Genomic DNA, 144,179 nt, shown 5'->3' on the forward strand with positions numbered 1-144,179 from the left:
CTTCGGCACAGGGAAAAATTTCCGGCTAGCGCAAATTTAATCTTTTCTTTTCATCTTACATTTTCACTGGTTTTGCAGGGGTCGGTGTCAAAATTTCACAGGGGTCGATCAGAATTTTAACACGTATAAAAAAAAATTTTCACACGGGTCGGCCGACCCCTCCGGCACCAACATAGGTCCGCCCCTGGGGTGTTCACGGTCCGGTTTTGACGGTTTTTGGGTCAAACCGTAAGCCAAACCGTTAGTACGGTTTTTGCTAATCAAAAACCGAAGTCAAACCGTTGAAAATAAAAGCCAAACCGAACCGAACCGAACCATTACTAACGGTTTGGCTCCGGCCGGTTTCACGGTTTGGGCTTTAATATGTTGTTGTCAAAAACTTAAACTCTAATTTACAAGTTCATATCTAATCAAATTGTAATACAAATAAAAATAATAACAGAAAAACACCAAATGAAAATAACATTAACATAATAACTTGTATAAACACCATATATAATACTCAAATTAGGAGTGTAAGCACAAACAACAAAAACGTTAACAAAAAGTCTAAACCAAATCGCAAAAAATATTACCATGTGTGATAGCGTATCGAAGGAGACGTCGGGAGTTTGAGCGGCAATGTCGTGATCGGTGATGTTGTGAGGTTGAGTAAACAGCCGATTTAGGGTTAGGTAGAAGAGTAGAAGACGTGCAATGTGAAAAGACGGAGATAATGTCAAATGATGGGGACAATGATTGTAATTTACGTAAAAGGGGAGTAAATGGCGGGAATTGGCGAATACTTGAGTTTTAGTAAAGTTAGGCTAAATTACACACTGGCATCTTATAGTGGGCTAAGACAAGAAGCCCAATTTTTAAAACATATGATATATTATAATTAATTATATAAATCTAATATAAAAAAATAAAATTATTCTACGGTCCAGTCCGGTTTTTAACGGCCGGTTTTCAATAAAAACCGCAAGCCAAACCATTCATTACGGTTTGAAAAGTTTGAAGCCGACCAACCGAATGTATAAAAGAAACCAGCCACAAAGCCAAACCAGTGACCGCTTGGACGGTTTCGCGGTTTTAAACTGATCGGTAAACACCCCTAAACATGAGGGTTGCATACCCTCTACTATTTATATTTTAATAAATTTCAAAAATGAGGAATAATTTAGGATTATCATGGCGAATTGATATGAGATAAGAAGGGGCCCACTTAGATAGCAGCACATCCGTATCTTGTTGAGAATAGGGTCCATGTGGCAATGGTCCATGCTTAACTATAGTAGTGTGGGTCCCCTGGTAGGAGCTACAAATCAATCGGAATAGATATGCGAGTACATCGTGACCACAGAATTTGCCACGTGTGTACGTTTCCATCGATCAAATTTTAACATGATGGCTTTCTTATGTGCTAGGTCTTTGTATGTTTATTCATACACTTTAAATATTCTTTTTTTTCTTATTTTATTTTTTTAACCAATGACTTTCTTATGTGCTAGGTCATCGAACTTCTAAATTTGAAGAGTCGTCATATCCTAGTCAGATTATATTGTCTTAATTGAGTCCACGCTAGCTTCAGAGTTTGACTTGGGCGTCCATACCGCTGACTGTCAATTGACAGTTATTGTGCCACTACAAGAGCAGAACTCTATGGCGTAACACACGGTGGGACGAAAATTCTGATGGACTTGGGATTCAAACTGACAACCTCACAAAGCCTGGCTCAAATCCTTTATTGCCATAATCCATCAAAAGTGACACAAGAGGATCGAACTTAAGTCTTCACTAGATAAACTAAACATTCCTGCCACTAGACTACAATTAAAAGAATAAATGGATTGCAAGCCTTTTCTGGTTTTCAATTTTTTAACAGCATTTTTTAGTACCTCCAATAGTCAAGTGAGTTTTTTTGAAACAAAATATCAACTATAAATGCTTATTCTAATACTCAAATTTAATGTTAAGACCTAATTAACCCAGAAACACCATAAAAACGTCTTTTCTAGTTTTTCATTTAACTAGTTTGAATTATGTAAAATTTTTATTTATTAAATTCGCTTAATATAAAATAGTAATAGCAAAATCTAGCCTTCTGTTATCCAATTTATAATTCAATGTTCTAAAATTATTGATAGTGATTATTTTATGAATGTTAATGTTAAATATAAGGGTGAATTATACTTATGGGCGGGGTGGCCTATCAAACCACCCTCTATCTTTTAAGCTTTGCCACTGATTAAATATGTGTATTGAATAGTTTTTGTGAATGTTTTCTATTGTTTTTATTTTGTGATCGATAATGATTGAACCATCTGCCTATACTAATAAAAGAAAATAATTCTGGGCAGATGGCATTTTAAGGTTAATTCTCACTATCAAATTCCCGCTCAAATCACTTCTCTTCTATTGATGGAAAAGGAAAAAAAATATTGGTTCGAAGTATAGTATTGATTATAAATTCAACATACCGTATTAATTGGTCAATCTTCATTGATTGAATTATTAATACTATAAATTATATTTTAAACATACTTAATATAAAAAAATATTAATATATATAATAATTACGTGTCATAAAGATATTTTCTTTAAAATTAAAATGTATATAAAAGAGTTTATGTTTAAAGAGTACAATAATATTTAATTTTTGAGACATCTTCATATTGAAGAAAACTATAATAATTTTGTTTACTTTTTATAAATAAATGAATAATCAATGTTTAATAAGTATTAAAAACAATAGACAAATTTTTCATTTTTTATATTTAGTATAAGACTATTGTTATAGTTGAACAACAGTGTGTTTATAAGGATATCATGAAAATTATTTAAAAAGGAAAATCTGGTGTCCTTTTGTTTTATGGGTTAGGGTTTAGGATATGGAGGGAAAAACATTTTTGTGAATAACTTTACATCTTTCAGATCTAAATGCCTCATTGTTTTAAATGTTGCTTCCAGTGGCATTGCTTCATTACTGTATACCGATTGTAGAACAACGCATTCTCGATTTAAAATTCAAATACATTTGATAATATAAAGCGATTATATTTGTAATACATTTTTTACATAATATAAAGAGACTTAATTATCTTTATTTTATTTGTATTAAATTATTCATTATAATTTATACATTAACTTATACCGTGTAATGCATGGGAAGCTAGTGTATATATATTTCAAGATGCATGTACTAAATTATGAACTCTTCTTTCCCTATGCAACACATTGCTTTTCATATAAGCTAAAGGTGTTGTATGGCACAAACTTTATTATTTCAAGTGATTCTTTGAATCGTGTATACGATATTTAAATATCTTGGTTAGTATTAACATACATGCTTATCTGTTATATACTTCTATGAATATATATCTATATGTTGTTTACTAATTTGCATTGTTCGAACATAATTGCACTTCTAAAACATAGAGATTTCAATGTAAGCTAATAAAAGTGGGAAAATTAACGCGTATGCTTTCTCCACAAGTATAACAGTAATTTAGTGACTTTATCTGTGTGACACTATATTAGAACTGTAAAACCTATGAAAGAAGCCTGAAGTTGCTTGGGATATAGTGTGTACGAGTTTTCTTTCAGTAGAAGATAACGCATGTCTGCATGACGTAATTGTAGTGATAATGACATATTTCATTTTTCATAAGTTTTTAGTACATGAAGAGCTTTGGTCATCAATGCTAAATTTCTAACCATCTCAGATTCTATGTCATCAAGATTCTGCCACTAATGAGCACCTGATCAACACTTCTTACATAATAACACTATGACTATGATTTAGATCACTTGAGAATCTCTAATTTTCACCCGACAAGCTTCTCTCATAGCATATATTGTGTATGACCAAGGCCAGTGCACTCCATGCTCGTGATCAAGGTTACAAAAGTCGCTAGCCCTAAACGGCTGATTGGGGAGTTGGGAGTACTCGGGGAGCACTCGGATATGGTAAATATAAAGAAAACTAATTTTTTGAATATTATATATTTGTCAAAATAAGTATAATTTACGTTAAAAAGGTACTCAGGCTGACTTGACGACTTTTGAATGACTTTTAATTGAATTTTAGAGAATCCTAGCCCGACTTTTGACCGCCTAGCCCGACTTTTAGAAATTCCTAGCCCGACTTTTGACCGACTTCGACTAATCCAGGATGACTTGAAGAAAGTCTTCAAGGTAGGGATCCGAAGACCGACTAGTTGGCCTTGTAATCTGACTTTTACAACACTACTCGTGACAAAGGATGCGAAGCGGCACCTAAACACAAGAGAGTGGATATCACACGTGTTTTGAGTCAAACTTGAAACATGTTAAAAACTTAAAAATAAACATATAAAAAAAATCAAATAATCAGATTTATTTAAAATAATTAAATAAATAAACTTGAATAGTAAAAATCTTAGAATCTTAAAACACTCAAATTTAAGGCAAGAACCAAATAAACCCCCAATTGTTATTTGTTCATTTGCGGATAAACAACAAGAAATAAATAAAATTTTATTTTTCGAAATTGTACAAATTTGGAAGTGAGTTAACAGTTGTATTACAAGTTTGCAACTTAAAGCCATTCTTCTTCTTCTCTTGGTCTTGATTACCTCCATTTTCCGCAAGCCTTTCGCCGTCTTCTACTACTCAATCTCCCTTATTTCTATAAGATTTTACCCTTTTCAAGATATTTACACCCAATTCGAGCTAAATAACAACCGGGTCTTCAAGATTCTTACTCATTAACATCACCACCTTCTCTAATTTTTCATCAAATTCAAATGGTTTGCTGAAATCTACTCAATTTGGGGGGTTTTTGACTCAGATTAGAGGTGGGTTTCTTTAATCTTGTTTATTTATTATGTATATAATTAAAGATGATTAATTTATTATTAATTAGTGTTTGACTGATAGTTAGCCTAATTTTGTATATTAATTAGATTGAGTTTGAGGGTGCAATTAAAGAATATGTTTTGACTGATGATAAGAATAATAATTGTTATTATTATTTATATATTTATTGTGGCTAGAGGTTATATTTTGTCAGATTAAGACATTAGAGTAGAGGAAAACATATAAAATAATGTTTGGAAATAAATGCAATTATATATGTCAGAAAAATAGATATAAAATATAAGAATCTCACTATCTGGTCTCATGGTGTTTGCAGGTGTTTCCTCAAGTGGGTTTAAAGCCTGTGAATAAATTGTGAATTTTTGTGATAGTTTTTGTGAAATCTTGATTCAAAGATGCCGCTTTCGGAGCTGTATAGATCATCCATCAATAAAAAGAATGAATCCTCTCAACAAAAATTAACTGATGTTTCATATATGTAAGGTTTTTTTAAGTTTCTTGATTTGTGTTTACGATACGCGTTATTGTTGGTTCATTGATGTTTACGCGTTGTGTTACAGACCGAACGATGAGTTTGTAGAGTTAATATGGGAAAAGGGTCAGATCATGATGCAGGGTCAATCTAGTAAAGCTAAAAAAACACCGGTTTCAAGTAATTTTCAGTTTCAAACACCGAAAGTTCAAGGAAAAGATTGTATTTTGGATGTATCTATACCTGATATAGGATTGAATCAAGATGATGATATGGTCCCGTGGCTGAATTACCCGCTTGAGGATTATAGTTCTGATCTTTTACCCGAGTTATCAGGTGTGACGATTCATGACCCCCCTATGCATGATGGTAATAAAGATCCAAACTTTATCGACGTAGCCCGATCAAACACATCTAAAGTTTCAAGATTTACGGATCCGATGCTTAGATCGGAAGTTTTTGACATAAGTGACAATAATTATACAAGTAAAGCTCGTAACACGAACCATAAAGATCCAATGCAAAATCTTGAAAAAACAGTGCAAAATCAAGATTCTGTACCGCCATGTTCAACTTCCTCCGTGTTGAATTTTTCTCATTTTTCAAGACCGACTGCAATGGCTATGGCTAAAGCTAGTGGTCAACATCATGGACCACAGAAAGAAACGGGTCAACCCAGTTTGGATTCGGTTAAAGTAGGTTTAAATCATGAACCAAGTAAGCAACTTGATGAGGCACATTGTGTTGACAAGTCAACCAATGATGTAAATGGAGGTAAAGGTGGTTCAGAAACTGTAAAATGCAATGAGCCCATTGGTGCTTCTTCTGCTTGTTCGGGGAATAGCGCTGACCTGGCATCTAATGATTTGACCAAAAATTGTAAGAGAAAGTTTGGTGAGACGGAAGATTTTGAGTGCCAAAGTCAAGTATGTTGGAATTTTGATAGCTTATTGTTTACTTTTTTGTTATGCTGTAGTTTCATGTGTTGATTGTGGTTACCGTTTTGATTTAGAATGTTGAAGACGAGTCCTTGGCTACTAAAACGGTAGCTGCTTCTCGAGGGGGTACGGGTTCTAAAAGAAGTCGGGCTGCTGAAGTTCATAATTTGTCTGAAAGGGTGAGCAATACATAACTAATATGCTTGTTATGAATCTTTATCTTTGAATGAAAAAAATTTAGGAGGTTTTATGCATTAAAAATAGACTTTGTGTGACTTTCCCTTTTAGGTGTTTCTTTTTAATGTTTTGATGCTTTTGAGGTAAAAAAAGATGAATCAAAGTCAATGGGCCAAAATGGCACTTCTAGTTGCGGTAACTAGTATGAAGCCCATAGAGTTGATGTTTTGTATTCATGTCATCTTAAGATGCATATCAATTCTTGATTTTTGATTTTGAAACAGAGGCGAAGGGATAGAATAAACGAAAAGATGCGTGCTTTACAAGAACTCATACCAAATTGCAACAAGGTACATGATTTTTATGACTTTCTTTTTGTGTATTTTTGTTTTGAATTTGAACTTATGTGGATTCTTTATTGTTAAAGGACCATCCTTTTTTATTCAACAAGTCAACTTGGTTAAATATATTCATTATATGGCATATGTTGTACATTCAACGAGAGTCTTCGAGTATTAATAAAGAATTATTAACAACATGCCCCTTAGTTATATGCTTTAAAATGGTGATGTTCCAAATTGAGATCTTAGTTTTTAAATTACAAGGTGGATAAAGCATCAATGCTTGATGAGGCAATTGAGTATTTAAAGACACTTCAAGTACAGGTACAATGTCTTAACATTTTTTTACTTTATACTAAATTACTAATCTTCTATCCCTTTTAATTTTCTTTATGTTATCATGCTTATCATGATCTATATTTCCTCCCTCAATAGGAGTGTAAACGAGCCAAACCCGATTTCTCCTAAACTCGAGCTTCGCTAGTTTAACATAAGAGAGCTCGAGCCAAGCTCACATGCTTGTGACCAATTTTTCAAGCTCGAGCTCGGGTCGTTTGATTATGCATTAGTTATATATTTTTTCACCTGTATACGTGTATAATTATTTTTATAATTATAATTATATATGTAACATAATTTATTTTACTTAGTTATTTTTGTCATCGTTAAAAATATGGTAATATTTATTATTTTTATGATAATTACTACAAATATAGTAATATATATTATATTAATTAAAAAGCTATTATATTTGTATGAATAATAGGCTCTTAAGGTTCGTGAGGCTATTCAAGCTCAGTATATAAAGCTCATGCTCGAGCTCAAACTCGTTTAAGCTCAGCTCGATTCGAGCTTTTAGCAAGTTGTGACAATCGTCAATTTCAGGTTAACTCTGTTAACTCAACTCCGTCAATTCAAACTTAAGATCACTGAATCTATAACGCACACTTCATTACATTTAAACTAGGGTTTAAATGACGCTTAACACTTACTACATGTGTAGTCTTTCGGGAATTGCACCGAAACGCAAACGATTGATGAATAAACGAAAAACGTCAAAACAATAATTATGTGATAATTATGTGTAGACTTATGTGTTATGTGATAACATAGTATAAAACGCTAACTCAAGATGTAAACAAGTTAGTTAAGCTAGATAAGTAATACTTAGAAGTGGAGGGGCCAAAGTGTAACATAGTATTCTATAAATAATAATAATAACTAAACCCTAACTTATTTTCTTTTCCCCACAAGTCCCGATCGGAAACTCTCCTCCCCCTCCCTTGGCTGCCGTCACCTATACACACACATACAACCAAGAATTCAAGTGTTTGATTGAAGAATTAGGTGCTAGGAAGGTATAATCGATTATCCTATGCATCCTTTATACTTAATCCTGACTTTTATTTGGTTAATTATAAACCCTAGCTGCCGATTTTTATATGGTTTTGTGTTCATATGATTTTGTTTGATTGGATGATGTATTGATGATGATTTGATAACTAGATTGAATATTGTTACATGTTAATTGCTTGTGTCTTTGATTTGAGTTCAAACAAAAACCCTAATCATGTATGTAAGGTGTAATTGATGTGCATGGATAGTGATTATGGAGTCTAGAGTGTTATATGAATGCATGATGGTCCATAGATAGTTGATATGTTGAGTTTGGATGCAAACAGTTTCTGGACAGATTGTGTTATTGATGTTTAATTGACTGTAACGAGGTGTAAATGTGAAAATTGGTTGAGATTATTGATACTACAGTAAACTAGGTTGAGTCTAGTTTCTAAAGAATATAAACTTGTAATTTTTGGACAAGTAAAGGTTAACTTTTATGATTTTACAAAAACGTTGTGCAAAGCTGAGCTGTTAGACATGCTGTTAGGTTGTTTTGTAAATGTTATATCTCATGAACTACGAGACCAATTGGGTTGGTTCCACTTCTGGAAGTTGACTCATTGAGTTAGGAACCTAACCCAAGTGGTCTTGCATTTATTGGATTTTTCGTTTAACGGGAATTGCAAATAACATTCTGTTGCGCATGAATTTGATTGTTATGAGTTTGCTGTAATGATTTGATGATTCTGAGAAAACTATGTGGAATAAAAATATAATAAAATATGTTCTGGAAACCTAAGACATATATGCTTCTGTGATGATTTTTGGTAAATTAATTGAGATGCTATGATTGGTGGAATAGTACAATCTTTCAAGTAGAATTTATGTCTCGGTGAAACTAGCTGCTGAGTTTTGTGAAAATGCATGAAACATAATTCTTGCTAATTTATTATCGTGTTTTGACCAAATTGCCCTTGAGGGGAATGATTGCAAGTTAATTGGCGTGTTTTGACCAAATTGCCCTTGCGGGGAATAATAGCAAATTGATTGTAATGATTTGACCAAATTGCCCTCGTGGGGAATAGTTGCTAGTTAATTGTTATGTGTTGACCAAATTGCCCTTACAGGGAGTAATTGCTAGTGATGTACTTTATGAATACGTGACACGTAAATAATTGCTTACACATGTAACATATCACAAATACACTTGTTAAAGTCACACACGATTCACAAACGAAACACGAAACATGTTACGTGCATAGGTATTATGTGCCGGGTCTAGAGACTCGATAATATTCCGACACTTCGAAAAATCTCTTTGTTGTTTTAGAACGCTAGAAAGAGTTTTTCTGTGACGCGCATCTTGGTGATTTAATTTGGGAATTTCTTCGCAAACAGTGAGTTTCACTTTCCCCTTTTAAACTGTTTTTAAACGCTTTTCACTTGGGGGAGATAACATACTCCGAAACGCATTTAAGATTTTGTTAATATAGATTATATATCACTTGTAAAGACTAAGTGGCAAACGCAATAACTAAAGTCCTTCATAACATCGAACCGGTTAATATTTGGATAATAGCGAGTCACTGTTGAGTAGTACTACTGGGTTTGACAAACCCCACCCAACGCTAAACTCGACTGGAGGTCGAGTGGGTGTAATCTTGGCTAAACACATACCATGGTCTGGATGACCTGGTGGCAAGGCAAATGATAAACAGTCAGCTTCGGTGTCGAACACTTAGTGATACTTGTTTTATAGGCTAGCTACCTATAGATATATAATTGACATAACACCATCTGGTAACGCAAAACGCTGTAACGCAAAACGCTGTAACGCAAAACGCTGAACGCAAACGCTAGACATTTATTTTTATATAACTTGTGAACTCACCAACCTTGTGTTGACACTTTTAGTATGCTATTCTCAGGTAGCCGAGGCGGGCGCGCGGTTTAGGAACATGCATTGCTTGAAAACGCTTCTGTTATGCAAACTTATTTTTAACGGTTATCATTGGTTTTAAGTCGTCCTGCGTGACACAACTTTTGGTTAAAGGTTTTATTTACGCTTCCGCATTAAATTACTCGTAAACGTTTTTCATGGTTTTGAAACTTTGTTTTATGGTTTGATTATAACTAATGATTCCGATCCTGTTAGTTCACACCATCTGACGGTAAAACTCCGTTAGTGGATTTTGAGGGTGTGACAGATTGGTATCAAAGCCATTGGTTATAGCGAACTAGAAGCTGCATGCATACTAGACTATAACCGCGACGACCCATTAGTTATAATGATACGCACTGCATAGGTTTGTGTAGTCTTGTAACCTTATCTCTTTACCTCTTTCACTCATACGCGCGCGCATACACGGCTTACCTGTAGGAATGTCGACGCCGCTACCCTCATCATCATCTGATCCGATGACTCATGCTCACGGGAAGGAACCGCAGTTACCTATCGCATCGCCACCCCGAGTAGTACCGGAACTCGAAGCTCCCGCACCGAAGAGGTACCGCTTATCCGGAGGCATATACGAAAACGACGTTAGCTGGGATTGGTATCCTAACATAATCAGACGTATGGTCTATCGCGAGCAAGTTCCCCCGTTACCTCACCCGAACCACCCTGCTTACCCCAACACCCTACCACCCATAACCGAACCTGTAGAGCGAGTTCTCGCAGCTGTTGTCTCATGCTTGGAGCATGACGTGGGTTACATGCGCTATACGAGAGCGAACGTTTCCGGACTGTTAAAAAACGGAACCGAGACTAAGGAGAAGATTGCCCGCATGGCAGCGGCAATGAAGGAAATGCAAGAGGCTAGTGATCAACAGATGAAGATTATGAGGAAGATGCAAGCCGAGATGATAGACTTGCAAGAGCAACTCCAGGTATCAAGGACCCGAACCGAGATAGCTCTAGAGCGTTGCGATGTCTTACAAATGCAACTTGCTCAGAACGCAGCCGAACCTGAGGCAGAGCCTGAGGCAGAGCCTGAAGAGGAACCTGAAGAAGATCCCGAAGAGGAGCCCGAGGAGGAACCTGAAGAAGAACCGGAGGAAGAACCGGCTGAGGAGGAGGCACACTCAGAGGTGCCCTCAGATGATGACATCTAGTGATGATGACACTTAGATGGAGGGGTTGTCTCCTTCCGAACTATTATTTTCTATGATTTTACGGATTGATTGGAAATACTTTGTAACGAATACAATGGTTTTAATCATGAATTTTTATTTAGATTAATATATGGTTGTGATGTGATGTTGTTTCTTATTTCTTTCTTACCTATCTTTTTATTACATGTATGATGTGTTGTATATGAAAGAAAAATTCATGTTTAACATTTTATACTGTGATTCTAGGAAATGGCTGGATGAAACGCTGGACACGGACGTGGTAACATCAACTTGACTGCAGCTGAACTCCAAACACTGCTGAACGACCATGCGGCGGCCGCTTTAGCCGCACACGTTCAGAATCAAGTTGGAGGCCCAAGTGGAACGTGTACCTTCAAGAATTACATTGACTGCAAGCCCAGTTCGTTTAAGGGCACTGAGGGAGCTATAGGCTTCCTGCGTTGGGCTGAGAAGGCCGAGTCGGCATTTGAGATGTGCAATTGTCCCCCTGCCAGTAGGGTCAAATTCGCTGCTGGAACACTTGAGGATTCTGCCCTCACTTGGTGGAATTCGAACGTGCAGATCCTTGGATTGGAACTGGCTAACGCGATGAACTGGGAAGAGTTCAAAAACATGATGCGAGAGGAGTACTGTCCGAGAGAGGAGATTTCGAAGTTAGAGTCAGAATTTTGGTCACTAAAGATGGTGGGCTCAGAAATTGAAGCCTACACTACCCGTTCTCACGAGTTAGCGATGATGTGTCCGCGGATGGTGGATCCGCCGAGTAAGAGGATTGAGATGTATATCGATGGGTTAGCACCGCAGATTCAGGGCATAGTGACGTCTTCCAGACCAGCCACGATACAACAAGCGATCCGTTTAGCTCACAAACTGACGGATCAGGCTGTGACCCAAGGTGCGTTACCACATAGGGGTTCAACCACTAAAGCCCGTGACAACCCGAGTAATGACAACCACAGCAACAGCAACCCGAGCAGCGGAAAGAGGAAGTTTGACAACACCAGATCCTCGTCCTCGAACCTCCCACCGCAACAACACTACCGTAAGCCCGAATTCACTCGGAGCTTCAACAATCAGAATCACAACAACAATAACAACGGTAGCGGGCAGGGTTCGAGCGGATATGCTGGGAAATATCCGAAGTGCAATAGGTGCAACTATCATCATGTTGGCCTATGTGACCGTGTCAAGTGTCAGAGATGCGGAAAGATGGGTCATCAGGCGAAGGAGTGTAGAGGAGATCTTGCGGCAAAGTGTGCTCCTAAGCCACCTATGACGACGAAGGGATGTTTCGAGTGTGGGCAGGAAGGTCATTTCAGGAAAGATTGTCCCAAGCTGAAACAGAACGACAACAATGGAGGTAATGGAAGTGGCAGTAACGGTGGAAGCAATGGTAAAGGAAGAGCTTTTGTGATTGGGTCGGGTCAAGCCCGCAATGATCCGCACGTGGTGACTGGTAAGTTCCCTGTGAACGATTATTTTGCTTCTGTATTGTTTGACACTGGGGCTGATAGGAGTTTTGTGTCGAAAGCCTTTAGCCAACTCTTAAACTTAACTCCAACTCCGTTAGATGCTAAGTTTCCTGTTGAATTAGCTGACGGTAAGACTATAGTAACGACTCATGTACTTGCGGGATGCAAGTTAAAACTGTCAGGTTATGTCTTTGATATCGACCTTATTCCTTTTACGCTTAGTAGTTTCGATGTCGTGGTCGGCATGGACTGGTTATCCGAGAACCGAGCGGAGATTATATGTCACGACAAGATAGTTCACATTACTACCCCTTCCGGCGAGATCATTTCGGTCCGAGGTGAGAGAAGCGGCATGACCACCAGCGTCATTACCCTCATGAAGGCGCAGAAGTACCTGCGAAAGGGTCATCCGGCAGTTTTGGCGCAAATTGTTGAGAAACCCGCGGAGGAGAAGCGAATTGAAGATATACCGATTGTGCGAGATTTTCCGGAAGTTTTCCCGGAGGATTTGCCTAGACTCCCTCCTATACGACAAGTCGAATTCCAAATCGAGTTGACACCCGGTGCAGCACCCATAGCACGAGCCCCGTATCGGCTCGCACCGGCGGAGCTTCAGGAACTGTCCACTCAGTTGCAAGATTTGTTGGATAATGGTTTTATCCGACCTAGCTCTTCGCCATGGGGAGCCCCTGTCTTGTTTGTCCGAAAGAAGGACGGGACTTTCCGCATGTGCATCGACTACCGGGAGTTGAACAAGGTGACGGTCAAGAACCTTTATCCTTTACCCCGAATTGATGATCTGTTTGACCAGCTTCAAGGATCGAGTTACTACTCGAAGATCGATCTGCGATCTGGTTATCACCAACTGAGAGTGCGCGAATAAGATATCTCAAAGACGGCTTTCAGAACACGGTATGGTCACTACGAGTTTTCGGTTATGCCTTTTGGCCTAACCAACGCACCAGCCGTATTTATGGATCTCATGAATCGAGTATGCAAGGCGTACATCGACAAGTTTGTGATTGTTTTCATTGATGATATTCTCGTCTACTCCAAGAACGAGGCTGACCACGAAGAGCACTTGAGGTTAATTCTGGAATTGTTGAAGAAGGAACAACTGTATGCTAAACTCTCGAAATGTGAGTTTTGGCTTCGCGAGGTTCACTTTTTAGGACATGTGATCAACGAGAACGGTATCCATGTCGATCCCGGTAAGGTAGAGGCCATCAAAAACTGGGAAGCACCTAAGCCTCCGACTGAGGTGCGGCAATTCCTAGGACTGGCCGGCTACTACCGACATTTCATCGAGGGATTTTCAAAGATTGCTCAACCCCTCACCGCTTTGACTCACAAAGGCACTAAGTACAATTGGGGTGACGCGCAAGAATCCGCTTTTCAACTGTTGAAAACCAAACTCTGCAGCGCCCCTATTCTAGCCCTCCCCGAGGGAACGGAAAACTTCGAGGTACATTGTGACGCATCGAAACAAGGACTCGGTTGTGTGCTGATGCAACTCGAGAAGGTTATAGCTTACGCCTCTCGACAACTACGGGTTCATGAGAAGAACTACACGATCCATGATTTGGAAGTCGGAGCTGTGGTGTTTGCCCTTAATATATGGAGGCATTACTTGTACGGTACCAAGTTTACCATTTACACCGACCACAAGAGTCTCCAACATATCTACGATCAGAAGGAGCTGAACATGCGACAGCGCCGTTGGGTCGAGCTGCTCAAGGATTATGATTGTGCCATCAAGTACCACCCTGGCAAAGCCAATGTAGTGGCCGACGCCCTCAGCAGAAAAGAAACAGATAAACCCAGACGAGTGCGAGCATTGCAACTCACGATTCATGCAAACTTACCTGACCAGATTCGCGAGGCGCAACACGAAGCTTTGAAAGATGATAATCTTCCATCGGAACTCATGCGGGGCATGAACAAGCAACTTGAAACCAGATCGGACGGGGTCCGATATTTTGAGAACCGGATTTGGGTTCCACGGTACGGAGAGTTGAGAACTCTGGTGATGGACGGAGCTCACAAGTCCCAATATTCTATCCACCCTGGCTCAGATAAAATGTATCATGATTTAAAGGCACTTTACTGGTGGCCGAACATGAAAGCCGACATTGCCACCTACGTGAGCAAATGCTTGACTTGTGCCAGAGTCAAGATAGAATACCAGAAACCATCTGGCCTACTGCAACAACCGGAACTCCCAATGTGGAAATGGGAACACATCTCAATGGATTTTATCACGGGTTTACCTAAGACACCGACGGGATGCGATACCATCTGGGTGATCGTTGACCGGTTGACTAAGTCTGCACACTTCTTAGCGATTAAGGAATCGGACAAAATGGAAAGACTGACTCGCGTCTACATGAAGGAAGTAGTGTCTAGACACGGAGTGCCTGTCTCAATCATTTCTGATCGAGATTCTCGTTTCACTTCGCACTTTTGGAAGTCGCTGCAAAGCGCACTAGGCACCCGTCTTGATATGAGCACAGCATACCATCCTCAGACGGATGGGCAAAGTGAACGAACTATTCAGACCCTGGAGGATATGTTGCGTGCATGCGTGTTGGATTTCAGAAAAAGTTGGGAACCTCACTTACTTTTGGTAGAGTTTTCGTATAATAACAGCTACCACGCAAGTATTAAAGCAGCGCCGTTTGAAGCGCTGTACGGACGGAAGTGTCGATCACCACTCTGCTGGGCAGAGGTGGGTGACAGCCAAATCACTGGTCCGGAACTGGTACTCGAAACTTCGGAAAAGATTGTTCAAATCCGAAATAGCATGGCAGCAGCACGAGATCGCCAAAAGAGTTACGCCGACAAGCGCCGAAAGCCTCTCGAATTTCAAGTAAATGACCAAGTGTTACTCAAAGTCTCACCTTGGAAAGGTGTGGTTCGCTTTGGTAAGCGAAACAAACTCAACCCACGATATGTTGGTCCTTACCGGATAACTGAGCGCATTGGTCCGGTGGCGTACCGACTGGACCTACCAACAGAACTCAGTGGCGTACACAATGTATTCCACGTATCCAATTTGAAGAAATGCTTATCCGATGAATCCCAAGTAGTCCCTTTGGTGAACTACAAGTTGATGAACAGTTACGTTTCATTGAGGAACCAGTCGAGGTTTTGGATTGGGAAACCAAGACGCTCAAGCACAGCAAAATTCCAATCGTTAAAGTTCGTTGGAACTCGAGACGTGGACCGGAGTTCACGTGGGAACGCGAGGATCAAATGATGAAGAATTATCCTCACCTTTATGAAGGGCTGACCAAACACAGAAAACCGCGAAACCCAGCAAACCGTCAGAAATCACCGGAGGTATGAATTAAATTTCGGGACGAAATTTCTTTCTACTAGGGGATGATATGACAAACTGAATTTTTTTTTCTTACTCTTTCAGACACTCATCACGACTTGACTCAAATTTTCGGGACGAAAATTCTTTAACATGGGAATGATGTGACAATCGTCACCTTCAGGTTAACTCCGTTAACTCAACTCCGTCAATTCAAACTTAAGATCACTGAATCTATAACGCACACTTCATTACATTTAAACTAGGGTTTAAATGACGCTTAACACTTAATACATGTGTAGTCTTTCGGGAATTGTACCGAAACGCAAACGATTGATGAATAAACGAAAAACGTCAAAACAATAATTATGTGATAATTATGTGTAGACTTATGTGTTATGTGATAACATAGTATAAAACGCTAACTCAAGATGTAAACAAGTTAGTTAAGCTAGATAAGTAATACTTAGAAGTGGAGGGGCCAAAGTGTAACATAGTATTCTATATATAATAATAATAACTAAACCCTAACTTATTTTCTTTTCCCCACAAGTCCCGATCGGAAACTCTCCTCCCCCTCCCTTGGCTGCCGTCACCTATACACACACATACAACCAAGAATTCAAGTGTTTGATTGAAGAATTAGGTGCTAGGAAGGTATAATCGATTATCCTATGCATCCTTTATACTTAATCCTGACTTTTATTGGGTTAATTATAAACCCTAGCTGCCTATTTTTATATGGTTTTGTGTTCATATGATTTTGTTTGATTGGATGATGTATTGATAATGATTTGATAACTAGATTGAATATTGTTACATGTTAATTGCTTGTGTCTTTGATTTGAGTTCAAACAAAAACCCTAATCATGTATGTAAGGTGTAATTGATGTGCATGGATAGTGATTATGGAGTCTAGAGTGTTATATGAATGCATGATGGTCCATAGATAGTTGATATGTTGAGTTTGGATGCAAACAGTTTCTGGACAGATTGTGTTATTGATGTTTAATTGACTGTAACGAGGTGTAAATGTGAAAATTGGTTGAGATTATTGATACTACAGTAAACTAGGTTGAGTCTAGTTTCTAAAGAATATAAACTTGTAATTTTTGGACAAGTAAAGGTTAACTTTTATGATTTTACAAAAACGTTGTGCAAAGCTGAGCTGTTAGACATGCTGTTAGGTTGTTTTGTAAATGTTATATCTCATGAACTACGAGACCAATTGGGTTGGTTCCACTTCTGGAAGTTGACTCATTGAGTTAGGAACCTAACCCAAGTGGTCTTGCATTTATTGGATTTTTCGTTTAACGGGAATTGCAAATAACATTCTGTTGCGCATGAATTTGATTGTTATGAGTTTGCTGTAATGATTTGATGATTGTGAGAAAACTATGTGGAATAAAAATATAATAAAATATGTTCTGGAAACCTAAGACATATATGCTTCTGTGATGATTTTTGGTAAATTAATTGAGATGCTATGATTGGTGGAATAGTACAATCTTTCAAGTAGAATTTATGTCTCGGTGAAACTAGCTGCTGAGTTTTGTGAAAATGCATGAAACATAATACTTGCTAATTTATTATCGTGTTTTGACCAAATTGCCCTTGAGGGGAATGATTGCAAGTTAATTGGCGTGTTTTGACCAAATTGCCCTTGCGGGGAATAATAGCAAATTGATTGTAATGATTTGACCAAATTGCCCTCGTGGGGAATAGTTGCTAGTTAATTGTTATGTGTTGACCAAATTGCCCTTACAGGGAGTAATTGCTAGTGATGTACTTTATGAATACGTGACACATAAATAATTGCTTACACATGTAACGTATCACAAATACACTTGTTAAAGTCACACACGATTCACAAACGAAACACGAAACATGTTACGTGCATAGGTATTATGTGCCGGGTCTAGAGACTCGATAATATTCCGACACTTCGAAAAATCTCTTTGTTGTTTTAGAACGCTAGAGAGAGTTTTTCTGTGACGCGCATCTTGGTGATTTAATTTGGGAATTTCTTCGCAAACAGTGAGTTTCACTTTCCCCTTTTAAACTGTTTTTAAACGCTTTTCACTTAGGGGAGATAACATACTCCGAAACGCATTTAAGATTTTGTTAATATAGATTATATATCACTTGTAAAGACTAAGTGGCAAACGCAATAACTAAAGTCCTTCATAACATCGAACCGGTTAATATTTGGATAATAGCGAGTCACTGTTGAGTAGTACTACTGGGTTTGACAAACCCCACCCAACGCTAAACTCGACTGGAGGTCGGGTGTAATCTTGGCTAAACACATACCATGGTCTGGATGACCTGGTGGCAAGGCAAATGATAAACAGTCAGCTTCGGTGTCGAACACTTAGTGATACTTGTTTTATAGGCTAGCTACCTATAGATATATAATTGAAATAACACTATCTGGTAACGCAAAACGCTGTAACGCTGTAACGCAAAACGCTGTAACGCAAACGCTAGACATTTATTTTTATATAACTTGTGAACTCACCAACCTTGTGTTGACACTTTTAGTATGTTATTCTCAGGTAGCCGAGGCGGGCGCGCGGTTTAGGAACATGCATTGCTTGAAAACGCTTCTGTTATTTAAACTTATTTTAACGGTTATCATTGGTTTTAAGTCGTCCTGCGTGACGCAACTTTTGGTTAATGGTTTTTTTTACGCTTCCGCATTAAATTACTTGTAAACGTTTTTCATGGTTTTGAAACTTTGTTTTATGGTTTGATTATAACTAATGATTCTGATCCTGTTAGTTCACACCCTCTGATGGTAAAACTCCGTTAGTGGATTTTGAGGGTGTGACACAAGCTGATCTCAAGTAGCTCACAAGCAGCTCAGCTCGTTTATACCCCTATCCCTGAATTTAGTTATATTTATTATAATTGTTAAAATAATATTAGTTGCCATGTAATTGTATATTTATTATATTGAATATAAGTTGCATATATATTTTTACCAGTGGTTTGTTTACACCCTTATCCCTAAATTTGTATTCTATAACAATTGCAGATTATGTCAATGGGAGCGGGATTATGCATGCCACCAATGATGTTTCCGAACGGAATGCAACATATGCATCCTCATTTCTCCCCCATGAGCATGGGTATGGGCTATAATATGGGAATGGAGATGAATGGCGGGCCCTATATGCTCCCATTTTCTCTGACTACACACGGCCCCCGCCCCCCTTTCCCTTCTCCATCTATTTATCCTCATCTTAGCCAAGGAATGCCATTGTTCTTACCTCAACCACCTATGCCCGGGATTCCTGCTGTTCGGCAAATTGTGACACCTGTCGAAATCCCGGATGTGGGCCCCAGTTCCAAGGACTCGATCCTTAATAAGAACTCACATTTGATGACACATATATCTAGTCAGGTACCATCTAGTTGTTTTCACACAATTTTATTTATTCAAAAAATAACCATAGTTTATCAAAAGATAAGAATGGCTTAAGTACATCCAAGTGCTATTTCATATGGCATTTTTTATAACTTACTACTGATTTTTTTATTTGAATTATCAATTTCAAATAATCATTTTCAAAACCCTCATCCGAACACCCCCAACATTAGGCATTTAAACGAACCGAACAAACACAAACAAAGCATGTCCGTGCTTGTTTATTTAACTTTAAACCGAACGAACGATTGAACACGAACAATTAATGAACGTGGTTTTCTTGTCCGTGTTCATTCGTTAAGAAAATGAACATGTTTGTGTTCGTTCTTTAAAGTAAACAAACGAACATAACTGCGCGAACACCAGTCAAAACTAACTTGAACATCAATCTATTGGGCCTAAAAATTAATAAAAGTTCACTAAATTGTAATGAGTGATGTCTAAGTTCTTTAAACTAGACTAAATTATAATGTGCTTAAATATATAAGTGAATATATAAATGAACAAACGTAAATGAACATGAACGAATGAGACATGTGTTCATGTTGTTTGTTTATTTAATAAACGAACATAAAGGAACTTCATGCCAGAACGTTCGGTTTGTTTACAGGCCATCCCAAGATACAATTTTACTTATTCCAGTTATTAACTTCATGTATTTTTTAAATTAATCATATTTCAAATTTGATGTCAGTCTCAAGTTGCAAACAAGGGCCTTAACCAGTCTATTTCGGTTGACAAAAGCGATAAACTTTTGGAAGTTGGATGCAGTACACGCGGTAAGTTGGCCTCTGCTAGATTTGTGTTATAAGCTTTGGTTTAATTCTTGAAGTCGAATTAATCGTGATTGTTTTGATGTAGGTGTTGATTAAACAAACAACGGAAAAGTGATCAAGGTTGTATTGACTTTTGTTGACTATCTACAATGACTGTTTTGGAAGCATCAACATCCATTAAGATCTGCATGGTGATTTTAGTGTTGTGACAAGATAGTGTTTAGGTTATTTGGTGTCAATACAGTAGAAAATGTTTCTTTATAAGCTATTACGCGATAACAAACATCAAAATCGGTTAAACAATAATTGTGTTTTACATGTTTGACAGCAGTATGCTTTGCACAATCTGCAAGTGCACTTAACATTAGGTTGGTTTATATCATCAACATATGGTGTCAATGTGTGTATTAGTCACACACACACATAGTTTTTATAAATATATGATGATGTATCGACATTGAGGGGATAGGTTCAAATAATAAGTTTGATTTTTCTAAAAAGGCTAGGAAGAGGGTATTTTAGTCTACTATTTTAATATTAACGTCCACTTACTTTAATTTCAAAACTCACTTACATTAATCTCTAAAACCCATTTACATAAAAGTATAAAACCCATTTATATCTTCAGTTATCTCATACAACCACCACCACTCCACGGCCTACCGCCACCACAGCCGTCACCCACCGCCACCACCTCGCCGGAAAATCCTCTAGAAATTTTGCTGGAAAATTTCACCAGAAAACAATCCTCAATAAATTTCACACTTGATTTCCCCCTTAATTTTTATCCTTCCTAAAAAAACAATACTTTCTATTTTATAACCATATAATATCAATGACAATAAATAAAAAAGAGAAAAAAAAGTTAAATAAAATGAAAAAAAAATTAGCAGAGAATAATATGTTAAATAAAATTGTTGAAGAGAATAAAAGAGAATTCTCAAAATAAGCATTAATGAAAATAAATTTCTAGTTTTAGGTATTATTTTCTAGAAATTCCAGAAATAGCTATTATAAATAGTCGTGACAAGTAGCTTGTAGGACCAATTAGAACTTGTCACGTGTCCTTAAACTAACTGTAACCAGAACGTTCACTAATAATTTACTTGTGACAACTAAATAAGTTTCATGCCTCATAATCAACGCCCACGAGTAATTCATAAGTCTTTTAGTCGCGACGAGTAGATTATAAGGTTAAACTAGTCGCGACGAGTTAACTACTAATAAACTACTCGTGTAGGGAATGTAAACTGGATAAACTAGTCGTCGCGACTAAAGGACTTATGAATTACTCGTGGGCGTTGATTACGAGACATGAAACTTATTTAGTCGTGATGAGTAAATGATTAGTGAACGCACTCGTTTCGGTTAGTTTAAGGACACGCGGCAAGCATACTAATTGAGTATGGAGATTAAAAACAAAGTTATAGTTTTAGGTGCTATTTATTTGCAAAAAAAATTCACAAGCTCTAATTGGTTCTACAAACTACTCATTACGACTAGTTTATAATACTTATTTGTGAAATTTTTTGCAAATAAATAGCACCTAAAACTATAAATTTGTTTTTATAAATGCTTATTTTAGGAAATTTCCCGGAATAAAAATATAAGATGTGGTGTATGACAAGTAGTGGGTATAGAGTGCTCCATTTGACTTTGTGTGTTACCTTGTTTGTATGTTTACTGTTAGAGAAAGAACAACTGCTTGCCAACCAATGACGACTCCTGGAACACCAATATCATTGACTTGAGTTGACACCATAAAAGTCGAACAAGTATAGATTGATTTTTGCTCGTATGACCAATGGACCGGCCAACGATCATGGTGACAAACGACGACGGAATACATGCTCCGGGACTGCAAGCTCTTGTTCGAACCCTCGTCTCTACCAATCGCTACCGTGTTTGGGTCTCTGCACCTGATTCGTATGTTCTCTCTTTCCTTACTTATTTTACTCATCTCATTATTAATACATACATGTTTTAGATATTATTCATAATCTCCATATTGTTAATCACAAAAAAAAGAAGCATAGGATATAATCGAACCCATGACCATTGCAATAAAGGCTTTTGTTTTAAAACAAACTTATATATAAAATAGTAGCTTTAGAACCCGTACGATACACAGGAAGCTAAAAAAAATATAATTAAACTATGAACATTAAAAGATTAAATTAAAAAAAAAAAACTATATTTTATCAAATTAAGTAGTTTAATAAGTTCAAATTATATTTTCTAATGAAATATTCATACGAATACGTGGTGCATTCTCACGCAATTTTCTTCATAATCACAAAAAAATTTAGTGATTTTATAAGTTGTAATTATATTTTTAATGGAATAACGAATTCTAACAAAAGATGATAAGATGTTTCATTATAAATGACATAAAAAGAGAACATCATATATAAAATTAGCATTACTAAAACACGCTTTTGTATTACAGATTTGAAAGAGATAGATGAGAACTCCATGGATCCATGGAGGTTGAATGAATACGTGAGAATAAAACTGCTATTCATTCATAATTTCTTCTTGTTTTTATCTTCTTTGGGCCTATAAATATTGTTCACTAATTTTTACCACATTCATCTTCTACACTGAAAAGTGTTTATAAATCGATTTAATAAAAAAAGATAGATATGATTTCATTAAAGATATAAATATTTTTGTTATACTTACAAAATACCCGCCTATTTTTAATCTCTATAATTTAGGTAATTAGTTATTTGATTAAATAATGGATTGATATGTTTTGATTATACTGATATAAATAAGTTTTCACTAAAAGTAGGAAAATAATTTGAGCGGAAAATTTTGGTTGAGAATGAATCTCCATGTGACATGTGTCCCCAGTTATTTTACTTTATTAGAATAGGTAGATATATAATTTCTTTTTAACAATTATGGGCATCTCGGGAGAGTGGACATGGGTCGGTCGGCCTCCTCAACTTCCCTTTGGGCCGGCCCTGGGACACAAACACACAAAATAAGTATTTGTATGCTAAAAACCGGATTATTTATATAATATTTATTTAATATATTAGATATATATTTATCAAAAAATAATTACTATACATATAAATATGATAAAAGGTATCCTTTTTTAAACAGCTAGTTATAGATGCATAAAACTTCATTAATAAATGTGTCAGTTCGAGCTCCTCTCGTTAGTTGTAGTTTTATCTTATGTATTTTCAGAGAGAAGTCAGCTGCAAGTCATTCTGCATCCGTGCGAGGTACAATCTCTGCAAGGCCAACTGAAATAAGTGGAGCAACAGCCTTTGCTATTTCTGGTTGGTATCATATTTATGTATGCGTATGCTATTACTGTCATAACTGCCACAAGGTCAGTTATATATTCATTTTAATGATTATTTGTGTAACTATATTAATAACACAGGAACTCCAGCCGACTGCACATCGTTGGGAGTCTCCAAGACATTATTTCCTTCAGTCCCTGATTTGGTAGATTATTGAGCTTCCATAGTTGCTTAAACAACAAGTTATGAAATTACATATTGAAGTTACTGACTTGTTTTCGTTACAGGTATTAAGTGGCATAAATATGGGCACCAACTGTGGTCTTCTCATGTCAGTACCACTTTGCCAATATTATTCTTACTTTATGATTTAATCACATTTAATATCATCAGTTTTCTAACTGAAGGTTGTAAAATGCAGTGTCTTCTCGGGGACGGTGGCTGGTGCTCGACAGGCCTTTATCCATGGCGTACCATCGGTCTCAATATCTTATGATTGGTGTGTAGTATTATGCTTAGAAATTTTGTATTTCATATGTGAAACAAAATGTGATCTTCACTGTTGAGTTTTATTGACAGGGTTGAGGGTAGAAGTAATATTAATGACTTCACACTGGCTGCCGAGGCTTGCTTACCGATAATTAATGCCATTTTTGTTGGGATTGAGAATAAAACATATCCTAAGAAATGTTTTCTGAATGTGGATTTACCCACAGATGTTCTGAATCATAAGGTGAGTTGCGTGTTGCATATATTATACGCAAAGCTGAAGTTTTGAACCCTTTGACAGGCAATCAATTTATTTACAGAATAAGTTTAACAAATTTTTACACTATTTAGTTCCAATTCCAAACCATAGTTGGCTAGCCTAAATTAATATTTAGATAAAATTGAAATTTTTGATGGTCTTGGGTCAGATCAAGTGCTGTAGCAACAAGAAACCGAAAGAAACGACGATAAACGCAGATTTGATCAAGAAATCGACACTTTTAATTATAAACCGGAAACTAAACTTAAAATAAAACCTTAACATTGACCCTTTAAAAAAGGCTCAAACCTAAAAGACAAGAAACCTTTAAACCATTCAAATATGATACCAAATAAAGATCAATATCCAAATCTTGAACTAAACAAACTAAAATCACCAAACTAAGTAAAAGACATATTTGCCCTTAGTACTATTCTGACTGACTCAAAAACAAACAACAAAGACACCACCATAATCGGCCCACATTAACAGTTAATCAGCCCGTTTCACATGTGAACAACCTGATTAAGTCCCAACAATTTTTCATCATAAAAACTTTGGAGTATTTATCATTTTTGTTTATTGTGTTCTGTTATTAGGGGTTTAAAGTGACTAAACAAGGAAATGGTATGTTGAAAGCTAGTTGGAAGCAAGTTTCTTCTAATGATAAAGCTGTTTCACAAGAACCCCTTTTGTTCAGGATGGAGGTGTGTGGTTTTTTAGTATTTCAAACATTTTGCTTGATTTTCTGCATAAAACTGGGTTATAAGAGTAATGTACTTCCTTTCAGTTCGATGGAGTCGATGTGTACAATGATGGAACCGACTTCAGTTTCCTTCAGGAAGGATATGTGCGCGCACACTCTTTTCCTACTCTAAATATTATTTTACAAGATCATTTGTTATTTATTGATGTTGTGTGTTTATGTTTATTTCAGATAACTGTCACCCCCCTTGGAGCCTTAACTAATGCTGATATTGACTGCCATACATTTTTCAATCAATGGTTACCAGAGTGTACTTCGTCAGCCGTGTGATTAATCGTACCAATTTTGACCATAGCTTCTATGGTAGACTTGTTTTCCCTTACGGGTATGAATAAACAACTCGGCGTATATGTATATGTATGTTGATGATCATATGTCATTCATGTTATTTAATTAGCGTGAGTACTAATATTTGAAGTTGGAGTGCATACAAGTAAATTAACCGAACCGACCGATGAAGGGAAACAAAACATTACAATGCAAAATTAATGGAATTGAATCTGCACCACCTCTCCCAATTCTCTTACTTCCATGCTTCACCCAATGGAATGATTTTACTTTAATGTCGTTGATTGCCTTAACAACTGATAAGGACTTATTGTTAATAATGTCATTCCGTGACGTCCATAGCACCCATCATGTCACAGCCGATCAACATGTCAAAGAATTAAACATGTATAGAATGCTTTAAACTTTTTTAGCTATTGGGGTGAACAGAGTGGGTGCGGGGTGATGGAAAGATGCCATTGGAACCATCGAGAACACCAACCCGTGCCGTCGGTGCTGATAAAAAAGACACTAATTACACTAGTTATAAATAAATGTTCATTTGAGCTAAAGTTATTGGTTTTTAAATTATTACTAAGTCACTAGGTGTTTCTCGTATTTGCAAATAAACATCTGCAAGGTCAACCCGAAACATGACATACAAGACATGGTTTAAAGTGTGTTAGGCTTATAGTTGGCGTCTTTGACACAAATATACATGTGGGTTGGGTTGCGGCTCACCTATTCAACCTGCCAACTCAAAATGTCAAGGCCAATTCTTAACTCTACACAAGTGACACACTTACTCAAACCTAATTACCACTGCAATTTTTTATTTTTCTACTTTATCACATATCTGTAACACTTTACACACCCTTTTTTTTAACAAACATTCACTTACGTAGAAGAAGTAATTGAACAAGATTTACCATATACTGTTTAGCTACCAAATAGTAATTTACATTTAAAACCGGAGGTGCAAGTTGTCAAAAATACATGGCTAAAAGAAACTCAATAAAAATATAATGTTCTGATAAAAATGTTTAAATTCGCACGCCAATAAAAACGATTAAGTTTTTCTTATTTTTATTTGAATGACGACTTTCCTGTGTATTAGGCTATCGTACACTCTAAATTTGGAGAGCCCTGTTGCCTCACTATGGGTAGACTATGTTGTCTTAACCGAGCCCACTTTAGCTTCATAGTTTGGCTTGGCCGTTCCCCCTGGGAAATATATCGTCGGCTGCCACTTGACAGTTCTTGTGTCACCACAAGAGCATAGGGGTGTTTGTCGGATCGGATAACGGGTTATTCGGTTAGAATTTTTCGGATTTGAAAATTTTAGGACCCAATCCGAATTAGGGATGTTCCTATCCGATCTGAATCTATCTGAATTCAATTCGGATCGGATTCGGATAAAATCCGAATAATTCGAAATAAACCAAATAACAAATTTTTTTTTTGTTTCTAACATTTTACTAGTTCAGAATTAAAAAAAAAACAGACCAAACCGAAAAAATACAAATTAGTCTTGAATACAAATTCAAAGTTCAAATTTCTAATAATTGTCTAAACAAACATGCAAAACCGATAAAATACCACTAAAAACATGTTTTTTATTCGGATTAAACAGATATCTGAATATGATCATGGATAAGTTTATTTGGGTTTCGAATTCGGTTCGGAATTGGAATTGACAACCTTGCAATGCCTAGTTCAAATAATTCATTGTCATCATCCAACAAAATGACACAAGTATAGATCGAACTTAGATCCCATCTAAAAACCCACACCTCCTACCACTATGTCACAAACCATGACTTGTGCTTTCTACTTTTCCACCCTAGAATCTAGATTATACATGAAAAAGACTTCTTCTTTTTAAATTTCTTGCACATAAAAATGATTGAGTCGTTCTCATCGACTATTCATGTTTCTAATATAAGAGTGTTACAAATATTTTTTTATTGCGATTATATGTATGCATATTTGGAAACCGTGTTAAGAAATTTTTTGAATTTTAACTAGTTTAGATTAACATACCACAACATGCTTTCATTTTAAATAATAATGATATTTTTAAAGGATAAAATTGTCTTTTATAGTCGCTACTAGAGGTGCACACACCGGTTTAAAACTTAAAACTGGTTCGGGTTAAAACCGGTTCGGTTTGGTCAACAAAAGTCAAAACCGGTTTATGATCGGTTTCGGTTCGGGTTGAAACCGGTTTCTTACCATGTTATGATCGGTTTCGGTTCGGGTTTTGATCGGTTTCGGTTCGGGTTTTGACCGGCTTTTGCTCGGTTTTGGCCGGTTTCGGTTCGGTTAACCGGTTTGCACCCGGTTTTGGTGGAGAAAATTACAAACCGGTTCCAAACCTACGGTTTCATTCGGTTCCAACCCGGTTTCTACATAATCGGTTTCAAACCAGTTCGGTTTCGGTTAAGTTTTCAGGTCGGTTCGGTTAACCGGTTTATTTGCCCACCTCTAGTCGCTACTAATCAGTATACGTTATTTAATAATAATGCATATATTGTCCTTTTCAATTTAGTGTAATGGTAGGAATTATAAGTTTTTCAATAGAGACCAAAGTTCAAGCCCAACTTACAACAACACTTTGCGGGGACATGGGTTGGGTGGCTCAATGAAAGAAGATTGGGATCTTTGTGATCTCCAGTTCGATCCTGAGGGTATCTGGGTTTTACCACCAGTGGCCTTTGGGCAGGTGTGTTTTCCCTGAAACTGGGGATAACTTGGAGGCGCTTGAGGACTTCGTACGGCTGGGTTGGGCCAACTGACGGTGACCTTTGTCATTGGGTCATCCCATACAAAATAACTAAGCATTCTATTTTTGTTGGTCGTTCAAAAAAATAATAATACATATATAATTCACTACATTAAGTAATGCTTATTTAATTCACTAGATTACTAATACTAATTATTATTTAAATAATAATAACAATACCAAATATAATAAGTGGTTAAAGCAAGTTGGGCTAGTCCTAACAAGGGGTGTTCATCGAATCGAATGACGAATTTTCAAGTAAACTCGAATTGAATAATCCGAATAATTGTTTTTTTCGCCAGTATTCGTATTCAATTAAAAGTTGAACTATTCGATTAGTATTCGTATTCGTACTATATGCCTAATTCGAAATTCGATTCGAATTCATATTTGAAACTCGATTTCGAATAAGTTCGATTTTAATTCGAATAAATACGATCTAATTCAAGTTAACCTATGCCAAAAATTCAAAAACCATAATCATAATTGCAAAACAAACATATAAATTTAAAGTAGCTACAATACTACATGATAATAAATTCAAAACTAAAGTACAAATAGTCTAAATTTTAAAATATTCAAAACGAGAAATAAATAGCACTCATATTAGTATGGGCTAAAAAACAATAATGTTTCCTATTGGGTTTAATTAATTTGTAATGAATATTTATTATTTATGCATTTGACACAAATAAAAATAAATAATTATATACACTCACATACGTATATATAATATATGTATATATAATTCGAATTCGAATTTCGAATCGAATCAAATAATAAATCATGAATTCGTATTTGGTTCGTATCCGATTAATATACTCGAATACGAATCGAATTCGAATTTTTTAAAACCGAATTCGAATCTTAATAATCGAATTCAAATCGAATTGTTTCGAATGTGAATCAAATTCTGAACACCCCTAGTCGTAAGATTAGATTTAATTCTTACGAAACCGTAACGTAGCACGAACCACCCACTAGTCAATTTGTGTATATTTAGTTTTGTCTTGTTATTTAAATAATTGTTAATTAATAGATGGATCAGATTTGTAATTTCTTACTCTAAATAGAAAAACAAAATATATCTAATAATGTAGTTGTTTTGCTTTGACTAGAGTTAGTTTCATATTTTTTGTATTATTAACCCAACCCATACACGATCCGCCATTCCTCCCATATTTTTGTTATTCCATTCCAACAATATTCACTTCCAGTTCGAATCTCCATCCCTGATTTCGATTAAAGCCCTTCTTTCATCTCAAACTCAATTTCGCAATCCAATTAGGGATTTGATTCATGGAAGGTGATAACGATGTTGATTGGGTTGGGGGGGGGGGCAGATTTGTCGCCGGTTGGGTTAAAAAAAACATATTACTTTATTTAATTGACCATTGACAACGGTCAAAAATATAAAAAAGAATACTATTGATTAACAAAATTAATATAAATACCCAACCTTTTCAATGTGGTGTGGTGGTAGGGGGTTTGAGTTTTTCAATAGAGACCCAAGTTCAATTCTCACTTACAACACTTTGGGGGGACATGGGTGGCTCAACGAAGGAAGACGGGAATCTTTGTGATTTCCAGTTCGATCCTGAGGGCATCCGAGTTTTACCACCAGTGGGCCTTTGGGTGGGTGCGTTTTACCCGGAACTAGAGATAACTTGGAGACGCTTAAGGGCTCCGTGCGGCTGGGTTGGGCCAGCTAGGCGTGGCCTTTAGCCATTGGGTCACCCCATACAGAGTACCTAGGCATTCTATGCTTGTTGGCCGTTCACAAAAAAATTCAACCATTTTCACCATTTCATATACCAACTCAACCTCCAAAACCAAAATGGATTCAACAAATACATTTGATATTGTGGAACAATTTATTAAGAATAAGAAGATAGATAGATTAGATCATCCAAGAGACAGCGAAGCAGGAGGGTGAGATTATGAATGCGTTTCGGGCCATAGCAAATAAGTTAGCTTATGGTTCTACTAGTTCTCGACTGCGCTGGAGGCAATCGTATATCGTTTAAGACCATGAGGATGCTAGCGATCGTTTGATGAAAGACTACTTCAACGACACGCCTAGATACAATGACGTTAAGTTTGAACTTCGTTTTCGGATGTCTGGACGTTTATTTTGCGCATTGCAGAAGATCTGGATAAGGCGTAATTATATTTTCAACAAAAATGCGATGCAAGAGGATACTTAAGATTCACCGCCATCCAAAAGTGTACTTCGACGCTAAGCATCCTTGCATATGAAATCATGACTGTCATCAATGATTTACACTATGGATTTGCTTGATTTGTGGAGAAATTAGAAGGATGGAGATGGAGGTTATGAAGGTTTAGGGTTTGAGAGGTAGAAGATGACGAATTCCGTCAAATTCGGCAGTTCTTTAACAAATTCCGTAGGATCCATTAATATGTTGACACGTGACGCGATTTTAAAGGTCCTTGAATTATGTCGGATCCAACGGAAAAATGGCTATATTAGATATTTTACAAAACCATGACTAAAATTGAGAAGTGCTGGTAAAAAATAGCTATTTAGAGAATTATCCCTTTGCAGTTTGTTACTCAAAATAGAAAAATAAAAAAATATATATATATAATAACATAGTTGTTTTGGTTTGACTAGTTAGTTTAATATCTTTCGCATGCATCCAGTGTGGTGTAGTGGTAAGGAGTTTGGGTTTCTCTATGGATACTCAAGTTTAATTCCTTACTTGGAGGCGCTTAAGGGCTCTGTTCGTCCGGATTATTGCTATTGGGTCACTCCCTACAAACTACCTGGGTTTTGTATGTTGTTGTCCGTAAAAAAAAAAAACAACCACAGTTTCATAACTTTCGCATTATTAGCCCAACCCATACACGATCCTACCATATCATATTTTTTGATTCCATTCCAATAATAATATTAAAGCCCTTGTTCTTCTTCATTTGCAAACTCAATTAATTAATGGAGGGTGGTAAGAATGGCGAGCTGCCGACGATCATGGTGACCAACGACGACGGAATTGAAGCTCCGGGACTGCAAGCCCTAGTCCGTACACTCGTTTCCACCAATCGATTCCAAGTCTGGGTCTGTGCCCCTGATTCGTACGTGCTTCTGGAATCCCTTCTTTTTACTTATACATGATAATCAATGCCTTACCTTTAATTATGTGAACAAACATAAGTTGAGAGTTGAAACCCTTTCATTTTTCACTTTTTCTTTTGCCCTCATTGGCTTTCATTATGTTATTATTAGGCTACGGTTTCGGATAGCAAAAACAAGTCTTTTAAGAACTACACTAGAGGTGCACAAATCGGTTTAAAACTTAAAACCGGTTCGGTTTGGTCAATAAAAGTCAAAACCGGTTTATGATCGGTTTCGGTTCGGGTTTTGACCGGTTTTTGCTTGGTTTTGGCCGGTTTCGGTTCTGTTAACCGGTTTGGACCTGGTTTTGGTGGAGAAAATTACAAACCGGTTCCAAACCTACGGTTTCATTCGGTTCCAAACCGGTTTCTACATAATCGGTTTCAAACCGGTTCGGTTTCGGGTCGGTTCGGTTAACCGGTTTATTTGCCCACCGCTAAACTACACTACATCTTGGGTTATAATATTATTATGCATGGTGCGTTTAGGGCTGTAAACGAGCCGAGCGAGCGAGCCTGACCTCAGCTTGGCTTGAACTCTTTTTCTAAAGCTCAATCTTGGTCCGTGAGATGTTTTTTATTAGTTAATATATATATATATAGGGGAAATATAGAATGAAAACCCACTTGAGTTGTGAAAACCCGCGAAAACCCTATGTAACATCGTTTTTTTTTTTTTTTTGTTACATGTAATATACGTTGTAACATTTAATACAAAACATCGAAACATTAAAAAAAATTTGTTTTGCTATTTTTTAACATTTTTTACTAATTTTTAGGAGAGAGAAAAAGTTATATTTATGTTAACATTTTTTATTAACTTTAATTGTGAACCACAAGATTTAATCTTTAATTAAAAACATGTGGTTGAGAATGAGTTTCTAGAGTTTTCACAACTCAAGTGGGTTTTATTTTAACCTAACCCTATATATATATATATATATATATATATATATATATATATATATATATATGTGTTTTAATTTTTATTATATATCCTGAGAAACGTGCTGCTCAGCTTGTTTTTAACTTACTAGAGCTAGAGCTCGGCTCGTTTCAAGCTCTTTTTCTAAAGCTCGTGAATTGTTTTTTCAGCTATTTATTATTTATTAATTAATTTATATGCATTTCTTTTAATTATTTTTATAATATTTTGAGAAAAATCTTAAACGAGCCAATCTCGGCTCGAGCTTGGTTGTGCAGTGTGAAATTATTACATTAAAGTCCAAAGTGGTAAAATTTAAAATGCACAAGGCTTGTTAAGGGTTAATGAGACTATACGAATTTCCCATACAAGGCTCAAGCTCAATAACTAAATGAGCTTTATTTGAGGCTCGGCCTTAGCTCGTTTCGAGCTTTTCATCGATCCGAGCTCGAGCAGCTCGGCTCATTTGAACCTCTAGGCACGTTGGGCACGACTAAGTAGCTCCACAGCATTAGGTACAAGGAGATCTTTTTATCGATCTGAGCTCACGGAGCTCGGCTCGTTTGAACCTCTAGGCACGTTGGGCACGACTAAGTAGCTCCACAGTGTAGGTACAAGGAAATCTTTTTATCGATCTGAGCTCGTGGAGCTCGGCTTGTTTGCACCTCTACGCGCGTTGGACACGACTAAGTAGCTTTCAGTTATCATCTGATGGTATTGGTATCAGTTGGTACTGATGCCTGTGTGAATAGAAGCCCTAATTCATCATTGTTTGATAATCTCAGGGAGAAATCAGCTGTCAGTCATTCAATTACTTGGCGTCATCCTCTCTCTGCGAAACAAACTGAAATTACTGGAGCAACAGCGTTCGCTGTTAATGGTTAGGATTTATACTTTATACACACAAGGACTAATTGTGTTCTTCAGGGCCCGTTCGTTTCACGGACCTTTTTTAAAGGATTTGGAATTGGAATGGAATGGAATGTTTGAGAATCCCTTTCATGTGTTTGGTTGGTTAATATGTATTGGAATTAGAATCTTCTTCATTCTCGGGTTTTTATTTTTTATTTTTTATTTTTTATTTTGAAGAACGAGGACAACGAAGGAAACGTTTTAGTTTTTTTACATTTTTCGTTTTTGATTTATATTTTGAGTTATGATTTTTTATTAATTTTTTTGAATTTTTTTTTTGAGGGGTTTTTATTTTCCATAACAATCCTTTAAAATAGGTGGGATTTTGAAATCCCATGAAATGTGGGATTTGATGGGATTTAATTTCCATTCCCATTCTTTCATTTAATGAAACGAACATATCAATTCATGGGATTTAAAATCCCATTCCTTAGAATTCCTTCCAAATCCTTAAAACGAACAGGACCTCAGGGTATTCATTTGATAATGCATTGCAGGAACACCAGCTGATTGTACCTCACTGGGAATCTCAAAAGCATTATTTCCTTCTGTTCCTGATCTGGTATATGTATATATTATTTGGCTTCATCTTATAATATGAAATGACTCATCTATGTAACATGTTTCAGTAGTTGATGTATATTATATTAATAATTGTGAATTTATAACTTTTAACTCACTCTTAACAGGTATTAAGTGGCATAAATATGGGCAGCAACTGTGGTTTACACATGTTAGTTCCTGTTTTTCCTTGCTATATGATCTCTTTTTCCTATATGTTAATATAAATATTAGATTATTAGTTATTATTATGTTAATTTTTTGTTAAATGCTGCTATATTAACCTCCTGTGTTTACAATTTACAATAAATGGACTAGTTGACTTCATTGAGTTTTAGGCTTTGAACCTAGTAAAAGTAGGCCTTTAAACGAACTAAATGAACACAAACAAGGATTGCTCATTTAGTCCGTTTGTGAAGAAAATGAATGCGTTCGTGTTCATTTATGTTCATTCGTTAATATTTCAAATGAACGGGTCATGAACACAAAATGAGAACACAAATGAACGAGCATAAACGAATACGTACTAAAACTATATGTATCTCCAAATTAAAGTCTTAAAATACCATGATCATTAAATCCAACATTTGAAATGTAAACAAAGAATCAAAGATATATAATAAAGGTCTTTAAGTATGCAATTTAATTTGATATTAAATTAATATCAATAATAAATAAAGTTGCATGTACATTTAAGCAAACGTAATTGAACGGACATAGGTAAATAGTCAAACAGATAAAAACGAATGTAAATGAACGAACGTAAAGAGACGAACATAAACAAATGTAAATGATTGAACAAGGAATGTAAAAGACAATCTCTATTTGTATTCAACTAGTTTATTTGTAAAAGCATATTGCCGGTTTGACGTGTAAAGTTGTTTGTGGTCTGTTTTGTTCTTTGTTCCTTTGTTGGGTTGGTTCTTTGGTGTTGGTGTATGTACTTTTCATAGCGTCTCGCTAGTTTTTTATTCGATTCTTTGTTGATCGTTCAAAAAAAAAAAAAAAAAGAAACAAAAATACCAACTCTGTTTGAATTAAAACTATATTAACAGAAAATATGGGAGTTGTACGCTTATAGCTTAACTTTTAATCAAACATGCGTAGCTTCTGCCCATTTATGATGCCATATCTTTTTCCTTCTTATCTTATTTATATAGGTTTATTGGATTTTAATAATCCCTATTAACTGGTATTGGCCGATAATAATCCCTATTCATTTTATCACCACTGACGGTGCCAAATTAAAAAAAGTTGCCCCCCAATGGTTCTCGTTAAAGATGACTTAACGCCGTTATACTTTTTTCCGAATTTCAAACTAATATTTTAGGGTTTTTGATCGAAAGGAGGATGCGAGTCAATTGATGTAAAACTTCGTTCGAAACAATGCTTCAATTCGGGTGTTAGAACTTTCAATTAATAAAAATTAAGTCGTCTGGATCACCGTTTCGAGCTATGTTTTACATCAATCGACTCGTATCCTTCTTCCGATCAAAAGCCCTAAAACATTAGTTTGAAATTCGGAAAAAAGTATAACGGTGTTAAGTCATTTTTAACGGCGGACCATTGAGGGCCAACTTTTTTAAATTTGGGACTGCCAATGGTGATAAAATGAATAGGGATTATTATCGGCCAATACCAGTCGACAGGGATTATTAAAATCCAATAAACTATTTATATATTATCTATAATAACTTGTTAAATTACAGTGTCTACTCGGGAACAGTGGGGGGTGCTCGTGAAGCCTTTTTCTATGGCGTACCCTCAATCTCATTATCATATAATTGGTATGTAAGCCTCAATACACTCAAATCTTATAAAGTTGACCACTTTGACTTTTTAAACATAATCCTTGAATTGGTGGAAATACTATAAAATTAGATTATTTGCAGGGTTGGTGGTACAAGCAATATCGATGACTTCACATTGGCTGCTGAGGCTTGTTTACCTATAATAACCGCCATTATTACCGAGATCAAGAACAAAACGTATCCTAACAAGTGTTTTCTGAATGTGGATGTGCCCACAAATGTTCCGCAACATAAGGTGAGTTGCATATAGTCTTTGTAAGAATTCAAATAGTTTTTTAATATTTTCACGTGTTCTTATTTATTTAATAGGGTTATAAGCTGACTAAACAAGGGAGTAGTATCATTAAAATGGGTTGGAAGCAAGTTTCATCTGAAGCACAAGGAAAAAACAGTATTAGTAATATGTTATCAACCATGACAAATGGCCCGAATTCTGTAGTGACAAACACCAATGCTAATATTTCACAAGAAAATCGTTTGTTCGTTAGAGAGGTTTTTTTAATATTTGACTTTACATTATCGTTTTTTATAATTTAGATTATTATATTTTTATATTCTTTTAGGTGATAGGAGGGCAATTGGAAAGTGGTGAGACGGATTATAGCGCCCTTAAAGAAGGATATGTAAATGCATTTCTTACTTTTTGGAAGCGAATTTTTTTATGTTAAATGTTAAATTATTATTTATTAATATCGTGCTTGTGGTTTATTTCAGATAACTGTCACGCCCCTTGGGGCGTTAAGTCATGCGGATATCGTCTGCCAGACGTTTTTTAAAGAATGGTTACCAGGAGTAGGTGAACATGCTTCTTCTGCTTTGTGATTACTTCTCTGTAAGTATTAATTGGAAAATAACTCAATTTTGAAACCTGGTTTGATCTTTGGTGTTATGTTGTTGCAGGATGTGTGTGATACCAGTCTTGGCTCGGCTGATAGGTCATAAACAAAATATATGTATCGGTTTAACTTGGTAATCAGAATTAAACTTAGCTCAATCATATTGTCGTGGTCGTGGTCGTGTTTGCCCTTTCTGATTATGTGGCAAAATAAGTAACTAAAGACCCTTTTCTATCTCACTTGCTTTTTTAGAGATTCACATACATATTACAATAATATTATTATTGGAAGTGGGAGAGGCTATGATATGTCATTCCATAGATATGTGACAACCTGAGATAGAATACATATCACATGGTTTCTCCTATGAAGTAGGAGGGGTTTACTAAATATGTCAAGCACTTAATTATTATTGTTTACACGCTCTTAGCGGAATAAGTTAATGATCATCTATTACAATGATCGTTAGTGTTACGCTTTGATTAACAATTGGTCTAACAACATAATTTTAAAACTTGAAGGCTAAAGTTGCAATGTCTAAACAAGGCCATTTGTGTAACTAATTCTATAAATAAATAAATCCGAACATTTTTTCCCTTTTAAAATTCGTCTTAGTATGACCATTTGCATCCACGGAACAACATACGACTGATGTGAAAGAGAGAAAGACGTTGGAGACGTAACAAGAGGAGAGTCCTTGTGCGGTAGCGAGCTGCCACTATGTAGGAAAAGAGAACGTTGGTGGTTCGTGAGATGGAAGCTTGACATGATGATGTGAATGGTCTCTCGACCTCTAAGACCAAGTGTTGTGGATGTGGCACCCCAAGCCACGCCACACTTTTAACGCTCCTAACCTTCAGCCAACTCATTACTCATGGGCGCCAAAGGAAAAAAAAGCTCCAATGGGCTAAGGCAATAGCGTGCTCCATGGCTCTTAGCGAGGGATCCGTCAACTTTCCAACCAATCAGAATCATTTGTTCATATATTTATAACCAAAAAAGAATTAAGTAAATAATTGTGTTGGTTAAACCATCATGTATTTTTTGTTGAAAAGTTAGTGAGAATCCCTATGCATACGTTACAGTGACATTTTCACTTTTTAGTTAAACCACTACAGATAGTTTTTCCCATGTAATATTCTTTTCTTAAAGGTCTACCTCTGTATTCTTAATATAAAAAAAAAATTAATTCAATCAAGTGAATAAATTTAGTTTAATATATGCAATCTTCCAAAGTTGATAGTGTAGTTCACCGTGTACACTTATTTCCTAAAAGGGGTTGGTCCCAGCCAACGAATTTATGGGTTGGCACCACCAGCCTGCAGCTTGATAAATACATGACGTGACATACACGAAACACACACGCCCCACTCCATATTATTACAAATTTTCCTAAGAATCACTTGTTTTCATAACTCACAATTATGAATACTTTTCATTTCTTTTTGTTTAATTTCAATTTATATTTAATAGTGTAAACGAGCCTAGTAAGTCTTAGCTCCTCTAAACTCGTGCTTGACTCGTTTCGAGTTTTAGAAAAACTCGAACTCTTATGCAGTTTTTCAAGTTTGATTTATGCTCACTTATCATTTGTAAATTATATAACTATACTTTTCCTATACATTTGTAATTAAAAATTTCATACATTACAGAATATATACTATTTTATTAATTTTATAATAATAACAACAATAATACTAGTTGTCTAAACATATTTAAAAAAAAAGAAATTACATAAATAACAGACTCGTTAACTCAGTCTAGCTTAGTAACCGAAGCTTCTTGAGCTCGTTAATCAGATTAGCTTAATAAAAGCTCAAGCTCAAACATAAGCTTGTTTAGACTCACCTCAATTCAAGGTTTTAACAAACCAATCACGAGTATTATTATTTTATTATTCTCTAATTCCTTTCTTCCAATTCCCTCAAAATCAAAATCATTTAAATCTAGTCTTAGATTCCCTGCCCCTTATACCTAGTTTCTTCTTCTTCTCACATTAATATTAAATGAATCTTTCATCAATAACTCCATAACAATGAAGGATATTATTTTGCCATCTTGTTTCAACCAAAATGGAGTTCAAGTTGCAGACTCATCATGTTACACTTCTGTAAGTAAAACCAAACCATCTCAAAACTCAGTCACATGTGTTTACCAATGCAAACTACTTAGCAAATCTAGCTTAATTATTATCAACTGGACCAAGAATATTATGGGTCATTCTTTTAGTATACAACTTAAACATCCATCACATAAACATGTTGTTCATATCAAGCCTTCCATGTTCTCCAAACGAAAAGGCTCGAAGTCGGTCCACGTCGATTTCGATACTTTCAACGTCAACTGGGACCTCACGGATGCCGAATTCGGGTCCAGCCCCGAACCGATCCATAATTTCTTCGTGGGTCTGGTTGTTAATGGGGATATGGTGTTGTTGATTGGGGATATGAGGAAAGAAATGTTGAAGGAGAATAAAAGTTTGTCGAATTCGATTTGTTTGTCGAAACGGGAACATGTTTTGGGAGGGAAAGTTTATGGGACGAAAGCGAAATTTAAGGATGATGGTCGAGTTCATGACCTTGAGATTGAATGTGACACGTTCGGGCTTGATGATCCGTGGCTCGCGGTGCGGGTAGATGGGGAGATAGTGATGCAAGTGAAGCATTTGGTTGGAAGTTTAGAGGGAATGACAAGATTTTGGTTGATGGGATTCATGTGGAAGTGTACTGGGATGTGCATGATTGGTCGTTTGGATCGATAGCCGGAAGTGCGGTTTTCATGTTTCGAACTTGTTTGGTTGGTGGTGCGAGTGTTGATCTGTCGCGGAGTTTGAGGTTTTGTTTGACGATTTATGCTTGGAAGAATGAATGATTTTAAGCATGATTTGAGGAAATATGATACTTGTTCTTTTATGCGCGCTATATTAAGTTTAAGTTTATATCCCCAAATTATATACGAACTTCGCAATCGCGATAGCTCTAAGGTCAAGTTTGAAGAAATGGACGATATTCCTATGGTGTCACTCTTTAACAAAATTTACTTGCATAAAGACATTAATAGGAACAATTTTCGTCTTCGCTCCCGACTAAAAAAAGTTGCCTTGAGTGATTCGTGGTTTTGTTCTTCCTTGCGTATGTTGAGTTCTGACAATCTGAGTTATTAATGTAAAGCAAGTTATTTTAGTGACTAGATTAACAAACATCAAACCAAATAAACAACTCGTCACGCAGGCCTTCATAATGATCAGAGTTTTTAATCAAAATGTGTTGTAACGAATGTCATTTATTATTCAAGTTGTAGCTGAATAAATATTTGTCGGTCTAATAATACATAAAAAATCAGTAACAAAATATTCGAGGCAGGGTGTATACGACTGCCTGGAACGCTAATTTAATTCAAAAATTCAAAGTAAAAACGCTGCTAGTCTCAGCTCCCACTCCATAGCTGTGGTTGTTCAACAAGGTTTCGATGTGGTTCGTTTCTTTTGGTAATGATCCTGTAAGAACCTATTTACCAGAAAAAAAAATACATATTAAAATAATCATTCGTCAAATGTCCAAAATGCCCTTCAATCACGAATTAAACATGTCAAAATAGAACCATCAAAATATTCACATTAAAATATAAGTTTATGAGGATTAAAACTTTGCCTATAACCAAAGCCAAAGGTGTAAGTCCTAGCACAATGAAAATAAACAGATCATGTTCGGGTCTACTTGTTTAATCAGTTTAATTAACGGATTGCATCCAGATTGACCTGTTTAACCTGCTTAATCAAACCTATCAACCCGTCAACTTGCTTAACCCATTTATTACAACCCGGTTAACACATTTAAAATTTAAAACTTGATTACAACCCATCAACCATTTGGCTTGTTTAGATGAATGGGTTAAACACTTAAACTAGCGGTGTGAATTTCTAACACAACATGAACCTAACACAAAATTCGTGGGTTTGGATAAAACGGGTCCGGGTCAGTTCTGAGTCGAACCCACCAACACGTGTAGCTAAATAGGCGGTGCTAATGTAAATCCGGCGGGTTTGCATGTTGACGCGTCTAACCTGTTTATTTTTTATTTTATTTTTTAAATGTGTTTTATGTTATAAATTAAATTGATTGGGTAATTTATGTCAAAATTTAAAACTTAAAACAGAAATTGATTTGACAAATAACTTTATAATTGAAATGTAGTTGTTATACACATTTTTATTTTCATTTTTTGTTGTAAAGATACAACTTTAAAGTATTGAAATGCGCGGAAAAAAAACTGAAAAATAAAAACTTGGGCTAAGCGAGTCGTGTTTGGGCTCATATGTCTGACACTCTGACATGACTTTCGGTTCGTGTCGGGTCAAACCCGCAAACATGACCAGTTTAGCACCCTTAGGTTAAGCAGGTCGTGTTCAGGATGCACAATTTTAAGTGTATCGGTTAGGTTATATTACTTTGATATGAATATGGGTTGCGATTGGGTTCATCCTCATACCTCGTAACCTGATTCTGTAATCAGGACTTCATCCTCAATCCTGATCCCAATGCCTTGATATCTGCATCAAAAGAATTCAACTGTTCTATAAAACAAGCATCCGCATTTAGTTTCGAATTCTACTTTAAATTTACAAATCAGTAATTACCTCGGTGCACAGTCGAAATTAGGCGGGATATATACTCCTGGTTCAATTGTTATCACCTGCTCATAAGAGTCAAACAAGCTTGGTCAAACAGATGTCAATCAAAATCAAAGAACATTAAGCTTGGTCAAACAGATATCAATCAAAATCAAACAGATGCATAAATAATAAAATGATTTTATATTTAGTATGTCAAAAAGATCATTAAACTAAAATAGCACTTACAACACCTGGCTTTAAAGTGCGATCATAACCGATCTTTGAGCAATCGTGCACGTCCATTCCCAAATAATGGCCTGTCTCACACAAATATATTCTGAAATCATAAAACAATTTCTAGTAAACTGTTTATTATTATATTATATATATACACATATATTAAAATTATCCCTAACAACTTAAAGAAAATGACCTATGCTAGTTGGATTCAGTTGGTGGTAGCTCTGAATCCGGTTGTTTTTCAATATTCCAATCTCCTTCAGTCCTCTACAGAGTTTGTCAACCTACACAAACAAACAGGTTAGACGGTAATAATAACAACAGTAACAGTAATAATAATAAAGAATGAAAAAACAACTAGATAATTCATACCGAATAACCGTGTACGCGTTGTATGCTCGTACCAGGTTTGCAAAGCTCGATACATTCTTTGTTGGTTTCTAAAATTAAATCATAGAGTTCTTTCTGTAATTAAATCATTATGAAATTAGTATAAAAATGAAAATGAATTAACTAAAAATGAAATAAAAACTACTCTACCTCCTAATAGTGTTAAATGTAAAGGTGGCGACGTACATGAACATCAGAAAATCTGCCACATGGCGGCCAGGTTCGTGTAAGGTCACTAACGTAGCCGTGCAATTCGCACCCGATATCCATCAAAACTAGATCTCCATCTTTGACCTGTCAATGATAAATAAAATAAATATTTCAATCCCAAGTAATTATATTAAATATATTAAATAAACAAAACCAAGCTCACTTTCTGGTCGTTTCGTGAATAATGAATAACACTACCATTAGGACCACCACCAACTACAGGGTTGAACCTGTGAAACAATAATTAGTATATTACTATATTGTTAACAATAAGCAACGTAAGCACGCACACACACATATACACACTTACGCCATTCTTTGGGCACCTCTCATTCTGCACTCGTATTCAACTTTGGCTGATAACATATTCTCATAAGGAGATATCTTGGAATGCAGCATCGTTTGTAAAAGAGCCTATCAAAGAGATTGTTATTTTTATTTGGTAACAAGATATAGGTTCAACCGACTAAAAATCCAAACACTAAAATATAATTGTGCAATTTTGGCATACCTGGCAACCTATAGAAGCAGATTCTCTCATTAAATTAAGTTCAGATGGTGATTTTACCCATCGTGCTTCATGGGTGTAGACAGAAAGATCACCTACTTTACCATTATAGGCAGCTTTTCGAAATGCATCCAAGTTTGTATAAGTTGGGATAGCGGTCTTCACATTATGATATAGTTTTGAACAATTTCTAATCATGTTTGGTAGGACCTTCAATCAAATAAAAGAAAAGTGAGTAAACGATTGCATAAACACGTATATAAGCAAAAAGGTTTTTAAAGTTAATAATACTAATGATAGTAATATGCTATTTCATGATAAACTTATTTTGACTACAAACTTCAATTTTGAACTTTGATCATGTTATTATCTCGTACTCGTGTTCAACAAAATAGGTATAAACGTATAAACGAAGAGTAAATAACGACTGATAAAAGCATCCAGTCTGACCAATGTTTGTATCTCTTTCCCTTAATCTAATCTACTTTTTAGCTTACTAATCAGCATTCAACTAACACAATGATTTAGTACAATCTTCAAAAGGAGAATGTAGAATAAAACTGAAAGAAACATAAAAGAGCTTGCTTTGCTAAGGCTTTATGATAGCATGCTCTTTAACTATAAACTAATAATAAGTATAACCGAATATAGAAAGAAAAGAAGTTGAATACTGACATTATGTAATTGGCTAATAGGAAATGACTGATTAGCCTTAAAAACCTCTGTAGCAACATCAACTCCTGCAATTTGTCCTTGCCAAGTAACATCCTACAATTCATTCCAGATTTATTGACTTTTGATATAAACTTATTAGCATTATATCACAAGTATTTAGGCGTACATGAGGAGAAGGTTCAGGCATGAACATGCACAAACCAAAATCATGACCTAATACAGCAATCCCACCAGGCTGTTGGCATCCAGTTATATAAAGATAATCCGCATCTTGGCGAAAAGTGTAAGGAACAACGTCAGTCATCATCTTCACAGGAGCGGATGCAACAATAGCTACACTATGTTCTGGAAGATATTCCAATAATCTTTTCCTCCTAGAAATATATTCATCACAACTGATTCCTGGTGTAATTTCTCCTTCTTTTAGCAACTGCCAATATCATCACACAAAACAAAAATCATGAATACAATACATAACGCTAGTAAATGTGACACCGAATAGAAAAAAATAAAAATAAATAAAAAATAAACTTAAGCTTCTTATTATACTAAATAAGTAACTTGGCCTGTCATATGTCAACTTCTGGTAAAATAAAGATTTTTAGTTCCCACCTCTCTCTCCTATTAAACAATAATGATTTTAAATAATTAAACTAAATAACTAGATATCTAATATTCATTCTAACACATTATTAAAACTTACTAAATCATAAGATTTCAATTATATTTTATCTTAAATATATAATTTTATAATTCTAAAATCTTCATTATTTCTTATTTCACTGATGGCTGATGACATCCAGCATACAAATCTTCATAGAAATTGCTGGTTTACAACCAGTGTTGTAAAAATCAGGATAGTAGGCACTTAATCGATAGTCAGCCCGTGACTGACTAATTTATAGCTAATCGGTCAAATCGTCCTTAGTCGGGTCTAGTCGGACCAAATTTCCGGACGACTTCTGGCCAAACTCTGTAAATTCCGGCCAACCTTTGTAAATTATATATAAAAATATGTGTGTTGTACATATAGAACTAAAAATTACATATAACAATGTGTGTGTGTGTGTGTGAAAATTAAAAATAAAAATTCCAATCTGATTAATTCCGATAAATCACTGGTCCCCACCCCATGGCCGACATTGTTTACAACAGATTGAAGTTAGAAAGATAAGAAATTAATTATGGAGTGAAAGATACCTGCGGATGAGTAGTTGGAGTTGGCTGTCCAGCATTGCCTGAAGAATAAAAATGTTTACATAGAACCTGCAATGCAAATTACAACTATCAAACATGTGCAATCTTCAAAGGTATTTATTTGATTCACAGCTGCTAATGTGGCATGTGTATGAGCAGATTTTAACAGTAATTAATCATCATCTATCTATCTAGTTGAATAATAATAATAATAATTGATTAAAATAACGTACACAATCATAAGACAAATAATAATAATTAAAATTGAAGAAGAGATTAGAAAAAGGTACTCACTTGATTGATTAATTTGAAATTATTATTATTGCTGCGGCTGATTAGTTTTCTCTGAAGAAGACGATGATATTGCATTCTGCAGCTTCCTCTATTGAAATAATAAACCAAGGGGATTTGTGAATAATAATAATAATAATAATATGTGAAAGTTTTGAGTTTTATAAATTAGGGTTTGGGGCTAAACGTGAAGAAAGAAAGGGGGAAGAAAAGCCTTAAACCTCTCTGTCCAGCTTTCATTTGCCTACGTGTCACTTTTAACACATTTCATACATACCAAAAAATAAAAATTCAATTAATTGGATTCCATTGCTCCATAGCAAAAATAATATAATAATAAGGGAAAAAATTGCAATATGAGAAAAAAAATTCGAAAAAATTAACTCAAAAGATAAATAAAAAATGAAAAATTGAAGAAAACTAAAACGTTTCTTCCGTCATTACCGTTCAAAATAAAAGGACAAAAATACATAATTTCGAGAAAAAAGACACAATGACAAAAATAAATAATAAAAAACACGATGATAAATAAAAAAAGACATTAGATCGCAAAATATAGCACAATGCCGAACAAAATATAACATAATACCAAGAAAAAAAAAGGCACGATCAATGACGAAAATAAACACAAAATGCAATCATAAATAAAAAGACACAATGTATTTTTTCCTCAACATTGTATCTTCATTTCTTCTTTTTTCTTTTTTTTATAATAAGAAAGACGGTAGAAACATTTTTTTGTTTCTTTTTTCATTTTTTTTATTAAATTTGGAGTTATGATTTCTTTTTATTATTTTTTTGAGGGGTTTTTTTTTCGTATATATAAATCCGTCTTATTTTTTGTCTTCCTTTGTATAGTAGCCTGACCCCAAAAATAGATAGATAAAAATTGAGTGAATCATTCCATTTCTTTATTCACTACCTCATGCTACCTAAGAAAATACAATATTATTCACAAGCAGTTTCATACGTTTGCGATACCAGAGTGTGTGAAAAGGTCCGTTTAATAATAAAGAGGTTTTGTCTCATGGTGAGCAAACGTGTATATTTAAAAAGCAAATTTGAAGTTGTGTATGTTTGTGTTTGTTAGTTGGTTAAAGAAATTGTGCCACTTGTTTAACTCTTTGTCTTTCTTGTTGCACTCACAAATTTACTCTGTCATCTAAAGCAATATTTTCTTTCCTCTCTTATGTCTCTTTCCTTACATAAGTCGGATTTAGATGTTCTTGCATATAAACTCCACAAATCACAAACCTCTTCACTTTACCAACTCACCCTTCTTTGTCGCTAAAAAGTAAACATATTAGAATGACCATTTGTGCATGACCTTGTGTTTATCCATTAAAACACAAGACGTGTAATATATTCTCTCTCTCTCTCAATGTACAATCAACAATCACAACACTGTCCTTCTAACTCATTTAGTCATTCGATAAGCGTCACAAAGAGCAATGTCATGTCCTTATCTCAACACTCGTTCCCTCCTAATTGACAACAACGCACAAAACTTGCCTTTTCAATTCAAAAGCAAGTCTCTCTTTATGTACGTAAAGATTATCTTGTTTGTTGTTCATGTATGATCATACTTTTAAGGCTAAATTACAAAAATAAATAAGTTAGACCTAAATATTTTTAGCCCGCATCCATCCAATCATTGAGTTTTTGTCTAATAAGCAAGTGACACGTCAGCGAAGCCGACTAAGCCGATACTTTATGGGCACGCAATTTTGTGAAAAGTAAACGAGACTCACTTTTAACCTATAAAAATTTGACATGTGTCAAAGACGGCTAAACTTAGCCTACATCTCTGGTTATTTAGCCGGCTTCGGGATATATGTTGTCTATTCACTTAGCCGGCTTCATATATTCCTTCTTAGCCGGCTCCAACTCGGCTTGTAGGCTAAAGTTTCACTTAGTCATCTTCTTTTTTTTCTTTTAGCCGTCTAATTTTAGCCGCCAAGATTAAATACTTTACTCACTTTCTTAAATACTTAGCTGATTTCTATCTTTTTATCTCTCAGCCATCATCTTAGCCGGTGCAAATTTGGTCACCAAAATTAAAGACGTTTACCTACTCAATTAAATTTACCTACTTGCCTGTTTCTTTCTTCTCTTAGCCGTCAATTTTTTTTCTCCTAGCCGGCATGTTTTAGCCGTCAAAACTAACTACTTTTACCTACCCAATTATAATTTTTTTACCAACTATTCTTATTAAACTATACAACCATCTTCACCCTATCAAAGTTTTTTACTTTTCTAATCTCATGAGATCTATTTTTAACTCATTAAAAAGTTTGTTAACGTAGTCATTTTTAATGGTAGGAATTGGTATGTCGTTGACCGGGCTAAAAAGATGGGTAAGAGATAAAAAGATATAAGTTGGTTAAGTGTCTAATAGGGTAGGTAAAGTTGGTAAACTATATAATTTTAGCAGCTAAATTTACCTGGCTAAAAGGAAACAAATGAAGACAACTAAGTGATGATTTAGCCTGTGAGCCGGGTTGGAGTCGCAAAGATGGAAAACAAAGAACCGGCTAAGTGAATAAACACATATTCCAAAGCCGGTTAAGAAGGAATAAACTAGTTTAAAGTGGAATTCAACCCTGTTTTGAACCCGTAACAAGTCCAAGTCACCAAGTTGTGACAAGGTGTTTTTATTAGGGATGTAAAAATATTTAATTTTGGTAGCTAAAACATGCCGGCTAAGGGGAAAAACGAAGAAGGGTGATAGTAAAAAATGAAAGTGGGCTAAGTGTTTTATTAGGTAAGTAAAAATATTTAACTTTGGCGGCTCAAACATGACGGCTAAGAGAGAAAATGAAGATGACTAAGAGTGAAAGAAAATGTGAGCCGGCTAAATATGTAATTTGATAGTTAAAGTATTTAATATGGCGGCTAAATGAAGACGGCTAAGAGAGAAAAACGATAAAGCCGGCTAAGTATTTAATTGGGTAGGTAAATATTTTAAAATTTGGTGGCTAAAATTAGACGGCTAAAAGAGAAAAAAGAAGACGGATAAGTGAAGCTTTATCCTACAAGCCGAGTTGGAGCCGGCTAAGAAGGAATATATGGAGCCGGCTAAGTGAATAGAGACATATCCCGAAGCCGGCTAAAAGTCAAGGATGCCGGCTATATAACTAGAGATGTAGGCTAAGTTTAGCCGTATTTGACACGTGTTGAATTTTTATAGGCTAAAAGTGGGTCCCGTTTACTTTTTACAAAATTTCATGCCCATGAAGTAGAAGTTAAGGCCACTTGTTTATTGGATAAAAACTTAATAATTGGATAGATGCAGGTTAAATTATACATGTTTGTTTTAGAAATTTTTAGGTCAAACTTACTTATTTTGGTAATTAGCCGTATTTTTAATTAGATGAATGGATGTAGAATTATTTCATTTTAAAGTTGATTAAATTTATTTTTATAATTTTTTTTATGAATACAGGAAATCCAGTGATCGGTAATTTTATCAAGTTTCATAGTGTAGTGTGAATCTCAAGAGAGATATTTTGCATCTTTATAAATTTAGTCCACATACCATAATGGTATTTCCCTTGCATATATTATTATTATTATTATTATTATTATTATTATTATTAGCTTTTATATAGCTGTTAAACTGTGATCTTATTATTAATATTATATAATAATATTAATATTATTATAATTAGTAGTAGTTTTTATATAACTGTTAAAATTTGATTTCCTTTATTTTGCTTTATTTTCCTTTATTTTGCTTCATACGCATGTTCTTAGAGCCGAGGGTCTCTCTGGAAGCCACCTCTTTATTCCTTTGGATAGAGGTACGGTGTGCCTACATCCCACCCTCCCCAGACCCTACTTATAGCTTTGCTGTCGGTGGGATTTTACTGGGCATGATTGATTGATTGATTGATAAATTTAGTTTGTAAAAGGGGTAACAGTACAAAATAACAACTAGCTCTGATCTTGACACCAACTTTTAAATGAAAACGGGTTAGAATTGGAGAAATTGGGATTCGAAAGCTGCTACAAAATTTGGAAATGAGTAATGAATAAATAAATAAATCATGGGACTGAAGAGGTAGGTCCCAGCAGAGACCGGTTGGTCCCGCAAGACTCACCTTGAACAGGGTTGTCTGCGCAAAGACCATCTGCTCCCGCAGGACCCACCATGCTCATAGAATCTTACGCGCAGTACGCAAGCTGTACACGCAGGGAAAGCCTCCCAATGGTGAAGTACCCCGCCTGTTCCCGCAGTTGCGGATACAAGCCATCAGGGAAGGCTACCCGCAGACAGCAAGGCTACACGTACAAGATTAGCTACTTCAGCAGTCACGTGAAGGCATGAGCAAGGCGGGAACAATCCCGCCCAAATGAGCCAGTCTGATTCTGAAAGATCTTTTGTACCATACCTACCAAGGTATGGATAGGACAGACGATCTGACCAGAACAGCCCATGGGCCAATCACAGGGTGACAGCTCACCGACAACAGTGCGAGGAGGAGCACCCTCTAGTACTGTTTGTCACTATTAGCCGCTGCCTACTCACCAACTCTCACTGTGGAGCAGGCGCAGCCTACAGTTGGTGGAATAGTATTACTGTTGGCCGTAACCTATTCACCAACCAGCATGGCCTGCGTACAATCCACAGTCAGTAGGACGTGCATGGTCTACAGTTGGTGGAATAGTGCAGCCGACTTTATTACTGTTGGCTGTAACCTACCCACCAACCAGTATGGCCTGTGCGTAATCCACTGTTGGTTGAACAGGAATACTATTCAGCCGGCTGTACCTTCTAGAAAACCTACCTTCGGCTATAAATACTCCAATATCTTGGAATGGTAAGATCATCTACTATCTCGTATAACTTACTTAATAACTGCTCTTATAGTATTCATATACTTTTATCTTCAAAGAGCAATATAGACTGATTCTCACGCCGGAGGGTGGTCACAAGGAGGAACCCCCCCTTCTCAGTGACGAGCTTACGGTGTCTGTTTTGCAGGTTCCCGGAAGTACAACCTACTCTGCCGGACCTAACCTTCGTGGGAAACATTATCTAGCCCCCAGATTACCCATAATCTGCCCGGGGTCACTTAGTGTTTCTTCATTGGCGCCATCCGTGCATAAAGCTAGAACTACATCTTTCTCCAGTTTTTCAAAACTTCCAAGATGACTAGAGAAATTCCGGTAACCACAACCCCAGCCACTGGGGTAAACACCGGCAACACAATGTTTACAAACACTACCCCAGCCACCCAAGCTGGGGCAAGTGAAATACATTTTACGAACACTACCCCAGTCACTCATGTAGGGGCAAGTGGAGTAAATATTCCACTGGGATTCACTGATGCCCAGCTGGAAAAACGACCTCGAGCCCCTCGCCAAACACTTGATCAAGTGAAGGCATGGGCCGAGGCACGTCAAAGAGAATTTCAGGCTGAGTTGGACGAACGCTTGCGTTCAGTCCAACAAGCTGAGGAATTCGGTAGTACTCGCCAGCACCTCAACATGAGTAGTGAGTACGAGTACTCAGACGGCGAGGGGGAAGACTCCGACACCGACGCGAACCCTCGCCATAGGGCGAAAGGGAAGCGTAAGGAAACGGATCCCCAGCCAAAAAGGAACTTTGGGGAAGCATTCCAACCAGTCACGGAAAAAAGCTCTCGCGACTTCTCCAAGGCCTTTAGACCTACTGCTACAAACGCAGGAAGGTCAAAATTTGCAAGGGACATTGCAGAAGCAATCGCCCCGAGGAGTGCCAAACAAATGTCCAACGTTGGCACATACGATGGTCTATCCGACCCAGATGACCATCTGAACAGGTTCATTGCGGGGGCAACCGTCAGTAACTGGACGGAACCCACGTGGTGCTACATGTTCCAGATGACTCTGGTAGGAGCAGCCAGAGCATGGTTCGACCGTTTACCGGTCCACCACATTTATGACTGGGCAGACTTCCAGAACAAGTTCAGTCAACAGTTTAGTCAACAGAGGAAGCACACTGAGGAGCAGTGGACGATCCTCAACTGTGTCAGAGAAGAGGATGAATCCTTACTGGACTTCATCACCCGCTTCAACTCCAAGAAGGTGAGTCTGGGCAACATCAGTGAAGACCTCGTTCGCGCCGCTTTCATTCAGGGCGCTGAATACCCAGAACTCATCCGCACTCTGACGGGTAAAGACGGTATGCCATCCACGTGGGATGCCATAATGACGGCAGCCAAGCGCTTCGCCGAAACAGAGAAACAGCTGGGAAGAGATCTCCCCCACAATACAAACCTCTACACGCAGAGGACAAGGGAGAATAATGTAAGAACCGCCCGGCTAAACAAAAAGAGGCGGCAAGGCATTTGGCAGTCAAGGATAAACTTTGACGCCCCCTCAAGCTCTCGCCCTCTGGTTGGCGGAAGGGACAAAACGCACCCTTTGAACCGAAAAAACCGCTGGACGCCACTCACCAAGAGCGTCACGGAGATATTTGCCACGGAAAAACTGCCATGGCCAAAAGCTCCAGTGATCCGACAGAAACCCAATGCGGATCAAAGCAAGTCTTGTGACTTCCATGGGACAAAGGGCCATAGCACTGAGGAGTGCACATCCTTGAGGGACATCGTCGAGACATTCGTCAAGGATGGGAGGCTCGCACACCTCGTGGCATCTATCAAGAAGGGAGGAAGGAACGACAACAGGTACAGGGGTAACGGACGGAAGCCCGTCGACATTAGCATCAACATGGTCCATGGTAAGGTCAGAGGAAGAAAGAGACCAATGACCGAACCATGCGCATGGAAGGAAGCAGAAGTGCGCTTCCCGCGAGTGCCGGGAGGCCCAAACAAAGAAGGCCCCATTGTCATTAAAAGCCAGCTGGGGCACTACATCACCTCCCGCACCCTCGTTGACAATGGCGCATCGTCGACAGTGATGTACAGGCAGTTCTTCGACAAGCTCGATGATGAAGACAAGGAACGCCTGGAGACGGTCTATGCTTCAATGGAAGGGTTTGACGGCAGCATGAACACTCCCTTGGGCATCCTATCTTTCCCCGTCACTCTCACCGATGGGAATTATTCACGCACGGAGGATGTGGATTTTGTTGTGATGAAAAAACCACATCATACGTATGACATCCTATTCGGGAGAGACGGGATGGCAAGATTCAACGCTGTGGTATCCTCAGTCCACGGCATGATGGGATGGCCAACAACTGAAGGCGTAGCGATGATCACGGGCATTCCCCAGGTATGCATCGCATCTGTCTCCTCTAAACCCAAACCGAAGATGGCCAAACAAACCATCACTGAGCCTGAACAGTGGGCATTCAACGGGAAATATCCCGATCAGGCCGTTACCATTGGCCCGACAATTGTTGATCCAACACGCACCTTACTCAAGCGCTTACTGCAGCGAAACGCAGACATCTTCGCGTGGACACCAGCCGACATGACTGGTGTACCCCGGGGAAAGGCAGAGCATAAGCTCAAATGCGATCCGGCCGTAACGCCGATCGTACAAAAGCGCAGAGTAATGGGGCCCGAGCAAACCAACGCGTGCAGAACCCAAGTCAAGGAACTCCTTGATGCGGGCATCGTGCGCGTTAGCAAATATCAAACATGGGTTGCAAATCCCGTAATGGTACCGAAGAATAACAAACAATGGCGCATGTGCATAGATTTCAAAGATTTGAATAAAGCATGCCCCAAAGATTGTTATCCGTTGCCAGAAATTGATCTCAAGGTGGATTCGGTGGCACCATTTCGCCTTAAATGCTTCTTGGATGCGTATAAGGGGTACCATCAAATCCACATGGCTGTGGATGACCAGGACAAAACCGCCTTTCGGACGCCCGATGGCACATTTTGTTATAAAATGATGCCTTTCGGACTTAAGAACGCGGGGTCCACGTACCAACGACTAATGGACAAAGAGTTTCACGCCCAAATTGGGAGAAACTTGGAAGTCTATATGGATGATTTGGTCATCAAAAGCCCCGAGCCAGAGACGATGTTGAAAGACATTGAGGAAACTTTCAACACACTCAGAAAGATAAACATGAAGCTCAACCCGAGCAAGTGTTCATTTGGGGTGGAAGAAGGGAAGTTCTTAGGGGTCATTATTACTAAAGATGGCTTCAGAGCGAACCCTGAAAAGGTCGAAGCCATTGTCAAAATGGAATCACCTACCACCATAAAACAGGCTCAAACACTTAATGGACGACTAGTCGCGCTTAACCGCTTTTTGGCAAACCATGCGGATAGGTCGTTCCCTTTTGTGTCAACACTAAGAAATTGTTTAAAGAAAACGCACTTCCGCTGGACACCAGAAGCGGAAGCAGCTTTCCAGGAGATTCGATCACGCCTGATCGAACTCCCAACACTCACAGCACCACAAGCGGGAGAGGAGTTAATCCTATACCTCTCCGCAACAGATAGAGCAACCGGGGCAGTCCTGCTTGTAGAACGAAAAGGCATCCAGATGCCAATCTATTATGTTAGCCGCGTGCTGGCGGACGCGGAAACCCGGTACTCTACCCTGGAAAAACTGGTCTTGGCACTTATACACGCTTCACGCAGGTTGAGACGATATTTCCAGGGTCACCCAATCACTATTCTCACCAACTTCAAACTCTCAAATGTTCTAGGCAAACCCGAGTTATCGGGACGCCTAGCCAAATGGGCAATTGAATTGGGAGAATATGCGATTCAATACAAGCCAAGACCAGCCATTAAAGGCCAGGTCCTGGCTGATTTTATTGCCGAAGTCCCCGCTGCGCGGGAGAAAGAGTGCCAGGAGGAGGTTCAACCCTCCCCAGCACACGAAATCGATGAGGTCTGGCGACTCTATACTGATGGAGCAGCTAGTAACGAGGGTTCAGGCGCAGGGTTAAAATTAACAAACCCAGCAGGCCAGGAATATACTTATGCTATTCGGCTGGATTTCCCAAGTACGAATAACGAAGCTGAATATGAAGCATTCCTGGCCGGATTGAGGATTGCGCGTAAAATGGGTGTAAAAAATTTGGAAGCCCACGTTGATTCCATGCTAGTGGCAAACCAAATAAACGGGACGTACACGGCTGTGAACCACACAATGGCCCTGTACCTTGCCCAAGCCAAAGCCATCATGCGCGATTTTAATGATTGTAAAGTGATACACGTCAAGCGCAGCGAAAACAAATCTGCGGATGCGTTAAGCAAGCTTGCATCACTGGCCTTCACCCACTTGGGAAAGGACATCCGCGTGGAACTCCTCGAAACACCATCAGTCCCGCACAAGGAAATTTGTGTCATCCAAACCGGTACAGAAACATGGATGACCCCAATAATAAAATACCTTGAAGCAGGAACGTTACCAGAGTCGAAGTCACAGGCAAGAAAACTACGCTGTAAAGCACTAAATTATCAGCTGGTCAATGACACCCTTTACAGACGTAACTTTCTTGGCCCGTTGTTAAGATGCGTGGACAACCAAGATGCAGACTACCTCCTGAGGGAGGTTCACGAAGGCATCTGTGGAGTACACGCAGGCCCCCGCGCTGTGGTAGCCAAGCTAAACAACGCGGGATACTTCTGGCCGGGGATGCATATGGACGCGTTGGCATACATCAGAAAATGCAGATCTTGCCAGCTTTACGCACCCAACACGCATCGCCCGAAAAATGATCTTGTTCCTGTCACTTCCTCGTGGCCATTTCAGAAGTGGGCCATCGACGTGACAGGCCCATTTCCAACAGCAGCTGGGAATGTTCAGTTCCTAGTGGTAGCCATTGACTACTTCACCAAATGGATAGAAGCGAAACCTTTAGCCCAAACAACCGCAAAGCATATCAAAAAATTTATTTGGGAATTTATTATTTGTCGTTTTGGACTTCCACAGAATTTGGTAAGCGACAATGGCACCAACTTTGCTGACAAGAAGCTGCAGCAGTGGCTGAAAGAACTTCAAATCACCCACACCTTTACCTCAGTGGCACACCCGCAAGGTAACGGTGAGGTGGAAAGAGCAAATAAGAGCATCGTCGAAGGCATAAAGAAAAGACTCTTGGAACATAGATCCGGTTGGGTGGACGAACTTCCACACGTCCTTTGGGCAAACAGAACGCTGAAGAAGACCAGTACGGGAGAAACCCCGTTCAGTCTCACTTATGGCACTGAAGCCATGATCCCAGTCGAAATCGGTTTACCCTCGCCGAGGGTCTTAATCCAACCAGAAGACAATGATGCGGAAAGACGGTTAGACCTTATGCTAGCCGAAGAGCGCAGAGACTTAGCCGCCGTGCGTGAAGAAAACTACAAACGACAAATGCAAAAATACTACAACACGCGGGTAAAACTCTGCAACTTCAAGGAAGGAGACTACATACTGCGTAACAACGAGGCTTCGAACCAACAACGCCCAGGAAAGTTGGCCCCGATTTGGGAAGGGCCATACATTATCAAAGAGGTTCTGGGAAAGGGCGCGTACCGGCTCGAAAGGCTCGATGGCACTCCCATCCCTAGAACATGGAATGGAGCTCAATTACGCAAATGTTATATGTAGATCAATTCCAACTTGTAAAGAAAAGGCCTAGAGCCACTTCTAATGGAAATGATTCTCCTTTCATGATGTATTGATAGCTTGTAACCTATGAACTTCCCTTACAGGAAGAAGTTGCGTGTGGAAGGCGGCAATACCCGCATAAACACAGCGCCAAAATGTTAAAGTTCTAAGGAAAACCTACACGCAGGTCAGATGTAGGTAAGTTTAGCCATCCTTGTAAGTGCAAGTGACGGTCTTACCCGCACAATCACATTCAAGGAAGCCAAACTTAACTTACCATCTACCACGTTAAAAGGTTAACTTATGAACACATAAAAAAGGATAAGAAAAACCTACACGCAGGTCAGATATAGGTCTAAAGTTAAAGCCATCCTTCTAAGTGCAAGTGACGGTTACACCCGCACAATCACGAAAGAGGGAGCAAAAACTTTAGTCCATTATCAACCACGTTCAAAGGTTTAACTTAATGCCTTAGAAATTTTGAAAAACCTACACGCAGGTCAGATAGAGGGTAAAGGTTAGCCATCCTACCAAGTGCAAGTGACGGTTTTACCCGCACAATCACGAAGGAGGAGGCGAAACTTTAACCCATCATCAACCACGTTCAAAGGTTCTTATTCTAAACACTTGGGAAATTGCTAATTTAAACTAAGTATGCAAGTCATAAGTTTATAAAGCAAAGAACCCAAGGAAGGAAATAACAATCTTATACGCAAAGAGATTAATATTTCATAATCATTTACAAGAATGGCTGGGTAACTACCCGCCTAAAAGAAATCTATACAAAGCTAAGTCTATCCTACCAGCGGGAAGGGATCTTCAGGATCAGGCTTCAGGGCCACCTCCGCTTGGGCCAGCACCATCAGAGCGCGGCTGCCCAAGGAAAGCCTTAAGGATGTTTAGCCCATCATCAGCAGCAGCAGCTTCATTCACCTTCTCCACCACTGGATGCGGGAAGGCAGCGTACTGGTCCACAGCTTGGTCATAAGCAGCTTCAGTGTTAACATTGAATAAAGGGAAGTTGGAGGGCGGAAAGCCTCTCTCAGCAAACCCTAGACCAAGCAGGAAGCCAGTCTTCTGCCCATCCTCATGAGAAGCGTTGAGGGCTGCGCTCATCGCATCGTCATAAGAGGTCTCTGAAAGGACCTGACGCACAACCTACAAAAGAATAAAGTTAGAACATTTTCTAATTACGAGCAGAAAGCGTAAAGAAAAAGAGGATACCTGAGGCAACGCTTCTCGAAGCAACCATTGGAGGGTAGCTTGACTTTCTTTACAAGCACGTTCGGCTCCGCTTTTATCAAGGTTGGCAAGTTGAACTTCCTTGGCGGCAGCTTCTTCGACGCTTTTGAGTTTCCTTTCAGTACGGTCAAGCACCCCCCTCTGGTCAAGGATCTCCTGCAGCTTCTTGGCATCTTCCATTGCCAAGGCGTCATGAGCATGCTGAAGAGCCTTTAATTTGCATTTAAGCTGCTCATTCTCTTCGCGAAGTGGCTCAGCAACAGCTTCAGCCTTGGCAGCCCTCTCAGTTGAGTTTCGCGCAGTCTCCTTGGCCAGCCGAAGCTGTTCATTCACAGCTTGGGCAGCCTTGGAGCGGGCCTCGAGTCGCGCCTGGACTTCAACCTCAAGGGCCTTGAATGCCTTCTCCTTCTCGGCTGCGGCAGCGGCCAACTGCCGGTTCTCCTCCCGAAGAGCCCGCGCTTCAGATATATCTTTGGCGCGAGCTGCTTTTAACTTGTCGTTTTCACGACAAAGCAGCTCGACGCGGGGCTGCGTTCGGGCCTGGAGAACCCGAAGCTCATTGGTTAGCCTACCCTCTTGGTAGCTAGCCATGGCTTCCCCCAACGCACCAGGAGGAGCAGCGTGGCGAGCCCAGTCCACGCACTCCACAGGGGTGCGAAGGGTTGTTCCTCGGCGTATGTTCCATCTTGGAACATACACTTCATTGGAATCCGACACTGCAAAAGAAACAAAGGCAGTTAGGAAAAGATGATAAAAATATGTAAAGGAAGAAGAACCCTACGTACCTGTAGGGTCAATAACAGGCCGATAGCCGCCAAACCCATCACCTGAACCTAAAGGAAATCCATCCAACAGGTCAGGCAGACGGGAAGGTGGCATAGATCGGCGGGAAGCCTGGCGCATACCTGAAGGTCCGGCCGTCGGTGCCGGTGGCGCAGGTATAGTGGCAGCCGCTGTGGTAGCCATGGTTGGCGCCACCTCCTCAGCAACAGTAACCGCCGGCTCCGTGAAAGATGCTGTAAAAATTGCACTCACGGCCGGCGGAGACACCTTCTCAGCTGGAACAGCCTCAGGAAGGCTGGAACCAGCGGAAGCAGGCGTAGACGCCTGGGTCGATGCCTCGGGAAGGTTGACCGAACCTACCGTCATTGGCGGGGGAATACTTGCTCCAACTCCACCCTGGAATGCGTCAACATCCACACCTACATAAGCAAAAGTGTTAGAAAAATTTATTTTAAACAACAAATCTAGACAAGAATTATGGGGGCACTTACGGGGTTTCTTGAGCTTGAACGCACGGACGAGCGGGGGCGAACCCGATGGAGCCGGCCTCTTGACACCGGTAACCGTCGTTGCCGCTGCCTCCTCGGAGGTGACACCTGCAGCCTCCGGAGCGGTGGTCTCTTCACCACCGGGCTTCCCCGCCACCTCTGCATTATCTGACTCCGAGTCAGATAGGACTACCGGGTCGGCCGTAGAGGCCACCTTCTCCTTGCCCTTCCCGACGGCAGCCTTTCTCTTCCGCACCAGTGGAGGACCTTCTGCGGATTCCTCAGAAGAAGAAATGTCATGAACTCCAGCAGCAGGCACAGCTTTGAGAGGTTCAGGGTAGAAGATAGGCTTACCTGGCCGTCGGTGGCTCAGGATCTCTTGGCCTGGCGGGTAAACCTCCACGAACCGACCCGCAGTCTGCTCGAGGATGGGCAACTCGTTCTCGTCCAGAGCACGAGTACCCATCCGCGCAGGACCATCTTCCTCCCGCGGATTCAGGAGCGACTGAAGATCGTTACCCTCTGAAATCAACAAGAAAGTTAGAAAAAATCGTAGTCAGCAAAAAAGAAACAAGACATACCATAAGGGGTAGAGTTCGAACCATATTCAAGGACGATCGGAACCTTATCCGCATTCGCCGCCTTCCACACCCGGCTCATCCCCAGCATCACCATCGCCGACTCCGGAAAACGGAAAACCGGGGACTGGACCCGGGAAATCTTCGAAAACCATTCCGCCTCCTCGTAGTTAAGGGCGGGAAGGTTCGGAAGCGCCTGGCCATTCTTAAACTTCATGGCGATGGGGACGGCGCGAGCGGATATGAAGAAGAACTCTCTTCTCCATGAGCGAAGACTCCGCTCGGTGGTACAAATCTTTAAACCCTTTATACGGGTTGTAAGAGTGTACCACCCCTGGATGCACCTCCAAGTGTAGAAGGTCATCAGACGGTCAACAAAGGGCTCAAGGCCCAGTATCCGGCACACCCACTCAAAGTGCCGGACCTTGGCAATGGCCATGGGGTGCACCTCTGTCAGGTGCACACCGTGCCTCTCCAGGACACGGTACACAAACTTTGTCAACGGAAACCTAAGGTTTCCGTAGACAAAGAATGCAGCATAAACCCCGATCTTGCCACTAGGGGCATCGTACACAGTATGGTGGGGTTCAGGAAACTCAGGCTCGAGAGACTCGAGCATGAACTTCCTGACGATATACTGGTACAGATCGATAGGAAGAGAACACTGGCACTCGCCAGCAGTCTTCTGATCATCAGTATCATGAGAAGACATGGTGGAAAGAAGAAAGTGATTTCGGGAAAATGCTTGCCTGAAAAGGGGAGTATTTGCCGGAAATCACTAAGAAGAAGAAGAAAGGTGAAAGTGTGAATTACAGATAACTCTCTCCCCCTTTATATAGTAATCGCAATTAATGCGGTGAATTTAATGCGGAGGAGAGAGAAATCAAAGGTGCAATGAAACTATGACACGTGGCAAAAAGCAGGCTGGCAACAGCTGTTGAAAGGACGTGTGCCAGTAATTTCGCGGCCACGCGCCTGAAAAATCACGCCCACGCGCCTGAAAAAACGACTGGAATGACCATGTTCTGTCACGTCACCATAACTTCCTGCACGTCCTGGCACAGTCAGAAGAAACTGTCGCACGACGTTTCAGAGGTTTGGACTGTTCTTATCTTTTCACCAACTCTTCGAATTTCAAAATTCAAAATTCGAAAATATTAAAAAGTAAGCGGGAAAATATCCCTTACCCCTTGGCAAACAAGTAACCGTAAGACGGCTGCGGGTACAGTGTTAAGGCAAAACCCTTCACATACCTAGCACCCGCAGGGAATTGAAGCCAAGGAAAACTTGGCAAACAAGTAACCGTAAGACGGCTGCGGGTACAGTGTTAAGGCAAAACCCTTCACATACCTAGCACCCGCAGGGAATTGAAGCCAAGAAAACCTTGGTAAACAAGTAACCGTAAGACGGCTGCGGGTACAGTGTTAAGGCAGAACCCTTCACATACCTAGCACCCGCAGGGAATTGAAGCCAAGTACCCCGGCAACCAAGTAACTATAAGACGGGTGCGGGTACAGTGTAAAGGCAAAACCCTTCACATACCTAGCACCCGCAGGGAATTGACGCCAGGAATACCTTGGAAGTAAAGTAACCGTAAGACGAGCGCAGGTACAGTGTTAAGGCAAAACCCTTCACATACCTAGCGCTCCGCTGGGAATTGAAACCAAGAAGGATCTTCTGGGCAATGCTTGCGGAAACGGAAGTAACATCCCCGCATAGCGGGAACGTCGAGAACTACGTTGTTTGAAGCTCCAAGATGGAATTGGTGGTCTTAACATAATTGATCACTATGTTCAAAACTACCAAAACCTCATGGAAAATACATACAACTGGGACTCAACGCTCCTGACTTGCGAGGAGGTTACAGACCTACCCGCATCATACCCAGAGACCAAGCAGGAAACTCGGGCATTTCTGCAAGTGACAAGGACTTCCCATGGAAAACCTTACAAAACCCTTTTCAAAACCCTTTGCTTAAGTCCAAAAGTTCACCTCACTTTATTAAACACGCATGAGAAGAACATTGGACTGGGGGGACTTGAAGAGGTAGGTCCCAGCAGAGACCGGTTGGTCCCGCAAGACTCACCTTGAACAGGGTTGTCTGCGCAAAGACCATCTGCTCCCGCAGGACCCACCATGCTCATAGAATCTTACGCGCAGTACGCAAGCTGTACACGCAGGGAAAGCCTCCCAATGGTGAAGTACCCCGCCTGTTCCCGCAGTTGCGGATACAAGCCATCAGGGAAGGCTACCCGCAGACAGCAAGGCTACACGTACAAGATTAGCTACTTCAGCAGTCACGTGAAGGCATGAGCAAGGCGGGAACAATCCCGCCCAAATGAGCCAGTCTGATTCTGAAAGATCTTTTGTACCATACCTACCAAGGTATGGATAGGACAGACGATCTGACCAGAACAGCCCATGGGCCAATCACAGGGTGACAGCTCACCGACAACAGTGCGAGGAGGAGCACCCTCTAGTACTGTTTGTCACTATTAGCCGCTGCCTACTCACCAACTCTCACTGTGGAGCAGGCGCAGCCTACAGTTGGTGGAATAGTATTACTGTTGGCCGTAACCTATTCACCAACCAGCATGGCCTGCGTACAATCCACAGTCAGTAGGACGTGCATGGTCTACAGTTGGTGGAATAGTGCAGCCGACTTTATTACTGTTGGCTGTAACCTACCCACCAACCAGTATGGCCTGTGCGTAATCCACTGTTGGTTGAACAGGAATACTATTCAGCCGGCTGTACCTTCTAGAAAACCTACCTTCGGCTATAAATACTCCAATATCTTGGAATGGTAAGATCATCTACTATCTCGTATAACTTACTTAATAACTGCTCTTATAGTATTCATATACTTTTATCTTCAAAGAGCAATATAGACTGATTCTCACGCCGGAGGGTGGTCACAAGGAGGAACCCCCCCTTCTCAGTGACGAGCTTACGGTGTCTGTTTTGCAGGTTCCCGGAAGTACAACCTACTCTGCCGGACCTAACCTTCGTGGGAAACATTATCTAGCCCCCAGATTACCCATAATCTGCCCGGGGTCACTTAGTGTTTCTTCATATATTAGTCATTTGATGTACTTTAAACTATATAGGAGTGACTCAAAACTTTTCATGAACACATTGAAGAAGATTGAGATTCCTTTTGATGATGGAGCTTGATTAAATAAATTTCATTTTCATTCCTGGTCAATCAAACATGATTTTTAGTAAATATTTTACAATTTTAATTTCATCTGATAATTATTTGAACCAATTAACGAGTCATAAATGTTTTCTTTCACTTGGTATAGCTCAAAGTGAAGTGTGCGTGTTTACTTAGGCCCCGGGGTATACCTTAACGCCCAGAGCGTTAAAGCTAAGTTTGTAAGGTTAATGAGTGGCATATATACCACTCCCTTCATGGGTTAAGGGGCGTAAATGTAAGATGGGCTAAACTATTAATGGACCTTAAAATCTTCTACACGCACAACCACAACAATTTAAGAATCAATCTTACATTAAATAAAAAGATATAATGGGGAGTTAAACAATTTTCTTAGGTGAGGTGGAGTGAAATGAGGTAAATTAGGTGATATGATGCCTACGTAAGTTAAGAAGCTTGAATGCATACCCCATGGCCTTATGGTTTGAAGGGTCACATACTCACATGTACAACTTAAGACTTGTAATATATGAGCATATTAAGCTAGATTTATAAATGAAAAAAAAAAAGTATCACATCATAGATATACGTTTTCTTTTAAAGGGTACTGCTATTGATACACCGCCCCTTTTACCAAGCCTTTGTCATATCATACAGGCTATGACAATTAATCATACGGGTATTATCCTTATACAAGAATCATGATAGAAATTTTATCATATCAAGCAAATACATGCAACATGACAAAATTTGTTATGTACCCAAAGTTCAAATTTACCATGCATGAGTTTGAGTGGATACGAAATCATGAAAATATGTCTTTTCAATATGATGCACCAATAATTTTGCACGGATGGGTATAATACTGTTGTGACAGCGAGCAGCTGAGAAAACGCTTTGAGATTCTGATTGTTTTTAACCTCTTCATGTTATAATGTTCATGTGTCCCATTGTCTCTCTTATAAACAGCCACCAGTTGTACCATCAAAACCCTAAATCAGCATAGGAACAAAACATGTTTTGTAGCCTTTCACACAATGAAGGCTTCATATTGGCTTATCCTACTTGCCATGCACAGGTATAGCTACTTGTTAATTTTGAATAGTTTTATTTGATTTGGGTATCTTTCTTAGGCAATGGCCGCTAATCTTTGATATCGTAATATTTGGAAACGATAGGAATTACTTAACCACGACATGATAGGAATTAATTACGTAACCATGTGACTAAGTGCATATATTATGCATGTTTAATTATGTGATTATGCACATACGTGCTATTTGTGTGTTTGGATACATTTGCATGAGTTTGGTTCTGTTAATGAATTTGCACAAGTATATTCGTCACGGCAAGGTTACGTTGATAAAGTTATATAAGAAGGTTGTTGAATTTGTTTCGGTAGCATGCTCATGTAAAGGAGTCTATGTGAATGAGTCGGACAAGCGAACTTGCATAAGTTTTATGTGATCCAGCCGCGTGGATGGGAGTCATGGTTTGTGATTGGTGTTAGGTCTAGGAAGTGATTATGATTTTGAGAGTATATGGACTATTGAGAATAGGTTGTAGAATGTTAGTGCTATAACTAGACCAACGACTGAAACATGATAGTCTCTCATGTCCTGACACGATTATGGACCATAACGTGCAACGTTTGCAATATTGCTATCATGTGTAGAATAGCCATGGGGCATGCCAAATGATCATAAATAACCACCGGCAATGGCATAGCAGTAAAGGTGTATGATGCTCACCTATGGGTGTTAGGTTCGAACCTCACTTGAAGCGTGAAATATATTTAGGTTGAAGTTATGATAGTATTAGGAAAGTTAAAGAAAGAGATATTAGATTTTAATAATCCAAACTTTGTTTCATAGGTCGGCGTAAAACCAAACTTTAAAATTGTATCATAACAGTACCAAGTTTCGACCTATTGGCCGCCAACGAGCTTTTCATTAACGGGGTTAGATTCCGTTAGTTTGATTATGTGGATGATGGCGTGTACGATGATGTGACAAAAATAGGGATATGGACCGCTTATGTGGTAAAAAATTGTTTTTAAATTAATTAAAATTTTCTAACCAAAATAAATGAACGAACCACTTTTTTTAACAAAAATAAACGAATTGAACCACCACCGCCGCCGCCACCACCTTTCTGACATGAACCATTTTCGACGCGAAATGCATTCTGATCCAAACTAAATATTAGTGGTGTTTTAGTCGTTTTAGATGAAAAACGCGAAACCACTTTCGGTTCGTTGATTTCTGTTTAAAAAAAGTGGTCTGTTTGTCGATGGTTGTCCTTTCGCAAACTTAAGAACAAAAAACATCCTTTATGCTTTAAAACTCTATCATGTTATGTCCTTTGGCACTAACCCAGTTAAATTTTTTTGTTAAATCTAGTCATGTGCCTTGCACATGAGGGTAGGTTTGTAATTTTATAAATAAGTTACTAATAAAAACTAAAAAATTAAAAACATATAAAATACTCACCCACCCACTCTCTCTCTCTCTCTCTCTCTCTCTCTCTCTCTCTCTATATATATATATATATATATATATATATCTCAACCTCCATCTCCAACCAAATAACCACCACCACCACCTGCCGTGACCACCCACCCCAAACCCCCTCTCCTCACCGACACCGTCGTCACCACCACCACTACGGCTGTCACCCCAAACCCCCTCTCCTCCATCTCCATCTCCATCTCCAACCAAATAACCACCACCACCACCTGCCGTGACCACCCACCCCAAACTCCCTCTCCTCACTAACACCGTTGTCACCACCACCAGTACGGCTGTCACCGTCGACACCGTTGAATGTCTAAAATTGGGATGATATGTGAGGGTTAGGGTTTATAATTTGGGGGTTATGGTTAGGGTTAGGGTTTGTGCCGTCACAGGATGTGGGGCTGCCGGAATCTTCGTCGTAGTCAAATTCCGGTAGGCAGAAGTCCAACGGCGGCGGCAGCGGCGGCGGTGGTGATTGAGGTTTTTTTTTGACAATTTCAGGTGAGATCCAGATGGGATTCGGTTGGGCGGAGATGATGGTGGTGGTAGTTGCGGGAAGTTGGGGCGGGGGAATTGTGATTTTCTGAGGTTGGGGCTGGGGAGTATTGGTTGCGGAGATTGTGATTTCCGGAGAGGTTTTAGGTCGGGGTTGGGTTATTTAGTAGTGGTGGCAACCCGACGGTGGTAGTGGTGGCAACCCGACGGTGGTGGTGATGATGGTCACAAAGTGATGATGTTGCAGATGATGTTGTAGTCTTGAAAGAGGTAGAAAAGAAAGAGTAGAGAGAGAGAGAGAGAATGACGGATGAATAGAATAAAAAGAGAGAGGGAGATTTATTTTGTAATATCATTTAATTTTTAATTTTTAGTAAAAAGACTTAATTACCCTCATGTGCAAGGCACTTGACCGGATTTAACGAAAAAATTTAACTGGGTTAGTGCCAAAGGACATAACTTGATAGAGTTTTAAAGCATAAAGGATGTTTTTTTGTCATTAAGTTTGCGAAAGGACAACCATTGAAAAACCATGCAAACATAAAGGACTATTTTTGATGTTTTGTCTGTTTTTAAAGTGGTTTGTTTCGTTTATTTTTGTTAAAAAATGGTGTTGTTCATTGATTTTTGTTAACAAGAAGTGGTTCGGTTCATTTATTTTTGATAAAAAAGTAGTTCGGTTAGTTTTTTTTTTAATTTTTTTGTTTGTTAAAAAATGGCTCGGTTTGTTTATATTGGTTAGAAAATTTTAATTTTAATTTTAATTAAAAAATAATTTTTATCACATAAGTAGTCTTGGTCATTATTTTTCTCACATTAATCGTGTAGTACACGTCATCATCCACATCATCAAAAACCATCGAAATTAACCTTATTAGTGAAAAGCTCGTTGACGGCCAATATGTCGAAACTTGAGACTTTTATTATCATAAGAAAAACATATTTAAAGTTTGACTTAACACCAAATAATCAGACAAAATTTAGATTATCCTAAGAAAAACATATTTAAAGTTTGACTTAACACCAAATAATCTGACAAAATTTAGATTATCCTAAGAAAAGCATATGAGCATCATAGTTTGACAGAATTACAGAAATTGTCTTTTATCTTTCACCTAAATTTCTCTCGTTGTCCCTGATCTTCAAAATTGATCTTTTTTGTCATTTACGTTTCAAAATCCTTCAGCGTTTGTCCTTTTTGCCTAACCCAGTTAAAAATCCTTGTTAAGTCAGGTCATGTGTCTTGCACATAAGGGCAAATTAGTCATTTTACCTATTAAATTAAAAAAATATTTTAATAAATAAAGAAAAACAATAAAAAACTAAAAATATATATTTAATTAATTCTTTTTCTCTCCTTCTTCGTCTTCTTCCTCCTCTTCCTCTACCAATCTCCGGCAGCCACCACCGCCACCGTCCCCACCAGCCCCCACCTATTACCACCACACCTTCACTGTCGTTCAGCATCACACCCACCAAACTTCCCGCTCCAAATCCACCCACCCACCGGAAACCACCACCGCCATCATCCCTCCCTGTCGGAGTTGGCCATTAAATCCGGCCACACTTCACAAATGGGCCCGCTAGAAAGAACCCATGGGCTAGCCCGACCTCAATGCCACGAAGCAAGGGGTTTACAGCAGTCCTGTATCCGGGAAGGTTTGAGAGGCACCATGCGATTAACGGGCTTGACGTCACTGGAGTCTCGAGGCTTCCAATGAATGGGTCGCCATTGATGGGCTGGATCATGTGCAACTCCGACAGCGGCGGCGATGGTGGTAGAATTGCGGCCGAATTTAATGGTGGAGACGGGGAGTTTGGTGGAGCATCTTCTAAGCATCTGCTCCAAAATCTTTAAACAAATAGCATCATCATCCACAACAAGAACCCTAAACCCAACCGGAAACTGATCCAGTACACCCGTTTCACCTTTACACCCCAGCGACCCGGAACCGGACCCGGATCCGAAACTACCCCCTGTAGTCATACTTGAACCCACAAGCAACAAAATTCAAAATTGAGCAAGACCCATTTCATTAAGCAGCAATTGGATTAAAACCTAGAAAGCTTTTAGCAGATCTTGGAGTAATTAGTGGAAGTGAAGATGTAATGATTGGGAAATTGGGGTGTTTGTTTATTGTGGGAAATTGGCTGTTATCAATTGGGAGAATTGAAGGTTGGGATTTGGAGACGGGAAGTTTGGTGGGTGTGATGTTGAACGACAGTGAAGGTGGGGTGGTGATAGGTGGGGGCTGGTGGGGACGGTGGCTGTCGGAGATTGGTAGAGGAGGAGGAGGAGGAGGAGGAGGAGGAGGAGGAGGAAGAGGAAGATGAAGAAGGAGAGAAAAATAATTAATTAAATATATATTTTTAGTTTTTTTATTATTTTTCTTTATTTATTAAAACATTTTTTTAATTTAATATATAAAATGACTAATTTGCCCTTATGTGACCTGACTTAACAAGAATTTTTAATTAGGTTAGATGAAAAGGACAAACGCTGAGGACAAAAAAATCAATTTTAAATATCAAGAGCAACGAATGAAATTTGAGTGAAAGATAAAGTTTAGAAATTCTGTCTCATAGTTTTGAATCACAAACTCAACCGACACATGGGAACAAAAGACAAGTAGAAACGGGTGGGACGAGCTCCATATTGACTTTGTCATCTTATTCATAAACCATCACGTGACACGACCCGTATTCCTACCATCTTACCCAAAAGTCAGATTTGAAAGGAGAAAAAAACATTTGTATAAAAGTTAAAAGTCAGAGACAAATAGTAAATATAACTGTGCAAATCGGTTTTTTGCCATATTTGCACAGTAAGGTAATGAAAATCCACGAGCCATGTTTTCTTTGACACAAAACAGATAGTAAACTTGTTTCTGTTTTTTATTGAATTTTTTTCACGAACTTGTTTCCGTCTTTTTTTAGCAAGTGAAGAGGTATGTACCCGCCTCAACAACGAGTGAGGCGGGTCAACCCACAAGATATGGACAAGAGGCTTGAAATCAAGACATTATGAAGGCACAAAGCCAAAACCTACAGCCGACCCAGCAAACAGATGATCTTTGAGCAAGTCATCGCGAGTGCGGGCCTCCTGAAACCTCCTTTCAGCTGGAGGCACAGAATGAGCCCAGAAGTCCTCACACACACCCATGGACTGAAATGAGCTGTCCTCAGTAATGTTCCATCTCGGGCGGTAGATGTGATCGGCTTCCTGCAAACACAAAGTAATGATCTAAGTCATCAAAACACTAATATGGAAGTCCGCGGAGCGGAGCAAAAACGAACCTATACCTGCGGGGATGAAGCAGAAAAGTCAGCGCCAGCCCCACGAGAAGGCTGCGCCGGAAAATCTCGTGGCGCTGCAGGGCTGGCGCGGCCGCCGTCGGAGTCTTCAACTTCAAACTCCTCATCCTTCTCTGAAACAGGCCTTTTCTCCTGCGACCTAGAACCAAAATCAGTCTCGCGAGCAGGGCTGTGCGCAGGAGGAGGTGAGGGAGGTCTCGACGCCGCCAGGTCGGCGCGTAAAACGGCCTCCTGCTCCTTAGTAATCCCGATGAGGGGAGATTCAGCGCTTGCAGGAGCAGGAGCAGAACCAACGGCGCTGGCACCGGCGCCAGGAGTGCCGCCAGCAGCTTGTACGCCAGCTATGACTCCTATGAAAAAATCAACAAAAAGAAATGGTTCATGACTTGATCTAAAAGAAAGTCAGAAAATAAAAGCGCAATACGTACCTTGGCACAATTCCGTTCGCGAGGCAAACAACGCCATGAAGTCCATTCTACCCTTTTTCGAGGGTAAAACAGGGGACTTCGAAGCGACCTCCGGCGCAGCCTCGGCATCTTGTTGCGCTTGAGGTTGATCCACCAAGGTCGCCGGCTCTACAAACATTTGAGTGAGCAAAGATTCATTAGTAATTCTATCAGAATCGCGCTCATAGAACCATAAAAGATAACCAAAGGATAAGCAAAGTATACCTGTCGAAGGCGCAACGCCGGTTCCCTTTTCCACCGCGCGAAGGGAGGAGGTAGTGGCACCATACCTCGTGTGGACAGGAGGTCTGCCCACTTTTTGAGGCAGGGAAGACAAGGAAAACTTGGTGGTTAACACCTGGGTCTTCTCAAGTCCCTTCGCCTGAGTAGGAGGATCCTGAACAACAGGGGCATCATCTTTCTTCTGCTTCTTACTGGCCCCTGCGCCAGTTTTCCCTTTAGCTTTACGCTTTAGTTGGGGCGCCTCCTCTTCCTCCTCCTCTTCCGCGAGCTCCAGCTCATAGTTCTCAAGCGCGTCTACAATACACGCAACAGAAGTGTTAGCAAAATTTGGTATTATAAAGGCAAATGTATAAGTACAAAGGCTTACCAGGCGCATCGCTGTCAAAGAGAAATCCCAGATCAACAGGGAGGAACATGTCATCGAAGCGATCGGGGAAGCCAACCTCCCCAGCGCCCAGCGCGACGGAGCCACCCTCCATATGCTCATCATAGGCGGCGTGGACATACTCCTTGCTGACTGCACAAAACAAGTCAAATGATATCAGCAAAAAGAATTATATTCGCGCAGAAGTAATGCAATGAGATTAACTTACACAAGCCGTCAACTTGGATAACGGGCTCAGTCGCGCTGTCAGCCCACCTACTGCTCATACCAACCCCCACCAGCGCCTCCTCGCAAATTTTCTTGGCGGGGGATGGTTCAGCAGTCAACTTTTTCACCCAGGCGCCAGTTGGGTTCTTGAAGACGCCCACATCCGCAGGCGCAGAAGAGATCGCGCGCATGGTCATGCGGATGGGGATCACACCAGCCCTGATATAAAAAAACCTCTCAGACCAGTCATGAAGGCTCTTGAATGAAACAGTGCAGCACTTGACCTTCTGACTGCGAGGAATAAATGAGAACCAAGAATCTTGGATCTTGGGCTTATAAAAAAATTGAAAGCGCCGAGGGGTGGGCTCCTCGCGCTGAGATTTGCACATGAACTCAAAATGAGTCATGCGCACGAGTCCAAACGGATGGACTTGGGATATATGAATCCCATAAAACCTAAGCACCGCACCCACAAACCTTGTCATCGGGAGACGAAGGTTGCAGTGGGTGAAAAAATGGCAGTAAAGGGATATATAGCCGGTAGGCGGGTCCGCCGCCGTTTGCCCGGCCGCCGGCAACATGCAGCCATACTCAGGGAGAAAACCCTGAGTATCGATAAGGCTGTCAAAATCGGCCTGCCTCAGTTTGCAGGGGATCTCGTCCCACTTCTTCACTGCTTTGGTCCTCCCTACCTCCTCCGATGAGGCCTCAGCAGCCCTTTTCCCCTTGCCGGTCTTCTTCAATGTGGACATTACTAACGATTTAACACGGCGATGGATAGGGGAGATTGTGTTGTCTGAGCTATCAGATATACAACTGTGAAGACGGACAAAGGATGCTTCTGAAGAACAAAGATCTGGAAGTAGAACAAAGGCAATCGGAATAGTATGAAAGGAAAAAGCTCTGAATAAACAAGAAGATGAAGGATAAAAAACTCAAAGGGGCTGGCTTTTATAGGCCCAGGAGAGAGAAAAATTGGTGCTGATCAAACTTCACGCGCCCCCACTCGCAGCTGTAAGCCAACGCGAGCGCGACACGTGTCCCTGACACTGTTTGAGGGGACACGAAAAGAAACTATACAGGAGCTGCCGGAATTCACGCGCCACCACTCGCAGGTACGGACCAACGCGAGCGCGACACGTGTCCCTGACACTATGTGAGGGGACACGAAAGGCAACTGTAGCACCTCGAGCACACGAAAGGTCTGACACGTCTCCATCGCTGACGCATGTCAGCAACAACCAACCACGTACAGGGACGATTCGTTTTCAACCAAAATGATAGAATTTCGCGCAACGATGAATAATAAGAAGAAACAGACAAACCCCTACTAAAAGAGCAAACTGTTAAGTCTAATATCTATCTTGCCTTGCTCGCGCGAGACAAGACACACATTAGACTGGGGGGGCTTGAAGAGGTATGTACCCGCCTCAACAACGAGCGAGGCGGGTCAACCCACAAGATATGGACAAGTGGCTTGAAATCAAGACATTATGAAGGCACAAAGCCAAAACATACGCGCATGGCGCATATCACATATGCTCACGCATATCACATATGCTCATGTATCACATGCTCAGGCATCATATGCTCAGGCACCACAGATGCTCAGGCATCGCATATGCTCACGCATCACATATGCTCACGCATATCACATATGCGCGTGGCACATCCGCGCGTGGCGCATATCACATGCTCGTGCATATCACATCTGCGCATGAAACATCTGCGCGTGAGAATAAAGAGAAGACCTCGCGCATCCTCAGGATAGGCGCGTATCACACATGCACATAATCAACCTCGTCCTTATCCAAATCAGGATTAGGGCAACCTTGATTGTGCACGTCAGACAACCTTCCAGAAGGTATCTTTTTAAGGAATAAGAATATGCTGATGTTGACAGCTGCCAATGAAAGGTGGACAACTCAGCAAAACCCATGTGCTACCACGTGATTATAACCAATGAAAAAGCACCAGGTGTCCCAAGGACACGTGGCGCAAAGCAATTGGAAGAGGCCAACAAGGCCCTAATTGGGTCTGAGCCCAATCATGGGAAACCCTAGCACTATAAATACCACATCAACTCCACAAGGAGAGACATCCAAAAACATCCAATTACATCCAATTACGGAGTATTCAACTACATTAAGCAATACACTCCAAATTCCTTACTCTCATATTATTATCTTCTCCTACAAACACTTATTCTCACACCGGAGGGTTACCCCAAAGAGGACCCCTCTGTCCCTTTCTGAGGGGTAAGTTTACGGTGCTGTTCATTTTGTAGGTGGAAGAACCCAGATCCCAGTGAACCATCGGTGGAATAGCATAATCACACCCGAGGAAAGTAGATCGTCTACCAGTGAGTCGATCCACGTTTCTTCAGCAAGCATTTTTTGTTTATTTTACTTGTATTACTCATGAAATTTGAACGTTCATCAATTAAAAAGAATAGGCTAGCTTTATCTAAACATGTTAACAACACTGGCATTTGGAGTATGAGTACTCTTTAAAAACAGTGAACCGCAAAGGTCTTTTTTTTCTTAAAAAACAAATGCAATGTTTGTTTTCCGTCAACCACGTTTAATTTAATGCAACATTTTGCTTTTGTAAAGAATAATATAATTTAAATAGGTTTTCTAATTATTTTGAAAGTAATTGCACAAAAGGACAGTGGTTAAGTTGAACGAACATAACAACTACTGTATCGGAATCCCTTTATTAAAGGAAAAAAAAAGATTTTTACGGATCCATATATAAAAGATTTTTAAAGTTTTATATGTAATAAAATATAAATTTGTTAGTATTATTATTATTATTGTTATTTGTGCTTGAATTAAACGCTACATTTTACTCAACATTATGCTATATTACCTAGCATCGTGTTGTACTTTGTGATCCATTATGTATTTCTACCCAACACATATAGCCTTATATCATATACAATTGTCAATTCTCAAAAAAAAAAAAAGTCAAGATAGTGAATATTGTTTAAGACATCAAGACACAAGAATTTTTATGATTTATGTTGTAACCAGTTTTTTTACCCGGCGCAATACGCTGTGACAGCTGGCAAATCACCAACGTTCAAATCCAAACGTCAGTCTAACCGAGCGTCACTACGGTGGGTCGACACGAATTTGATCGGTATCGGATGCGTTCGTTACTGTATACTCATTGGTAAAATTTGAGCTTTAAAACAAAAAAAAAATTAATTCATCAAATTAATATAAAAAAACAAAATATTTGAAACGATGTTTATTTGGTCGGCAAACCCCGACGCTTCCCAAGTGTTGTCGGTCTCGGGCATTGAGGCAATAACTCGACACAAATTTGTTCGGTTTTGATTACGTGTGTTATAGTACCGGAACTAAAAAAACCAAAAAAAAAAATGGAGGTGGACCAATGGCCAATTTGGGGGGTGGGGAGGTCGGTCGGTAAACTTGATCAGCTTTGGTAAAACCCGAGCGTTATCGATCACGGACATTGAGACGGCGAGTCTGCGGTTTCTGTAAGGTTTGTTATGCTACCAGAACTAAAACAAAAATATTACGTTTGATCGGTTTCCTTTACGTTCGTCATAAGAATCGAATAAATAACAAAAACAAAAAACAAAATCACGGACCAATATGATGCTGCCAAGTGTCTCTGTAACGTACTTGCAACACTAAAATTCATAATTATATATATTAGTAATAGTAATTTGTTTGGCTTGTGTGTGTGCACGCTGCCTACTGATGGTGGGGCTTTCCTGGGCTTTCCTTTTAAAATTTGCAAAATAAAAGCATAAAGGATTAGTTATATTTATTTACTGAAACCAAGATATGAAAACAACAGGAAACTGACGAAGGAAAAATTGACTTTCGTCTTGTTGAATAGCTTGTTTATTTGGAAGCAATAAACGATTCCCAATGCACGTCTTAATTCACCGTTTCGACCACGCCATGTACCATGCATTTTGCCATCCCACATTTATATCCTGGAGTGGAATATTTTGTGAGGATCGTATAAAACATTTATAGTGAGAGCACATGTATCTATTAAACTACCTAATAAAGTACAGTTTTAGATGTATAATTGTAAAGATTTGAATGCATCATTATAATCATATATACATATAGAGGTGTGATTTCTTTTTAGAACTCATATGAGTTTTAAAAACTTTAACTACATCATCATACATTTAAAATAATAAAGGGCAATTTAGTTATTGATATTTTTACCTCTTTCTATAAAACATAAAATATTATTTCTTCTCTCTCCACTGGTCTTGTAAGTCATCTTATCTAACTAAAAATTAAAAGTAGTTTATTAGGGAATATGAGTGTTTTATAATATGGAGGTAATTGTTTTATGTATTTCCTTTTTTATTTTGTGCTTTTTATTTGACTTGTCTATGAATTTACTGGATAAAAAATTATTGGGTTTTAATTTCAAACATGAAACCATAAATTAAAGAAGTGGGATTTGTAAGTTTTAGAAAAATATTCACACACTTTATTTCTTTTTTCTTTTTTTAATTTTGTAAATTAGTTAAAACCAACAAAATACTTCAAAGTTGTGATTCAATAAATATATTTTTTTTATAAAACAAGTAGTTAACTTTTACGGTTTCTATAATGGGAGATATGGGTTTAAATCCTATAGTGAAAAAAAAAATTAGTCGTTAAAAAAAAAGATAATTATTAATGTTCTCTGTATTTATAGTGGTTTTGAACATAAGACTACAATTTTTTTTGGTTTAAAATATGGATATCAAATTATGAAGTTCATTTTAATCTTAAACAAGATAAAACGTTCAAATAAAAAAATGAGATTAATTTTTTTTAGTGGCTGTAAATTTTATTCTAAAAGAGACTGGCAAAACGATGTCAAATTTTATTCAAAATGAGGTTAATAATTTACTCTTTCAAATTGTAGTTTTTTTAAATAGATATAGTAATTTAATCTAATTTGAAAATCAGATCCTTTAAATTCTAGTTCAATTTAGTTCTTTTTTTATTTCTTTTATTCTAATTTGATTGAAACTTTGATATATTATTATGGTTATTTCAATTTTTTCTTAATTCACATTTTTTTTTGTGGTGGTATCGTTTTGTCCAAAAACATGCCAAAGTTTGAAATTAAACTACGGAGGAGGTGTATTTTGTGTAATCTATTAAATCCATGTGTTTTGTTGTGTACTTTTTGAATTTTATGTACCTTGTGTATTATATGCAATTGCTAATCTATGTATTTGGTGTATTTCGTGGTTGGAAATTAATGTAATTTAGATAGTGTAATTGGTTTAGATGCAATTAGAGTAATTTGTGTAATTGGTTTAGATGCAATTAGAGTAATTTGTGTAATTGGTTTAGATGTAATTTGGGTAATATACATATGGTATTTGCGTATTGTGTAGTAATTTCGGGTAACTTGTGTACTTGAGGTAATTTTTGTAATTTGTACGGTTTCTGTAATAAAATTAATTTATGTAATTTGGATTAGATTATGGGCTTTATTATTTAAAAATATGGTCAAAAGATAAATAAAATATTAAATTAAAAAAAAAATGATGATAGATATTTTGTCTTTTTGTTGTAAGTGTTTTTACCTTTTTACTCTTTTATCATTAAATATTATTTCATTCTCTCTCATCTCTTAATATTAAATTTTAAATTAATTACAACCACAAAAAACCAATCATTTAATTAAATGTGTGGTTATAATTGAGTTTTTAAAGTTCTTAAAACTCAAACAAGTTCTCAAAATATCCGTTCCCTATATATATATAGGTCATTCATTAGTTAGCCTCAGACAACTTGAGTGTACTATTTTGCGTTATATACAGGAGTTGTAATTGTTTTAGCTCACTATTGTACCTAGTTTGACCGTACTGCACTAATCTAGCAGTTTAAACACGTACATTGTTATAACTGGGTTTGTGTGAGGATTGTAGGAAAAATTTATAGTTAGAGCAGACGTGTCTGTTAAGCTAAATATTGGTTTAGATACATAGTTGTAACAATTTGAACATATCACTATAGATCGTTCATGTGTTTGGCTCGAACAACTTAAGCATTCCATATGAGTTGTTGCAACTGTTTTAGCTCACGGTCATAGTTTAGATGTACCGCTGTAATCTGACAACTTAAAACACAGTGTTATAACTGGTTTGGTGTTTAGATGCACCTTTGTAATCAGCAATTAAGAATATCACTTAAAAATGGTCACTTTTGAATTATATATATACATGTGTTAATATATTTAGTCTTAGTCTTCACTGCACGCCAATTCACATCCCACTTTGCACGTCATCTATTTCTTTTTACATAACATTCGTAACACACATTTAATGCACAAGACACATATCAAAGCATCATTAATTTCCTCTTTCAAACTAGGAGTTCTAAAATAAAATATAAATAATATAAGTTATTACATTGTCATTATAAATGTTATATCTTATATATACTCTTTTGATGCTCTCAAAACCGTTGAGAGACGGACATGTGGTGGTGTCTGATATGCGGAGATACAATCGAGATAAGACCTCCAAGTGGTGGCTTCATCTTTGATCTATAAATCATTTCATCATACGGCCGTCTATAAAATCTCAAAAATGGAATAAAAGATTCCCTACACTTGTCAGCTTTGCTTAAGTGACATTCCTTTTTAGAAAACAAGGCTGGTGAGTGTAGGAATGATGGTTTAGGGGTTTTTGGGTGGTTTACACCCGAGTGGTCCATGACTTGGCTTTTTTGTGGTAACGGGGTTGTTGGGAAGAAGCTTTTTCTCATAGTGTTCATGTTTCTTGTGGTTGGTGATGCAAATGAGTAGGATCGAGCATTGATAGGCGAGATAAGAGCAGACCCTGGTACATTTATAGACGTGGGACCCACTTTGAAGGACGAGTTGTCAGACAAAGTCAGATACCATGGTTTAAGTGTGTCCATATGAGGGGAGATAGTGAACGCAAACCGTGAAGAAGAGCATGCACCAACTTTAGGCTTCGTTGAACCAGATGAAGGATTGAAGCAAAGAGATGCAGCTCGAGGGTATGAAGTGAAGTTATTGAACTCTTGAAAATCATCAAAATCTACCGAAGAGATCATTGTTGTGACCGATGATAACTCAATAAATGCCTTGACACCCTACAATTAACAACATAGTATCATAAATTTAAACATTATAAACAAAATGCATGGATTATTATTTTATATAATATTATGTACCTTCCAAAGATATGGAAAAAGTGAAGGAGGGTCAATGACAAAAGCTTTGTGTAGACGACCAGGATAGTGCTCGCCTATGGTCTTCAGTGCTGCCACCATTATGTTCATAAACCCTGATGCTGACCTGAAAAAGCCTGTGTGCATTTTCCTCACCATTAATTCTTTTGTTTTCTTATGAAATTATTTTCAAAATTATTTTTATTTATGTTTTAACTTTAGATTTTTCTACTAAATATAAAAAAGTTTGAAAATTTTGAAATGTGGCAATTATCCATTGATTTGCTATGGTCAAAAATTGGCCACCTAAAAGTCATTGACTTTAAAATCAATAATTTACAGGACACTAAAGTCACTTCTGGATTATGCGATTCTCTTTTTCGAAAGGATATGTTAAAATATTGTAAGTTACATGTCATTTCAGGTATATTTTCTAAGATTCTAATAGAACCAAAAATAAATATCAAATTCATATCTAAAATACTTCAAATTTCCTATAGACCAATTTAGCATTGTTTTGCTTACACTGAACTGTTATATAAAATAAAAATATTAAAGTTAAAAATACAAAATTAAATATATTTAACTGTGTGACTTTTATTACATAAATACAATATAACTCAAGATTTTAATTATGATATAATTAAACTTAAAAATGAATTCAAAAAACCTATGAAATTAGCTTAACTAAACTAGAACTTCATATCAGTTGCAAAGATTTAAAAGAATAAATTTATACAACAGGTGCCCTTAGTATTAAAATTTTAGATATACTTAAAAAATCATATTGAAAAATGCATTTGTGACATATATATGCCACTTTTGTAAAACAAGATTTAAATAACATGTGTTAATTTTTGTTTCCGTTAAAAGAACAAACGAGGATAGTTCCGGCAATTTCTGAAACAAGTCTGAGAAAGCTTACCGGTTTCCCGACACATAAATCGACATCAAAGTTAGAATTAATTAGGCATTAATTATGTCATCCGGCGTGACATTAATTATGCAATTAAAGTTTAAAAATTTTTAAAAAGATTGTATAAAAATGAAGGAATGGACAAAAAAGCATTTCAGACAGTGAAAAAGAGGGTTTTTGGGAAGGACAACGTTGGGAGAATGTACATTAGTTTCCAACATCCAACTGACGTAAAGTTCATCCACATGTTTTGTCGTAGGATATTTACATGTTTACCCCTAGCAGTTTCATGATTTTACATGTTGTAGTATATAATACGGAAATTATAATTATAATTATAAATAGTAGTATATATGTTTGACATATTGGAAAATATAATATTTAAATATTAAGTTGGTGGAATCTAAATTTAAAACATGTGACTAAGTGTCAAATGTTAAATTTACTTTTATTCAAATGCATAGACTTACTTGCATCAAATAAGACAACCAACTGTTCCACTGATTTTGCCATTGTCTGAATTGCAACCTCCAAAGTGAAAACCAACAAACGGGTGAACCTATGTACAATTCAAAATTAAAAATATATATTGAGAATAAATACATAACTAATATATAACATGGAATTATGTCAAGTCATGAAAATAATTAGTAGCTTTGGGTTGGCTAGTGTAATCAGTTTAAAATCCATATTGTCTCCTGTATGACATTATCTGTTTTATGTAAACTTGTATTTGAGTGTTGTACTAAAACTAAACAAAGTTAACACATTTTATAAAAGTTAGAAATAAAAAAAAATTGTATAGAACTTTATGTGTTTAACCCTCAACATTATAACTTTATGACAATAAGTATATAACCCACAGCTTCTTTACAAACCGTTTACAACTCATTCACAACCTGTTAAATCGTTTAGATAAATAGTTTAAATATGTACACATATATTAGACTAGTAACATACTGCTTTTGTGAGCGAATTTTGAGATAATCTTGCTTGATCCGGAAAATCTGCAACAAAAACATGAATTAGTAGAGAGTATACACATATTCACATTTATAATTGTCACATAAACATCTTAAACCTTGCATTAGAGATAACTTAATCAAGATATACTTAGTTACTTACCACCACAGGTCGAGAATGGTCATCATGACCAGCTACATAAGCCATACCATCAGCTATCTCTCCAGCAACCTCATCAGCAATAAGCTCATCTGCAATTTACCATAGCCAAAAGTAAAAACATAGATTAAAATCTACTTTAGTCATGATCAAAGCTACTTTAATGGCGAAAGTAATTAACTCAAGGTAAGATTCTCTCGAGTGTTTGAACATACAAAGCAAAAATACATGTATAAAAAGGGGAGATTCAAATATTCAATTATTAAAAAGGTAAATTCAAACTTTACAGAGAAATAATTGCATATCATGTGTAATCATATTATAATCACAACCACAAGTTCAATATTATATCCTTGTTTTACAATCTTCACACTCCAAAAGCAGGAGTTACTTTTGGAAATTATCTGTAAAACTATTTTTTTTCCTCTAAAAAGCATAACGTAATCCAATAAAAAAGAACTAAATAATTGTCACATGTAATAATTTACTTTTCAAAATAAACTGATTCCTGTTCTTTAATTTTAAAAATTTCAAAATTAAAAAACACGAATCAATGAAAAAAAAGAGAGGCAAAATTATACCGACGCCGAGGCTTTCTCTCCACGAGAGTGATGCTCGAAGCTGCTTCGCAGCTTTCTTCACATTTTCGCCTTTCACTTTCAAAAACCTCCTTACACAAGCTTCATTACAAAATTTTTCCTGTAAATGAATACGCATTAGAGATCTAAGACGACGTTGCATCAAATATATGATGAATGATAATATATACATACATATATATACCTGTTTGAGAGTGAGGGGAGAAGGTTTTCTAACGAGTTGAAGAACAGCTTCAACTCGGTTCTTCTCGTTCTGCGTTTGCCGGATTTGAGCAAACGCAGAACGAGAAGAATTGTAGTCTTTGTTTGTCATGTTTGAAGGTGGAAGTGCGATTAATTAATATTGGAAGAAACACAAGGAGGAACAGAACAGAGATTGTGTAATGTGACTTCAGTTTCACGCATTCATTACAACCTCTCCATGATGTTTTACTTCAAATGCAGTTACAGATGGTGTGTGAGAGAGAGTGTGTGTGGTGTTGGAGGGTGTGGGTGATGTATATATAACCGTAACGGAGTTTGGTTGTGTGAAGTGTGAACTGAAACACGTCAACAGTGTGAGGGGGTCAAAATGGTAGATTCATAACGGCAATGTTGGGACTTGTTTTCACTTTTTACATTGAAACTTCAAATGTCTAAATAGAAGGATTGCAATTTGGGCTTTTCTTTATTTTATTCTTTAATTTGTATATTTAATAAGAAATTTATATGTTAGACGACTTGTTGTGAGGCTTCGTTAGATCTGGATTCGTTCTCTAATATTGTATTGTATCATGCCGACTGGACACTCTAGGATTCGGATAAAGCACATGCTCGTTCACTTGACCCTTTTGTTGATAAAGCTCCTGCTCACGAGCCAATTTCCCAAGCATTCCATTCCAGTTTGCCCATTAACACTCGCGAGTGGGCTAGCGCTTGCTCCTTCATCGCCCCCCCCCCCCTCGGGGGAGGGGGGGGATGGAGGGGGGAGGGGGCTAACACCTGTTGCAGTGTTCAATAGTGACGCTGCAAGAAGCCACCCATCGCACCCCTGTTGAAGCTTCGACAACGTATAGTCTTAGGAATTTAGATTCTTATAATAATATATCAAGATTTTTTAAGGATATTGAATGTAGATGAATAAGTTTTTTTAACTGGTCGGATTTTTGAACTTTTTTAATGTGTCAGGTTTCGATTTTTTAAGCTTTAAAGGTGATTTTATCAGGTTGATTCTTTCTTTGACGAGTTTAGCAAAAATATATTGTATTGATGTATTTAGCCCTCTCTAAATGCTAGACAAATATTAAAATTTCGAACTCATATTAATATATTCTTTTTTGTTTTCTTGACCATGAAGAGGTCCTAAACAGAAATACACAAAACTAGCGAGCTCGAACTAGGTGCATTTGTAAGCCCTAAATCTACGGAATTCTGACCGGCCAAGAATTAAGTCATAACCATTTATCGAAATCGAAGATAAACATGCAATAAAAGCCGAAAGCACGATAATGAAACCGAAGCAACCGAAAGTGCGTTAAAGAACCCGAAACGATTGAACTTCTCGAACTATAATTAAAGCAAAATCTAACTAACAAGATTGAAAAAATTATAATTTGGTTAAAGGGATATTGTATTATTTTAATATATTTTATTAGCATTTTATGGCATTTTGAATTATAATATTATATTCAAATTTTAACGGAATTTTTAACGAACTATTTTTAATATTTGTGACATTTGTCAATTTTCGATTCGTGTTCGTATTGTAAACCTGACCCGTTGGGTCGTTTCGATGTATTAAATATATTTTAATAAAGTGATTCCCGACATTTAATGTTCTTTATTCGTTGTTCGTTGTTATGTTTATAAATTCCCGAACCTTAACGTTAATCGAGCCGCGTGAGTAAAAGGCGTAAATAATCCAAAACCGAAGACCTTATAATATAAAGTTTGGGCAAAAAGTGTAAACTCTAAAAACTTATTATAGCTTAAAAGATATTAAACATCATTTAAAATGTTTATGAAACTGCAGGGTCCAAAGTGTAAATAATATTTAAATTATATTAATAAATAAACCCATCCCTATCCCGTCCCCCCCCCCCACCTCACGTTTTTCCGGGCGCCGGAGGTAACCCAAACACCACCAAACTTCGTCGTTTTAACAAAATAAATATGTAAACGCGTTTCTCCGTCAATATAAAACATTAACCAACAAGTTAATTGCGTTTATTCGCCGTAAATAGACCCGTAATGGTCGCCGGAAAATCAAATCAACGAATTAATGTGAAGACGCTCCTCCACCTAGTATAAATAGACGCCTAAACTCATAAACAACTCGCTCATTCCTCTCAATCCCCCTCTAATACACCGATTTGTCTGTAATTGGGAGCTTTCTTGTTACTTTTCCGGCAACTGGGTTTCGGTCAAAACAAAACCTTATAAGGTAATTAATATATGCTTGTTAATGTCGTTACACCAATAAACAAAACCCCTAGTCTAATTATAACGAACATGGAACAGAAACCCAATTGATAAATTAGGGTTTATGTTCTTGAAGATGAAGAAGATGAAGTTGAACATCTGTTTAAAGTAAACTGTTTCCATAACTTCATTGAATTGCTTCCTAGTCCAACTGGTTAAATCGTTAACATTGTAAACATGAGACCCGGGTTAGAAACCCGGGTCAAGCGTTTTTTTTTTTCTTTTTGTGTTGGGCCCTGTATTGTTATTATTATTATTATTAAAATCCATTTCAAAGCTAATGGTATATTTAAGTATTAAAAACCATACTATAAATGAATATTGTCACCAGAGCAGTTGGATAACACCCAGAACTTATACCACCAAGACCCGGGTTCGAAACCCGGGTCAATCGCATATTTTTTTTATTAAACATTTTTCCAGTTTATTATTAATTAATAAAACATTTTAATCAATTAATAATCATAATAAATTTATAAAAACCTTTTTAAATTAAATAAAAATTATGTAAATTAACTATAAATATATCTCACCATTTTACGTATAAATATCAAGGTTCTCGTTTTCATAAGTCGTTATTAAAAATCGTGTAATAATCGCAAAGTAAACTTTAATTCTCTAAAAAAATCGTTTTGTTAAAGCAACAATTATATTTTCGACTTGTAAACAATAGTTCAAGCTTTTCGAACATATAAACTTTGTTTTCTCGCCATTAAAGTGCTTAAATTGTACTAATAACCAAGTTGTCGTTAAAACATAAATAATAATATAATAATCTAAGAGCCATAAGATTCGTAATAAAATAATAACTATCTTCTAAAACTATCATACAATTAAACAACCTTAAAATCCCGATGGAATAGCCGTTAAAAGTCATGTTTATTCTTATTTATAGTTCGTACGGATTGATTGCTTCGGTTCCTTTGACGCCTTCAAGTTATTCTTATTCCTTTTTCACTTCAATTACTAAGGTGAGTTTTTCACCACCCCGTTTTAATGTTTTAATGTTTTGGGGTAGCATATGTATCCTTATAAAGATTCAAGTGTTATTTCTTCTATTACAAAACTACAATTCGTATATGGACTTGTGTGTTACTTGTATTACTTGCACGAATATTACTTGCACGATTGGGAAGCCTCATTAAGTATGATCATACGCCCCCCTTTGCACTCCGGTCCATTTGTATCGAGTGGAAAAGGGCCTCATGATCCAAGTACGTTGGTTGTCACCAATTGGAAAGGACCTTACTTGCGCGATTATCCAAGTACGTTGGTTGTACCAACTGGAAAGGACTTACTTGCTCGTTTACCGCATATCTATGAATTGTATGGTTTTTATGTACGTATTTAAACTGTGGAAACTCACCTGCTATATTTATAGCTGACCATATTTTATACATATCTTACAGGTACCGTGATTAGAGGTTGAAGTATTGAAGACACTTAGATTACTTAGGGTATTTCAATAAAAGAACTATTGTTATGGTTATGTTTGGTTTGAACTTGTATTGTTACTTTCGAACTTGTGTTACTTGGCTTATTAAATGAATTAATGCTATTATGGTCACTTAATAGTGCCACGTGTGTTTGAGCAATCTGTACGTCACACTCGGGCGTTTCCGCTTAAGCCGGGGTGTTACAGATTGGTATCAGAGCCGTGGCTATAAGATAGGACATTAGACGTAGTGTTCTAGTTTAGCTATAGCTTAATTGTTTAAATTATTTAGGTTGCATGATTAGAAAATTATGTGGGCCTTTATTTGATTGTTTGAACGCACTTACTATTATTGCTATATTGCTTAATTCGTTTACGCCTCATGTACACAAAGCACACACAAGTCCAAGGCTTATGCCTAAAAGCAAAAAAAAATTTTCAAAATTTTCAAATTATGGTGTTCCGATAATTCTCTGCATAAAGATGACTCGTCGTGGCGGGTATGTACTAACTAGAAGGGGGACGTGCTTGTTTCCCGAACTCTTGACACCAAGGTTCATGAAACCTAAGGATAAGCAATGCGCATAAATCTCAATCAGCCGCGGGACCTGGTTGCTTACTTGGAGAGTTCGGGAAGGGCATGAAACTTATTAGGCCAAAGCATACTACACCAAACGCCATACGATTCACCACTTCATGTTTTCAGCCGTGATCATGTCCTCTTTGTGATAAGGATATGGTTGCACTCTTAGGGGTCATACAAGTCATGGTGGTTCATGCAACGTGTGACTCCGACCCTCTATGTTTTACACTGTGTTTTAACCGAAAGTCTGTCAAGTCGTGGTGATACACGAATAGCCAGCTTTTGGTTCGATTTACTTTCGAAATTTCGATGTTGTGTTGGAACACAAGAGTCCATGGTGGTTCATGAAAAACTCTAAGTTTCTTACAACACTTATTGTATTTATGATTTTTATATTTTAACAAATGTTACAAAAGATTTATTTTCTTTATGTATATCATGCACTATTCCAAGTCTCACGATTTTCGTCACCCTTGTTCGCAGAATGGCTTCCCGCAACCTTAAGCGTCGATCATCTAGCAGCAAGATGACCTCCCAGATTACCAAGCACTTGACAGCGGTCCTCCCTAATATCATGACCCAGATGCACCAGAACATCATGGCCAACGTTAACCCTCCTCCTCCCCCACCTTCAGCTCTCGTTGTAACCTACAAGAACTTTACTGATGCCAAACCTAACAAATTTAATGGAACTCAAGGTGCCACTGCCCTACTTCAGTGGTACGAAAAGATGGAAAGCGTGTTTTACCAAATTGAATGTCCTGATGATAAGCGAACCCGATTCGCTACAGGTATGTTCGAGGAAGGCGCACTTACATGGTGGGTCAAGGAAAAGTCGACCCGTGGTGTTGAAGCTGCCATGGCCTTGCCATGGAACGAATTGAAGGATCTTATGACCCAAGAGTTTGTCCTCCAAACGAGCTCATGAACTTGGAGGCTGAGTTTTGGAACCTCAAACAAGAGGGCGGTGAGCACTTGGCTTACACCACCCGTTTCAACGAGTTGAGCGTGCTAGTAACGCATCTTGTTACCCCTACCTCGCGTGCCATCGAGAAATACATTAGGGGACTACCAAGACAAATCCAAGATAGTGTCTTTAGTAGTTCGCCTAAGGAACTTGGCGATGCGATTAAACTAGCCGCAACCCTAACCGACAACCATGTCAAAGCCGGGACTTTGACATTAAAATCATCCAAGAAACCGATCGAAAGACCCGCTGCTGAACCCAAAGAACCCAAACCCGAATCATCCAAACCCGCATACTCCTCCCACAGCCGCAACAAGAAATGCAAGAACTACGCGCTAACCCAACAACCCGCACCTTCAACCCAAGCCAACCCCATGCCACCTCTCAAGAAACCCTATGACGGACCTCACCCGTTTTGTAGCACCTGCCAACGTCACCATCCCGCCTATGCCTCTTGCCGACAATGCACCCGTTGCAACCGTTACGGGCATCTTAGCCCCAGTTGTCGTGAAACCACCATAGTGGCTCCCCCGAGGGCTGCTCAACCAAATCCCCGACCCGTGCCATATGCCCAACCCGTTAACCAAATGCGGGCTTGCTATAATTGTGGTGAACTTGGCCACTTTCGTAGTGCGTGTCCACGACTCGCAAACGTGAACACACTTCGGCTGGCTCCTGCCCACAATTCCAGCTCCAAGCTTACCAAGCCTACCAAGCGATTCAGCCTCAAGTTCCTCAATTGATGGCTAATCAAGCTCCACCACTGCTAGCTATTCAAGCACCTGCACTTCATGAGGCTCAAGCCGCTCAAGTCACTCAAGCCGTTCAAGCTCCTCAAGATAACCGTGGGCGTGCTTTCATGATGAATGCCCACCAAGCGCAACAAAATGGCGATGTGGTGAACGGTACGTTTCTTGTAGACGACTACTTTGCTACCATTTTATTTGATACAGATGCCGATATGAGTTTTGTGTCTTTTGAATTTGAGTCCTTGCTTGTTAAGCCCCGATCTAGACTTAAGAGCTCATACACCGTTGAAGTAGCGAATGGTAAATCCGTGACGATCGACTCTGTTATTCGAGGTTGCAAGATAAATCTTAATGGCCACACGTTCTCAATCGACCTCATCCCGATGCAATTGGGAAGTTTCGACATCATAGTAGGCATGGATTGGTTGTCCTCTCACCCTGCCGAAATTGTTTGCTTCGAGAAGATAATTCGTATTCCGATTGCCGATGGTCAAACCCTTTGTGTTATTGGTGAAAAGCCTTCTCCTTCGAGTCTTAACCTCATAACGTGTTATCAAGCCCAAACATACTTGCGCAAGAAGTATGTAGCGTTCGTGGCTCACGTTGTTGAAAAGAAGGAGAAAAAGATTGAAGACATTCCGGTTGTTCGTGAGTATCCCGTAGTGTTTCCCGATGACGTTTCTGGTCTTCCTCCCGTTCGAGAAGTCAAGTTCCGCATCGATCTTGTGCCTGGTGCAACTCCGATTGCGAAGGCTCCTTACCGTCTTGCACCCTCCGAGATGCAAGAATTGTCTACCCAACTCCGAGAACTTTCGGAAAAATGGTTCATTCGCCCTAGTTCGTCTCCATGGGGCGCACCCGTTTTATTCGTCAAGAAGAAAGATGGTTCCTTCCGTATGTGTATTGACTACCGCGAGCTCAACAAGCTTACGGTCAAGAATCGTTACCCCTTGCCTCGCATCGACGATCTCTTCGATCAACTTCAAGGAGCTTTTTGCTTCTCCAAGATTAATCTTCGTTCGGGTTATCATCAACTACGCGTGCATGAAGATGACGTACCCAAGACCGCCTTTCGGACTCGATACGAACATTATGAGTTTAGGGTTATGCCCTTTGGGTTAACCAATGCCCCCGCGGTATTCATGGACCTCATGAACCGCGTGTGCAAGCCATACTTAGACAAATTCGTGATTGTCTTTATTGATGATATCCTCATATATTCTAAGTCCAAAACGAGCATACAAAGCACCTTCATTCCATCCTTGATCTCTTGAGGAATGAACAACTTTACGCGAAGTTCTCGAAGTGTGAATTCTGGTTGAGCGAAATTCCGTTCTTGGGACACATAGTAAACGAAAAAGGTATTCATGTTGACCCCGTCAAAGTTGAAGCCATCAGGAATTGGAAGACACCAACCTCTCCTACTGAAGTTCATTCGTTTCTTGGTCTCGCGGGTTATTATCGTCGCTTCATCCTTAATTTTTCCAAGATTGCTTTGCCCCTAACCGCTTTGACTCACAAAGATAAGCCTTTCGTGTGGGGGCCAAAGCAAGATGAAGCATTCCAAACTCTCAAACGTATGCTTTGCGATGCGCCGATCCTTGCTCTTCCTGAGGGCAACGAGGACTTTGTTATCTATTGCGATGCTTCTAATCAAGGCCTTGGTTGTGTCCTTATGCAACGAGGTAAAGTCATCGCCTACGCTTAACGGCAACTCAAAGTTCATGAAAGGAATTACACAACGCTTGATCTCGAGCTCGGTGCTGTGGTTTTTGCGTTAAAAATTTGGAGACATTACCTTTATGGCAAAAAATGTGTGGTATTTACCGACCACAAGAGTCTTCAACACATTTTTGACCAAAAGTATTTAAATATGCTGCAACGTCGATGGGCCGAATTACTTAGTGATTACGACTGCGAAATTCGCTACCACCCCGGTAAAGCGAATGTTGTAGCCGATGCCCTTAGCCGAAAAACTCATGTGAAATCTATCTTGCTTCATAGTGTGACCGTCCAAACCGATCTCCAACTCCGAATCTTTGAAGCTCAACATGTCTCTGTCACCGAGGGTAATATGCACGACGAAATGTCTTGTGGCGCTGAGCTTCAACTCGAAACTAAGCGCAATGGTTTGTTGTATTACCTTAATCGTTTGTGGGTTCCCAATCGTGACGATCTTCGTACTTTCATCATGGACGAAGCTCATAAGTCGTGATATTCCATTCATCCCGGTGCGGATAAGATGTATTTCGACTTACGGTCCATATTTTGGTGGCCTGGTATGAAGAAAGACATTGCATTGTACGTCGCAAGGTGCCTTAATTGCGCTAAAGTTAAGGCCGAGCATCAGCGACCATCTGGTTTACTCGTGCAACCACACATCCCGATTTTGAAATGGGAAGATGTGACCATGGATTTCGTGTTTAAACTTCCAACCACTCGAAACCGCCACGATGGAATTTGGGTTATTGTTGACCGTTTGACTAAGTCCGCGCACTTCATTCCGATCAATGAAAAATTCTCGGTTGATCAACTCGCTCAAATCTATGTTCAACGTATCGTGTGTCGTCATGGTGTACCCTTGCGTATTATTATTTCCGATCGTGATAGTCGTTTTACTTGTCACTTTTGGGAATCTTTGCAAACCGCGTTGGGAACTCGTTTGAACCTTAGTACCGCCTATCATCCTCAAACCGATGGGCAATCCGAGCAGATGATTCAAACGCTTGAGGATATGCTTAGGTCTTGTGTTTTGGATTTTGGTGGAAACTGGGATTCTCATCTTCATCTGATTGAGTTCTCCTACAATAACAGTTTTCATACAAGCATCGGTATGGCTCCATTCGAAGCACTCTATGGTCGTACGTCTCGTTCTCCGATTTGTTGGAATGATATTGGTGAAACCCAAATCACCGGCCCTGAACTTGTCCAAGAGACCACTGATCGAATCGCACAAATTCGACAAAATCTCTTAACCGCTCGTAGTCGCCAAAAGAGCTACGCGGATAATCGTCGACGACCTCTCTAGTTCAGCGTTGGTGATCGTGTTATTCTCAAGGTATCTCCTTGGAAGGGTGTTGTTCGTTTCGGTAAGAAAGGCAAACTTTCTCCTCGATATGTTGGACCTTTCAAAATTCTCAATCGTGTTGGTAGCATGGCCTATACTCTTGAACTTCCGTAAGAACTCGCGAATATTCATCCGATGTTCCATGTGTCGAACCTTAAGAAATGCTTAGCCGAGGAGAATCTCCACATACCACTTGACGAAGTGCGCATTGATGAATCTATGCATTTTGTTGAGAAGCCGGTGGAAATTATGGACCGCATGGACAAAGAGACCAAACGTAGCCGCATACCTTGGTAAAGGTTCGTTGGGAATCTAAACGAGGCGCTGAATTTACTTGGGAGCGGGAAGACCAAATGCGAACTAAGTATCCCCATTTATTTGATACAGATTCTTAAACCTAATTTCGGGACGAAATTTTCAAAAGTAGTGAATGCTGTGACATTTGTCAATTTTCGATTCGTGTTCGTATTGTAAACCCGACCCGTTGGGTCGTTTCGATGTATTAAATATATTTTAATAAAGTGATTCCCGACATTTAATGTTCTTTATTCGTTGTTCATTGTTATGTTTATAAATTCCCGAACCTTAACGTTAATCGAGCCGCGTGAGTAAAACGCGTAAATAATCCAAAACCGAAGACCTTATAGAATAAAGTTTGGGCAAAAAGTGTAAACTCTAAAAACTTATTATAGCTTAAAAGATATTAAACATCATTTAAAATGTTTATGAAACTGCAGGGTCCAAAGTGTAAATAATATTTAAATTATATTAATAAATAAACCCAACCCTATCCCGTCCCCCCCCCCCCCACCTCACGTTTTTCCGGGCGCCGGAGGTAACCCAAACACCACCAAACTTCGTCGTTTTAACCAAATAAATATGTAAACGCGTTTCTCCGTCAATATAAAACATTAACCAACAAGTTAATTGCGTTTATTCGCCGTAAATAGACCCGTAATGGTCGCCGGAAAATCAAATCAACGAATTAATGTGAAGACGCTCCTCCACCTAGTATAAATAGACGCCTAAACTCATAAACAACTCGCTCATTCCTCTCAATCCCCCTCTAATACACCGATTTGTCTGTAATTGGGAGCTTTCTTGTTACTTTTCCGGCAACTGGGTTTCGGTCAAAACAAAACCTTATAAGGTAATTAATATATGCTTGTTAATGTCGTTACACCAATAAACAAAACCCCTAGTCTAATTATAACGAACATGGAACAGAAACCCAATTGATAAATTAGGGTTTATGTTCTTGAAGATGAAGAAGATGAAGTTGAACATCTGTTTAAAGTAAACTGTTTCCATAACTTCATTGAATTGCTTCCTAGTCCAACTGGTTAAATCGTTAACATTGTAAACATGAGACCCGGGTTAGAAACCCGGGTCAAGCGTTTTTTTTTTTTTTTTTTGTGTTGGGCCCTGTATTGTTATTATTATTATTATTAAAATCCATTTCAAAGCTAATGGTATATTTAAGTATTAAAAACCATACTATAAATGAATATTGTCACCAGAGCAGTTGGATAACACCCAGAACTTATACCACCAAGACCCGGGTTCGAAACCCGGGTCAATCGCATATTTTTTTTATTAAACATTTTTCCAGTTTATTATTAATTAATAAAACATTTTAATCAATTAATAATCATAATAAATTTATAAAAACCTTTTTAAATTAAATAAAAATTATGTAAATTAACTATAAATATATCTCACCATTTTACGTATAAATATCAAGGTTCTCGTTTTCATAAGTCGTTATTAAAAATCGTGTAATAATCGCAAAGTAAACTTTAATTCTCTAAAAAAATCGTTTTGTTAAAGCAACAATTATATTTTCGACTTGTAAACAATAGTTCAAGCTTTTCGAACATATAAACTTTGTTTTCTCGCCATTAAAGTGCTTAAATTGTACTAATAACCAAGTTGTCGTTAAAACATAAATAATAATATAATAATCTAAGAGCCATAAGATTCGTAATAAAATAATAACTATCTTCTAAAACTATCATACAATTAAACAACCTTAAAATCCCGATGGAATAGCCGTTAAAAGTCATGTTTATTCTTATTTATAGTTCGTACGGATTGATTGCTTCGGTTCCTTTGACGCCTTCAAGTTATTCTTATTCCTTTTTCACTTCAATTACTAAGGTGAGTTTTTCACCACCCCGTTTTAATGTTTTAATGTTTTGGGGTAGCATATGTATCCTTATAAAGATTCAAGTGTTATTTCTTCTATTACAAAACTACAATTCGTATATGGACTTGTGTGTTACTTGTATTACTTGCACGAATATTACTTGCACGATTGGGAAGCCTCATTAAGTATGATCATACGCCCCCCTTTGCACTCCGGTCCATTTGTATCGAGTGGAAAAGGGCCTCATGATCCAAGTACGTTGGTTGTCACCAATTGGAAAGGACCTTACTTGCGCGATTATCCAAGTACGTTGGTTGTACCAACTGGAAAGGACTTACTTGCTCGTTTACCGCATATCTATGAATTGTATGGTTTTTATGTACGTATTTAAACTGTGGAAACTCACCTGCTATATTTATAGCTGACCATATTTTATACATATCTTACAGGTACCGTGATTAGAGGTTGAAGTATTGAAGACACTTAGATTACTTAGGGTATTTCAATAAAAGAACTATTGTTATGGTTATGTTTGGTTTGAACTTGTATTGTTACTTTCGAACTTGTGTTACTTGGCTTATTAAATGAATTAATGCTATTATGGTCACTTAATAGTGCCACGTGTGTTTGAGCAATCTATACGTCACACTCGGGCGTTTCCGCTTAAGCCGGGGTGTTACAATATTATTTGATTAATAATCTATTGTTAATATGGGAATTACGAAGACGATTTTTATCGGAATTTTATCTTGAATATCATCAATTTAGCGAATTATAAAGTTAATGAAAAGAAATTATATATTAGCATTTATATTATTTAAATATTATTTCAAATAATAATTTATTATTAGTATGAGAATTTTATTATATTTACGAAGTATCGGTTTTAACAATATAATTTTATCTCGTATAACATCAATTGGCGTATTTAATATATGGTATTAACAAAACGGATATAATAATGTTATATTATCGGGTTTTACGAAACGTACGAATGTGAAAAAGTTGGTTTTTGAATGAAAATGATAAAATTTAGTTTACATATAATTTTATTAAATTTAAAATGATTTTATTTGATTTAATGTATTTAATATAATGTTTAACAATTTAATAAAGGAAAAATGATTTGTAAAAAAAATAAAACTTAAAGTGGCCAGACCCGGATTCAAACCCGACCTAGGTCTCATATACCATAGTCATATGAACTAACCAATTGGACTAGAATGAAAACTGGTTTAAGAGTGGAAATAAATTTATATAAATTAACTCTCATGTTCATCTTCAACTTCAAATCCCGATTATTTTAAATAGTAAATTAACAAATATATATATATTCATGTGTTCACAAATTATTTCGTATAATCAAGTTATTTTTATCTAAAGAAATTTCATTTTAAATGGATTATTACCAATATCATTATCATTATTATTATTATTAGTACTATTAACAATATTATTATTAACATTACTTACTATTATTATTATTAATAATATTATTATTACTATCATTATTATTAGTAGTAGTACTATTACTACTATGATTAATATTATTGTCATTTTTACTACTATTATTTTTATTAACATTACTATTGATATTCTTATTAATATTATTGTTATTCCAAATAAATCTTTAAAACAAAATAAATCAATATCTCTTTATTTAAGCAAGTTATTCCCCATAAAGTTTTCATAGGACGCCGCCCAACAGAAAATTCTTTTACGTTAAAAGTTTTACGAAATTTTCTAAGCTTTAGAGCTAGGTAAGGATATATATAAAATTTTTTTTCATGCAAATTATTATTTTTATAACTTTTCTTTGAGTTATAAAAAAAATGCCACAATTTTTTTACAATCGATTTTTCACAAACTTGAACGAATCCCAACCATCATTTCTTTCCCTCATTTTTCAACGCTAATGAGTTTCGACTAAGAAATCATGGCACCGCCTCTATAACAACTTTCATATCACAACCCACCTTCGAGAAGACAAGCATCGCTAGCTATCTTTCGTTTTCCTTTCTTTCGTCTTCAAATATATTGTTATATATATTATTTGTATATTATCGAAATAATTTTACGTATCGATTTATTTCGAAGTTAATATCGAATTTGGTTATTCATTAATTAGTGAACTATTTTCATGTATAATGCATTTTGAATCTGTATCTCGTGGTCTATAACCGATTTCCCATAAACATAGTTGTTTAGTTGAAATTGGGACCATGTACATGTTAAGTTTATTATTATTATTATTATTATTATTATTATTATTATTATTATTACACAAATCGTTTTGATTATTTGATTAGTTCTATTTCCGCTCAATGTTTTATTCGAATTATTTTGTTATTCCCGATTTCAATATTTCATCAATTTGATAAATGTTTTATTTTGATCTTGAAGCTTCAATTATTTATGCTTAATTTCAATGTTTTATCAATTTGAGACGAATGTTTCACTTTGATAATTTATTTCGTGATTCTTAATCTCAATGTGGCCTTTATTCACATTGATATTTTATTTGAAATTTTCATTTGTTTAACGAGTCAATATTGACTCCAAGAAACATGTTAATATTAAAGTTTCGTTTACTATCCTCGAACCCAATACTTTACCGACTTACACGCTTATATTTCGTTGGCTCAATGCCACATTTATTTACTTTATTATTCTCGACCCTATTGTTTCGTTTAAGTATGTTGATGTTCATGAACTTAAAGTTGTTATTCAATATTCGTTACTTTAAGAATCTCGCTCATTTCGTAGTAATTTCAATAACATCGTTTATATTGTTGAAACCGGTATGGTTTCATTCATTTGGATCTAATATTTTCGCTTACCCTTGACCTCAAGGATTTAGTTACATATTTTAGTTATCCTTATAACTTATTGTCTTGATTTACAAAGTTGTCATTTTATCTTTAAAACCCACACAATGGGACGGATTATGTGGACCATCCGACGATAAGGGTAATTATGGGTCGACACGTAATTATCCAAGTCCTCGCATGGAAGGCATAATAAGCACGTTGTGTGCAATAACTCGAAACCTGGAATGATTTTGAAAGACGGGACAGATGTAGTATGATAAGGGCATGGTTGATACGCCGCTGGTATATCCTATATATAAGTGTCCTTGTCATATTCTCATTTGTGGCGTCTTTCGGGCCATTCAAAGATTGACGTTATTGTTTTTATTTAATTATGTATATGTAAAATTGTTAAAACTTTTAACAACTCCTCATATTAGTTGTTTTTCTTTTAAAATTTTATTTTTATTTTAATTTCGGGACGAAATTTCTAAAAGTTGTGAATCGTGTAACATTCGTCACTTTTCAAACCCGAAAACCCGACCCATTTCGAATTTTCGGGTTTTGTTTATATATATATATATATATATATATATATATATATATAAATGCTCATTCGTTTTCTTGTTTTCATTTCGTTCGGTTATCGAAACTCCAAGGCTTAAAGTTTATTTAAAGTTAAACGAGTTACGTTATCCGGGTATAATATAATAAATATTTAAACTTATAACTTTCAAAGTCCAAGGTCCAAATTGTAAATATAAGTTAATTTTTTGTTTTAAAGGAATATCAAACATGAAGGACTAGAAGGGAAACATTATTTAAATTATTATTTAATATAATATATATCCCAATCCAGCCGCCACCCCTCCCTATGACCACGCATTTTCGGCGAGTCCGACCACCGGATTCGCGGCTTCGACGAGTCCCCATGAGCCTTATTTTCGCGTTTTCGACCAACATAAATATCCTAACGGCTTTAGACTTCAATATGACGCGTTAATCATCAATCATAACCAGTTATAATATACTAATTCACGCATATTTATCCCGTAACTATCACTAACCGCCGGCCGTTTTGGTCAAAACCCAATTAAGAGAATTAACCATCACACGCTCCAATTGATAGTATAAATAGGCCCCCCATCTTCGTCTAAACTCGTTCACAAAACCCATTTACACTGATAAACTCTCTTTAATCACGAGTTAATGCTTCAAAGCTCGTTTTTCCTGCGACCCAGGTTCACCGTCACTCCTTAACCATTACGGGTAATTTTTATACGCTTTTGATTAGTTTTTAGCCATAAACCAAAACCCCTAAATTAATTTTACCAAACATGGAACCAATTAACGGTTTGAAATCTAGGGTTATAATGAAGAAGATAATGTTTTTCTTTTCTTTTATATACATAATATTTCTATTCTTAACCTAAACAAAACAAGTGGTCTAGTGGTTAAGTCATTGTGTTATGTCCATAAGGACCTAGGTCAAAGCAATATTTTTGTTTTATTTTTAAATCTTTTATATTAATTATTATAAACTATATATATTCTTTTATAAATTATTTTAAATCAAATAAAATTGTTTTTATTCACATAAAATCAATTATAAAAATTATAATTATTGTTTTCACCTAAAACTAATCTTTCGAACCCGTCAAGTCTCGTTTTAAACTCGTTTAACAATTATATATTTATCTGTAAGGCCTCAGACCCTGGAACCCTACTTTCTTGCTGGTTGGATTTACTCATTCACATAATTCGTAGAATCAGAGTTAATTAAAACATTTCGCGGAATATAAAGTCAATCATTCTTACATAACTTAAATACTTTGTCCTTGAACCAAAATAACATAAGTCTTAACATAAATATAAATAACGCGTGATTCTTCTTTTCTTCGATGTCAGTCTTCTTTTATTTGCCAAGTGTCCCACTCTAAGCAACCTGCCTCATTCTACTCACCTGCGTACATACTAAAAGTCAGCTACGCCGAGTGAGTTCTAGTTAATTAACATACATTGCATTCACTTATTTATTAATACGCGTCTGAAGATACGTATTAATTAGTTACCTGTTCTTCTAACATTCATACATGCATACATACATACATTCTTCCATACTTTATCTGTCATTCTATAATTAATATCTACTCGTCCTTTCTATATTTTAAAGAGCCTTTCATCCTATAAACTTCGCAGATGTTATCAGGGTCCGCCACCTGTTATTCTTCGTAGATATTAGTAAGGTCCGCACCCTGTATCTTCGCAGATATTAGTAGGGTCCGCACCCTGTATTCTTCGCAGATATTAGTAGGGTCCGCAACCCTCTATTCTTCGCAGATATTAGTAGGGTCTGCAACCCTATATTCTTCGCAGATATTAGTAGGGTCCGCAACCCTTTACTAACCGTTCAACCATACAATCATACATTCGTTCGTTTCATACCTTTAGCCTTCAATTATAATATACTTAATTATAACTACAGCATACTAAATTAATAAATCCATATCATTCACATTCATACGCAAACATATACCTAATATACACTTACCATTTAAGTTAAGTGTATAAACCTAAACACATCGTAGTATGCACACAGTCCCGAAAACATAACACATAAAGGGGGCTAGAACTCACCTGGATCCTGTTACGTTCACCGTTTATAGTAATTCCCTTCCTGAGTTGTGCGCGGCTAACTGTTTAACATATGTATTCATTAATTAACCACGTACTAACATAATTAATTAGATTTGTATTTATTAATCTAGCGTACTTGATAAGCTAGGCTCGTTTGTTTGGGCTAACAAATCTAACGAAATAACTTTATTTAACGACGGTCTTTATTTTGCGTTCATATCCTCCCATTATTATATATATATATATATGTATATATATTTCTCTTCTTCATTAATACATGTTTCTTTCCTTTAATATATTATTGAGAGTGTGTGTGTATACATATATACATATTTCTTTCCTTTAATATACAGGTGATTGGTTGGTTTGGTTCATGTTATTGGATTATCGTGGATTAACTAGGAATAGCCCAGTTCCCATTGCATGAAGCCAGTTCGCTTCGCTTAGCCTTATTCGCATAAAAAGAATTCACAAGAAAGCCGAGTTTCAAACCCGTGACCTCTCGCACCTACCTAAGTGGCTTACCCACTCCCCCACTTCCCTTGGATGCTTACCATATTGTTGTTATTATTATTATCCTAGCTTTTCTTTACCGCTACTGTTGTTACATTATTATTATTATTAGTAGTAATGTTATTATAATAACACATGTGTAGCCTTCCATCATACGTCATTGCTTCTTTTCATTATTATTATTACTCGTTTTACTATTATTCGTGAATAATGAGCGCTGCTACTGTTCTATTATTATTATTATTATTAATTCCATTACTATTAACACTAATAATATAAACTTGGTTAGATTCAAGTTTCAAATCTTTTATACTATATTTATAAAAAGTGACGGATCTAGGAATTTTTTTCAGGTGGTGCACTACTTTTAGATGTTTTAATTTCATAGAGTCGGGTATAAAAAATTCCGGGTCGGTTTGAGGTTCGGGTCGGTTCAATGGTTCGGGCAAAGTTCATTACATAATAAAAATACGATAAAATAATATAAGAAACACCGTCATTAGAAATTAAAAAACACATAATATAGATAAAATAGTCTTTACGAATTAAATAAAATACTTATAGTTATTCCTTACGAGTCTCATATTTTGAAATCGTTGCATTACTTCTCCATAATAATAAAAACACATCACAGTCCATAATCGTTGCATTACCTCTCTCTAAACAAATTATTCTAACTACTTCTCCATGCTTGAGTGATAATTTTGAGCCTAGAAAAACATGGCAGATGCAAAATTGGGAACCACGAATTATTCTAAACATGGCAAATGTAATTTCTCCTCAAATCACATGGAGGGGATGTGAGGGTTCAAAATCTATACTGTTACTTTCATAAGAAAGTTCCAATCATCATAGACGGAATTAAATATCAAAACGAATACTAATAAAATAAATGGATGCATAGAAAACGAATAGATCACTCAATAAAACCCTAAATTGAAAACGAACACGCACACAAAAAACAAAGAATCGATGACCTGTACCACATGAATTACCTATGATCGAACAAAGAACTGAAGAATTTGAGAGCTTAAGAGAAGAGCTGTGTGTCTTGGTTCTCAAGGTTGAGCTGTAATTTGATTGTATCAGGGAGGGGAAATTTATAAAACCCTAAATAATATTAGGGTGAGTTAGTAAAAAAACTTTTGAAAGTGGGAATCGAACCTGCGACCTCCGGGTATCAAAACCAACAAGTTACCAGCTAGGGAAGCGCTTCAAATGGATATAAGACGGTTCCTTCCTAATTTATAAGGTGGTTCCTTTATTATTTTTTATATATAAATACACTATTATTTCAAAACTCGGGTGGTTCTGAGGAACCACCCGTTTATACCGTAGATCCACCCCTGTTTATAAAGAGCCAAATTTTCGTTTACAAATATGAACGAGCCGAACTTAATGAATGAGTCAAACGAATTCGACTCCTAAAGTTCATCATTTAATATCAAGTTTATATTTTTATCAACCCTTAGGCCCCGATCTAAGGTTCTACAAATTTTCATGGAGAACCGACATCAAAAGAACCACCTTTATACTACAAACGTACCTCTAAGCGTAATCCGGTTTAGAGTTTTGGTCTTGACACGAGCTAGATCTTGATTCTTATTGTTGTTTGGATGCGAAAATCACTAAAACGACTTGGATCTCGTTCTCGGGTTCAAGGTAGGGAGAGTGTGTGTGTGTGTGTGTGTTGGTAAAAATGGAAAGGTATGGAATTATGAGATCTAGGGTTTTAGGAAAGGTTTAAGGGGTATTTATACCCTTAGCTCATGGACCTTAGACCCATTAATTTACTAAGTCCGTGTTTTATTGTTAAGTCCATATCCTACCATCTATCATTTTAATTTATTTACTTATTATACGGAATTTAAATAACAAAGTTCATTTAAATATTACTTCAGAAAGTCGGACGTTACATTATCGTTCGTTACCACCTTGTTTTCAAAATAAAATTTACCGCTAACATCAGAATTTCGTAAACGTTATAACATTCAAACTTAGCGTTAAATTAAAAATATTTAAATAATATAGTTCGTTAAACTTTAATTCGGTAGTTATTATCCGTTAAACTTTATTTCGGTAATATTAGTCCGTTAAACTTTAATTCGCTAAACTTTAAATTCGTTAGCTTTATAATTCGTTAGTGTTAATTCTTTAACCTTGCCTTGTTAACATATTTCAAGATAAATTCTCATGTAAAATCCATGCCTTGTAATTAACGTAACTTTCATATTATCATTTAAAAATAATAGAAACCGTTAAAATTTCCGTTAAGACTTAGAATAATATTAGAATAATCCACGCCTTAAGATAATAAAAATATATAACGCAACATCTTTAAAACTAAATAATTAACCCGTATAATCCCGTTAGTTAGTCTTTATATTTTCATATTTATTTTTATAGTTAGAGAAGTTCAGTCGCTTCGAGTTCTTTAAACGCACTTTCGGATTTCGTTTCTCGTTTATCATCTATTTCAAAGGTGAGTTATTCATAACCCCATTTTTAACACTTTATAACGTTTTGGGGTGTAGCACGTCACAAGTTTTTCTTTCGTTTGTTATGAGCTTGTTTACAAACCGATTCACTTATATCGTACATGTTAATATTATTCGTGCATATTGTTTATGATTATACGTGAACTTGCTTGCAACGTGTTTATTGTTTTATTGGTGGAAGTTACGCAAACGCAAACGCAAACGCATACATATAGTGGGAGGGTCCGACGGGATGTACCCGCGCCGTCTAACGTTACGACTTCGGTTGTTTACGTAAGGTGGTTCTCATTTCCCCGACTTCAACGGCTCCGGCTAAATGAACGGGAGGACGACACTATTTGATTTCATTTACTTTACGCTTGAATATTTATTGCATGACGATCGTTGAATCGCGAGTTTATATATATATGTATACGCAAAAAATTATGAAAACTCACCAACATGTGTTGTTGACAAAATATATTATTTTAAACGTGCTGCGGGTTGATACGATGAATTGCTAAGGAGGAAGATCATTAGTATACCTTAGGTTATTTAAATAAAGAACTTATTTGTGATTTGATGAAGTATTCATTGTTCCTTTTACTCTTATGAATAATTTGTGTACCTGCTATGCTATGAAATGAAATGAATATGATTATTGTCGCTTTAATAGCGTTACGAGCTTATGAGTAGTCACACCCCGACCAATGAAGGCGGAAACATCTAGGCGCGACATGATTGCTCATTGCACAATGACACTATAAAGTTACAATATTTAAACAACTCATTTAAATCCATATCATCATAAATAACACAACAATTGTTCATACAATATGCCAAATAGATATATAAACAAATAACTTGTTCTTTTATTTTCTAATATCCTAAAGCCAAGATAATAAGTTTCTTCAAGTAATCCAATCAAGCTAACATCAAACCTGTAACATTGCATAAAATAGAGTTTGTCAACACGAAGGTTGGTGAGCAATTTTCATAGTTTTGGACAATAAGTATATAGTATGAAATCCACAACTAGTATATGAAAACAATAAATAATAGCAACAATTTAGATAATAAAACCGTCAATAAGAATACATTGACGACAATAATGAAATCGTCAAAAAGAATACATTGACGACACCTTTCTATATGGGGATACCATATATACTCGGAATTAACGTATGATCATACTTTGATGAGGCTACCCGCCTTAGCATTCAAGAATTTGCACATAATCATGTAAAGCATATAACACCAAATCGAGCATTTATTTAAGTAAACATATACAATACGTGTTGTGGTTTAAGACTCAAGTATAAATCATTTGAATTTGAATAAGTATGCAATGCCACCCCCAAAATGAAAGATGGAAAACGGGGGATGAAAAAGTACTCACATTAACAAGTAACTTGAAAGATAGTGTCGTGAATAATCAGAGAGATTGGTTTAACGAGCAAGACCTATATTAAACGGGTCTTGTGTTAGTAGGTAGTCTTGGAAGGGTTTAAAATAAAATACATGACAAATAAAGTAAATAAATAAAGTTTAGGATCTAAAATGTAAATATTTGAGAAATTAAAGAAACGAGTTTTGTAAAATAAGTTTACTCGAAACCGGGTCTCGGTATTCTATTCATTAGTTTTTTTTTCTTTTTTTTTACTCAACCTATGTTAAGTAATAATGTGGGTTAAAATGCGATATTGCAAAACCCTTGGTTATAAGAATACCCAAAACGAGGTTTAAACGAGTGTTCGGGTTTGTCGGTTCGAGACTTGATAATTGACCAAGCTCACAGTTAACTTCCCAAAATAATAAATGTTATGAGATAACTCAATAAAATCAAAATAGACTTAACCAAGTATGTAGTTCTATTGTGAAGAACCTTAACGTTCGTTAAGCGAGTATACGACCTTATCGGTTCGAACTTGTTATAAGATCAAGTTGGTTACCGACATGCCAAGTATGTTTAGAAACTAACTAAAATTGATTTAAAGTATAATCTTGAAGAAAAATATGAGTTTTGGTGGCTAAAAACACACTTGTGTGTCTTAAGCGGGTGAACTCGGTTTAGTTCGGTTTTTGGTTCGGTCCTTGACTCGGAATAAGACCGAGGATGGTTACCACATACCCAATTACCATGGAACTTGTAAAATAACTTATAAATAATAATACTCAAGTTTTACATTCAAAAAGTTAACAATAAAGCTTTTAAACAAAAGTTCGGTTTTTGGTTCGGTCCTTGACTCGGAATAAGACCGAGGATGGTTACCACGTACCCAATTACCATGGAACTTGTAAAATAGCTTATAAATAATAATACTCAAGTTTTACATTCAAAAAGTTAACAATAATGCTTTTAAACAAAAGTTCGGTTTTTGGTTCGGTTCTCAACTCGGGATGAAACCGAGGCTAGTCACCACATACCCAATACCATGGAACTTGACAAAGATGAACAATAAACTAAAATATGTAGAAGTTAAGCAAGTATAACAAGTTATATGGTTAGATTTGTTAAATATATAAACAAGGACTACAAAGTCCTCCATGTAACCTTGCCTAACTAGCCCGACATTTCAACCGGCCGAGACCGGAGAAATGAAAGACCGAAGGTAAACAAGGAGTGTATATTATATATATGTTGTAACATCAAGCTTTAAGTGTTGAGAAGTTAGTTAAAATGAAAGATTAGCTTATGAAGAACAACCTTAGAATTCAAGAATTTGAGAGAGAAATGAAGAAATGAGCAAGCACAAATGAAGAAGATGGGTGTGTATATATAGAGTAAGTTGAATGGGTCTTTCATAAAGGTTGTTTCATGAAAATGGGTTGGTTATAGACCCAAGAAGCACAAACTACAAATGGGTCCTTCAAGTCTCCATTTTGGTAGTTTTAGTCCCTGGAGTTCGTTTTGAGCGTTTTCGGGGAATTTTAAGAACCGAAAAGGGTGTTTTTTTTATCCAACAACTATAAAACAAATATTTAACATACAATTCATCATTTTGATAATATCGAAAGGTTCGGGATACAAAACGGGTCGGGTTTACATTAAGAATACAAGTATAAAATAACCCGAAATTGACAAATGTCACATAAGTGATCTGTACGTTACACCCGGGCGTATTCCGCTTAAAGCCGGGGTGTTACATCTAGGCCATATTTATACTAACAATTGAAACATAGGATGATTAAAGGTTGTCAATGGGATTTTAGTTATTTCCGGTGGTTATGCATATTGAAATACCTATAATTTGGCGTTATAACGTGTAATTGACGATGATTAAAGTTGGTTCGATGTAGTCTTATGGTCGTCATACAAATTAATTGGATTAAGAAGCGAGATTTGGGGGTAAAATGGCTCGCCGGCCCTTTTTCCGGCCGTTGGAAAACCGAGTATAGAGGTGGCGGCTTGTTAATTATATTACTATTATTTTAAATGTAATTTACATATTCAGTCCTTCAACTTTTAGATTATATTAATACAAAATTTAAATATAAATTACCTAGTGAACCTTGTACTTTGAAATGTTTTGAGATTAAAATGATTTACACATTGGATCCCGAACTTTGAAATGTTTTAAGATTAAAATAATTTACACATTGGATCCCGAACTTTGAAATGTGTTATAACCGAAATACTAATTTATGAAACTTGGATGTTAGTTATATTATACTTGATAAACTTATTAAACCTCTAAATCTAAAAGGTTCGTTAACAAAATGAAAAAAAAACGAACGAATGATAAACGCAATATCCTCGCGAATATTTTATTAACGATGAACGTTTATACACGAATTCAATGGAACAATGAAATGGGTCGGTTTAACGAATACGAATCCAAATACAAATAAAAATAACAAAAGACACATTTGATATATGCGACGAACTTATATATGTGTGTGTGTGTGTGTGTGTGTGTGTGTGCGTGCGCGTGTGTGTGAACAAAACCGAAAATTTAAAATAGGTAAGTTTTCGGGTTTGAAAAGTAACGAATGTTACAGAGTTACCCTAAAAGCGTGCCCTGTTTGCTTCCCGATCAAACAAGATTCACATAACTTGTTTTTATGGGTAAAGCCACGCATCCCTTCAACAATATCCCTTCTAGCCATTAGCTTTATTGACTCAAAGTTCAAGGGGCCAAGCCTAGCATGCTACAACCAACTTATTTCTTCAATTCGGCTAAGTAAACTAACCAGTTTACCAATCTTCAAGGGTATTCGGTATAGCCGATTAGGGGATCGAGTTGCATTCATCAATAACCTACATTGTCCATCATGCATCGTAAGGTAGTTATCTTTTATATGAATATCAAACCCATGTTCCAAGGCTTGACCGAGACTAAACATCCGTAAGTAAGCGATGTTCACCACTTTTAGTCTCAAATAAAATCAACCCTTTACTGCTTATATCAACATAGGAGCTGTTTGCAAACTTAAACCTTCCCGTGACATGATTGCTAAGTTCAGAAAAGAAAGACATGCTACCCGTCATGTGGTTACTCGCTTCATTGTTCAAGTACTTTTCATCACCATCTTTATACTCATAGTTTCCGGGTATAACCTTCTTTTCATTCAAGAACACCATTTCCTGAACACTCTTCAGCATAAACAGAGCATGATCCCTTGTCTCAGATGCTTTAGGTAACTTTGTTTCACCTTGAACTTTCTGTTTTCGGTTGGGACACTTGTGGACAAAGTGCCCAAACTTATCACATTGATAACATTGAACCTTTGAGAGGTCCCGTTTTTTGCCCTTTTGTTCACGGTTTTCCGGGTTCATGACGTTTACTTAATGACTGCAGTTATGACCCGACCCGCGGCCACCTCGTCCTCGCCCTCCTCCACGTCTACGACCTCCACGAGTGGACTCACGATCATTGTACTAACTACTTGAGGATTCAGACATCTGAAGCATAAGCTTACGCTGGGTTTCGGAATGCATGTCTTCTTCCTGAATCCGCTCCTTGTATGCTTTTAAACGTCCCATCATGTCTTCAAATCCAACAGTTTTGAGATACAAAGTTTTTTCAATAGAGGCAACAATTTGAATAAACTTACTTCGGGGTAGACTTGAAAGGAACTTCTTGACCATCTTAGTTTCCTAGATCACCTCCCCCAAACTTGCTGCCTTCGACGTCGTACACGGAGAGTTTCGCCACAAACTCATCAATGGTATCCGTCTCTTTCATCCTCAGACCATCAAACTCGGTCGTGAGGGTTTGCAATCTTGCCTCCTTAACCCGATCAACCCCCAGATTACGTGTCTTAATCAAGTTCCAAATCTCCTTGGCCGACTCAAGATTACTCACTTGCATGATTGTTGCTTCCGGGATCGACTAATAAATCACTATAATGTAATTGCGATGTTGTTTTTATCAACATCGGTTGCCCCCGGATCAATGGTATCCCGAATCTTATGCACGTTCAAGAGTCTCTTCATTCGAATAGCCCATACCATGTAATTTGGTAGATGTAAGCATGGGACTTTGGAACGCATTCGGGTTCCCGCTCCCACTCCCGCCGCTCGTCTTCGTTGTTTCTTTATCGCCCATCGATCTTTATCAAACTCCAACCGCGAAAACAAGATGATCAAACTTTATTTAATAAAAAAATATTTAAACCACAATGTTTATTCCTTTTTTTCTTCATTGTCACGCCTGTGTAAAAAGAAAATCTTAGTATCTTTGACCCTTTTTTTTAATCACAAAGCTACTTGGAATAACTGACGTGGAGGTAGGGTAATTCAATATGAGGTGAAGCAGGGATTACCAAATCATAACTCCTTTTTTTCTTTCAAATAAAGGCTTCCGATTCAATGGAATAATCTTGATGGTCGGTCTTCAATTACGTATGCCGCGCCGATCACGACTTTGATCAAAAGCGCTTTATCACCGGAAAAGAGCTTGGCCACTTTGATACCAATTCAAGTCCCGGATCGATAATCAAACATAATTAAACGACTAACTCTTGTTTATATTAATCAGAAAATATAATAAAAAAACTGATTACAACTCTCAGACCCTAACTCGATTTGACTATTGATGAATCCCAACTCGGTAGCATCTAGATGAACCCTAACTCAGTTACGTCTCACATATTCTATAATCTCTAACCACAACTCGATTTATATAGACTAACCTAACTTGCTAGTCAAAACATTACAAAATATAACAAGGGATTTTTACATATATCACCTCCCTAACTTCCTTCATTACATATTTCCCCAAAGATGGGTGTGCAATTGATGGAAATATGTATATATATCCCCAGTGGCGGAGCCATGAATTTCTTCTTATGGGTTCGGGATTTTTCGGTACTCTGTTTTTTCCGGCGTCAAGTTTTCGGGCCTTAATGGGTTGGGTCAGATCGGATCAGTCATTCGGTCAACCAAATAATTCTATTCAAACATAATTGTAAACGATAAACATAAATATAATTGTAATTATAAATGACTATTTAAAAACTAACCTTGTTTTTTTCTTACTCATACTTTGATTTGACTATTTAAAAATCAAACTTAAAGAAAGAGTCGTTGTGAGGTACGGATCAAATGATCGATTAAAACCTTAAACACTTGAAGCAATCAAAGCGAGAATTAATTGACCGTTGTTGACCCGCTTAAAAAATCTTTTAATTAAACTGTGAACAAAAAAAAATACAGCTATACAAATAAATATGGCCTTACGTAATAATATAATATAACTATTTTATTATGTTACAAGAATACACTGGAATGATATATAATATAATAATAATATGGATATCTTACTATAAGGTTTAGATCTATTGAAAGACCACATACATAAAAATAGAAAATACACAACTAACACCGGGATTAAGAGGACGCTGCATAACTGGGCAACTGCCAACAACGGCAACTAGTGGCCAACGGGTGATTTCCGAATTCCGATTAATGAAGGTAGAAGAATGAGGGAGGAGCCAACCAGCCAGCCGAATTCCGATTCTGGCCTTCCGGGTGATACTGTACGCAAGAAACTGAATCTTCCGTGTTTTAGCTTCTTCTTCTTCTTCTTCTTCTTGTTTTTTTTTTTTAATTTCTATTTAGATATTATGTTTAAGATTGTTAATTCGGTTGGGCTTATTAACCCATTTTATTAATAACTTTGGGCTTTTTTTATGGGTTCGAATATTTTTTTAAAATGATACTGGGTTCGCTCGCCTAAAAAGTATGGGTTCGCTCGTAAATACGTATGCATAGATTACATATAAAACCGAAAATTTACCGGGTTTGGCCGAACCCGGTCGCTACTATGTGGCTCCGTCACTGTAATCCCCTCCCTAAACCACATATATGTATATATATCTTTTTGAGGGCAGTTAGTATGTAGTGGAAGATTTCGTCAGGTCTTTTGTGACTACAGAAAGCACGAGTGTCAATCTAAATCATGAGTGGTGATGATTATGGCTTTTGTTGATCATTGAAGGAGGTCAACATAATTCAAAATCCATAAAGGTAATCATGATTGGGTTCCACTTCCATTCATGGTGAATTCTACTTTTGTATAGTTAAACATTATGTATAAATATTGTTTCGGTACAACACTTGTATTTTGCATTTAGTATCATGCCGAGTCTTTTTGGTTCCGATACTTTTAATATGTGGTAATAACAATACCGAACTCATCCTTATATCATATAATGTATTCTTACTTAACACACAAATATATAAGTATATATGTGTTTTTTCATTATTTTGAAATAATTTGGATATGCATGTATCCTTACTCCCAACATATATAAGATTTTAATTTAATATTTGACTATTACAACTGAAAAGAAGAAACTCAAATTCCTTGGTTGAGTTAAGTGAGAGTAGTTTTCCTTAGTTATTAAATAACGAGAACTTGAAAAAAATATAGTTATATATACACACACAATGATAGTCTTATAAAACATCCTTAATTAACTCATGCTAAAAGTTTAAACAACTTCATAATTCCTTCACTCACTTCTTTTCTTATATATTATTTTACCAGTGACACATTTTGAGGTGTAACGATATGCATGGCTTTTAATTTACAAAAAAACAACCTAATTTCATATTTAAAATTTATTGATTGTTTATTGGATTACATCGAAACAGAAGGCAAGCGGGCAACAAGCTGCGCCGCTACCCCTTTTTGAATCGCAAAATCCAATCTTTTAAAAACTATATTTGCTGATCTTGGAGTCATAACATTACTATGCATGACCTGCTGAACACGGGTAAGTAGCTCCACAATTTTAGGCACGAGGAAACCAAAAGTGTCAAAAGCAAAATAAATAAATACATGTTGGTTGTCAAGACACGCCTTTTCATGTTTTGCCACCTTACCTGAAGCAGCTTTTAATGCGGCTTGACCGACCGCGAAACCACTACTCCCTAAGCCCACCAAAGGAGAAACCCCTGTTAAATCCACACACATGTGTTTCCCTCCTATCCATCCAAACACCAAAATGTCAGCCGGTCGAAGAGATGATCTTCCCTCCGACGGGTCAGTCAGGAAATTCACAAGTGCTTCTTTCTTAACAGAAATTCCAGCTCGCCTAAATATATCAAAGAGCACATCCCTAACCAGATCGTGTCGGTACTTGAACCCCGAGAGCTCTTTACAGTGCACCGCGTGCTCCCCATATGAGTCTAAACATGCTTTACGACAAACAAGACATATCTCATCAACCGGAAATAGAGGAATCATAAGGCGATACTTAAGGATACTACGATACTCCACTAGAGAAAAAGATATGACTACCCTATGGTATGGGGGGCTAATTATACCTGGCATTAATGTAAAGCTGTGTACATATATATTTCCATAAATTGCACACCCATCTTTGGTAATGATGCCTTAAACTTTTGCACATTTAAAGTTTGAAAATTTAAGTGTACTTGTTAAAACATTGATGCAATGAAGCTGTTAGATACAGGAGTACGTAACCACGTATCAATTACGAGTATATACCGACATATGGCACACGTAAATGAAAAAAATAAAACGATAAACCCGTAAAATAGACAAAACAATCAAAACATATAATGAAATCCAAAATCAAAACTATTATCACACGAGGGTCCAAAAACATATAATGTCTATTCAAAAGAAATAAAAATCATACCGAATCTCAATGGTTCATATCAATCAGTAACGATTCTTATTATAAAATAAAAACAAATAATTCGTGGTGTAAAAGTAGCATATAGAACATCCACATAACAAAATACTATATAAGGCATCCGCATAACAAAATATCATATAGGTATGTTGGTAACACTCTTCATCGACGGACTGAAACGTGAATGATACTTTGTTTTGCAGTGTAGCCTCAACGTGAAGACCGCTCACGGTGTGGCCCGCACCACGTTAGATTGACAATTCACCATGTCAGAGGAATCAGGAATTTAATTTGAACTCCTTGACTAGATTCATATCTAAAAATCAGTGGTGCCAATCATTGGTGAAGCTTTATCGGGGCCGGGGGAGGCCCCGCCCCCCCTGGTTTTTTCGTGTAGTAGTGTAAATTTACCTGTTTTCGTCCGAAATTTTTTATGCGTAATGTAAATTTAGGCGTTTTCGGCCGAAAATTTGAGTCCAGCTCCCCATCGTTTGTGAATTTTTGTATATATTTTGAGCTCGCTCCCCCCGGGGTCTTAGTCCAAGCTTCGCCACTTGTGCCAACTCATGTATCCTTCCAAACTATCAGTGTATATAATTGTACCATCCACCACCTTTCTCACAAAAGAATAACTAAACAGGATTTCCAAGTTTACCCATTGAATTATTCTTTTTACAGCCATATATGAATGAGGGCCTTGTACATTTGATAATGTCTAGGTGTAATGGGTCACATGCTGGCCAGCTGGTTAGAAATAGATATCAATAAACATGATATATCTTGGGTTGCTGAGTGCTAGTGAAATTATGGTCAGTTTACTTTTAAATGTATGGTAGAGTTCCTTATTGTGTTAAGATACTAATATATTGCTTTTCATATGCGAATAATCCGATCCGATTAACCTGAACTACATCGATTATACTTTTGTCATGTAACAAGAATTTGTGAAAACACATTAACTTTTCAAATAGTATGAGAGTTTTGTTATCCAGACTTGAATTATATTAACTTTCTGGACCACATAAGGGTTGGAATCTTTCAGAAAAAAGTGTAGTATGTAAACAAATTTTTTTAACTAACAAATATGTCCAAACCCAAACTACATGACTCGACCAGGTAAAACCCAAACGCCAATAATAAACCCGATTAACAGTACCCCTAACTTAACCCGATTGTGATATGGATCATTATTTTCATACATGACAAACACAACCCAAACTACCCGATCAGCTACCCTAACTTTAACCACTTATTTTCACCAGCTAGCATGCATTTATTTCCGTTTAAAAGAAAAACCTAGCATGCAATCACATTCTTATCCCATTATTTTGAATAACACTTGATTTGATGGCATAGAGTCTACTTTGCTTTGTTTCTATTATTTTTTAGGTACAAAGCGGTTACAAACGACGAGAATGGACATTGGAATGATTTGAAAAGATTTAACAATACAAGCTTGAGAAGAAAATGAGCTAAAATAATTAAATTTAATAAAATAGAATGAAAGGCCATAGAGGTTTAAAGTTAAATGATGAAATATCTTTAAAAGAAGCTAGGATGATGAAAACAAAAAATAAATAAATAAAAATTGACCAACAAAAATGAATTTGGAATGCCAACAAAAACCCTAAAGTCTTGGGCCATAACTGCAGATTAGTGGGCTGTTTGTGAGAAACACAAGTTGAAAGCAATTGGGCTAATTAAGGGTGGGCTCAAATGAACTCACCATTGGATGACAAAGCTCGGTTGGAATGAAAAGAAAAAACATTGGAACGATGCAATTCAATTGGGGTTTTGGGTTGTGAAATTTGTAGACAATTAATCTTTTCTTGTTTGTTTCGATTTAATGTGTTGTTGCGTATTTGTTTAGATTAATTTAGTCACCATATGAAACAAAAAGTGATCAGCAGTCCGCAGATTCTCCATAAGCACCAGAACATATAAATAGAGTCGGCTAAAAAGTAACATTCTATTTAGCTAACTATATTAAAGCTTTTCCAACTCCACGCTAAAATACTCAAATAATAATAATAATAATAATAATAATAAATCTTTTTTTACCAAACAGTTCCAGTTTATCACATAATTAGGTAACTTTCGGCTAAAAAAACTGTTATCAAGACTTAATGATCTTTACCACAAAAGCCCATGCCTCGTCTAAACCCCACCTCCACTAATTGTCCTCAGCTGATAAATTGATACAACTGAAACCAAAACTGGAAACCAAATCACCTTACCGAATTGGTTTGGGGGTACTCGGTGCCCCTAGTACCTTTTAAAGTTAAAAGACATAATTACCCTCATATAAAAGGAACTTATTTTTAACATCAAATCCTCAGACACTTAGGATCACATTTTCCACTTTAAAACAGACCATTAGGCCATGCGTAATAAAAAAAGCCATTCCCTTGAGCATTTCGCGCCCCTAATTAGCTTTTCAAGTTTTTGCAAAAATGCGATGCAATCAAAATGCTCCTTACTCAATAATCTTTTTATTTTAGATTTCTAATTTTTATAATTAAACCTATACAAGTTTGGACTTATCAAGTTAAGAAAAATGAAAGCAAAATTATCAAAATGTGTGCCACACCAACACGGTGTACGCAACGCTACCATGCAAAACACCACCCATAATAATGTCGGGAGAGGGTGTTTTCATACATTATAACCAAAAGGCCACTAAAAAGTGGAGGGTTTAGAGAAGCAAGTGAGCAAGAATGGCGACAACAAGGGGGATGATGATAGCAGAGCTGGAGAAGATGAGCGTGGAGCAGCTGAAAGCAATCAAAGAACAAAGCGATCAAGAGGTTAGTCTCCTTCAAGACAGCCTCAATAACATCCGCACCGTCTCGATCTCGCTTCTGCTGCTCTCCATGATCTATCTCTCCGACCTACAGGTATGTCAGTCCGTCTTTATTAATAATATCATTCAATTCTGTAATTATTGATTTTAAAACTGGGAAGAAAATGCTGAATAACATTTCTTCTCGTAATATCTGTTAATGTGTGTCAACAGAAAACAATGGAAGAAGGGAAGGACTATTGTGAACGTAAAATCAACTTGCTGAAATCAAACTATGACCAACTTTTAGAGGTATGTTTTCTTTCAGTGGATCACGTGTTATTTGTAGTTTGCTTTGTTGAAGTACTGCATTCAAATTGCTATTAAGTATCAATATATGCTATTATGCAAAGTCAATGATAAACTCTTCACAACTTAGTATCTATATTTTTATTATGTAAACCATTACTAATTTCTTCATCTCTTCCTTTGTTTTCACATATCAACCTTTTACAAATTACACACTCTAATTTTGACTAAATTCGATTCTGTACTATACTGGGCAAGAATATAATAAAATCTCTTCACCTGTTTCTTCCAAAAGTTGTGTGCGTGTGTGTGTTTTTATAATTCTATAACTTTAATTTATTTGTCAATCCTACATGACAGATGTGATTATGTGGACAGGCTTTGAACCAGTAACCGGAATAATGTGATTATTATTTATGCAGGTGACAAGCAAGAAGAAAAGTATAGCAGATGAGGCTGGACTGGTGTTGCAAGCCAAACTGAAACAACTGGCCACGCAATCATAGATGATGCCTGCATCATGGCATCTTGTAATGGTTTTTGACGCCTTTTAGCCTTTTTATTCGATTTTAAATTGTTCTTGCCGGTATGAATATTACCTGTTTTTGTACTTTTTACTATGAAAATTTACAATATATAATGGTTTAAGTTATTACATATTCATCAACTAGAGGTGCACAAATCGGGTTCTAGGCCAAGCTAGTTCGGGTTGGGTCAACAAAAGTGAAAAATGGGTTCTGGCCCAACCAGGCTAGGTTGGAACCAGTTTTTGAGGGGGGAAAGGATGGGGTTAGAAACCGGGTTTAAACTGTTTGGTTCGGGTTTGACCGAGTTCAAGCCGGTTCCAATGAATAGGGTTACAACCTCGATTCAACCCTACGGGCCAGGTCAGTTCCAAACAGTTTCCGTGTCGAGTTGACTTTTCCAGTCATTGAAAACGGTTTCTTTTGTGCTGCAACATTACAGACAAGTCATGTAATTGGATATGCAATTTAGGTTGGTTAAGAGCTTAAGATAGAGTATTGTCTGAATCATTCAGCCACTCATCAAATCATTTTTCTTTTCTATATATATATATATTTCTTTTAAGAATGTTATTTTTTGTGTTTTTTGAATATGTTAATCTTTTGTATTTGGATGTTGACATTTTTTTGTGTTTACTTCTGATAAGATAACGAACCTATACACTAATAAAAGAAAATATTAAGGATTATATGGCAGTTCCATATTCATTCTTGGCTAATTTTTTCAGCTCAAATTCCTAATCTCTATGTATAGACATTTTAGGAACTTTCCATATTATAAATAAAGATTATATATTCTAAAATTGAATAATTCCTAATAAAAACAAATAGTGTTTATTGCAATTTAGATGAAAAAATATAAAATTAAAAATGGAATTGAAATATTTAACCAATTTCAGTTTTAATTTATAATATATAATAATAATATCATGCATATTAATATAAATAATAATAATAATAATATGTGTGATTTCTTAGATTACGTTTTCACGTAAAATTAAATCACTTTTCTTAATATCTTATTTTCTCTAAATATCTATATTTTGTCACATACCAACAAAAATATGTATACATATATATTATCTAATTAAAAAAATATTTTCATATGTAAATAACGGATTTGAATCACAAAATACAAAAAATCAAAAAAAAAATTATTGGATTTGTGACATTAATAGTTGATCAACCAATATTTATTTAATATAACAATGTCCGAATTGTTTTGACAAACTCTTCTCTAATCCGACTTATATATATAAATGCACAACGTTAATTGAGTCTTTTCTTTTGATTTATTATGCAATTATGTATCAAGCATTCTAACGAAAATCAATGTTTTAATAGACTCAAAATCAACTTCTTTTGTTTTTAAACTTTAACGCCACAGTGGCATTAGCCACGGGTGAGCTCTTTTGTTTGTAACTTTTTTATCAAATTGATAAAATTAATAAATAGTTATATGTTTTTAAGTATGTCTTATAGTTTGAAATAATCAGTAAAAACGTGAAGGCCCTGGATGAGACAATTGGGGTACAACCATTGATGAGACTGAAGTGTAAGATTTACAAATTTAAAACATATAGACTTACCACATCATGTAAGTCAACTTCTTGTATTCACGTATTGTTTTAATATTGAACTTTATATTCGTGTCATCTTACATCTTATTTTATTAATAATACACAACAAAAAATGCATGCTTAACAATAAGCCCAATGTCAAAGAAAATGCATTATACGATTGGGATCATCAATTCTTTTGTTGACTTATTTTATTTAACGGGAATTTTACTTTTGAGTGTTAAGCCGAAAATATCTACGGCTTTTTTTGGCACTTATATCATAATTATTTTGTGAATATTTGTTAGTTTATATTTGATTGTCTTTCCAAAGTATTCTCCTGATTTCACTCATCAGTTTGTATATTTATAGTTTGTACAATATTCAATAAAATCAAGGAATTATGTTGTTTAACATGATATCATACCCCACGACCTAATCTCGATCACGCCTCCATCCTTCCTTCACTCTTTTCCAGCCACTTTCTCACCATCATGGGAGACGAATCTGATCCCAAACCACAGCCCCTTCACCCTGTTTACACCGTCACGAACATCCAACACAAGGTTCCTCCTCTTGACGGTAACGAAGTAACATACCCTACATGGGTCAAACTTTTCAAGCTTCATGCCACGGGTACGATGTGCTAAACCACATCGACGGTTCGCCGGCACCCGAGAAAACATCCACTGATTATTCTTCTTGGAAGAAAATTGATGCGGTTGTTTTATAGTGGATTTATGGAACTCTCAAACACGACCTGCTAGTTCGTGTTCTTGAAGACGAGTCAACAGCATATGAAGCCTGGGAACGAGTCAAGACTTTGTTCCTGAATAACAAAGGTCCACGAGCCGCGACATTACAACATGAACTCACCAACTTGACACTCTCCGCCATGCCGGATCTTGAAGCTTACTGTCAGCGTCTCCGTGAACTCTCCGATCAACTCACCGTGGTCGATTGTCCAATTAACAACACCCAACGAATCCTTTACCTGGTTCGCGGACTGCCCCGTGAATACGATGCAGCTGCCTCAATACTTAATCAATTTCTTCCCCCATGGGAAGAAGCCATTGAACGATTACAATCCGAGGCTCGTCGGATCGCGGCTCGTGACACACTTTCTCCTACCCCCATGGTAGCTGCCACTGTCACATCACACCAAGATTCTAACAATCGGCGTGACAATAACCCTCCTCGTGACAATACCAGTCGACGGGGCAACCCACCCCGTGACAGTCACCCTCGTCGCGATTCCGGTCGTGAAAATAGCCGCCGTGATAATAGCCGGTTCAACAATTATCGTGGTCAAAATCAGTCTCAAGCCAGAGGATACCCACCTCAACAATCTCAACCAGCACACTTCTGGGCTCATCCTCAAACTTATGGGCCTCCACTTGCTTATGGGACATATTGGGCTCCACCTCCATGTCCCTTTCCCACTCAATCTTGGACTCAGCCATGGAATTACCAAAATCCAAGGCCCAACAAAAACCAATCAGCCCAATCACCACAATCCTCAACCCAGGCTCACTTAACCGAAACTAACCCTCTCGAACCGACTCAGTTGGCGGATGCTTTTCATGCTCTATCTGTGAATCCAGGTGGTGATCAGTGGCACATGGACACAGATGCATCTTCTCATGTTACTTATGACCAAGGTAAACTTAATGCATTTTCCTCACATTCGCCAATATCGTCAATATTTGTAGGAAATGGCAATCGAATTCCAGTTTTAGGATCGGGAACCTCCACCATTCCCACATCCTTAAAATCATTACACCTAAAATCAGTCCTTACAACCCAACCTTTATTAAAAATCTTATTTCTGTTCGTAAGTTCAATATTGATAATTGGACTTCCATTGAGTTTGACCCTTTTGGATTTTCTATGAAGGATTTCAAGGATGGCACGATCCTGAGTCGTCACAACAGTACGAGTGATTTTTACCCGCTCACATCAAATGCTTCCGCCACCGCTTGTCTTGCTTCAACTCAAGATTCTTCATATCGACACAATCGTCTAGGACACCCGGGTCAACCAGTTATGGAGTTTCTCCGTTCGAAGAATTTTATTTCTTGTAATAAAATAAACTCATCATTTGTTTGTCACTCTTGTCAATTGTCGAAACATAAATGTTTGCCTTTTTCCGATTATACCAATTTCACTTTTTTACCTTTTTCTATTTTACATTGTGACTTGTGGACCTCCCCGATATTGAGTCATGCAGGTTATAAATATTATATGGTTTTGGTAGATTATTTCACTCAATACACATGGGTTTATCCGTTAAAATTTAAATCTGAGACGTTTACTAAATTTACTCATTTTCATCAATTCGTCTCAACCCAATTTCACCTATCGATTAAATCTTTTCAATGCGATATGGGGGGTGAATTTGACAACAATAATTTTAAGAACTTTGCCACCCAACATGGTATGCAACTTCGCTTTTCGTGTCCACACACTTCACAACAAAATGGGAAATCCGAGGGCATGATTCGGCGTCTAAACGAGATTATGTTCGCTCTTCTTACTCATGCCTCTCTTCCCTCCTCGTTCTGGGTCGAAGCACTCCACACGGCTTCATATCTTCACAACATTCTTCCCACAAAATTACATAACAACCAAACCCCCACATCTCTCCTATACTTACGCCAGTCGTCTTATGACCACCTTCGCGTGTTCGGTTGCTTATGCTACCCAAACCTCTCTCCCACTCGCCCTCACAAACTTGCTCCAAGATCCGCACCATGTGTATTTCTTGGCTACCCGGCCAACTACCGTGGATACCGGTGCTTAGACATTTCCACAGGAAAAACCATTTTTTCCCGCCACGTCACTTTTGACGAAACTAACTTCCCTTTCGCCATTCCCTCTCAACCTCCCCCGTCACATTCTTTCCTAGACCCCTCACCCATATTATTTTCCCCATTCACGTCTTTCCCCACTGTTAACACGCCCCTCCACCAACTAAATCCTTTTGCCAATGCAAATTCACCCACAAATGGTCCTTCCATCCCTCCACTACAAACTCACGACACATTCCCTAATAACCAACCACCTCCTAATACCCCACCATCTCTCCCATCTCAATCCTCACACCCTCTAAATTACGCAGACCCCAACCCGCCCCCACATCCACCCACCACAACCAATCACTCCATGCGCACTCGATCACAATCTGGAATTTTTAAACCCCGCCAACCTATGTCGCTTAACACACAAACTTCCCCACCCACTCCATCTATATCTCCGTTACCCAAATCACATCTTACCGCTCTTACTGATCCCAACTGGAAGGTTGCCATGACTAACGAATATGAAGCTCTATTGGAAAATAACACTTGGGAACTTGTACCGAGACCCACCGATGCACCAATTATTTGTTGCATGTGGCTGTTTAAACATAAATTTAACGCCGATGGAACTTTGGAATGGCATAAAGCTAGGCTTGTCGTCAATGGCAAAAGTCAAACCGTGGGTCTTGACTGTGATGAGACATTTAGCCCCGTCGTTAAACCCACTACAATTCATACGGTACTAAGTTTAGCGGTATCCAAGGCGTGGCCCATCCATCAATTGGATGTTAAAAATACTTTCTTGCATGGGCATTTGAAAGAAACGGTATACATGTTTCAACCACCGGGGTTTTCCTCTGACATGCACCTTAACTTTGTTTGCAAACTTAATAAGTCTCTATATGGCTTAAAGCAAGCCCCGCGTGCGTGGTATCAACGATTTGCAGGTTTTCTCTCAACATGTGGATTCAAAAGTAGTGTTTGTGATACCTTGCTATTTATTTATCAAAAAGGTGACCAAATGGCTTACTTACTCTTATACGTGGATGATATTATACTCACCGCATCTAGTGACACACTACTCCACAAAATAATCAAATCATTATCCGCGGAATTCAAGATGACCGGCCTCGGTAAATTACATCATTTCCTCGGTATCACCGTCGAACAATAGAAAACGGGTTTGTTTTTATCTCAGTCAACATACGCGGCCGACATTTTATCACGTGCCAACATGTCAACATGTAAACCTGCTAGCACTCCAGTTGAAATTGGGTCTAAATTGAGTGCTACTCATGGTGTGTTATTTACCGATGGTTCTTTATATCGGAGCCTTGCCGGTGCACTACAATATCTAACGATTACCCAGCCGGACATCTCATATGCAGTTCAACAAGTTTGTCTCTTCATGCATGCCCCGCGTGAGCCACACTTTCAATTTTTGAAACGGATCCTTCGCTACATTAAAGCATGGACTCCTCATAACACCCTCCCCATCCGCTAAACTGACAGCCTATTCGGATGCCGATTGGGGTGGGTGTCCCGACTCCCGCAGGTCAACCTCCGGTTACTGTGTGTATATGGGTGGAAACTTAATTTCTTGGTCCTCGAAACGTCAGCCTACAATCTCTCGGTCTAGTGCCGAAGCTGACTATCGAGGATTCGCCAACACCGTAGCCGAGATAAGTTGGATTCGAAATCTCTTATTTGAACTTCATGTCCCAGTTAGACATGCCACGATCGTTTACTGTGATAACATTTCAGCAGTCTATTTATCCGCCAACCCTGTGAACCATCAACGGACCAAACATGTAGAATTTGACATACACTTTGTAAGAGAAAAGGTTCGCCTCGGCACTATTAAAGTTCTACACGTTCCAGCTGATTACCAATATGTGGATATCTTCACCAAGGGACTACCTAAGTATTTATTCCAACGATTTCGTTCCAGTTTATGCCTCCGCTCTTCTACGGCTCAAACTGCGGGGGACTGTTAAGCCGAAAATATCTACGGCTATTTTTGGCACTTATATCATAATTATTTTGTGAATATTTGTTAGTTTATGTTTGATTGTCTTTCCAAAGTATTCTCCTGATTTCATTCATCAATTTGTATATTTATAGTTTGTACAATATTCAATAAAATCAAGGAATTATGTTGTTTAACATTGAGAAACTAACTGTGTCCACATAAATTCACTTTACTTTCATGCTTATGACAATTTCCTTTGAATATATATATTTCTAAACTTCTTAGTACTTGTAATATATATATATATATATATATATATATTCGAATATATTTGTAATACATCTTTTTTACATATTTATATTCTTATGTTTAACATTTAGTTTTCTTTTTATTTATTTCAAATAATTCATTGAATTCATTTTTACATTTAAAAATTCTGTGTAATACACGGGTTCTAAAGCTAGTAAAGTATAATCAAAGTGATAAGATAGAAGAAGTAGCGTGATTGCATAGTAACCACCTAAAATATTATTGTTATTGTTATGAAATTAACTGTCACCTTATTATGCGTAGTTGGTACATTTTTATTATTTTTTGAAAATAATAAAATGTATGTTAATAATGGCACCAAGAAGAAAAGCAAAGGGGGAGCGCAAAAGCAGTGGTGATCACAATTTCAACAGTTACATGCATTTGAATGAATTCAAACAACAAGCCGATTGCTTCTAATTTATTATGTTATGCCCTTAGCATGTAACCCAAGAAGATTATCTATCTCTCTGTCTGTTTTTCTCAGCCATTATGTCTATTTCAGGTATGTACGTTATCATCCATGATATTATTATTGGGCATTACGGTATTTATTTATAGATTAACAAACGCAGGATTGAATCATTATTTGTTTGTTGTAATTGGTATTGGTATTATCATTATGTCAGGACGTTTTGTTTTTTCTTTTTAAATTTAATGTTGTTATCCTTTGGAATTAATTTGTTTCCCTACTTGCTTCGCATGAGATTGCCATATGTTATTATTATCTACATTGAATCAAATACTTCCAAGTTAAAAGGGAGTTCATGTAACAAAAAGATGATTATTTAACTGTTTGCAAGTAAATGGACTATTTGCTTTTTTAATTTTTACAGGCAAACAAACGGTAAACTTGATTTATGATGATCTAGTTTAGTTTGCTGGTGAATGTATGTAGTGTCTTCTTCCTATTGATTGTTTTGTTGGCATAAATACTACAAAATTAACTGTCACATGGTTTATTGGTTGGTTATTAATAAACAGCACCTATGAAAGAACTCAAAAGATTGGCCATAAGTTAATCTTCATTTTGTATGATAGAACTTGCTATCATACACGCGAAAATAGATCGGGTGTGACAAACAGCGCGAAAACGAGTTGCTTAAAACATCTCAAATAAGTGTTTTGTAAGTCTTTTTCGGCTTGATGGATGACACAATACTTGTTTTGGTACTAACGTTCATGTTTAAAGTCATAGCATATTGTTTAAACAAGAACCTTTTCGTTTAACTGGTTAGCTATGTACTATGGCCACAATATCAACATTGCTCGTATACGTAGGACAACAACATTTTTATTGTTGTTAAATATTGTGGCCTTTTGTTTTAGTACTTCTGCTTTACAAAATGGAGGATAGGTGTTCCTTTAACAATCTACGCTTTTTATTTTTGTAGAATTGCATGAGAAGCATAAACGGGAATTGGAGAAGCTGACACTAACATCACAACCGATAAAAACACTCAAGTTTTTTAGTTTGGCTATTCTTCAACACATACATAGATCATCAGTATATATTGTCACACATGGTTTCTTGCTCGTGCTTTTGGTAGTGGCGGTCATAGTGGTCGTGGCGGTGGGAGTATTGCTTGTGACTGATGACAGTCCTCATACAAAGGTACTTCATATTGTGTTTTTGACCCGTTTATTGTACCGTCACACTTGTTATTGGAAATTAAGTTTTTAACACTTACAAGAGTGGAAAGATATAGATTTTGTCTATGCTTAAAACGCAGAGGTCATATGTGACAAACACAATTTCATTTGTTTACACAATAAGGTGCAAAAAAGTTTATTATGGTACACGTTTAAGTGTAAAGATGACAGAAAATTTTTTTGTATATTTGATAAATATTGTTTTCTTCTAGCAGCAGTTTAGTCAGCATTTTAGTAGTGGTGCTAAATGGGTCGTGTTTGTCGGCTGGTGGGCCCAACCCGCCACGAATATGAAAATCGTGTAAGACATATGAACTCGAACACGACATGAATACGCGCAGGTTGACACGAGCTGTTTAACCTGACATTTTGTTATTTTTTATTCTTTTTGCATATTAATACTTTCAAATGACAACTATGAAAACAAAGTATACAAATGTATATAAAAGAATTACATTTTAGTTATAAAATCTGATGTCAGTTTGCCTTTTAAGTTTTAAATTTTGGCATAAAATACCCAACCAATTTTATTTATGGCACATTTTCAAAATAAGAATATAAATACAAAAGGGTTAAGCAGGTCAACCCGCAAACCTGCCATGTTACACGAACATGACTTGTTTAGCTAAGTGGGCTCGCGGGTTCAACCCAAAACTGGCCCTAACCCATTTTTACTAAACCCAAACTCGTTTTTACTAAACTCAAACCTGAAAATTTCATGTTAGCTTCATGCTTGTGTCAGAAATTCGCATCCTAATTTTGATGCTAATTTGAATGGTTGCCTGTGGTTTATCTGTTTGTGCAGCATGTCGAAGTGCTTGTAGAATATCTAAGATTTGGATTGTGGTGGATGGCTCTTGGCGTTGCGTCTTCTATCGGTCTCGGTAAACACCGCTACTTAACCACCACGCTATCTTATTAAAATACATGAAAATCAAGCTTAATTTCCCATTTTGGCTTTTTTGCACTTTATTCATTTTCTAACAAATTACGATTATTTCAAAACAAAGTTATTCTGCATTTCTTATTATATACTTATTCTCAGGGTCGGGCCTGCACACCTTCGTCCTATATCTCGGCCCACACATTGCTTTCTTCACAATGAAAGTAATGCAATGCGGCAGAGTTGATATCAAAAGTGCACCGTACGATACAATATCATTAAACCGAAGTCCTATGTGGCTTAACAAGAATTGCACAGAATTTGGCCCCCCTCTATTTTCACCTGCGCACGGTCCTCAAATCTCGCTTAGTAGCATTATCTCACAAGTTCAGATGGAATCTATTCTTTGGGGCTTAGGAACTGCAATCGGCGAGCTCCCACCATATTTTATTTCAAGAGCAGGTTTGCTAGAAGTTAAATAATCGTGTATTGATGGATATGTATGTGTTACAAAAGTGTATATGCTATTGTGCAGCAAGTCTTTCTGGTGGTAAAGCGGATGAACTTGAAGAACTTAATAGTTCTACAGGAGATAATAATGGTGTTTCATCAAATATGAATAAGTTGAAGCAATGGTTTCTTTCGCATGCGCAATATTTGAATTTCTTCACGATTCTATTGCTTGCTTCGGTTAGTTTCAGTCGTTTTATCTCTAACTTTATGTAATAGTTATGTTATTTAGTTTGAACTTCATTAATTAGATGAACCAATTACGCCCTGCTTGCGGTGCGTGCATATAATGTATATATGTGTGAACCATCGGGTGGGCAAAAGTGAAATTGCACTAATTTTGACGTTATTTTACTAATCTCGTGAAAATAACGTTAAAAAGTGGCGGAAGGTTAATCAGGCATCATGTGGTGGCGTTGATAGCCAAAAGACAAGGGTACATGCACCAATCGACCGGTGTGCCGATGGTTGAGTGTTATGTGCCTTATGTCCAAGGGTTGATGCAAAACTACTATCGAGCCGGGGGTCTCACCGGAAGCAGCCCCTCTATTCCTACGGGATAGAGGTAAGGCTGTCTACATCTTACCCTCCTCACACCCTACCATAGCTTTGCTATTGGTGGGATATACTGAGTACGATGATGATGATGATGATGATGATGATGATGATGATGATGATGATGATTAGATGAACCAATCTGCAGGTACCTAATCCTCTATTTGACCTTGCTGGAATAATGTGTGGCCAATTCGGGATTCCATTTTGGGAGTTCTTTTTCGCAACAGTTATCGGGAAAGCAATCATCAAAGCTCACATACAGGTTTCCTAACATTAAACCTTGTATCAGCCATTTTGACCTCAAGTTTGACCAAGCTATAACTAACCACTTTTAACATGTTTTTGCAGACTGTATTTGTCATCTCAGTATGCAACAATCAACTTCTTAACTGGATTGAAAGCGAGTTGATATGGACACTTAGTTTCATTCCCGGTGTTGCTTCTGTCCTGCCTGGAATCATAGCTGAATTGCATCTGGTAAAGAATAAATATATGGCAGCCCCTCCTTCACAGTCATCAGAAATCAAGGTAACATGTTTTGTTGGTTTATGATGTTGCTTGTTTAGAAAACATACTTAACATGGATCACAAATAAAAAGTAGATATAAAATTTGAAGAGTAAAAAAGTTATGAAACCAGACAAGTGGCGGAACCAGAATTTTTTTTACTAAGGTCAATGTTCGAGAAATATTATTTTCCTGGGTCTGCTCGCCAAAATTTCAATAATATATATTTTAAGATAAAAGGTTACATACAATGATGAGCATATAAACTATTTCCCGATATGACTCAGGTTAAAAGTATAAAACAACTGCAAATTCTCTACACTAGTCATGTTATTTTTTAGATTAGATTTGTTATAATTTGTTTTGTTGGTTAACTGATTTCCTTGTTTTATTTATAACCGTTATTAGTATAATAAGAACTCGTTAAATTTAAATACATTTCAGAAAGTACTAAACATATGTATAATATTCATAAATTACAAAACATGTGTCATTAGAACCATCAAAAGACCATGATTTCCTAATTAAGTTGTATTTTATTTAATTTTCATGCTTGTCAGGTGGAATCATGGAAATTTTCATTTGCTTCGGTTTGGAACTCGATCATATGGCTAATGCTGTTGAATTTTTTTTCCACAATTGTAACTTCAACTGCACAAAGTCACCTCAAGAATGAGCAGGAAATAGAAATATCTCTTATGAAAAAGAAACCATTGAAATCAAATGATAGTACCAATTAAGTGTTGTGGAAACTTGCAAAACAACAGCAGTTGCTCTTCACTCTTCTTTTTCTTTATATAATTAGTCAAAAGTAAGTATCTGCTCGAACACGTGTGTGTTTATATATGCATACAAAAGGACATTTAACATCTTCTATTTGTAGCAGGCCTTCATGAAAGGAAGGGCGGTTCTATATAACAAATATCTATGGAGGGGCTTCATGTATATAGAAAGTTACTATTAGTTTGTTGTTTCCTTTTCACATTTTGACTAGTTTTTTCTGTCTTCTTATTTTATGGTTAATTGTAGTTCCATATTACTAATATGTGTTTGATGATCTTAATGCTAACATTCTTGGTTGTGTTTTACCTATAAGAAGTCTAATAACAGGCTAACAGCAGCATGTGCAAAAAAGGATAAATTTATACTAAGCCTAGCAACTAAATCGAATCGAGCGGGTTTGGATCAGAATCAGAATGGGTATTAAAACAAAATGAGTTCGGGTCAAAATGAGTTATAAGCAAAATGAATTTGGGTCAAAACTGGTTGTTTTGGAAAAGTTGCTTTCAAAATATTATCAATTTATATGACTTTCGGGTCAAAACGCACTAGGACTTTCTTGTATTTTATTCCCCTGAATTTATAATCGTTTAGCATTTAACTTATTTCTTATATATTTTAGTTTTGTATTATATTTATCTACATCACACGCATGTCATAAAAAATTAACGGAGTTAATGGCCTGTTAGAATGGGATCGTTGTTGGTGACAAAATTGAAAGCTAGGAATTATATTGGTACATGGTTAATAATTTGGATTTTTAAGTTCCGAGTTTTACTTATATTATAATTAAATTAATAAATGTAAATATCTATTTGATCATTTTTATAAAAGCCTATAAACAGGTCATACATTATATAAAAATATAAAATTTAGTGGTGTGGGGTAGGGGTGAGTAACCAAAATTAGCCTAGGATCTTTGGAGTGACCAAAATCAGCCAAACAAGATTGAAAACAATTTTAAGGGGCCCTTTTGAGGGGTACACAAAACAAGCATGGGTTGCCCTTGTCACTTCTTTGGTTCACTTTTGTCTTCAAAAGAAATTGTTTTTTAATTCTCATTTGGTGAGTGGAAGATAGTCAAAATTGGCAACTGATAGACAATAAGTGTCAAGTGAAAATCCCATTAGCTATTGGTTTTGTTTTCTTGTTTGGCCATAAAAATTACAAGTGCCAAATAGTTTGGCTACTAAATATTTGTGAATTTGTCAAAAAGTAATAACAAAAAAGTTTGTTTTGTTATACTCACAAAATCCAAAATCTATAGAGCATGAAAGGGTTCTTAGTTATTGAGTGTTACATACTAGTAACATTAAGCTATTCTTTTTTCCTTTTTTTTTTGGTTGTTAGCACTAAGTACATCTTCTAGCTTATTCTAATGGATACTTGTGGAGAATCTATTTAAGTTTTTCCGTCTACATTTTCTTTCATATTGTTGAAATAATGCATCATAGGTTGTGGTTCTGTACATCCACGTATACGTTTTTAGTTTTTAGTTACAAGCGTATGGATCACTAGTGAAAATTTTCACACCTTTTCCACAAATCTCAACACTTGCGTGCAAGCATACATTCTCGCATAATATTTAAAATGTGTCATGTGACACATTGTCGATTCTCCGAAGAGTTCTATCTGCATGCATGCTGATTGAATCTTGTGATTGAAAATACATCTTGTTATACTTGTGAAAATTTTAGAATTTTTATTACAGTATATTCCCTAATCATTTGGCATTCAATTGTTTGCTTAATCCCACCAAACAAACTATGGGCCACACAAGCTCATGCTGAACATGATGGGTTCTTGCAGTTTACTAAGCCTACTAGCAATTTGTTTGACGATGTTGTATTGGGACTTGGATACAAATAACCTTGGGCTTAAAAGGTTCAAGCATATGGGTTTAAATTGGGTTTGTTGTTAAAAAATAAATATAAATAAATAATAAAGTAGTTAGTGATTAGTATCCTTGTTATGTTATGCCTTGAAATATAAAGTAGTTTTGGTGTCTTGTGACAAAAAGTTGGTATCCTTTTGGTTTTGAGTTATTATTTTAATAATAAATATCTTATCGCATGTAATATACACACCAATTTATTTTTACTTCTATGATGGCATTTTTATAATTAATGTACGCACTTTGTATCCATTTGTAAACATACTGAAGAGGTAGGTCCCAGCAGAGACCAGTTGGTCCCGCAAGACTCACCTTGAACAGGGTTGTCTGCGCAAAGGCCATCTGCTCCCGCAGGACCCACCATGCTCATAGAATCTTACGCGCAGTACGCAAGCTGTACACGCAGGGAAAGCCTCCCAATGGTGAAGTACCCCGCCTGTTCCCGCAGTTGCGGATACAAGCCATCAGGGAAGGCTACCCGCAGACAGCAGGGCTACACGTACAAGACTAGCTACTTCAGCAGTCACATGAAGGCATGAGCAAGGCGGGAACAATCCCGCCCAAATGAGCCAGTCTGATTCTGAAAGATCTTTTGTACCATACCTACCAAGGTATGGATAGGACAGACGATCTGACCAGAACAGCCCATGAGCCAATCACAGGGTGACAGCTCACCGACAACAGTGCGAGGAGGAGCACCCTCTAGTACTGTTTGTCACTATTAGCCGCTGCCTACTCACCAACCCTCACTGTGGAGCAGGCGCAGCCTACAGTTGGTGGAATAGTATTACTGTTGGCCGTAACCTATTCACCAACCAGCATGGCCTGCGTACAATCCACAGTCAGTGGGACGTGCATGGTCTACAGTTGGTGGAATAGTGCAGCCGACTTTATTACTGTTGGCTGTAACCTACCCACCAACCAGTATGGCCTGTGCGTAATCCACTGTTGGTTGAACAGGAATACTATTCAGCCGGCTGTACCTTCTAGAAAACCTACCTTCGGCTATAAATACTCCAATATCTTGGAATGGTAAGATCATCTACTATCTCGTATAACTTACTTGATAACTGCTCTTATAGTATTCATATACTTTTATATTCAAAGAGCAATATAGACTGATTCTCACGCCGGAGGGTGGTCACAAGGAGGAACCCCCCCTTCTCAGTGACGAGCTTACGGTGTCTGTTTTGCAGGTTCCCTGAAGTACAACTTACTCTGCTGGACCTAACCTTCGTGGGAAACATTACTTGGCCCCCAGATTACCTATAATCTGCCCGGGGTTACTTAGTGTTTCTTCATTGGCGCCATCCGTGCATAAAGCTAGAACTACATCTTTCTCCAGTTTTTCAAAACTTCCAAGATGACTAGAGAAATTCCGGTAACCACAACCCCAGCCACTGGGGTTAACACCGGCAACACAATGTTTACAAACACTACCCCAGCCACCCAAGCTGGGGCAAGTGAAATACATTTTACGAACACTACCCCAGTCACTCATGTAGGGGCAAGTGGAGTAAATATTCCACTGGGATTCACTGATGCCCAGCTGGAAAAACGACCTCGAGCCCCTCGCCAAACACTTGATCAAGTGAAGGCATGGGCCGAGGCACGTCAAAGAGAATTTCAGGCTGAGTTGGACGAACGCTTGCGTTCAGTCCAACAAGCTGAGGAATTCGGTAGTACTCGCCAGCACCTCAACATGAGTAGTGAGTACGAGTACTCAGACGGCGAGGGGGAAGACTCCGACACCGACGCGAACCCTCGCCATAGGGCGAAAGGGAAGCGTAAGGAAACGGATCCCCAGCCAAAAAGGAACTTTGGGGAAGCATTCCAACCAGTCACGGAAAAAAGCTCTCGCGACTTCTCCAAGGCCTTTAGACCTACTGCTACAAACGCAGGAAGGTCAAAATTTGCAAGGGACATTGCAGAAGCAATCGCCCCGAGGAGTGCCAAACAAATGTCCAACGTTGGCACATACGATGGTCTATCCGACCCAGATGACCATCTGAACAGGTTCATTGCGGGGGCAACCGTCAGTAACTGGACGGAACCCACGTGGTGCTACATGTTCCAGATGACTCTGGTAGGAGCAGCCAGAGCATGGTTCGACCGTTTACCGGTCCACCACATTTATGACTGGGCAGACTTCCAGAACAAGTTCAGTCAACAGTTTAGTCAACAGAGGAAGCACACTGAGGAGCAGTGGACGATCCTCAACTGTGTCAGAGAAGAGGATGAATCCTTACTGGACTTCATCACCCGCTTCAACTCCAAGAAGGTGAGTCTGGGCAACATCAGTGAAGACCTCGTTCGCGCCGCTTTCATTCAGGGCGCTGAATACCCAGAACTCATCCGCACTCTGACGGGTAAAGACGGTATGCCATCCACGTGGGATGCCATAATGACGGCAGCCAAGCGCTTTGCCGAAACAGAGAAACAGCTGGGAAGAGATCTCCCCCACAATACAAACCTCTACACGCAGAGGACAAGGGAGAATAATGTAAGAACCGCCCGGCTAAACAAAAAGAGGCGGCAAGGTATTTGGCAGTCAAGGATAAACTTTGACGCCCCCTCAAGCTCTCGCCCTCTGGTTGGCGGAAGGGACAAAACGCACCCTTTGAACCGAAAAAACCGCTGGACGCCACTCACCAAGAGCGTCACGGAGATATTTGCCACGGAAAAACTGCCATGGCCAAAAGCTCCAGTGATCCGACAGAAACCCAATGCGGATCAAAGCAAGTCTTGTGACTTCCATGGGACAAAGGGCCATAGCACTGAGGAGTGCACATCCTTGAGGGACATCGTCGAGACATTCGTCAAGGATGGGAGGCTCGCACACCTCGTGGCATCTATCAAGAAGGGAGGAAGGAACGACAACAGGTACAGGGGTAACGGACGGAAGCCCGTCGACATTAGCATCAACATGGTCCATGGTAAGGTCAGAGGAAGAAAGAGACCAATGACCGAACCATGCGCATGGAAGGAAGCAGAAGTGCGCTTCCCGCGAGTGCCGGGAGGCCCAAACAAAGAAGGCCCCATTGTCATTAAAAGCCAGCTGGGGCACTACATCACCTCCCGCACCCTCGTTGACAATGGCGCATCGTCGACAGTGATGTACAGGCAGTTCTTCGACAAGCTCGATGATGAAGACAAGGAACGCCTGGAGACGGTCTATGCTTCAATGGAAGGGTTTGACGGCAGCATGAACACTCCCTTGGGCATCCTATCTTTCCCCGTCACTCTCACCGATGGGAATTATTCACGCACGGAGGATGTGGATTTTGTTGTGATGAAAAAACCACATCATACGTATGACATCCTATTCGGGAGAGACGGGATGGCAAGATTCAACGCTGTGGTATCCTCAGTCCACGGCATGATGGGATGGCCAACAACTGAAGGCGTAGCGATGATCACGGGCATTCCCCAGGTATGCATCGCATCTGTCTCCTCTAAACCCAAACCGAAGATGGCCAAACAAACCATCACTGAGCCTGAACAGTGGGCATTCAACGGGAAATATCCCGATCAGGCCGTTACCATTGGCCCGACAATTGTTGATCCAACACGCACCTTACTCAAGCGCTTACTGCAGCGAAACGCAGACATCTTCGCGTGGACACCAGCCGACATGACTGGTGTACCCCGGGGAAAGGCAGAGCATAAGCTCAAATGCGATCCGGCCGTAACGCCGATCGTACAAAAGCGCAGAGTAATGGGGCCCGAGCAAACCAACGCGTGCAGAACCCAAGTCAAGGAACTCCTTGATGCGGGCATCGTGCGCGTTAGCAAATATCAAACATGGGTTGCAAATCCCGTAATGGTACCGAAGAATAACAAACAATGGCGCATGTGCATAGATTTCAAAGATTTGAATAAAGCATGCCCCAAAGATTGTTATCCGTTGCCAGAAATTGATCTCAAGGTGGATTCGGTGGCACCATTTCGCCTTAAATGCTTCTTGGATGCGTATAAGGGGTACCATCAAATCCACATGGCTGTGGATGACCAGGACAAAACCGCCTTTCGGACGCCCGATGGCACATTTTGTTATAAAATGATGCCGTTCGGACTTAAGAACGCGGGGTCCACGTACCAACGACTAATGGACAAAGAGTTTCACGCCCAAATTGGGAGAAACTTGGAAGTCTATATGGATGATTTGGTCATCAAAAGCCCCGAGCCAGAGACGATGTTGAAAGACATTGAGGAAACTTTCAACACGCTCAGAAAGATAAACATGAAGCTCAACCCGAGCAAGTGTTCATTTGGGGTGGAAGAAGGGAAGTTCTTAGGGGTCATTATTACTAAAGATGGCTTCAGAGCGAACCCTGAAAAGGTCGAAGCCATTGTCAAAATGGAATCACCTACCACCATAAAACAGGCTCAAACACTTAATGGACGACTAGTCGCGCTTAACCGCTTTTTGGCAAACCATGCGGATAGGTCGTTCCCTTTTGTGTCAACACTAAGAAATTGTTTAAAGAAAACGCACTTCCGCTGGACACCAGAAGCGGAAGCAGCTTTCCAGGAGATTCGATCACGCCTGATCGAACTCCCAACACTCACAGCACCACAAGCGGGAGAGGAGTTAATCCTATACCTCTCCGCAACAGATAGAGCAACCGGGGCAGTCCTGCTTGTAGAACGAAAAGGCATCCAGATGCCAATCTATTATGTTAGCCGCGTGCTGGCAGACGCGGAAACCCGGTACTCTACCCTGGAAAAACTGGTCTTGGCACTTATACACGCTTCACGCAGGTTGAGACGATATTTCCAGGGTCACCCAATCACTATTCTCACCAACTTCAAACTCTCAAATGTTCTAGGCAAACCCGAGTTATCGGGACGCCTAGCCAAATGGGCAATTGAATTGGGAGAATATGCGATTCAATACAAGCCGAGACCAGCCATTAAAGGCCAGGTCCTGGCTGATTTTATTGCCGAAGTCCCCGCTGCGCGGGAGAAAGAGTGCCAGGAGGAGGTTCAACCCTCCCCAGCACACGAAATCGATGAGGTCTGGCGACTCTATACTGATGGAGCAGCTAGTAACGAGGGTTCAGGCGCAGGGTTAAAATTAACAAACCCAGCAGGCCAGGAATATACTTATGCTATTCGGCTGGATTTCCCAAGTACGAATAACGAAGCTGAATATGAAGCATTCCTGGCCGGATTGAGGATTGCGCGTAAAATGGGTGTAAAAAATTTGGAAGCCCACGTTGATTCCATGCTAGTGGCAAACCAAATAAACGGGACGTACACGGCTGTGAACCACACAATGGCCCTGTACCTTGCCCAAGCCAAAGCCATCATGCGCGATTTTAATGATTGTAAAGTGATACACGTCAAGCGCAGCGAAAACAAATCTGCGGATGCGTTAAGCAAGCTTGCATCACTGGCCTTCACCCACTTGGGAAAGGACATCCGCGTGGAACTCCTCGAAACACCATCAGTCCCGCACAAGGAAATTTGTGTCATCCAAACCGGTACAGAAACATGGATGACCCCAATAATAAAATACCTTGAAGCAGGAACGTTACCAGAGTCGAAGTCACAGGCAAGAAAACTACGCTGTAAAGCACTAAATTATCAGCTGGTCAATGACACCCTTTACAGACGTAACTTTCTTGGCCCGTTGTTAAGATGCGTGGACAACCAAGATGCAGACTACCTCCTGAGGGAGGTTCACGAAGGCATCTGTGGAGTACACGCAGGCCCCCGCGCTGTGGTAGCCAAGCTAAACAACGCGGGATACTTCTGGCCGGGGATGCATATGGACGCGTTGGCATACATCAGAAAATGCAGATCTTGCCAGCTTTACGCACCCAACACGCATCGCCCGAAAAATGATCTTGTTCCTGTCACTTCCTCGTGGCCATTTCAGAAGTGGGCCATCGACGTGACAGGCCCATTTCCAACAGCAGCTGGGAATGTTCAGTTCCTAGTGGTAGCCATTGACTACTTCACCAAATGGATAGAAGCGAAACCTTTAGCCCAAACAACCGCAAAGCATATCAAAAAATTTATTTGGGAATTTATTATTTGTCGTTTTGGACTTCCACAGAATTTGGTAAGCGACAATGGCACCAACTTTGCTGACAAGAAGCTGCAGCAGTGGCTGAAAGAACTTCAAATCACCCACACCTTTACCTCAGTGGCACACCCGCAAGGTAACGGTGAGGTGGAAAGAGCAAATAAGAGCATCGTCGAAGGCATAAAGAAAAGACTCTTGGAACATAGATCCGGTTGGGTGGACGAACTTCCACACGTCCTTTGGGCAAACAGAACGCTGAAGAAGACCAGTACGGGAGAAACCCCGTTCAGTCTCACTTATGGCACTGAAGCCATGATCCCAGTCGAAATCGGTTTACCCTCACCGAGGGTCTTAATCCAACCAGAAGACAATGATGCGGAAAGACGGTTAGACCTTATGCTAGCCGAAGAGCGCAGAGACTTAGCCGCCGTGCGTGAAGAAAACTACAAACGACAAATGCAAAAATACTACAACACGCGGGTAAAACTCTGCAACTTCAAGGAAGGAGACTACATACTGCGTAACAACGAGGCTTCGAACCAACAACGCCCAGGAAAGTTGGCCCCGATTTGGGAAGGGCCATACATTATCAAAGAGGTTCTGGGAAAGGGCGCGTACCGGCTCGAAAGGCTCGATGGCACTCCCATCCCTAGAACATGGAATGGAGCTCAATTACGCAAATGTTATATGTAGATCAATTCCAACTTGTAAAGAAAAGGCCTAGAGCCACTTCTAATGGAAATGATTCTCCTTTCATGATGTATTGATAGCTTGTAACCTATGAACTTCCCTTACAGGAAGAAGTAGTTGCGTGTGGAAGGCGGCAATACCCGCATAAACACAACGCCAAAATGTTAAAGTTCTAAGGAAAACCTACACGCAGGTCAGATGTAGGTAAAGTTTAGCCATCCTTGTAAGTGCAAGTGACGGTCTTACCCGCACAATCACATTCAAGGAAGCCAAACTTAACTTACCATCTACCACGTTAAAAGGTTAACTTATGAACACATAAAAAAGGATAAGAAAAACCTACACGCAGGTCAGATATAGGTCTAAAGTTAAAGCCATCCTTCTAAGTGCAAGTGACGGTTACACCCGCACAATCACGAAAGAGGGAGCAAAAACTTTAGTCCATTATCAACCACGTTCAAAGGTTTAACTTAATGCCTTAGAAATTTTGAAAAACCTACACGCAGGTCAGATAGAGGGTAAAGGTTAGCCATCCTACCAAGTGCAAGTGACGGTTTTACCCGCACAATCACGAAGGAGGAGGCGAAACTTTAACCCATCATCAACCACGTTCAAAGATTCTTATTCTAAACACTTGGGAAATTGCTAATTTAAACTAAGTATGCAAGTCATAAGTTTATAAAGCAAAGAACCCAAGGAAGGAAATAACAATCTTATACGCAAAGAGATTAATATTTCACAATCATTTACAAGAATGGCTGGGTAACTACCCGCCTAAAAGAAATCTATACAAAGCTAAGTCTATCCTACCAGCGGGAAGGGATCTTCAGGATCAGGCTTCAGGGCCACCTCCGCTTGGGCCAGCACCATCAGAGCGCGGCTGCCCAAGGAAAGCCTTAAGGATGTTTAGCCCATCATCAGCAGCAGCAGCTTCATTCACCTTCTCCACCACTGGATGCGGGAAGGCAGCGTACTGGTTCACAGCTTGGTCATAAGCAGCTTCAGTGTTAACATTGAATAAAGGGAAGTTGGAGGGCGGAAAGCCTCTCTCAGCAAACCCTAGACCAAGCAGGAAGCCAGTCTTCTGCCCATCCTCATGAGAAGCGTTGAGGGCCGCGCTCATCGCATCGTCATAAGAGGTCTCTGAAAGGACCTGACGCACAACCTACAAAAGAATAAAGTTAGAACATTTTCTAATTACGAGCAGAAAGCGTAAAGAAAAAGAGGATACCTGAGGCAACGCTTCTCGAAGCAACCATTGGAGGGTAGCTTGACTTTCTTTACAAGCACGTTCGGCTCCGCTTTTATCAAGGTTGGCAAGTTGAACTTCCTTGGCGGCAGCTTCTTCGACGCTTTTGAGTTTCCTTTCAGTACGGTCAAGCACCCCCCTCTGGTCAAGGATCTCCTGCAGCTTCTTGGCATCTTCCATTGCCAAGGCGTCATGAGCATGCTGAAGAGCCTTTAATTTGCATTTAAGCTGCTCATTCTCTTCGCGAAGTGGCTCAGCAACAGCTTCAGCCTTGGCAGCCCTCTCAGTTGAGTTTCGCGCAGTCTCCTTGGCCAGCCGAAGCTGTTCATTCACAGCTTGGGCAGCCTTGGAGCGGGCCTCGAGTCGCGCCTGGACTTCAACCTCAAGGGCCTTGAATGCCTTCTCCTTCTCGGCTGCGGCAGCGGCCAACTGCCGGTTCTCCTCCCGAAGAGCCCGCGCTTCAGATATATCTTTGGCGCGAGCTGCTTTTAACTTGTCGTTTTCACGACAAAGCAGCTCGACGCGGGGCTGCGTTCGGGCCTGGAGAACCCGAAGCTCATTGGTTAGCCTACCCTCTTGGTAGCTAGCCATGGCTTCCCCCAACGCACCATGAGGAGCAGCGTGGCGAGCCCAGTCCACGCACTCCACAGGGGTGCGAAGGGTTGTTCCTCGGCGTATGTTCCATCTTGGAACATACACTTCATTGGAATCCGACACTGCAAAAGAAACAAAGGCAGTTAGGAAAAGATGATAAAAATATGTAAAGGAAAAGGAACCCTACGTACCTGTAGGGTCAATAACAGGCCGATAGCCGCCAAACCCATCACCTGAACCTAAAGGAAATCCATCCAACAGGTCAGGCAGACGGGAAGGTGGCATAGATCGGCGGGAAGCCTGGCGCATACCTGAAGGTCCGGCCGTCGGTGCCGGTGGCGCAGGTATAGTGGCAGCCGCTGTGGTAGCCATGGTTGGCGCCACCTCCTCAGCAACAGTAACCGCCGGCTCCGTGAAAGATGCTGTAAAAATTGCACTCACGGCCGGCGGAGACACCTTCTCAGCTGGAACAGCCTCAGGAAGGCTGGAACCAGCGGAAGCAGGCGTAGACGCCTGGGTCGATGCCTCGGGAAGGCTGACCGAGCCTACCGTCATTGGCGGGGGAATACTTGCTCCAACTCCACCCTGGAATGCGTCAACATCCACACCTACATAAGCAAAAGTGTTAGAAAAATTTATTTTAAACAACAAATCTAGACAAGAATTATGGGGGTACTTACGGGGTTTCTTGAGCTTGAACGCACGGACGAGCGGGGGCGAACCCGATGGAGCCGGCCTCTTGACACCGGTAACCGTCGTTGCCGCTGCCTCCTCGGAGGTGACACCTGCAGCCTCCGGAGCGGTGGTCTCTTCACCACCGGGCTTCCCCGCCACCTCTGCATTATCTGACTCCGAGTCAGATAGGACTACCGGGTCGGCCGTAGAGGCCACCTTCTCCTTGCCCTTGGCGACGGCAGCCTTTCTCTTCCGCACCAGTGGAGGACCTTCTGCGGATTCCTCAGAAGAAGAAATGTCATGAACTCCAGCAGCAGGCACAGCTTTGAGAGGTTCAGGGTAGAAGATAGGCTTACCTGGCCGTCGGTGGCTCAGGATCTCTTGGCCTGGCGGGTAAACCTCCACGAACCGACCCGCAGTCTGCTCGAGGATGGGCAACTCGTTCTCGTCCAGAGCACGAGTACCCATCCGCGCAGGACCATCTTCCTCCCGCGGATTCAGGAGCGACTGAAGATCGTTACCCTCTGAAATCAACAAGAAAGTTAGAAAAAATCGTAGTCAGCAAAAAAGAAACAAGACATACCATAAGGGGTAGAGTTCGAACCATATTCAAGGACGATCGGAACCTTATCCGCATTCGCCGCCTTCCACACCCGGCTCATCCCCAGCATCACCATCGCCGACTCCGGAAAACGGAAAACCGGGGACTGGACCCGGGATATCTTCGAAAACCATTCCGCCTCCTCGTAGTTAAGGGCGGGAAGGTTCGGAAGCGCCTGGCCATTCTTAAACTTCATGGCGATGGGGACGGCGCGAGCGGATATGAAGAAGAACTCTCTTCTCCATGAGCGAAGACTCCGCTCGGTGGTACAAATCTTTAAACCCTTTATACGGGTTGTAAGAGTGTACCACCCCTGGATGCACCTCCAAGTGTAGAAGGTCATCAGACGGTCAACAAAGGGCTCAAGGCCCAGTATCCGGCACACCCACTCAAAGTGCCGGACCTTGGCAATGGCCATGGGGTGCACCTCTGTCAGGTGCACACCGTGCCTCTCCAGGACACGGTACACAAACTTTGTCAACGGAAACCTAAGGTTTCCGTAGACAAAGAATGCAGCATAAACCCCGATCTTGCCACTAGGGGCATCGTACACAGTATGGTGGGGTTCAGGAAACTCAGGCTCGAGAGACTCGAGCATGAACTTCCTGACGATATACTGGTACAGATCGACAGGAAGAGAACACTGGCACTCGCCAGCAGTCTTCGGATCATCAGTATCATGAGAAGACATGGTGGAAAGAAGAAAGTGATTTCGGGAAAATGCTTGCCTGAAAAGGGGAGTATTTGCCGGAAATCACTAAGAAGAAGAAGAAAGGTGAAAGTGTGAATTACAGATAACTCTCTCCCCCTTTATATAGTAATCGCAATTAATGCGGTGAATTTAATGCGGAGGAGAGAGAAATCAAAGGTGCAATGAAACTATGACACGTGGCAAAAAGCAGGCTGGCAACAGCTGTTGAAAGGACGTGTGCCAGTAATTTCGCGGCCACGCGCCTGAAAAATCACGCCCACGCGCCTGAAAAAACGACTGGAATGACCATGTCCTGTCACGTCACCATAACTTCCTGCACGTCCTGACACAGTCAGAAGAAACTGTCGCACGACGTTTCAGAGGTTTGGACTGTTCTTATCTTTTCACCAACTCTTCGAATTTCAAAATTCAAAATTCGAAAATATTAAAAAGTAAGCGGGAAAATCCCCCCTTACCTTGGCAAACAAGTAACCGTAAGACGGATGCGGGTACAGTGTTAAGGCGAAACCCTTCACATACCTAGCACCCGCAGGGAATTGAAGCCAAATATTCCTCGGCAACCAAGTAACTATAAGACGGGTGCGGGTACAGTGTAAAGGCAAAATCCTTCACATACCTAGCACCCGCAGGGAATTAACGCCAGGAATACCTTGGAAGTAAAGTAACCGTAAGACGAGCGCAGGTACAGTGTTAAGGCAAAACCCTTCACATACCTAGCGCTCCGCTGGGAATTGAAACCAAGAAGGATCTTCTGGGCAATGCTTGCGGAAACGGAAATAACATCCCCGCATGGCGGGAGCGTCGAGAACTACGTTGTTTGAAGCTCCAAGATGGAATTGGTGGTCTTAACATAATTGATCACTATGTTCGAAACTACCAAAACCTCATGGAAAATACATACAACTGGGACTCAATGCTCCTGACTTGCGAGGAGGTTACAGACCTACCCGCATCATACCCAAAGACCAAGCAGGAAACTCGGGCATTTCTGCAAGTGACAAGGACTTCCCATGGAAAACCTTACAAAACCCTTTTCAAAACCCTTTGCTTAAGTCCAAAAGTTCACCTCACTTTATTAAACACGCATGAGAAGAACATTGGACTGGGGGGACTTGAAGAGGTAGGTCCCAGCAGAGACCAGTTGGTCCCGCAAGACTCACCTTGAACAGGGTTGTCTGCGCAAAGGCCATCTGCTCCCGCAGGACCCACCATGCTCATAGAATCTTACGCGCAGTACGCAAGCTGTACACGCAGGGAAAGCCTCCCAATGGTGAAGTACCCCGCCTGTTCCCGCAGTTGCGGATACAAGCCATCAGGGAAGGCTACCCGCAGACAGCAGGGCTACACGTACAAGACTAGCTACTTCAGCAGTCACATGAAGGCATGAGCAAGGCGGGAACAATCCCGCCCAAATGAGCCAGTCTGATTCTGAAAGATCTTTTGTACCATACCTACCAAGGTATGGATAGGACAGACGATCTGACCAGAACAGCCCATGAGCCAATCACAGGGTGACAGCTCACCGACAACAGTGCGAGGAGGAGCACCCTCTAGTACTGTTTGTCACTATTAGCCGCTGCCTACTCACCAACCCTCACTGTGGAGCAGGCGCAGCCTACAGTTGGTGGAATAGTATTACTGTTGGCCGTAACCTATTCACCAACCAGCATGGCCTGCGTACAATCCACAGTCAGTGGGACGTGCATGGTCTACAGTTGGTGGAATAGTGCAGCCGACTTTATTACTGTTGGCTGTAACCTACCCACCAACCAGTATGGCCTGTGCGTAATCCACTGTTGGTTGAACAGGAATACTATTCAGCCGGCTGTACCTTCTAGAAAACCTACCTTCGGCTATAAATACTCCAATATCTTGGAATGGTAAGATCATCTACTATCTCGTATAACTTACTTGATAACTGCTCTTATAGTATTCATATACTTTTATATTCAAAGAGCAATATAGACTGATTCTCACGCCGGAGGGTGGTCACAAGGAGGAACCCCCCCTTCTCAGTGACGAGCTTACGGTGTCTGTTTTGCAGGTTCCCTGAAGTACAACTTACTCTGCTGGACCTAACCTTCGTGGGAAACATTACTTGGCCCCCAGATTACCTATAATCTGCCCGGGGTTACTTAGTGTTTCTTCACATACATTAATAGAATATTCAGAACTGTAGTGTATTCGTTGATGTATGTATTAAATGTGATTCAAATTACAGCTATAAGCTTTTCACTTTATAAATTGCCCACCATTAACCCCCCCCCCCCCCCACCCACCTTGTGTTACATTATCCAAAAGGTTATTCATTTTACATGGCTGACCGAGAATCCTTTAAAATTTCAGGGCTCAGGACAAGTAGATAAGATCCTCCTAAAATCACATTTTTAATTATGTGCTAAATAATTTGACAATTTTACTACTTGGGTCACATTTCTGAAGCTCAATACGGACCAAAGCAAAACAAATCAATGATAATAAACAAGCTACTAAAACGGTCTTTTTTTTTTTTGAACAACAAACTTTCGTTAACACGCCAAAGACCCTTCCTATCAAGACAATAGCAAGGGTTGGCAAAACAACAAGAAGAACAAATTACAAAGCCATAAATAATAAATTTTCAACTATTCCAATCTAAATTCAAACATTTATTCCTATTTTAAATCAACAAGTGGCATAAGACCTTAATGTCCCGAAGATTGTTGTCAACTTTTAAAGACAAAAGGAAGTTTTTTTCCATAAAAAGTTACAAGTTAATAAATGGTCTACGTAAAACACACAAAGAAGTTTTATGAGAATAATTGAACTCATGACGTTTGGTTTTGTAGACTTAACACTCTTTACATTGCATAAAAAATCATTTATTTAAAACAAAATTATATATACAATACTTTTAACAATTATGGTCTCTCACTGCCGTGTTTATTTATGATACTCCCTCCATTTCATAATAGACCTTTTTGTTTTATACGTAGTTTAAGAAAACTATTTTAAATGTTTGAAGAAACATATATTGGGCCATTACAAAATTAATTAGCAGAAACTACAAATAAATTAGGTTTTTTGAAAACATAGCAGAAAGTGTCACCATCATAACCAAAATTTAAAGTTGTGGATTTTATTTAAATAGTTGTAAAATCTTTTTATCAAAATATTATCCGAAATGTAGTCGTGGCGTAGAATTGAGACTCAAAATCCTTTTTAAAGAAAAAGAGAAGTCTCACTAAATGTCCTAACTTTGATGCTACCATGTGACATCACATCTAGAAAAACAAAACGTGGGCCCCGCATCCTGAAGTGTGACCCACCTTCATGAAAGTGGGCCACTAAATATTAGACTGAGGGGTGTGGGGCTTCAACGGGGGCGCTAGAGCCCCTTCGCTCGCGCCCCCAGGCGCTAACACCACACCACCAGGCGCTAGCGGGGGCGCTAACGGGGCGCTAACGCGAAAAACAATGCAGGCGTGAGCCGGTTAGCGGGAGAAGAGAGAGGGCTGCACAACTTTTGATGGTTTTTTGACCGTTGGGAGCCGAACAAACCAAAAAAAAAATATTTTTCCTATATAATTATACCCCGTTTCACCCATTTTTATACCAAAACTTCAAACCTTCACCCAAAATCAATTCATCTTCTCAACTTTTTTTTAAAAAAATGGCTGGAAATTGGTACCCAAAACCTTGATTCAGATTATCTTGACGATGATTTATCGTCACCGCACCAACCGATGTTTTATTCGGAGCCGCAAGAATCATCCGGCTTTCAACCATCCAACAAACAACCGTCTCCTAACTTTGTTGTTCCGGAGACACAAGAATCACACGGTGAAGCTACGGGACCAAAAAGACGCGTCCACCGGAAAAAACAAGTTGCAACGGACGGGTCGGGACCGGCTTCGACTCCGAGGACGAAACGGAAAGCCACTCCGTGGTCATCGGATGAGAAGGAAGCCTTGTGTCGGGCTTGGATAGTCATTTCTGAGGATCGGCGTTGCGGTAATTGTTTTAACGTTTTTAAAAATGATTTTTAATAGAAAAGTTAAATGGAAATCTAATTTATTTATTCATTTTACAGCCGACTACCAAAAGAGCAAGATTTTTTGGACAAAGGTTAGGGAGACGTTCTACATGCTCGTTGGGAGTACAGAGCGGAACGCCGATATGATTTCGGGTCGGTGGTCCGAAATCAGAAAATTTGTCGGCTTGTTTACTAATCTTTTCAACAGGAACAGCAGTCGTATGAGACCAAGTGGCAGTGATGATTTGGCGGTTTACAATTTCACGGTCGAAGAGTGGAAGCAGGAGTGTTTGCGGAGGTATGGGATGGTGAAGACGTGGGACGATTTATTGTTGTGGGAGAGGTTGAAAAGGTGTTCCAAGTGGGTTGAGCTGGTGGCGCCGGACTTTGATGCGGAAGTAAGGGCGAAACGGACTAAAACTAGTTCGTCTGGAGCGTATAGCACTTCAACCGGGTCGGATTGCCGCGTTGGATTCGACATAAACATTGCGGAGGAGGAAACGTCTTCACCGCCGAGGAGGCGGCCATTGGGAAGGGACGCCAAGGGGAAAAAACCGGCTGAGGGGGAAGCCGTAAACATCGCCAATCTTGTTGAATCCCTCAATAAATTCAACAAAACCATGGAAGTGGTCTCTAATGACAAAAAGGAAAAAAGTCGAATGAGAGATTTGGACTTTCTAACTAGAGACTTCAGTAACCTAAATCCGGTCGATCAAATGCTAATGGAAAAGCAAAAGGAACGTATCCGAAAGAGGTTGATTGAAGAAGACCAAGCCGAAGAATAAGAATAATGTTTTTTTTAGTACTTTAATTTTTATTTTATTTTTAGATATTAATGTGTTTTTTTATTAATGTGTGTTTTTTTTAATAATTTATGAGTTTTTTTAATAATAAGTTGTTTGAATATATTTATAAAAAAATAAAAAAAAATTCGCTGGAGCCCCTCCACACCAGGGCCAGGGGCTCCAACGGGGGCTCCAACACCCCCTTATCCAGTTTCCCTCTCTGCCACACGTCATAATATTATTGGTTGGAGCTTCCATTAAAACCCCCATTAAGAGCATTCTCATCCCATTCCTTATCTCTATCTTTATAATTAAACTAAAAAACACTACATTTCTTTCTCCTGCTCAATTAAATAATATTTTTTATACCTTTATCATTACAGTTTTCTCTTTTCTCTACTCACAACCAATCCAACAAATATTAAAAAATAAATAGGGGCAAACAATGTTCCTCAAATGTTTCCCCAAATTTACAAAAAGTCACTACATTTTTCTCCTAACCCTATAATTTACACTCACAACCACTCAAAACCTCACCCTATAATTTACATACCCTTCTCATATAAATTTAGGGGATGGGATGTGAATGCTCTAAAGCCCCCCACACCCCTTAGCCTTAAAAGGGAGTTGTTGATTTAGATACACGATCATGGTTCATGATTACTCCACCCCTCAAATTCTCTTTTTTTTTTTTTTTATTTACTTTTAATTTAAAGAAAAAGACAAAAATAAAAAAGAGGTTAATGTCAGTTTATTAAGAAAGAAAATCTTTAGACTAGCAATGTGCTAGGCTGCTAGACCATAGACAATACCCGGATGAAAACAAGTCAAAAACTAAAATCATACCATACTCAATTAAAATCCATCAATTTTGTCTTACTTTAACCCATAAGAAACTTTGTTTTTTTTACATCTTTCATGATGATTCGGTGAGCGGGCGTCTGTCTACCATTGAGAACAGGCTCGTTCATAGACTTCAATAAAACCTAACACCTGGTAAGAAGAACCAGTTGGATCGTCCTTTTTCTTTAACTTTTATACTCTTAGATTATCATAGAGCTCTAATAGAGCTTGTAAACAGAAAGCATACACTGGAAGGATGTTGCACCAATAACTAACTGCCATAAGATAGTCGTAAAATATCAAGAAATCAATATATACTTGACTAATTCTAAAACATCATTACAAAATGACGCCATCTCGGGATGTTGATAATATTCATTCGCGGAAGCACATCAAGTAGATATTCTACTCATTTTCGCCCTCAAACCAAAAATGTTACTTTTTATTTGGCACTCACCGATTCCACTTGATAAGAAAAGTTGGGTTATTAATTTATTATGGGCGCGCTTGCAACATAAAGAATAAACAGATTTTGTAGAGACAACCTGCTACCATCACCCCAAACATTTCCAAGAATAATTAGTTGAAGGCAAAGAGAACCGAAAAATAAAGGAGGAACAATCGCAGGTCTTGGAGCTCCACCACTGAAGCAGTGGTCGTACACATGACTGATTCCACCTTTTAAAAATTGATCCATTGAAAATCTTCCTCTGAACTGAGCACTAAATATTTCTTTCCAACAAGAAAAGAGATGTTTATTTAAGGAATAACGGAGCATCTTCATCCCAATCATCAAGCCAAAACATGAGACGATTAACATAGACTACAACAGCTTTTATCAAGGAAGATAAATCAATGTTTTTACCAGCTAGAAGCCTAGAATACCATCAATTTTAGTAGTGTTGTTCCAAAACCCGGAATAGCCTTGTAAGGAATAGGATTTAGGCCATGAGCATTGTAGTGTAATCCATTAATATCTTTCTCCATATATTTTCCGGCTCTGATTTATAACGCCAACACCATTTGGAAAGAATACTAAAGTTGATATCTCGAAGAAGATCAAATACCTAGTCCGCCATCCTTCCTATTTCTAGTGACCCTCTCCCAGTTTACCTAATGGTGTGATTATAACACCTGTTCTGGGTCAATTTCTGACTTAAGATGGGGATGCTGACAATGTGGGGAAAATGGATTGTTGATGTTAATCCACTAAAATCGGTTTACTTGTCAAGTGAGTGTGCAACATAATCTATTTTAAACAACTCATGGATGGTTATTACATGAGTTCTATAATTGACCAAGAGTTTTGTGGGTTAATACTTGGTAATTCAAGGTTGATCCTTTACAACTTAACTAATCTTAATTGATATTTCAAGTATAATACAAAGGCTATTTTTACTAAAATATCAAGGACAGTTCACTTAGTAATTTAAGGGATTGTCTCAACTTTAAAGTAAGTTAGCTTATAATACTTAATATAAACCAATTGCTTACATAAAATGATGTTTTAGTGGGGATCATGAAGTGATGTATATCTCTTCCTTTAATTATCATAGAATAACATGACTTAGGTAACGTTTGGTATGCAGGAATAATAGTAGGAATGGAATGATTCATTACGTGGGAATGAAAAATGTGGTGTTTGGTTGCTCAATGGAATGGAATCATCCATTACACATGGAATCTCATTCCATCAAAACCATTCATTCCCACCCCCCTTCTTGTTTTTCATTCCATTCCTCCTTCACCCTACTTTCTCAACACCACCACCACCTAACAACCACCACCACCACTACCATCGACACCACCACCGCCGCCGCCACCACCATCACCACCGTCACCACCATTTTCGTCACCGGAGCTACCACCGTCGCCATTGTAAGTTTTTTTTTTTTTGGTTAAAAAGAATTTTGAGATATGAGTGCTTTTATTGTTTCTATTTCATTTCTACAATTTTTTTTGGATACCAAACAATAAAAATGAATAATTGATTTCATTCCCATAGGTTAACCAAACAAGGAAATGGAATGGTAATGATCCATTTCATTCCCTTGTCCATTCTATTCCTTCTTCCATTCCATTCCCCCCTCATTCCATTACCTCCAACCAAACATACCCTTAGAAATAAGGTTTTATTCCCACATTTAATCACCAAAGCAAGTTTATATCACATATTTACCAATTAATTGTTAAATCAAGTCAAGAGGAGTTTTAACCAAGATGATACACTTATATCCTTGATCACCTTCATGAAAGTAATTGATATCTAATGAAATAAATTTAACCACTTCCGAGGACCCCGCCTGATTAATAGGACTTTAGCTTGGTCATCACTCCTAGCCGTTATGGACCCATTCCACATGTTTTCTTAAGTTATTAACAAGTCTTTTTAGTAAATCAAGTCACGAATGGGCACCTACAAGAATAAGTCAAAGCCATGATCAAAATAAACCGTTAGTGCTCAAGATCCTAGAAAAAGTCAAAATCAGGACAAGGATCCCGAGTGGAAACCCGACAAGGATCCCAAGTCATAAAGTTGACCCATAACAATTGTCCCTAAAATTTGACAGCTGTTGTCACCATTTAAAGCTGTTAAATTTTCAAACCGTTGTTTGTTAAGGAAACATTCCGTCTTTAAGTCCCTATTGCGGAACCCTTAAGCCAGCTCCTACTTTGTCTTGTTTTGAAGTCATGTGTTTATTTCCTCTGTTCCAATTCGCCAGTGAATCTCTTCGAAAGGATGAGGTATTTTGAAGTCACCAAGAAGCTGCAGTTCCTTGTACATTCGAATTGAAAGATATTTTCTGGCATTCTGTTGGTTTATTTGAAAACAAATTTTGAAACAAATAATTGAATGGTATACTCGACCCGACTGAAATGAATCGAGTTGAACGAGATAACTCGACTCGACTGGAATGAATCGAGTCTAATTGGTTGACTCGACTCGACTGTAATTAATCGAGTCGAATTGGTTGACTCAAATCGAGTGGAATGAATCAAGTCGAACGAGATAACTCGACTCGGCTCGTTCATACTTGACTCGACTCGATCAGACTCGACTCGTTCAGACTCGACTCGACTCGATTTGAATTGACTTGACTCGTATTCATATGCATATTCGTAAGTATGTGAATGTAACATATGCTTCCTGATTAACTAGAACTCACTCAGCGTGGCAGACTTTTAGTATGCACGCAGGTAAATAGGTTAAAGGAGCTGACTTGAGGATGGCACATGGTATGGACTGAGTGGCTGACATATAGAGAAGGAAGACCTGATGTTTTATTTTATGTTTTATGTCAAGACAATTGAGTATGTTTAAAGACAAGATTTGAATGATCAATGTTTTTATATTCCCCGAAAAGT

At 38.4% G+C, this 144,179-nt stretch overlaps 8 protein-coding genes and 1 pseudogene across 9 annotated transcripts; 7 read left to right on the forward strand and 2 right to left on the reverse strand.

The window, feature by feature from the left end:
* The first annotated feature begins 5,163 nt into the window (after positions 1-5,163).
* LOC143626901 (transcription factor PIF3-like) lies at positions 5,164-7,605 on the forward strand. The gene is made up of 6 exons (XM_077096859.1): positions 5,164-5,320; positions 5,403-6,240; positions 6,327-6,431; positions 6,714-6,779; positions 7,035-7,094; positions 7,537-7,605. The coding sequence occupies exons 1-6, from the start codon at positions 5,238-5,240 to the stop codon at positions 7,603-7,605; spliced, it is 1,221 nt and encodes a 406-aa protein (XP_076952974.1). The 5' UTR covers positions 5,164-5,237.
* An 11,469-nt stretch (positions 7,606-19,074) lies between these two features.
* On the forward strand, positions 19,075-20,461 carry LOC143637342 (uncharacterized). The gene is made up of 3 exons (XM_077104774.1): positions 19,075-19,446; positions 20,165-20,249; positions 20,332-20,461. Exons 1-3 carry the CDS (start codon positions 19,081-19,083, stop codon positions 20,340-20,342), a joined length of 462 nt encoding a protein of 153 aa, XP_076960889.1. The 5' UTR covers positions 19,075-19,080; the 3' UTR covers positions 20,343-20,461.
* Positions 20,462-22,059: 1,598 nt separating this feature from the next.
* LOC143637431 (uncharacterized) lies at positions 22,060-25,355 on the forward strand. The gene is made up of 9 exons (XM_077104846.1): positions 22,060-22,172; positions 23,451-23,545; positions 23,653-23,717; positions 23,800-23,843; positions 23,934-24,011; positions 24,092-24,245; positions 24,860-24,967; positions 25,051-25,110; positions 25,198-25,355. Exons 1-9 carry the CDS (start codon positions 22,069-22,071, stop codon positions 25,294-25,296), a joined length of 807 nt encoding a protein of 268 aa, XP_076960961.1. The 5' UTR covers positions 22,060-22,068; the 3' UTR covers positions 25,297-25,355.
* Positions 25,356-31,037: 5,682 nt separating this feature from the next.
* On the forward strand, positions 31,038-36,322 carry LOC143637515 (uncharacterized). The gene is made up of 9 exons (XM_077104918.1): positions 31,038-31,177; positions 32,927-33,021; positions 33,551-33,615; positions 33,743-33,786; positions 35,324-35,401; positions 35,507-35,660; positions 35,735-35,917; positions 35,989-36,048; positions 36,140-36,322. Exons 1-9 carry the CDS (start codon positions 31,038-31,040, stop codon positions 36,245-36,247), a joined length of 927 nt encoding a protein of 308 aa, XP_076961033.1. The 3' UTR covers positions 36,248-36,322.
* Positions 36,323-38,542: 2,220 nt separating this feature from the next.
* On the forward strand, positions 38,543-39,022 carry LOC143626992 (uncharacterized). The gene has a single exon (XM_077096929.1). It carries the CDS (start codon positions 38,543-38,545, stop codon positions 39,020-39,022), a length of 480 nt encoding a protein of 159 aa, XP_076953044.1.
* A 563-nt stretch (positions 39,023-39,585) lies between these two features.
* Positions 39,586-66,154, reverse strand: LOC143627086 (intermediate cleaving peptidase 55, mitochondrial-like). Its single transcript, XM_077097010.1, has 15 exons — positions 65,806-66,154; positions 65,608-65,702; positions 44,097-44,162; positions 43,063-43,326; positions 42,897-42,989; positions 42,225-42,431; positions 42,024-42,127; positions 41,877-41,943; positions 41,690-41,797; positions 41,486-41,578; positions 41,307-41,397; positions 41,120-41,190; positions 40,898-40,953; positions 40,750-40,810; positions 39,586-39,767 (listed from the first exon to the last, which is right to left on the reverse strand). Exons 1-15 carry the CDS (start codon positions 66,152-66,154, stop codon positions 39,657-39,659), a joined length of 1,836 nt encoding a protein of 611 aa, XP_076953125.1. The 3' UTR covers positions 39,586-39,656.
* Positions 66,155-75,073: 8,919 nt separating this feature from the next.
* On the reverse strand, positions 75,074-78,931 carry LOC143637614 (uncharacterized). Its single transcript, XM_077104986.1, has 7 exons — positions 78,796-78,931; positions 78,594-78,711; positions 78,016-78,104; positions 77,851-77,897; positions 77,361-77,449; positions 75,978-76,111; positions 75,074-75,896 (listed from the first exon to the last, which is right to left on the reverse strand). Exons 1-7 carry the CDS (start codon positions 78,922-78,924, stop codon positions 75,231-75,233), a joined length of 1,272 nt encoding a protein of 423 aa, XP_076961101.1. The 5' UTR covers positions 78,925-78,931; the 3' UTR covers positions 75,074-75,230.
* A 31,340-nt stretch (positions 78,932-110,271) lies between these two features.
* On the forward strand, positions 110,272-111,320 carry LOC143637716 (prefoldin subunit 5-like; annotated as a pseudogene). The gene is made up of 2 exons (XR_013134575.1): positions 110,272-110,666; positions 111,086-111,320. The product of XR_013134575.1 is annotated as a prefoldin subunit 5-like (transcript).
* A 7,000-nt stretch (positions 111,321-118,320) lies between these two features.
* On the forward strand, positions 118,321-122,678 carry LOC143529055 (vacuole membrane protein KMS1-like). Its single transcript, XM_077024960.1, has 8 exons — positions 118,321-118,333; positions 119,223-119,443; positions 120,287-120,365; positions 120,527-120,826; positions 120,900-121,054; positions 121,578-121,694; positions 121,781-121,960; positions 122,499-122,678. The coding sequence occupies exons 1-8, from the start codon at positions 118,321-118,323 to the stop codon at positions 122,676-122,678; spliced, it is 1,245 nt and encodes a 414-aa protein (XP_076881075.1).
* Positions 122,679-144,179: the final 21,501 nt, after the last annotated feature.

Source organism: Bidens hawaiensis, unplaced genomic scaffold (genome assembly GCF_021521415.1).
Source record: "Bidens hawaiensis isolate Kalapana, Puna unplaced genomic scaffold, B.hawaiensis_p1.1 tig00000055_1, whole genome shotgun sequence".
Classification (NCBI taxonomy): Eukaryota; Viridiplantae; Streptophyta; class Magnoliopsida; order Asterales; family Asteraceae; genus Bidens; species Bidens hawaiensis.

Excerpts from the sequence above, each read along its gene's own strand:
- LOC143626901 (XM_077096859.1), top strand. The coding sequence starts at position 5,238 with ATGCCGCTTTCGGAGCTGTATAGATCATCCATCAATAAAAAGAATGAA. Across the intron at positions 5,321-5,402 it reads TTAACTGATGTTTCATATAT|ACCGAACGATGAGTTTGTAG; the intron begins GTAAGGTTTTTT and ends GTTGTGTTACAG. Across the intron at positions 7,095-7,536 it reads TAAAGACACTTCAAGTACAG|GCTCTTAAGGTTCGTGAGGC; the intron begins GTACAATGTCTT and ends TATGAATAATAG.
- LOC143637342 (XM_077104774.1), top strand. The coding sequence starts at position 19,081 with ATGTCAATGGGAGCGGGATTATGCATGCCACCAATGATGTTTCCGAAC. Across the intron at positions 19,447-20,164 it reads TGACACATATATCTAGTCAG|TCTCAAGTTGCAAACAAGGG; the intron begins GTACCATCTAGT and ends ATTTGATGTCAG.
- LOC143637431 (XM_077104846.1), top strand. The coding sequence starts at position 22,069 with ATGGTGACAAACGACGACGGAATACATGCTCCGGGACTGCAAGCTCTT. Across the intron at positions 22,173-23,450 it reads TGGGTCTCTGCACCTGATTC|AGAGAAGTCAGCTGCAAGTC; the intron begins GTATGTTCTCTC and ends ATGTATTTTCAG. Across the intron at positions 24,246-24,859 it reads CAGATGTTCTGAATCATAAG|GGGTTTAAAGTGACTAAACA; the intron begins GTGAGTTGCGTG and ends TTCTGTTATTAG.
- LOC143637515 (XM_077104918.1), top strand. The coding sequence starts at position 31,038 with ATGGAGGGTGGTAAGAATGGCGAGCTGCCGACGATCATGGTGACCAAC. Across the intron at positions 35,661-35,734 it reads CAAATGTTCCGCAACATAAG|GGTTATAAGCTGACTAAACA; the intron begins GTGAGTTGCATA and ends TTTATTTAATAG. Across the intron at positions 35,918-35,988 it reads ATCGTTTGTTCGTTAGAGAG|GTGATAGGAGGGCAATTGGA; the intron begins GTTTTTTTAATA and ends ATATTCTTTTAG.
- LOC143626992 (XM_077096929.1), top strand. The coding sequence starts at position 38,543 with ATGTTCTCCAAACGAAAAGGCTCGAAGTCGGTCCACGTCGATTTCGAT.
- LOC143627086 (XM_077097010.1), bottom strand. The coding sequence starts at position 66,154 with ATGACTACAGGGGGTAGTTTCGGATCCGGGTCCGGTTCCGGGTCGCTG. Across the intron at positions 65,703-65,805 it reads TTCCCGGATACAGGACTGCT|GGAGGGATGATGGCGGTGGT; the intron begins GTAAACCCCTTG and ends CAACTCCGACAG. Across the intron at positions 41,798-41,876 it reads ATTCACGAAACGACCAGAAA|GTCAAAGATGGAGATCTAGT; the intron begins GTGAGCTTGGTT and ends TATCATTGACAG.
- LOC143637614 (XM_077104986.1), bottom strand. The coding sequence starts at position 78,924 with ATGACAAACAAAGACTACAATTCTTCTCGTTCTGCGTTTGCTCAAATC. Across the intron at positions 78,712-78,795 it reads CTCCCCTCACTCTCAAACAG|GAAAAATTTTGTAATGAAGC; the intron begins GTATATATATGT and ends ATTCATTTACAG. Across the intron at positions 75,897-75,977 it reads TTTTTCCATATCTTTGGAAG|GGTGTCAAGGCATTTATTGA; the intron begins GTACATAATATT and ends TGTTAATTGTAG.
- LOC143529055 (XM_077024960.1), top strand. Across the intron at positions 121,055-121,577 it reads CGATTCTATTGCTTGCTTCG|GTACCTAATCCTCTATTTGA; the intron begins GTTAGTTTCAGT and ends ACCAATCTGCAG. Across the intron at positions 121,695-121,780 it reads TCATCAAAGCTCACATACAG|ACTGTATTTGTCATCTCAGT; the intron begins GTTTCCTAACAT and ends ATGTTTTTGCAG.